This window comes from Megascapheus bottae, chromosome 32, assembly GCF_031878675.1.
Source record: "Megascapheus bottae isolate mThoBot1 chromosome 32, mThoBot2.hap1, whole genome shotgun sequence".
In the NCBI taxonomy this organism is placed as follows: Eukaryota; Metazoa; Chordata; class Mammalia; order Rodentia; family Geomyidae; genus Megascapheus; species Megascapheus bottae.
The window spans coordinates 1,469,329-1,611,129 of NC_143540.1; the positions used below are offsets into that span (position 1 = coordinate 1,469,329).

Sequence of the window (141,801 nt, forward strand, 5' to 3'; positions counted from 1 at the left end):
ATATTTCTTGACAGCGTCATACATCACCTGTCGTCTATCAAGTTTGCATATGGAAATAGCCAGGCTTGAGTCTGCATCTATTGAAAAGAAGTCTTGCTTGAGCCTCGGGAGTTAATCAAATCTTTCCTAACATATTTGCAGTGTTCCATTTATATGGCCTTGTATTTCACGCAGATACGTGCGTGTGTGTAGAGCGGTTGGATTTTTATTATTATTATTGTTATTGTTATTTTGTTTTCTGCCATGAACGTATCCAAGTGATGATTGTGTTTCCAAAATAATTTGCTGGTATTGTTTGCATGTGGGTAAAAATAAAAAATGTGTTTTTATAGCAAGAGAGTCGAATTCCTTTTATCTGTAGCCTTAAGGGTGCCAACTGTTAACACGCGAATCCACTAACCCACTCTGTGATCCCGTGTTCAACGGGTGTGTGTGCAAACAATCAGAAACCACTTGAAGAAATTCTTCCTTTTCTTCCCTAGCCAACAGTATATTTTCTATCAGCTGTATGAATAAAATGGTTAGTGACATATATATATCTTAATATTCTGGATTTGATACTCGTGTATTTCTGAACATATTTTCCTCCTAAAATGCCATGAAAATGGAAGAAACAAACAGAAGAGCAATGAGAAAAATGAATGACATTACACTGTATACATCTGTAGGGTTTTTTTAAAAAATATTTTATTCCCTTTACCTTTGGTGTCCAAGTCGTAAAGATCTTGCCTCTGTTTAGTTGTGCGGTACTAGATTTTAATTATCACTTGCTGCATAGACTTCTCCGTGTTTAGGTATTGATAGACCAGATGGCCAGATGTTTCACTGATTGATTCTCGCTGACCAAGGCAGATTAGCAGTCTTCCCCTCCCCCGCCTCTCCCTCCCCTGGGGGTAACCTGCTCAGCTGAAGTCCCAGTGCCACACAAAGGGAAGACATGGGTCCCTCAACTGGCTTCAGCTAGCAATTTTCAAGGCTATCAAAAATTGCATTTTTTTTTACAAAAAGAAAATTACCATAGGATTTGGCAGAAAAATCCTTGGTTAAAATGCACTAACCAATATTAACATACCGATTGGCTGTTACTGCTGTGACTCTAGTGACTGCAAAATTATGACAGGCCACACAGCAGGAAGCCAAGGAACAGTAATACCTCATTCTCTGGGACACAATAAACCTCCATGCACTGGCATACAGATACGTAACACAAGTGTTGCCAGCCAGGGCACAGAGGAAAAGGTAGATGCTCTGGTAATAATGACAGGATGTTATAACGGTATGACATCACTCAGTCTACACATGTACATGCATACGTACATACACACATATACAGCCATATATAAGCTTATATATATATGTTTGAACATGTGACTGTACATGTTTATAATTATATTTCCTAACTACACTTTCTTTCTTTCTTTCTTCTTTCCCTTTTTCTTTCTTTCTTTCATTCTTTCTCTGCTCAAGCTTCAATTAAATAATAAATATTTTTGTATATATATTTCATATATATACCCTTCCTATCGTTCACTCTTTGAGCTCTTTGAAATCTTCAGTTTAATAGTAGGGTCTTGCTACTAAGAAAAAAATAACCCTTACAATTCTAGAATGAATCCTATAAGCAGAAAGCATGAGTAGCTCTAAAATTCTGTTACTGTATAATGTAAGGTATCCTTCCGTATCAAATATCACCGCATGAGAATGTCTGGTTGAGCATTTGGACTTGAATGCACCTCCTGTGCTATGTGAGCGTAGAGGCAGCAAAACCCAGACACTAAGTACGGAGGAAAGCTTGACACTCTACAGCCCAGACCTACGCTTCTGTTTATACAAGTATGATTGTGGGACTGACAAACACCTCTCACAATGGTGATAGGAAACCCAAGGATGAAATTAGAGTAAGGTTTTATATTTTTAAAACATCGGTTTCTTTGGAGTCGGCTAGTTTAATGACCACTCTGCTTGGTCATCTCCACCTAAACTTGCCCTCAGGCATCAACAGTCCACGAGTTGGGGCAGATCCATTTCAGACATTTTCCTTTTCATTCATCTATTGCAAGGCATCTTTTGAAACCTCCCCCCCCCAAAAAAAAAGCAAAGAATGCGTAAGTGCTGGCTCTTCCCATTTCATTTCTTTACTTTAACTTGATTGTTTTCCTTAAATTTTCAAGAAAAATTTTAGTGAGCCACTGTGGTGAAGAATTGCAGTCAGGTCACTTGAGGATGCAGAGGTGATGGCATCAGTGTGTATTCACACACAACTCTCCGTTGTCTTGAAACACTTGGTGCTACTGCTTATCAATCATTTTGTTTGTTTGTTTTTTTAAAAAAAGAAAGCTGGGTCCTGGTGGCTCACACTGTAATCGTAGCTACTCAGGAAGCTGAGATAACAGATCAAAGCCAGGCTGGGCAGAAATGTCCTTGTAAGACTCTTATCTCCAACTCAACACCAGAAAACCGGAAGTGGGGCTGTGGCTCAGAGCGGTCGAGCACTAGCCTTCAGCTGAGGAACTCGGGGACAGCGCCCAGGCCCTGAGTTCAAGCCCCACCACCGACAAAAAAAAAAAAAAAAAAAAAGAAAAAAAGGAGAAAAAAAAAAAACGAAGAAAGAAGATTCTGAGAGTAATAGGCATTTATATATTCCCTATCTGTAAGTCAACTGCAAATACATATGAACAAGAGACAGCTGGTGATTCTAACACTTAAAGGTTGAACTAAAAACCGAGGTGAACTCATACCCCAAAATCATAGATACTTACCAAACACATAATGCCCCGTGACATAAACAGACCCAAATACGGACTGTACTACAGAATTCCATGTATATGCCTCTTTCTAAAAGGCCAGAGCACAGGAATAAGAACCATAGAAATGTTTTCTAGGAGCTCCAACACTACAAAAAGAAAAGAAAAAGGAAAGAAAACAACAACAACAGCACCGGAAGAATTTTTGATGTCCTGATGCTATTCTTTATTCTTAATGCTAATGAAAGCCCCACAGCGGCCAGCACCTGTCAAAACTCAGAGAACTGTATAATAAAATGGGTGAATTATACTGTATGCAAATTATACCGCAATCAGCCTCACCTCCACACATTCTCCCGGCTTGGCCGTGTCGTGAGAACGTCTGAATGCCCTGCGCCGAGGTCATTTAGTCTGGCCAAGCAGCAGAAATGACATCCATAGCTTTGGAATTGGGCACTTAGCAGCCTTTTTTTTTTTTTTTTTTTGGTAATTGCCTGTAGCGATGCAGCTCGCAACATTGCACGTAAGGGAGGTGAGAGGAGATTAAAAATCTCACTGCGATACTAATGTTCCCTCTTGGAGCACTGAGCAGGAGTAAAACTGAAATATGTCCGTTCACACCCCTCGCCGGAGAAACTGCATCGTCTTCAACCGGAAAAGAGAAGGTGGCAGAGAACGGTCCTCTCGGTGAGACCAGCCCAGCTCCTGGCCGACCTGTCCTGTCCTGACCACGCTGCGGTGCTCGCACAGCCATCAAGGTACACAGGGAAGCCACAACAACGTATCTACCCTGGTGTTATCGCCGTGTCAATGTGACGCCACAGAAACTTTACTTATAAATCAATTCTCCCTCAAGACTGCCAGTCTTCGGTGGGCACAAACACAGGTGACACCAGCAGATGTCCTCGGCTGGGCATTATTTTCTGGGCTGGGGAGATAGTCATTTGAGGGAGTAGTCTGACTTATTTTACACACACAGCCATTGGGTGTTTGTGAGGAATGGGAAAGCCAGAAGCAAATTCTAGATTCCAGAAGCGTGAGTGCTACAGAATAGGAGGCTGCTTTGTCAACTATAAAGCCATTGGCTTCCTTGGGCTTCCAACCTGATTAGGTCCCGCGACCAATCTTTTTCAAGCGTTTTCTCTAAAGCTCGGGGCCAAGCTTGAAGAGGAACGAATTAATTTGGCTTCGAGGCAAGTCAGTTTCCCGAGCTACGTAAGCTTGTGTGAGAAATAGATACATTCACGCTCGTTTAAACTCAAATCTTAGTAGGCAGCTACTGAGAATAGTAAGGAGCAGGGGAAAGGCTCTTTGAATTTAAGCTTTGGAGTAAAACTTGGGTTAAAGTTCAGGCCTTGATCATTTTGAAGGTCCCGGGGGTGGGGCGGGGGAATCGTTTTTTTAAATTTTTGTTTCCTCGTGAAATGTGGTAGTACCACATCATGCATTGGTGAGCACGTAAGCCTGCCTTCCTTCCTTCCTTCCTTCCTTCCTTCCTTCCTTCCTTCCTTCCTTCCCTCCTTTCTCATCAGTCCTGTCTGAAAAAGTTGCCTTGTTGTGACACTGACTTGTTTGGTATCATTCATGCAAAATAATCACGCCTCACTATAAACCCCAGGCAAAAGGTGTTTCAAAATCAGCCTTGTACCCGTCTCTTCCTGGCAGCGAAGCAAAAAGCATAATTCACGTATGATGTCCAAATAGCTCAGCCTTCACATAGATTGTAGGTAGCATTCATTTGTAAAATAGTTTTAATTAGTAATTAATGAACAGTTTAGGACAAATCTTGTGCTAAATTTGTATGCACTGGCTTAGACAGTGCTCACCAATGCATGATGGGGTATTAGCGCATTTCCTGAGGAAGGAAGGAAGGAAGGAAGGAAGGAAGGAAGGAAGGAAGGAAGGAAGGAAGGAAGAAAGGAGGGAGGGAGGGAGGGAGGAAGGAAGGGAGGGAGGAAGGAAGGAAGGAAGGAAGGAAGGAAGAAAGGAGGGAGGGAGGGAGGGAGGAAGGAAGGAAGGAAGGAAGGAAGGAAGGAAGGAAGGAAGGAAGGAAGGGAGGGAGGGAGGGAGGGAGGGAGGGAGGGAGGGAGGGAGGATTTAGTGACCAAGGACTCAGGCTACACCAATTCCTGGGAATGGATTCTGATTCCCAGCCCATTTCTATGGGGCTGTTGGAGTCAAGGCGGGCCTAGCCTGCGGCTGTGAGGGCAGGCGGGCTGGGCGGGCTGGTGAGGGTGTCTGGCCGGCTGGAATGCTGCCTGTCCTGGGAACCCTGGCACGGTCTGGTGAGGAGGTGTGCATGTCGCTGCGGTTCACGGTAGATCAGAGCGCAGGTGGCTCTACAAAGCGCTGGCCGCGGGGCTGGCTGTTTACACAGTTGTGGCTTCAGGATGGAAGGGCCAGGCCCAGCAGCCAGGAAAACAAGCGCGTCCCCTTTCATCTCCCAGCGTCGGGGGCTTCGGACGGAGAGCAAAGTGGTTTTAATTAGGGCAGGCTCTCTTCTGCAGTTTACTCTTTAATTCTTTTTTTTTCCCCAGCTCTCGTCCTTCCTGTGTCTCACAACATCCGTGATGAGGACCCCAAATCTCCAGATGGTTTGGAGGCAAAGCCTCTTCAGTCGGCCTCCAGACGGGGAAAAGTCCCACACCCGACCTCGCCACGCCCTGTTCATTCTGCTCGTGTCCAGGCGGAGCCATTTGTTTTCACTTCTGCTCTTGGAAGGCTGGCTATCCACGCATCTCACATAAAAAAAAAACACACAGCACGAGGGACGGGGGGACACGCAGTCTCCAAATGAGGTCCTGTACAGCGGTCGTTGGCTTTGCCCAACACCGCCCACCAACCCCAGGCACCCACAACCACACACAGGCCTGCTGGCTTCCCTTCTCCCCAGGCCTCCTCATTCCCGGCACTACTTCTCACTAGACATGTGTGAACTGCGGTGTGAATTGTCAGGACCTTGGCTGGCTTAGCAGCGTGTGGGAACAGCTCTTTTGATTGATTCTCTTGTCATTTGTTGATTGCGGGGCTTGAACTCAGGGCCTCGGTGCCGTCCCTGGGCGCTTTCGCTCAGAGCGAATGCTCTGCCACTTCGAGCCTCAGGGTCACTGCCAGCAACCCCGTGAGATGCCGGAGGTAAGAGTCTCACAGCCTTTCCCTGCCCAGCTGGTTTCCATCCATGGTCCTCAGATCTCAGCCTCCTGAGTAGCTGGGATGACCGGCGTAAGCTCCTGGTGCCCGGCTGTTCCTGCTTCTTGGCAGCCTTGTAGCATGGTATCCCTGCCACACTAGTGATGAGAACCAGGTCAGCTGTGCACCCAATGACCAAATTATGAAGCACCAAATTAGTAAAATATTCCACCACACCAACCCAAGCACGGTATGATCATGGTAAGTCCCGGGGAAATAAAATCCAGAAGCGATTCTGACCTAGGTCAACAGGCTAAATTCACAAGACAGAGGAGAAGGAATTAGAAAATCTTTACAAAACTGTTGTTTAGACAATCTCCAGGCCGTGTTTGTTTTTTCTCCTTGGCTTGAAATTATGCCTAGAATTTCCACAGGACATTCTCAAGGGAAAGGGGGAAGTCTATACAATCTCCCTTCCTTCGCCATGGTGGTGATGCAGTGCTTTTGAACGCACTCCCTACCACCACGGCTCATGTCTCCTCATCCTAGCCACTGAGGAGGCTCAGATCTGGGGATCAAGGTTTGAATCCAGCCCGGAGCAGAAAAGTCTATGCGACTCTTATCTCCTATGAATCACCAAAAGGCCAGACATGGTGCTGTGGCTCAAGTGGTAGAGTGCTGGCCTTGATCAAAACTGCTCAGGGACAGTGCCCAGGCCCTGAGTTCAAGTGCCAGGAAGGGCATGGGGGTGTTGGGGGGGCAGGAGAGAGAGAGAGAGAGAGAGAGAGAGAGAGAGAGAGAGAGAGAGAGAGAGAGAGAGAGAGAGAGAGAGAGAGAGTATGCCCAAATATCTGAGTATAAGCAATATAGGAAGCTCAGAGCTCTGCACCAGGAAACATCCTGAGTACCACTGGAGGGGACACGACTGGTTTAGGGATAACGGGGTGAAGGCCTGGTGGCTGCTCTCCCTGCCTGTCTCTAGAATAAATGGCCTTCTTGATTCTGCCACACCCTATGTTTCGATGTCACAGCCATGTGTGGGCCCAACTCCTTGAGGGAACCCAGGCTGGGGCGCCATTCTGGGTCTTGGAAAGCCCTGGCAGATCCACTGCTCCCATCATTGCCGGAGGCCTCGCCATTCTCCACCCCGGGGACGGCGGGCAGGGAGTAAATGAGGGGTGTGTGTGTGCCGGGTGCAAGGCTGCAAGGCGAGCACATGGTTCTCCCACGGCGATGTGGGGAGCATGAGCATGCGGGGTGGGGAGTGATTTTTTAGAGGCCCTGGATGTCACTGTTAATCAGAAGCAGTCTCCTCCGGCCCGCTTCCCAGGCCGCGAACTCGATAGCCTGCCAATACGGGAGACACTTCTTCACCAGATCCAGCCAGCCCTTCCAGGGTTGGAGAAATCAATAGCCATTTTCTAAAGGGCAAGGAGGCGGGCTTGAGCCATAGGTGTGCATCTTGATTTAAACATCACTGACGGATCCAGGATGTCAGCTAATTGGAGCAGCTTACCTCCTCAGAGCTACTTCTCATCTGGAAGGTTCTTTTCCTGTCCACCCTTCAGCCCCTAAGGAGATCATGTGACTGTTCTTTGATCTTTGTGGCATAAGGAAGTTCTGTGCCTATCCTAATTTTTGTGTGTGTGGGGGGGGGGTCATGGGGCTTGAACTCTGCCTGGGTGCTGTCCCTGAGCTCTTCAGCTCAAGGCTACCACCCTACCCTTGAGCCACAGCCCCACTTTCCATTTTCTAGAGGTTAATTGGAGATAAGAGTCTCGGATCCTTTTGTGCCCAGGCTGGCTTTGAACCTTGATCCTCAGATCTCAGCCTCTGAGTAGCCAGGATGACAGGTGTGAGCCACTGATCCCGGCCTAAAATATTTTTGTCCCCACCAACACACATAAGTGGGCACAGGTGACTGGATCTCACTCTCCCACCCCCACGACTGGATGGAAACTGCCAGGCTGGCGACATCTTCATGCTATGCACAAGGTACACAGTACAATGATTCCGATGCATGTTGTAAGAAATAAACTGTCCCTTCTGGTCCAAAGGGTAGTGTAAACCACCCACGGGACCTCGGAGGGTGTGGGTCTCCTCCAGTGTTTCTTCTCATCCTACATGGGCCTGCCCAAAGGATGACCTTGAAGCTTTGACCTTGAAGCGCCACCAGCAGGAGATGCTCCTCTCTATGTCCCCTAAGCCTGACGCCTCTTCTCAGGTTGAGATGAATGCACCCAGGGAACTTCCATGTGATCAGACTGGTAGAGAAGCAGTGTGTGTGTGTGTGTGTGTGTGTGTGTGTGTGTGTGTGTGTGTGTGTGTGTTTAGGTCAAGTGACGACTGGAGTCAACATTGCGTAACTCCACCTGAACGGGCACTGCGCCTGGCGTCTGGTTCTGTGTGACAGCTTTGCTCAGGACCTACAGCACCCACCCTGGAAGGCAAAGACCCCATCAGACCCCCCCACCCCGGTGATGGACATTGTATCCCCACTGCATCCCCATGTGTGTCATGGAGTATGACATCACAAAGGAGGGAACCGGCCACAGATCATTTAACGCACACCTCTTCAACGCCCTGCAAAGACTGGGCCGTCCAGGGGGCAGACATAAGCCACCTTTTTTTAAAAAAAATAATAATCCACGCTATGAAAATGAGGAATCTTCAACCCTAGTTGCTTCCAATGTGTGCAATTACCCAAGGCCCCATGGGCCACCCCCTACCGATTCCCATTCAGACAAGCGAGCTGCACACCGGCAAATGACCGCCCGCAGCGCTGCCGGCCGCCACGCGCAGCTGTCACCCCAGCCCTGTAATTACTCAAGTATCTTTCCACTATTAAACAATTAGAAGGCCCCCCCATCTTGCTTTCTTGCACTGGGTTAATGTTTGTGTTGGTGTCGGGAGCACGCATCCCCTCCACTTGTCCCAACCCTCCCGTCTGGGTTGACAATCACCAAGACCTGAGAGGAGACGTGCTCTTCTCAACAGACTTCTGGGGCCTCGGGAGAAAAATTCTACCTGCCCTAGGAAGTGGGGTGGGGCGTGTCTCATCCCAGGTAACTGGTAGATGGCGAAAATTAATTCCAATCGATTTCACTTCTCTTCCATGACCTGAACTCTTGGACTTTCTCAAGTTGGGGGGGAGAGGAAGAGAAAGAGAGGGGGAGGAGAGTCCCAAATATATTAGAAAACTTTATCAGCATCATGGGGAGTGTTACACACTGAGTTAAGTGTCAAGGCGGTGTCCATAGACTAAAATGCATCTCCAGGGCGTGGAAGGTAGCCTGTTACCTTGGAGTCTCTCAGGATTGACCAAGGAATGAGAATTTTGCTTGGACCTTGGATTATCTGAAATAAGTAATTCTGACTTCTTCAAATTATAAAACATCAGGCCTAGTCAAAGTTTACCTACATCACCAAGGCATCTAAGGATAAATGGTCTCGCTTGATTCAAAGGCACACTGCAGTAATTTCGTGGAGAGCCTGAGCTTTGTGTGGCTTGGGTTTGTCTTTATGAGGGAAGCAGACGTGAGTGGTGGGTTATATAAACAGGTCTTCGGGGACAAAGGCATTTTATTAATTGTCAGTGTATTTCTAGTTTATAGCCTACTATACACAGATAAAATATGTGTCCTAATTTCACTAAGTACCCAGTAGCATTTACTGCCCAAGACTAAATAAAAGTTGACATAGAAAACCAAGACGATTAGCCAGGTACCAGTGGCTCAGACCTGTTACTCCAGCTACGTAGGAAGCTGAGGTCTGAGGATCATGGTTCAAAGCCAGCCCCGGGAAGGAAAGTCCATGAGGCTCTCACCTCCAATGAATCACTAGAAAAATGGAAATGGCCCTGTGGCTCCAGGGGTAGGGCTGTAGCCTTGAGCTGAAGAGCTCAGGGACAGCACCCAGGCCCAGAGTTCAAGTCCCACAAAAGATCAAAAGAAAAAGAAAAGGAAACAAAAAGAGTTGCTTTGAGTTACCGACCACCAGCTAACTGAGGTCTAAACCAACATATTATTTGAAAAAGACTGAATTTCAAACCAGCCTGATATCACATACTACTAAGATTCGTGACATTAATATTAGGAATGTGGTATCTGTGGCTAACACACTGACTGATAAGATGGCACTGAAAGTTGCATTCATTTGTGCTGCCCAGATTTCTCGGCAACGAGAAACACAGTCACTATAATCACACAAGAGTTTTCAAAGCGAGGGACTGGGGATGTAGTCAGGGGCAAAGTGCTTGCCTAGCATGCATGAGGCCCTGGCTTCCATTCCTTGGTACCATGTACTCTATCAATCAAGACAATTATTTTTTAAAAATAACGTATTTTTAAAAAGGAGCTGCTCCGGTGTTAGAGGCTTTCAACTATCGGTTTAGAATTTCATTCAAACGCTAACCTTCATGACACAAGGAGGAAAAGAATGATTTTGAAAATATGGAAAGCAAAAAAAAAAATGGAAAGCATTCACGCCATTTCAGTTTCTTAATTTGTCTCAATAGGAGCTCTGTGAAAACTCAGTGGAACATGTCTGATACTACGTGCTGGCTGTGCTCATAAAAAATGCTTGTCTTTGAAGTAGCAGAGAACCGGCCCAGACATCAATTTTTTTTCCTCCCTCTGGTAGATAAGCTACCAACGTGAGCCTCAATCCATCTCCTCGGTTGAAACCGGGCCGGATTATTTTCTCTACAGTGATGACGTGGGCTTTCGGGAAGCCAGGTCTGATCCACGGCCAAACTCCAGAGCAGGGATAGAGTCAGGAATAGCAGAACCACAGAGGGGACTAGAATGCAAATGAGTTTGGAGTTTTTCCTGGACCAGCGCTGGCTAGAAGAAATACAGTGGAAGCTGCATGTGTGACATTTCAGTGGTTTCCTTCACCGCCATTAGAAAGGTAAGAAACATCAATGTGCCTTATATATTACACTTACACAAAATACTAGAAAATGGACACAAGAGGTCGTTTAACGAGGACACAAGTTGAGCTCTGTGTTAAAACTCTTACACCTGAATGAAATATAAGTTTGTCTGGGTTTTTATTTTTAAATGTGATTTGTATTATGGACATGTGCTGATGGAGTGATAAGCTGGCTTTATTTGCTTGGGGAATTACATCCGCTTGGCAGGTGTCGTGAGGGCGACCGTCGCTGAACCAATCAACTTGGGCATCTAGAGCAGGGGTCTCTTGAAGAGGAGACAGGGCTTCCAGTCAAAACAATGAAAGAAAACACGCTTCCACGCTTGGTGGAGACGGCCCCAGAACACGACACCACACTGCCCCCTGCCGCCCCCGCCGGGTACGGCTCCAAGCTCCCCCAGGATGGCACAGGATGGCCACAGAGTCTCCTCCACACCATCACAGACCACCGTCAAACCACAGGCTCCTCAGACACACAGCATTGAGCGGCCACGTTTTGTAATCTGAATTATTTACCCATACAAGAGAGAGGGAGAAAAAGAGACAGAATGACAGAGGAGAGAGAGAGAGAGAGAGAGAGAGAGAGAGAGAGAGAGAGAGAGAGAGAGAGAGAGAGAGAGAGAGAGAGGGAGGGAGGGAGGGAGGGAGGGAGGGAGGGAGGGAGGGAGGGAGGGAGGGAGAGAGAGGGAGGAGAGGGAATTTTCCAGGAGACAGATTAGAATCCAGGGGACGACAGTACCACGGTGTCACGGTGTCCATGTCTACTTGGATCTAATGCAGGACTTCCTGCTCAAGTGTCCATTTCTCTAGAATCCCAGCCCAGGAGAGGCCAGGACACAGTGCCTGCCAGGGAAAGGCCCGCTGTGATACGCAAGCGTCCCACGCGATGGCGACATTTCTCCACACAAATGCACAGGAGGGCAGCGCTGCCTTCCACACAAAGACCTCGGCTGTGAAACAGACACAGCAAATAAGATCCAGACGGCTGTCGCCATGTCTCTCATGTCTGAACCCCCAATGTGTCGCCCTTACCCCCGGGGCCCTTGAGTCCACTTCCAAATTCCAGGTGGCTGCCCTGCCTGGCCTCCTCGAGCCTTCTGCGGCTCTGGGGGAGTGTCAGTACCGTGGGAGGGAGTTAGATCGCGCTGCCCCCCCACTCCCCAGCCACCACCCCACCACGCCCGGAAGAACTTTCCTGAACACCTGGACCACAGCTCTGTCCTTGCATAAAAGCCTGCCCAGCCTCCAGTGGAAATGTCTGGAGGGGGGACTGAAATACCCCAATCCCCCTGGTGTCTCTCCTCGTCTTCTCCTTCCATCATTCCCTGAAACATCTTCGCATCACATAAAAAAAACCCTGAACATGGAAGACACCACCAGTCAGTGCGATCCAGGAAAAAAAATGCATAACTGGGCAAAAATGATAGGTTTGGGCATGATATAAAAGTTCTTTTCTGATTTTTTCCCCCAAATTCTACACCACTAGGCTTTCTACTCATAACAGCTGTTGCATGAGAAGAAACTGGAAGTGAAATAAGTACAATTTATAGCCTACAAAAAAGCTTAAGTACACTTTATAGCCTAACAAAAAAATAAAGCTTAGTATATGAAACACATCAAATGAACCCCTGCTCGCTTTGATCGTCATTAAAAGACACAAAATTAGAAACTGCGTTGTCACCAATAATAGACTTTTGAAATATGGGCACACTCGGGATAAAGCTTTAAATTAAAAATAATGAATATTACTTATATTACTCTTCTGGATGGAATTTCGAGACTGTTATTAAATATATAAAGCAAATTAGATTGGGATTGTCAATGCTCTTTTATTAGGGTGGAAGACAAATGCTTTGTTAGCATTAAATTCATCGCAAACTTATTCCTGCAGCATGCTAATTAATAGAACAGGAGCATGGGTTTGTTAATTAAAATAGGATACCTCGGGGAATTGAAATTAATTTTGATGTCCTAATAGATATCCTTCTATCAATAAATCTCCCAGATGTTTCTTTGGCATTGTATGAAAGCGGTTAAAGGCATTTTCTTTTAAGCTCCACTTTGACAAGACTGAGGGGGAATTATCCATTTTAGAGTAAATGTGATAGGGCAAATTAATGGAAGTTTTTCTTTAAGACGAATCTCGATGGATATGTCCAAACTTTCTGCATCAGCTCTGAAATGCTCCGGCTACATGGTCCATGCCCTGGACCCGGTGAAGTGAGTCCAGGGGTTCACTGCTGATTCCAGGCCAGCAGAAATGCCCCCCCCCACAAACTCTGCCTCCATTAGCAGGGTCAGGAAGGGACGGACGGTGTCACAGAGGGACAGGGGATCCTTCCCCCTGACCCCCCCCCCGCCCCCAGCTCTCCACACACACAAGTTGCACACAGGAAGATCTGTTTTTGTCTCAGGCCCGCAGAGGGCATTTCCTGCCGACCTCCCCGTCTTCGAAACGGGTAACAGATCAAAGGGCATTTTCCTGAGGGGGTCTTCACAACTCGACAATGCCAGGGCTCACCGAATAACCTCCAAGGCGCCATTTGTAAACCCATTTGATACGAGCCTCTCCGTTTCATTCATCGCAATCCGTTTCCATGGTGCTACTGGAAATGGACCGGTTTCATATGGCATGAAACTCAGGGAGGAAAGTAAAAGGTGTTTTTTTTTCTTTTGATCAAAAATGTATATAATATCCGGGCAGATGCTGCGACTTCTACAGAGAAGGGAGAGAGAGACTCCACACTCTCAGCCGCTCCATCTCACTTGGGTTTGCTTGACGCCTTACGTTCAGCGAGGTCCAGAGTCCTGAGCACAATGGTTCCTGAGAATATTTGTCCCTAGCTCAGAATATACATCCATCAATTCTTGGTCTACGACCACACACAGGATTTATGTCTGTCCTGGCTCTCAATAAAACTTATGCGAGCCATTTAATGGAATCACGCCCTCCTTTTGCCGGCTTTGAACACCTGGTGAGAGGGATTGCGGCATCCACGTTCTCATGGCATCCGTTATAAACCGTCTATTGTTTATGTGAAGCCAGAACCTCTGACTTCTACCCACAGGTTGATTCCTAAGCCAGAAGACCAGTAATGACATTTATCATTGCAAAGTGTAGAAGATCGCACAATGAATTTGTGTGAGAAGGATGGGGGGAAAAAAGGCACATGTGCCCTTAGGCAATCAAATATTTACTAACAGGACATTATTCCCAGCACTGAGTTCTGACGAGGCTTCTTGTCATATCACCAGCTCCTCGAAATGCTATGGCGAGACTTCCTGTGTCACCACTCTGAACTTACACACTGATTTTAGATGGAAAAAGAATTTTAAAGCATCCAATCATCTATAAAATCCACATCACTACCGCGCTATTTATGTTTTAGATTTTCAGTAAATAAATCCTAAAAGGACGATAATGAGAGTGAGATGGCAGGCGGCAGGAAGGTAACCATGGAAACAGTTTGGCTTGGTTTCCATGGTAACAGGCAGTACAGCTAAGCAGCTCAAAGTGTCACAATTTCCTTTGATTGGGTAGATTCTCGGGAAAAAAAATGATGATTTAGAAAGTGACAGGGGATTTACAAAAAGGAAAAGATTTCCCTCATGAGGAAGGAGACATTAAGTATAATAATAGCACATTGATGGCTGGACACGAGACAGGCCTTTGAAATTTAATGAAACCTCCTTTTATTCCCTCATAAAGAATTGGACAGAATATCTCAATTTATAACAGCATGATCCGGCAGGCTAAAATTCACGCTCCTTATTAACTAGCCAGGGTATAGTATGCTGCTTGTAATGCACATTTAAAAAGCAACTTAAAATCTAGTCATTGACTTCAGTTGTAGACAAACCAAAAAAAGAGCAATAAATGATAAATGCTTTGGATGTGACTGTATTGTTTGATGAGATTTAGAAAACAGAGAAATAAGTATTATAGTAAAAACATATATCTAATACAGTGGAAAAGACAGGAAGAAATCTAGAATTGGGTGTGTCTGTAGCTGTTTGTATGAACTCAACTACACCATTTGAATGAGTCCTTATTACTTTTCACGAAGTATTAGCGCTCACAAAGTCTGGAAGATCACCCAAGCCACCATCTCTTCTTGGGCAGACATGTTTTCAGATGTGGAAACAGCCAGTGGGCCCACAAAGGGCAGCCGAAGGGAACACAACACAACCACTCTCAGACACACGTCCCCTCGAATGTGCTTTGCCCGTACAGTTAATGGGCATTTATTGTAAAAATGATCCTCGGCTCAGAGGAACTCTGGGGGAGGAGGTTTTCCTTGTGGGAAATGGAAATGGGATGGGCTGCAGAAAAGAATGGGTGTCTTTGAACCGGACCTGAGTATAAACAGTGGCAGAGACCAAGAATTTTCAGAATGCTAAAACCAGTCTTTCTTGGGGCCCCTTGGAATTTCTGGAGATTTATTTAATCATCCATTCATTTATTCGTTTTTGGTGGCCATGGGGCTTGAACTCAGGGCCTGGGCGCTGTCCTGAGCCTTTCAACTCATGGCTAGCGCCCCACCACTATAAGACCCAGCGCCACTTGCTGTTTTCAGTGCCTTGTTGGAGATAAGATTCTCCCAGACTTCCCTGTCCAGGTTGACTTCGAGCCTCAGAGCTCCGTCTCCTGACAAGCTGGGACGATAGGTGTGAGCCACCTTGCCTGGCTTTCTGGCTCTCCCCTCCTTATCAAACATACACTTAAAAGTCACCTTGAAGAACATAATGGCATAAGTGGACGCCTGTTGATCCATCCTACCTGCAAACCCTCCCTCTCTATCCCCCTTTCTCTCTTCCCCCCCTGTCTCTATGATAGAGCCTAGAGTATTCCCCAAACCTAGAATCTCCCAACTTTCTCACGTTTTATTAGACTCTTCACAGGAAAACGCTGTGGGAAAACTAGTCTAAAAGCCAACAGTGCAAACAGGGTACATGGAGACACGAAGCCACCGACGCTGTGGGGAGAGAATGTGAACTTTCTGGAGAACCTCTACACGCTGCGGAAAGCTTTGCTTCTGCTGGGGCTTTGCTGTTTCCAGGGCCTGGAGCCCACGGTGTCCCGGGGTCCCTGGACACTGAACTTGACACTGAGCCTTGGCGCAGTCATCTTCATCAGTGTAGAAGACCTTGCTGGAGAAAGCTGCTTGCCACCCCGTCTGTCTTTTAGCTCCAGACAGACCCCTTTTCCTTTCTTTCTGGGCCCACTGTGCCCAGCCATTGGTTGAGATAAAGTCTCGAGAACTTCTCTTTCTTTCTTTCTTTTTGCTTGAGCTGGCTTTGAACACAGTGTGATTGCTACAGTCAAAAACAAACCAAAATCCCCCCCACCACCACACACACGTACACACAAGAAAAAGGATGAGGATGTCCAAACACTGGGAACAGACAGATACAGAATCTGCATGGGGCTTTCACTGTGCTATTTCCACATACACGTGCCAAGTCCTTTGATCAGATTCATCCCTCCTGGCTCTTACCACCCCTCCTGCCCCCCCAGCCATGTGTATGGTTTCAGTGCTTTTCCTGCTATGACTTTCACCCCGGCTCCGGCCACGGGCTGCCGTGTGCATTCTCATGTGACTGGCAGTTAAACATGCCCCGGCCCCACGCGCTCACCTTTCCTGGCCGGTGTTTTCTTCTCCCTCTGTTGTCCCCACAGATAAAATCGAGCAGCGAGGACCTGCCAAGCGCTCTTCCCGCTGCTCTGGGAGCCGGCATGAGGCAGGCGGATACCTTGTCAGGCTTCCTGCCTACTCTTCTCTCTCTCCCCGTGGCAACCGGGAAGGAAAGCTTTTCCTCCTGGCCTGGCTGGCTTTGATGAAGTGACTCCGGCATCTCCATGGGCTCTAAAGGTAAGAGAAAACACAGCCACCAACACTCGGCTCTGCATCGCCTGACCTGAACAGCGCTGAGCTGTCGCTGTAGGAGAGGGCCTGCCTTGCTTTGAAAGAACCGTGGCACTTAACCATTTTTGTTCAGCTCCTAGGAGACTTTTAGTGAAGCACAGGTACTTTACCCGACACAAGGTAAAACTTCTGATGCAAAAAATATATATGACTGTGTACACATATACATATGCATATGTGTACATACACACATATGTGGAATTAATCAGAAAATGGCCATGACTATATAGACATATATAATTAGCAAGAAAAACTGTCCTGACTATATAGACATACACACACACACACACACACACACACACACACACACATTATTGTATACATGGAATTAATAAGAAAAATTGAATGGCAAAGTAGGGCCTAAAGGAAACTTCTGGCACATGTTCATTTCCTGTTTCCTTCTGGAAATGTGGGACTCACGAGGCAGGTGAGGTCTGAGCGGGTCCCGATCCGCCGACCCCAAGCTCGGGACGTACACGCATCGAAACAGCACACGCTATCGATCTGGGTTGGATGATTGACACAAAGATGGAGCTGATCTGTGTCACACCGTGGGGAAAACGCAGGCTCCGTTGTTCTGTGTGAAAGCTGATCCGTCGGAAATAGACGGCTACTGATTTATGAACTGACCATCTTTTCAAAACTTCCACTGTGAATGCGGGAGAGCAAAGCAAAGCCTCTGAGCAAGGAGAATGGTGGGGAATTTCACAGAAGAGGGAGTTGGTAAGTTTTACTAAAATGGCTAAGACTGCAGAAATAGCATGAACTGCTAATCTTAAATTTCAGGACGCTCCTTCCCAAACAATGTGCTTTTTGTCAGGTGCATACTTTGGGGGTGAAAAAATGCTTGTAGATCTCGTACAAACCACCCAACATCTGTGTTGCCCCTCTCCCCGGGGATCTGAACAAATCACTAGGATCTAGGCTACTGTGAAAAGCTTCAGCATGAAAAAACAATTATTTGTAAGATTGCTTAAGACTTCTAATTCTACTTATAAGAGTCTACAAGTCTAAACTATCCTAAAACATATCAAGGGCCCATTATCTACCTGTAGCACTTACAAAAAGACACTTTAACATAAAACTAAGTTTTCTTTTTGCTCTAGTTAAACTCCCCTATACTATATGTATATATCACTTTTAAGAAGCTGTGTACAGGAGCTGCCATTCACCAAAGCAGCTTATGAGTACCATGAATCTAGAGCTTCCACTGTTATTAAATTCACAGTTAATGTAGAGCAGTGTCTGTCAACCATGAGGAAAGCTTGAAAACAGACTTAATGTACAGTCCTGAAAGAGCAAAATCATTCTCTAGAATGCAGGTGCCTTTTATTGTTTTATGTTTTAAAGACCATCTGAAGACACATGGGCGGATAGCCTTACAAGTCGTTTTCCCCCCATTTAAGACAGATACTGTCATCATTAAACTGCCTCATTACTTCATAAACTGCGATCTACAGCAGCTCGTGGCCTGTTACGTAAAGAGCGGCAGAATCCCTAAAATATTTATCAGCTGGTTATACATTTTTAAAAGAGTAGATAGAAATTCAAAGCCAGAGAGAAACTCGAAGGAGCTCCTTTTTCCTCTGGAGGCCTGAGTCTTTGAAGGAATCTGTGACGAAGAAGGAATATTACTATCGAAATACGATTGGACGGAAAGAATCCCCACAAAGTCTTGGGATTAAGCGTGGGCCAGACTTTCTGTGGGAAACGAACAAGCTACAACCAGAACACCGCACGTGCTGCGGAGAACGCACTTGCCTGCGAGAAGTAAAGAGACCAGGAGGAAATGTTAGGGATCAGGAATCTCCCTAGGCCGTGGTCAGGCCGAGAGAAATTCGGGGTGGGGAAGAATGCGGGGGGGGGCAGGGGACAAGCCTTTCTCTCTTGTGGGGGGCAGCACTGGTGTTTGAACTCAGGGTGCCACGCTTGGTAATATCTGAACCCCCCTCACCCCCTCACTCACCCCAGCCCTTTGTGATCTGGTTATTTTTTCAAAAAGGCTATGGCTTCACAGCAGGAGCCATGTCTCCCCATCTGCAGCCAGGAAGCTGAGGCAGGCAGACCTCAAGCACAAAGCCAAGCTCGGGGCCTGGCACGAGGAAGGCGCTCCTGCAACGGAGAGTCACCGCGAGGGGGCGATGAGTGTGTGTGGCCTGAGTCACTGGGCGTCGCTCCAGCGGCGTCACCTGCACCCCAAGCCCCAAGTCAGAAACTAGAGGGGCCCAACGGGCTCCAGATCCAGAGGTGACGCGGGGCTGAGATCCACCGAGTTAAATGATAGGAGTGGAGGCAGCACGTCCCCACGCATGGACGACAAACCCACTCCCTGCAACATCTGGAGGCCTGGAAAGACGGATGTGACTGTCACTGCAAACCTAACTCAAGACCCCACTGCTTCTCCCTGTGCTCTCTGTGGTTCTAAACGTCCCTCAGCAGTTACTACTGGCACATCGATAACGTAGTAACAGATATTACATCATATAACAGATATTATCTAATACATATGATATAAAACACATATTTTTTTTTACCAGTCCTGGGCTTGAGCTCAGGGCCTGAGCACTGTCCTTGTGCTTTCTCAAGGCTAGAGCTCTACCACTTGAGCCTCGGCACCACTTCCTGCTTTTTTTGCTATGTATGTGGGGTACCGAGGAATCAAACCCGGGTCTTTGTGCATGCTAGGCAAGCACTCTACCACTAGGCCAAACTCTCGGCCCAACATATTTTATGTACTATATCATAACCAAACATATTACCTTCAGATATATAATGTATACTATAATTAACATTATATGGATCACATATAGTATCTTATATATCAATACATTATATATTCACATATATAATAACATATATTGCATATTAGTAGATATTACATGTTAACACATATATATTAGTATTATATTAACATGCCTCATATTCCTATATTATATATTGATAGATATTACCTGTGCACACACCTGTGCGGGGGGGAATGTATGTCCTAAAGTCATGCGTTTGGGGTTTTCCTGACTCTCTATCCCTCATTCTGTCCCCCCCTGCTTAGGGCGTCAAATGACAGTGAGGTGAATAGTGAGCATGGGCGGGGTCACTAAAGTTCAGGCAGTGGTGGTGGATGATCTTCCATCTGATTTAAGAAGTAAAGATGCAGGGAAGACATGACTCTAAACGCACCTTTTTGCTTCTCTTGTAGATGAACAGAACCAAAAGAAGAGAGGCCCCCCAGGCCTCCTTCCCGGAGCTCCAGAGCCCGACGGAGGCCTTCACGTCTCCTCTGCCAGCCCAGGGGTTCCCACCCTTGGCAGCTCCCTGCCACAGACAGCCAGTCTTCCTCCAGGTCTGGAATATTTAAGCCAGGTACGGAATATTTGTACTTCTACAAACGTCTTTCCCTTGAGACTCAGGCACACTGGATTCCCCACTTTTCAGCTGAGATGGGAAGATTTCCCGCCAATAGGCTAAATGAAGTGAGACAGGCTTGATAAACCACGGAATTACAAAACATTCGTGTTGTTTATATCTTTAATTAGAGCCGCAGTTGCCCCTTTGCTTTTACATTCACTATTCACTTGATACAGTGAATGATGGAACTAAAGTTCAAAGAAAGCTATGCGGCACATTCATCTGCTTTCTATTAATTGCCCGAGGTGCCAGCAAATCTATTCTCCAAGAATTGCTTCATCTATCTAAGTCACCACCCAGAGCCATTTAAACAGTGTTTATTGAGTATGGAATATGGAACCCATAAACCCTAACCTCTCTCCCAACAGTCCGCAACCTGGTAGAAACCGAGCAAAACCTCTCTATCGTTCTTCCTGCGGTACACCCGACCTCCTTCCTCAAGGCTGGGTCTGTAAGGGCGTCCCCTAAGCTGATGGAGTTGAAGTGCAGCATTCGTTCCTAGGGAAAACAGTTCCCATGGCAGATGCTTTCTCCAGAAACTCACTGGCAGACATGGTTGTTGTTGTTCTTGTTGTTTAAGAGACTGGAAATCTAGGAAGATGGGTAAAGGAGCTGGGCCTTGAACCTGCAGGAGGGTGGAGGGGTAGAGTCAATGAGCCACTCAATAGCCACTGAGGAACGCTCCCAGGCAAGTGTAAGCTGATCCAGCAGGGCCGGAGGACAGAGGGCCACCTGTGACATTTCCCATTTCCTTCCGCAGTTAGACCTGATCATCATTCACCAGCAGGTGGAGCTACTGGGCCGTGAGTACTTTCTGTCCCGCACTTTCTAAAACCTCTGCTACATTTCCTTCTTCTCCAGTCCCTCCTCATCATAGCATGTTACAAATAAGAAAGAAGTCCAACGTGTGCAAGGGAATCAGGTTTAAAAAACCACGCGGCGTGTCTTTTAAGAGCCAAGACAGAATGTATCGCCAGTGCAAAAGTCTGAGGCTCTCTGGCTTATTTGTTGCTGTGACTATCCAGGTCCTAGAACATGGTGTTTAACCTTAGAGAGAATGAAAGGTTAAACATTATCTGCCTCCACGGCGCTAGCATTTTACATGGGAACTGAGCCCAGGGCCGGGCAGGCGCTCTTCCACTCCAGCCACCACCCCAGCCCCTTGAAGCAGCGGGGATTCTGCCTTGTGCTAAAGGTGTGGCTCCGGGGCTATGCCACCAGCACGAAGGCCCGAGTCCATCCCAGCACGGAAGAGAGAAAGGAGGAAAAGGCAGCGCTGCTGCTGATGGAAGTCCTCCAAGAGGCGCTCGGTTTTCCTTCCCCGCAGTGATTCTGGGCACGGAGACCGCCAACAAATACGAGATCAAAGACAGCTCCGGGCAGAGGCTCTACTTGGCAGTGGAGGAGAGCCTGTGCTTCAACCGGAGCATGTGCTCCACGCTGCGCTCCTGCAGCCTGCGGGTCTCCGACGGCGCGGGCCGGGAGGTGATCACCATACAGCGGCCCCTGCGCTGCAGCAGCTGCTGCTGCCCCTGCTACCTGCAAGAGGTCAGCCCGGCCCCCGGAGCCCTCCCACGACCACCAGCCGCAATGTCGGGGCAGGCGTGGCGTTCCCGTCCTTGCCGTCCGTGCGCTGCTTCTCCAGAGGAGAGGACAGCTTGACAGTGGGTGGAAAAATGAAGGCTAAGACAGATGTGTGCGGTGGCTGCAGCGCAGAGAGGGCTGTGCGCTAGTGCACAGGAGTGGGTACAGTGCCTAACGGCTGGCTTGGGAGGAGCTGACCAGGAAGCCCCGGGCTGGTCAGAGGCCGTCCTGGGCAGGGGTGTCGAGGAAAGTGGGCATGGACTTGTAGCACCAAGTGTCAGACATAGCTGAGCAATGACTCTGCCTTGCTCACCAAAGGTGACAGGAGATGTGAAAACCTTAACCCTCTGCACTCTTGAAAGCTGGCATCCATCAAATCCACCCATCTATCCTTCTGTCTGTCCACCTATCTATCCGCCTATCCATCCATCGAAGCCATCCATCTAGCCATCTATCTGTCTGTCTGTCTTCCCATCCATCCATTTATCCATCCATCTATCCATCCATCTGTCTGTCTGTCTAATCTATCTGTTTCTCTATCTATCTATATCTATCATCTACCTATAGCTATCATTTATCTCTATCATCTATCATCCCTATTATCTCTATCTCTTTCTACCATTCATTTATCAACTATCTCTATCTTTATCATCTATCCAACTTTCAGGCTACCTCTATTTGTCTATCTCAATCATCCATCTCTCTATCATTTATCATTTATCTATCTCCATCGACCTATCTCTGTCATCAGTCATCTGTCTCTATCATTTACCTGTCTGTCTATCTCATCCATCTATCTACTTCTGTCTATCTATCTATCATGTCAGTACTAGAACTTCGGCTCAGGGTCTCATTTTCTCACTTGGCCTTTTCATTCAAGGCTGGCATTCTACTACCTGATCCACAGCTCCACTCCCAACTTTTTGCTGGTTAATTAGAGATAAGAGTCCTATGGATGTCTCTGCGCTGGCTAGCTTTGAACCTCAAATCCTGTGATCTCTGCCACCTCAGTACCCTGTAGCTAGGGTTACAGGGCTGAGCCCACAGAAGCAGGCATGCAGGGTGATGTGTAGAAGACAAAAAGAATGTCACGGCAGATAGAATACCATTGAGACAGAGAGCGGACTGCAGTGTAACTACAGGATGATGGTCTTTTGAAGGCATCTCTTCTCACAGCTAGAAATCCAAGCCCCTCCTGGCACAACAGTCGGTTACGTGGCACAGAAGTGGGACCCTTTTCGGCCCAAGTTCACAATCCAAAACGCGAACAAAGAGGACGTTCTGAAGATCACTGGTCCTTGTGCGACCTGTGGCTGCTTCGGGGACGTGGATTTCGAGGTGGGGATGACTCAAGGAGAGAGGCTGTTTTGTTTTGTTTGTTTGCGATGTAATTCAGTCTTTCTGACTTTCACATGAGGCAATATCCCTAAGCTACAGTTAGAAAGCAATACATCTGGTTAAAATCTGGTTATGCTGCACTTTCCATCCCAATAACAATAACTCCTCACTCCAAAGATGCTCTGTCCCAGAATGTTTATAGAAAGAAATCAATAGATAGAAGAGATAGATCATAGATAGATAGATAGTAGAGACAGACAGATACAGATACACACACACGCACACGCACACACACACACACAACTACAAGTCTATTCAAAGAATTCAAACAAATTAAAAATGACAATGGTTGCTGAATTAACAAAATCCTTTGGGTGTGCCTGTTTTCCAAATCAAATGGGTATACACGCCTTAACAATATTACTTGTACGGATTTATGTTTGTAAATTTCTTTTAGCAGAACAAAAGAGTTTTAGGTTTACAATACACATCTAGAAATTCACCTAGTTATTTGTAAATCAGCTTATCTATAGCTCTCGCGCTCTCTCTGTGTCTGTCTGTCTGTCTGTCTCTCTCTCTCTCTCTCTCTCTCTCTCTCTCTCTCTTTGCATGTAGATTGTTTTACATCTGGATCACAGATTTCTATGGTTAGACCATTTAAAGGAAGTAAATTCTTGCTGCCATCTTGTGGCTGGCTGGCTGGCTGGCTGACCTTAATTTGATAGCTTTTGTATTCTTCCTTCATCTGCAAGCAAAGAAAATAAAGGGATTGCGACAGAAACTCTCAGCAAAAGCAAGAAGTGGAAAGTTATATGCCAATACAAAACTGCCATTTGGGAATGCTAAATAGAAGAATGCATAATTGTCAGAAAGTAACTATACAGAGACACGGAGCTCTCTCTGTCTCCATCTCTCTGTCTCTATCTCTCTTTCTTCCCTTTCCATAAACTCAAAGCCTCTTTTCTTTTCACAGGTGAAAACCGTAAACGAGAAGCTGACGATCGGGAAGATTTCAAAGTACTGGTCGGGCTTCGTGAATGACGTGTTCACAAACGCGGACAACTTTGGGGTCCACGTTCCCGCGGACCTGGACGTGACGCTCAAGGCTGCCCTGATCGGGGCCTGCTTCCTCTTTGTGAGTCTGCCTTGTGGGGACAAAACGGGGAGGGCTCCGCCCCACCACCCCTTCTCCTGGAGGCCTGTGGACCGCCTAGGACCCATGTCCCCAAGAAGAGGGAAGCCACACGCCAGGACCTGCCTTAGGAATCCCTCTCCATCCATCCCTGCACTCCAGGATTCACAACCCAAGAAACACTTCCCGACCTCCTCCCCCACGACCAGACACCTCCCCACCTCCTCCCCACACCATGAGCTTCCCTTTTCTCTCAGTGTCCATTTAGGTGGGGAAGGACATTAAAATAGGTGACCATATATTATATAATATAGTATACATATGATATATTTAGTATATTGTACTGTGTATTGTATAGTACATTATGTTATATATATATCTATTATAGCATATAAATATATATTTATTACATAGTATATTTTATTTCTTATATTAAGTTTTTTAAAGCCCTAAACACCCCTTTCTCTGGTGCCTACATGTCTTTCCTCTTAGCTTGGTTGCTCGAGAGGTAGATGAAAAGTAAGTGTCACAAAAGCTTGTCTGAGTCTTCCTCAAACTGGGTGGCAAAGTCTAGGTGGGCTCAAGGCCCAGATCCTCAGACCCTCCGCCACACCCGTGTCAGAACCTGACGTCAGGCTCTGACGTCAACGACACCCCAGTCATGCGCAAAGCCTGCTGTTAACCTGCAGCACGCAGGGCGAGGCCCATTCGTGCGTGGGGCAGCTCACGACCTCTGCGTCTTGTTAGGGGGTCGACATCAGGAAACACTTGCACTTCTTTTGACTTCATAGCTTAGCTTTGCAAGACAGGACACTGGTATAATTCCCCGGGGGGATGAGTTCTCAGCTTCTTTACCGTCTATTATGCAGAGCTTTCAAGTGGATTCTACAGCACTGAGCCAGACAGTGTGACAGGGCATCCTGTGTGAATTTACACAACGTCTCAAGCCAGACATACTCTGAAAATTCTACATGAGGGTGGCACAGAACTTCAGCTTCTCCATTTTTCTCCTATTGCCAACACACTACCTGTTTCTGCAGGCGCTTCCAGGAACTGTAACAGCACACCCCCGTGAAAGCTCCCATGTCAGAACCCGCATCCTAATTCCTGCCTCTTGCAAATTCACTCACATCCAGTTTGTTTACTTGCAGGATTTTATGTTCTTTGAACATTCGCTAGCCAGCTTATAACAAGCAACAGGGTGCGAGGAATAAAATATGCACAACAGCCTTCCGTAAGTAAAAGGCATAAATCAATCATTTTTTTCCCTTTGAAGATGTTGATATTTGACACTAACTCTTTTACATTTCTTTCTAGATATCCCTTGGGCCCTGGATTTCATTTCTGAATGGTGTGAACATTTGTTCTTTTTCTGGTAATAAAATGTTAATTATCCTGTTTATTTAAATACAGTCTAATGAGGCAATTATCTGGTTATGAAGCCAACTTCCTAGGTTGGGTCGGCATGGCTTTCAGAGGTCGCCATTCTCTCTCTCAATCTCTCTCTCTTTTTATCCTTTTGAAGTTACTGCAATGCTGAGCATGAAAGATGAGAATTCAATGTTTAGGGAACCTTTGAAGTTGTTCTTGTACTAGCACTGGTTACTAATCAAAAACGACTGAATTTTTAAAAGTGTCTTTCAAGAGTAGTCTGCCTTTGAATTTGTTTGTCACTTTTCCTATCGGAGTAAGACGTTTGTACTCGGTATTGGAAAGTTAAAAGGTTGAGCAAATAATGTGTTCAACATGCTCTTTTGGAAGACAATGGTTTTAATTCATTCTTGGTGGTAAGAGACAACGCAAGGTCCCATAAATAAATGATTATAAATCAATGTACGCCCAACCACCATATCATGACAAAGATGGAAATACTCACATAAATGGATTTCTACATTGCTATTGAACAGGAATTTACCTATTTCTGCTCATGGAGGGACCTGTACTATGAAAATGAAAAATGCACAACTTCAGGACATAGCAACAAGCAAACAAAAACAAGAAGTCAACTCTGAGACCCTCAAAGGTAGGAAGGAAGGAAGGAAGAAAGGAAGGAAAGAAGGAAGGAAGGAAGGAAGGAAGGAAGGAAGGAAGGAAGGAAGGAAGGAAGGAAAATAAAAGTCAGTGCATGAATGCCATCTTGGCTAGGCTTTGAGACCCTTCCTGTTGGCACACTCTAGCTGCCCACACGAGCAATGTTGTTTCTTACAAATGACCATTCTTTCTCCCCCTTGCAAACATAAAAGAACCTATTTAATTTACTCCAGAGTGCTGTAACCATTTGCTCTAGAATTCCACACCCACCACTCCAAGTTCCAGGCCTGCAGGTATGCGAGTGCTGGCAGAAACAGAGTGTGGACTAGGGTGAGAGCCCGGTATGGAGATCTGCTTAGCAGATGAGGCTTTCGCAGACGAACGGACTCTCAGTGAGCTGCTCCTTGTGCCAAGTGCTCACCAGGTTAATGTCTGCGCTTCAGCAGCTTCAGCAGCACCTCCATTGTCTGAAGGGAAGGAGATACACACCTGGATTCCAGTCTCATCCCAGCCCAGTGACTCAGTCACCAGGCAAGCGTGATATGTGCAGCTCACTGCTGAACAGTCTTGCAAGGGAACAAAGTGTTAAGAACACTCCCTGCAGAGCAGGGTGTGGTAGAGGGAGAAGGACGTGAGCAGCGGGAATGTAGAGTGAGAAACTTCATCCTGTACCCTGGGTTTTCAACACAGGCTGCGTACTTCAAGCATAGGGGGTATTTACAGACATCAGTAATTAATTAGCCTCATTCTAGACTAATTCACCATTTTTTTGCCAGTCCTGGAGCTTGAACTCAGGGCCTGGGCGCTGTCCCTGAACCTCTCTGGGCTCAAGGCCGATGCTGTACTACTTGGGTCACAATGCCACTTCTGACCTTTTCAATTTGAGAAGGATGAAGTACTTGATGAATAAATTCTTACCTGTGCAAAGAACTGGATTTTTCTTTCCTTAGATTGAGACTGTTAACTGAATGATACAATGCAGAGATAAGCAGACCAGATAGAAAGATCCAGAAAGTAGCAGAGAACAGAAAAGCTGAGCACACTGCCCAAATGCATGGAACTCCGTGACTTGGTGGGTATTTATTTTTGGAGTCGTTTGCTAGACCACAGGGATACATAACTGGTACAATCCAAACCACCTCTTGTACAAGAACTACAAGAAAAGTATATGAGTGGAAAGAAAGACGAAATATTCTTCTGCTGTAGCAGAAGTACAGCTATGTAAATCATCTAATAGCAAGACTTTAAAATGAATGCCTTTAAAAGAATGATAGCCAGGCATATAGATTTGTTCTGAAGTATTTTAAAGGTGCCACATATACTTACACAAGAAATGTATACTCACTTTTGGTGGGACAATGAAACTATAAAGATTTCTAGGACTATTAAGAACCTAGATCTAACTCTGCAACAGCTGTATGATTACGGTCATATTCTGTATAGAACTGGCACAATTTTTTCCTAAAACATGAAAAGCTCTCGGAGCTGCTCCTGAATTTAAGCTAGTCAGGGAACCATAGAGAATATAGTTACTCAAGTCCTACTAAGAAGAGTCTGGGCTAGACATGTCAGTGGAAGAAACAGACACAGAATCATATGTAGCAATGATTCCTGGCACCCAAGTTCCTGCATCACACACAGGCCCTGGTTTCATCACCTGCCAGAGTAAAGAAGGAGACAAAGCAAAATTAAAGATGCACAGCAAGATAAACATGAATACATAGAGATATAAATGCATATATATTTAAATACGAATATGTGTTATAAAGATAAATGTATTTGTTTGCTCCAGGTGTAAAGTCCAGAAATAATGTGGCATTGACTCTGGGAAGAAAGTTGATGATAAGAAGGAGCTTTCAAAGCAAGAAGTTAATGACTATATGAACATTATCTCTCGAGGGGTCATTCAATAGCTTCTGCGAGGGAAAACTTCAGGTGCTGGGTAGATAATGTTCCCTGGGCAATCGAAATCGCCTCTTGTCGACAGGAAGTACAGAGGTCCATTGTGAGAGGTGTGTGTGTGTGTGTGTGTGTGTGTGTGTGTGTGTGTAAGAGAGAAAGAGACACACAGACATAGAATCAGAGACAGAAATCACAAGCAACGTATTAGCAATCAGTGCCAACTTTAGCCTGACTTCCGGGTGGGGGAAGAGCAAGAAAAGAATGGCTGCTAGGAGAAGGATGCATCTAGGTCGTAGGAAGAATGAGTAACTGGGGGTGTGGAGAAGGAAGCCGTGCCAAGATCGTTCATCTATGAAATTGACGCAATTAACTAGGAACCCCTTATCACATGCATGATAGTTATCACTGCAATGATTCTGCCCTTTGCTTACTTCCTGGAGCATAATACATTTTTTAAAATGCCACCTAGAAGTGTCATCTGGGATCAGATCTTCCAAGAAGGGTTCTTCTTCAGTCCTCATTGTCCCCCACCCCCAGGGCTGGGCACACATGACTCAAGCATTTCTGGTAGTATTATCTCATTACCAAGACGTGTGTGTGTGTGTGTGTGTGTGTGTGTGTGTGTGTGTGTGTGTGTGTGTGATATGCCTTATTATCATGTGTACATGATGCAATTTATTACCATGTATTGCACAACACTAAAAGGCAGAGTAAGTACCTGAGCCTGTGAACAGGCCATAGGGAAAGGAATCGGGCATTTATTAAACACCCAGGTCACAAACTTGTCCAAAATTAATTCTTATTAGATAGATGGATAGATAGATAGATAGATAGATGGACTGTTAGATCCATAGAGAGGTAAATAGATGACAGATAGATTAGCTAGATGAGAGATATAGACTGATAGATTGATAGATAATATATAGGTTGATAACAGATGATAGGTTGTAGATGGAAAATAGATTAGATAGTAGATGGATAGACAGATGAATAAATGATATATATAGGTAAATTATAAGTGATTGATATATTAGACTGATACATAATACGTGGATAGATGGTAGATTATAGACAGATAACAGATTAGCTAGATAGATGATAGGCAGATTATAGACATATAGGTTAGAAATATTATCTACATGAGATAGATAGATAATAAACCCCACACACGCTTCAGTACTCATTCGGAGTAGCAGTCCTGCCACAAATCTCCCGTTTCCTCCTCCTCTCCAGCCTGGGCTTTCTCCACCAGGGCGTGGGGCCCTCCGCGGCTCTCTTCATTCTCATTTCCTCATTTCCTTTGGCACATCCCAGGACTTCAGACCGTGGGAGAGCCCGGATAAATATTTGCTGAGTGAAAGTCAATCTTAGCTTCCTTCTCAGAATGTATCTGCAATGTCCCCTTCGTATTTACCACACACACCCAAGCCCACGCATGGGCCGGAGGCCTCCCGTACCTGGATCTCAATGACGCACTGACATGAAACCTAGCTTATATCCCACCTATGATTCAGAAGACGGGCGAGTGAGGTCTCCTATTATGATTACATATGGAGCATCAATGAGGAGCTAAGGGTGGGTTCAGTTACGTGGGTGGGGCTCAACTCGATTCATCAGGGCTTTTGGTAGCAGAGAAGAGTAATGTGGGAATTTTCTAGGCTCAATGAAAACAAAAGCAAAAGACCTTTGTGCTTAATTCAAGTTAGAGTAGTCCCTAGCCAAAAAAGTGTTTCTAAAGAACATTGCAAAGAAAATATTTAAAGAAAAGAAGAAGAAGAAGAAGAAGAAGAAGAAGAAGAAGAAGAAGAAGAAGAAGAAGAAGAAGAAGAAGAAGCAGCAGCAGCAGCAGCAGCAGCAGCAGCAGCAGCAGCAGCAAAGCATGATGAGGGGAGGATAAATGGGCTCATGGCTTTCTTCCTCAACCCGCAAATTTAATTCAATAAATTTGCCACACAAATCTAATTCGATATAGTTGTGACAACAACACAAACACAATGACTTAAACAGCCCTGTCTTTTGCCTTCTGAGACCAATCAGGCTTCACACTTGAGCTTTCCAAAGCATTTGAATTTCTCACGGGTAGAAAGGAATAAACGAATGACTCTCCAGTCTCCCAACTATCAGGGTGGTGTTTCCAGAAACGGAGGCCACAACCAGTGGACGATGATGGGGTAAACCCTACCAGGGAGCCCCGGGGCCCTGGCCAGCCACACTCAGCACTACCACAAAGGAAATAAAGGTAAGCCCACGGGGAAATGCCCGCCAGGCGCCCGGTGGTCTTTCCCAGGCCATCCCTCCCTCGCGCGCCTCCTAGTTTGGACTTCTGCTGACACCAATTCCTGTCTCGGCATGGAAAGCCTTACTGGAACATGTGGCCTTGAGGAGAAATGAGCCCGACTCCGAACGCAGGGACAGCGCCAGCCACAAACCAAAGACATTGGCACACAGAGCTTGGGAAACGTGCATGCCTGTAACTGAGCCCGGGCACTTACTGCACATTGGGAAATAGAGCGAGACTTCACGAGCTAGCTCTCCGTGTTTGTATCACTGCTGTCTATGTGTAAGAGGTGAGACAACAGAGAAGAAAACCCAAGGCCGAGACACTCCCGGCCCACCGGCCGGCCGGCCACCTGCAGAACCTACAGTTCAGCCAGCACGGACACAGTGGCACCTGGGAGGTGACATCTAGGGTTGGATGAACTACACTGCACACCACACGTGGTGTCTGTGTGCGTTGGGGTTTTGTGTTCACACCCACAGTATTTGTGTGTGCATGCGGGCCCACTTGTGCACACAGTTACTTTTGAGACGCTGGCATGGACTCACCAGCCACGTTAAGATTGTGTGGCCATTCAGAGCTGCCCTGCCCGTGACTGTGGCGCTCACGCCTCTCCAGCCCAAGCAGAAACTCTGGACTTCTTCCACGTGCCTTCGCCTCACACCCGCAGCAACCCAGACTGCAGGCACAGCTCTTCTCCTTTGGCACAGGTGTTGGGTGCCAGGCACTGTAACTGGGCAGAACCTGCCATGCTCCAGGCCCAGGAAGGAGCCAGCCCAAGGCAATCTGCCCACATTCCTTCACTCCTTGCTAAGTAGCTATTTTTCCCTAAAACCAGGACAGAGTTTGACCTTCGGCACAGAGAATTGAGAGGCTGGCCTACGCAGAGAGACAGAGGAACCTCTTCTGAATACTGCCTGCAAGATCTCACAGCTATTTTGAAAGCTAAATTTGCAATGAAAAATAATGCAGACAGATGATAGACAGACACACAGATGTATATAGACAGACAGACAAAGTGATCAGCAAAGAATGAAACTGGAGGTCTTTTTATGGAGATAAGCTGAGCTCAAAAGGACAAAGGTCAGCTGGGTGTGGTGGCTCACAACTGTCATCCTAGCTACTCGGGAGGCTGAGATCTGAGGATCGCAGTTCAAAGCCAGCCCAGGCCATAAAGTCCATGAGACTCTCATCTCCAATGAACCACCAGAAAACTGGTCGTGGAGCTGTGGCTCCAGGGCTAGGGTGGTAGCCTTGAGCTGAAGAGCTCAGGGACAGCGCCCAGGCCCAGAGTTCAAGTCCCAGAACTGACATGTATAAACATATATAGAGAGAGACATAGACATATCTATACATATATGGATAGGTGTAGTGGAAACTCCCATAATACTGTTGATTTTTTTCTTAATAAGAATGTCGCTTCCTTTTTCTTGGGGAAGGCAGACTCCATGTCCCTTAGTCCCTTGGCAGATGGGGGATGGGCTGAGGGAGAACTAAGAAGGACCACCCCACCCCACTCCTTGCCTTAGGCAACCTCCTCCTATGTCAAAACCCAGTGTGACCTGAGCCCCTGTACAGCGATGTTCTCAGCGCTTCCTGTAGCCTGGCTTGTGCAATGACGCCATGGAGAGTTCTCCACACCCGAAAGGGTCGCCCTCTAGGAGGAGCTCGCGGCCTCCGGTGTTTCTCAGGATGTTATCCATTAACATTTGGAGGTTGGCTTCATTCCCACCCCCCCCCCCCTTCCATTTTAGTTTCCACTTTCTCTCTCCACATCCTGCCTCTTCCCAGCCTCCCTCTATTAACCCCCCCTCTGCCTAGAGGCAATCCAAGACTGCCTGCTAGCTCTGACAGCAGGCAGCAGCAGGAGGAGGAGGGGGAGGAGGAGGAGGAGGACGAGGAGGAAGCAAGGAACAGGAAACAGGAAGACTTGGCCTACGCTTGCACTTATTTTTCCCCCAGCCTCTGAGGTCACCTGTAGCTTTTGCAAACAACAACAACAGAAAAAAAACCTTTCATGGGAATTTGATAAAGAGCTGGGCGTGGAAAGGACACAGAGCTTGGAAAGGATGGCCAGATGGGGCTGGCTTGGGGGACAGAAACAACTCCTCCTCCTCCTCCTCCTCCCCTTCCTCTTTCCTCCATCCTCCTCCTTCTCCACCTCCTCCTCTCCCTCTCCTCCCCCTACCCGGGGCCTGGAAGCTGGGCTAGGGCAGACCTGGCACAGGAAGTCAGCTGCCCCTCCTAGGGGGCCTGGCCTGATAATGTCCACACCCCTGCTGCCCTCACCCAAACACCAGGGAGCCCTCCTGAGAGGGGGCGGGCCAAGGAGGGGGAGGGGCAGGGGAGGGAAAGTAAGGCCAATAGCAGGCAGGAGGAGAGCCCAGCTGCCCAGTCCCTCACACGTCACACCGCCTCCTCCCCCAGCCTCCCTCCAGCCTGCCTCTCAGGACCCCGTGAGTGTGAGGGGGAGGAGGAAGTCAGGTTTCCGAGCAACCTGGAAATCGAAACCTGAGCCTGGGGCTGAGGGGAGCCAGGCAAGGTCACAGCACCTGCTCACTCCCAGGGGACACTGTCACCCACCCGGTGACCACAGCCTAATCAGGATCAGAGGTGAGCCTGGCTAGGGTGGGAGCAGGGCTGGGTGGGGAGTGTTGGGGGTGGGAAGGGGGGCTTGGGGACCCCGGTGTGTGGGGGGGCAGGCTGGTCCGGGGGCCCTAGGCCCCTGGCTTGGCTTGTGCAGGGAGGAAGATGGGTGTGGGGGACCGGGCACCTGGAGAGAAGACCCTGGATATAGAGAGGACCAGGGATATGGAGAGGTCCAGGGATAAGGAGAGGACCAGGGATATGGAGAGGACCAGGGATATGGAGAGGACCAGGGATATGGAGAGGACCAGGGATATGGAGAGGTCCAGGGATATGGAGAGGTCCAGGGATATGGAGAGGACCAGGGATATGGAGAGGACCCTGGATATGGAGAGGACCAGGGATATGGAGAGGTCCAGGGATATGGAGAGGTCCAGGGATAAGGAGAGGACCCGGGATATGGAGAGGACCAGGGATATGGAGAGGACCAGGGATATGGAGAGGACCAGGGATATGGAGAGGACCAGGGATATGGAGAGGTCCAGGGATATGGAGAGGTCCAGGGATAAGGAGAGGACCCGGGATATGGAGAGGACCAGGGATATGGAGAGGACCAGGGATATGGAGAGGTCCAGGGATATGGAGAGGTCCAGGGATAAGGAGAGGTCCAGGGATAAGGAGAGGACCAGGGATATGGAGAGGACCAGGGAGATGGAGAGGTCCAGGGATATGGAGAGGTCCAGGGATATGGAGAGGACCCTGGATATGGAGAGGACCCGGGATATGGAGAGGACCAGGGATATGGAGAGGTCCAGGGATATGGAGAGGACCAGGGATATGGAGAGGACCAGGGATATGGAGAGGACCCGGGATATGGAGAGGTCCAGGGATATGGAGAGGACCCGGGATATGGAGAGGACCCGGGATATGGAGAGGACCAGGGATATGGAGAGGACCAGGGATATGGAGAGGTCCAGGGATATGGAGAGGACCCTGGATATGGAGAGGACCAGGGATATGGAGAGGACCAGGGATATGGAGAGGACCAGGGATATGGAGAGGTCCAGGGATATGGAGAGGTCCAGGGATATGGAGAGGACCAGGGATATGGAGAGGTCCAGGGATATGGAGAGGACCCTGGATATGGAGAGGACCAGGGATATGGAGAGGACCAGGGATATGGAGAGGACCAGGGATATGGAGAGGTCCAGGGATATGGAGAGGACCAGGGATATGGAGAGGTCCAGGGATATGGAGAGGACCCGGGATATGGAGAGGACCCTGGATATGGAGAGGACCCGGGATATGGAGAGGACCAGGGATATGGAGAGGACCAGGGATATGGAGAGGTCCAGGGATATGGAGAGGACCAGGGATATGGAGAGGTCCAGGGATATGGAGAGGTCCAGGGATATGGAGAGGACCCTGGATATGGAGAGGTCCAGGGATATGGAGAGGTCCAGGGATATGGAGAGGACCAGGGATATGGAGAGGACCAGGGATATGGAGAGGACCCTGGATATGGAGAAGACCCGGGATTTGGAGAGGTCCAGGGAGATGGAGAGGACCAGGGATATGGAGAGGTCCAGGGATATGGAGAGGACCAGGGATATGGAGAGGACCAGGGATATGGAGAGGTCCAGGGATATGGAGAGGACCAGGGATATGGAGAGGACCAGGGATATGGAGAGGACCCTGGATATGGAGAGGTCCAGGGATATGGAGAGGTCCAGGGATATGGAGAGGACCAGGGATATGGAGAGGTCCAGGGATATGGAGAGGACCAGGGATATGGAGAGGACCCTGGATATGGAGAAGACCCGGGATTTGGAGAGGACCCTGGATATGGAGAGGTCCAGGGATATGGAGAGGTCCAGGGATATGGAGAGGACCCTGGATATGGAGAAGACCCGGGATTTGGAGAGGTCCAGGGAGATGGAGAGGACCCTGGATATGGAGAGGTCCAGGGATATGGAGAGGTCCAGGGATATGGAGAGGACCAGGGATATGGAGAGGACCAGGGATATGGAGAGGTCCAGGGATAAGGAGAGGACCCGGGATATGGAGAGGTCCAGGGATATGGAGAGGACCCGGGATATGGAGAGGTCCAGGGAGATGGAGAGGTCCAGGGATAAGGAGAGGACCAGGGATATGGAGAGGTCCAGGGATATGGAGAGGACCAGGGATATGGAGAGGACCAGGGATCTGGAAAGGACCCGGGATATGGAGAGGTCCAGGGATATGGAGAGGACCAGGGATATGGAGAGGACCAGGGATATGGAGAGGTCCAGGGATAAGGAGAGGACCAGGGATATGGAGAGGTCCAGGGATAAGGAGAGGACCAGGGATATGGAGAGGACCAGGGATATGGAGAGGACCAGGGATATGGAGAGGTCCAGGGATAAGGAGAGGACCAGGGATATAGAGAGGTCCAGGGATAAGGAGAGGACCAGGGATATGGAGAGGACCCTGGCAAAGGTCCCTGATTGTTGTTCCAGCTCAGGGCCATCCTGAGACAAGATGCTTGGCTCTGCTTCAGCTTGTGGTGGGGTCCGAGGGGTGGGTCAGGGGGGCTGGGGTCAGGGTGCTGGGTCAGGAAAGGTGCCCATGCCATTTTCAGCCCTATTGCTAGCTGTCCAGGAGCAGCAGGCATTCGTTAGAACTGTGCCTGTGGCCCAATAGTGGTGTGTATTCTAGAATTCTGTGGAAGCCCGGGCAGGGAGCAGATTCAGAAGAGAGGGTCCCCTGGGTCTCAGCCCCGAACCCACCACCGCCTCCTGTCCTCAAGCCTCAGGATGACAGGATTTGCCTGGGGAGAGGGGGGTATGGCCTGAAGCCAGAGCCGCACCCCAGGCCTCAGACAGTACCCGAGGTAGCTCTCAGTGCTTCTAGGAGGGCCCCTCCCTCCCTGGGGCCTCCCGCACTCTCTGGGGCCCTGGTGTGTGGTTTATATGCCCAGCATTCCTGGAAATCTGGGTGCAGCCAGTTCCAGAAACTAGCCTGAATCACTTCTGGTTGAGTCCTTGAGGAGAGGGGGGAGAGGAGAGAGGGGATTTTTTTTTCAATTTTGTTTTGTTTTGTTTTCCTTTTGGGGTTTTCCTTGCTCCTTCTGGCACCAGCTGTGCAGGTCTTTAAACAGTCAACAAATACCAGGACATGAAAACGAATGAGAAAGAGAAGTAGGGGGGTTTCTGCAGAAAAGTTGTCACACCTAGTAGGGCTGTTTTTCTGAGACTCCACACTGCACACTCAGGACACCAGGGCATGGAGGGCTGTTGGCAATTCTCCTTTCTCCATGTGGTGTGTTTACTCACTCTGCTTAGGGGTGATTGCCAGTCTCCTGGGTGTCTCGGGGAGGGGCTGGTAGGGGCCGGCACACACCTGGAGTACCTGGTGTACCAGCCGGGTCGTGTGCTGAGAGAACAGGAGAGTGACACAGCGTGCACAGCCGTGTGAGTGTGCAGAGCTTCAGGAGCCACGGCGGACCCCACGGTGGTGGACTGCCCCACCTCCCCGGGGCCCAGAAGGAACACAGCAGTCATGCAGAGAAAACCCTGACCACAGTCCTTGGTTGCATGGATTGTTTCCAGTTTAGGTAGAATGCTTATTTTCTTTTTTGGCAGTCCTGGAGCTTGAACTCAGGCCTGGGCACCGTCCCGCAGCCTGAGTCGACGTTCAAGGCTGGCTTCTTCTGAGGAATCAAACTCAGGCTTCATGCATGCTAGGCAATCACTCTACCACTGGGCCACTCTTTCAACCCTATGCTATACTATACTATAATGCAGTGTTTTTTTTTTTAATGCACTTGTTTTGTTTCCTTCACCCTTCCACACAGAGGTGAGATTGCACAGCTGAACACTGCATGTATACAACCAGCCCCCGGGGCCACCGGGCCCTGCACGGGGCAGGTGCAGGCGGGTGTCACGGGGACAGATGCCGGGAACCCAGAGGCCCGCCTCCTCCCTTCCCTGTCCTCGAGGGCGTGCCCTGCAGGTGGTACTTCCACCTTCCGAGAATGCACGTGGCACATTCCCCCTCCGGCTCCCCGGCAGTTCTCATTTATTGGTAGGAAGTTACAAACCCAGCAGTCAGGTCTTGTGTGCTTCCAGTCAGCAGACTCTTTTGTTCTTTTTTGCTCATTCTGACAAATAAGCTAACTCCATAAATGCCTACTCCATAGGCGCTGTAATTGTATGAATTATTTTTGGCTCTAGGCCTCACTTTGTTTGTGTGTGTGTGTGTGTTTGTTTACCTCTCCCTGCTAGGAGGTTTTACAAATAGACCAGAGAGCCCTGCGAGGATCTTAGGATCTTCTCAGAATGACTTTGTTTGCATCACATGTGGCCGCTCTGCTTCCTCTCCGTCTCTCCCGTGGTAGAGTGAAGCACAGAGAGCATGATCAGATACTGAAATTGTTCTGAAGTAACGTTTCCAGGGAGTCCCTATGCAATATTATCTCACTACCGGTTTCCTCCCCCTGCCCCTCTTTGCTTTGGGCATATTGTAAATATAATTTCCTCTTTCTCCTTCCCCTGAAACCTTTCTAGAACTTTGCTCTTTTCAAAAGAGTGGTCATCCTTTCAAATGATCTTGAGCCAAGCACGGATAACTTACTCCTGTCATCCTAACCGCGCAGGACACTGAGATCTGAGGTCTGAGGATCGTGGTTTGAAACCAGACCAGATAGGAGACTGCGCGGGGCTCTTATCTCCAATGAAGTACCAGAAAATCGGAAGCCGAGCACTAGCCTTGAGCACGAAAGTTCAGGGACAAGGCCCAGGCCCTGAGTTCAAGCCCTGGGACCAGTACGACACCACACACACACACACACACACACACACACACACACACACACGAGTCATCGTGTTCATTCTGTCTGGATTTGGGGTGGGAAAACGCTGCTATTCATGAGCCTAGTTTAACCCTCACAATGAGGTCACGAAACAGAGAAAGGAAATGCAGGGAGATGAGCGGGGAGAGTCTGGACGTCTCCTCTATTAGGAAGGAGTGAGCTCAGCCCCTGGGGGAAGCAAACGCCCGGTGCCTCCTCTGCTGTGACTTCAGTAACTGCAACCCCCGTATCAAGACGTCCGATGGCAAAGTCCCTGTGAACTCATTTCCTCAGAAGCCCATGTGCACAGAGCTAATCCCACGTCTTCTCTTTCTTTTTCAGACTCCTGAAACCATGGACAAGCACAGTAAGTGATGTCCTCCTGAGCCTTTCTGTCCCCTTACCATGGTGCCTCTGCCCTGTTGTTGCTGTCACCAGGGTTTGTTCCTTGCCTGGCCGGCTCCCTGGCGCTTGTGCTGCAAGCCTTTTCCCTGGGAGAGTTGATTTTGTTTTCTCCGTAAAACAAAATTAAAGGTTTTTAGATGTAATTTAAAGTCTTGGAATCAATTTAAAAAAAAATTATTCAGCCTCGTGGCCTCATTTGCTTTCTCGTTCTTCAGTTTAATATGTGTGTGTTTACATGTGTGTGTCTGTAAATATGCATGCATATGTATTTAGAGATGTTTCAAACAGTAAACAGAAGGAAGTGCACGTGTGCACATGGTTTTTAAGTAATGCATACATGTGCACTTGTATATAATTTTTAAAATTAAGTACCTCAGGACAGTGTGACAGTCCTGCAAGTTTTAGAAGGTATTTTAAGATGAATGAAGTCCAGATCTACAAAAATCATACCTACAACAAAATGTCACCTTAAGTTTAAACTGGAACCTGCAGCCATGCAGTTGTAATTGTTTTAAGTGTATTTATTTTGTCCTTTTCTTTTTTTAATTGCAGCATAAAAACTACTCCCATGAGAGTTATCTAAGGACTCTCTCTTATTGTGTTCTGGTGTTGATCTTGTTATGCAAACTTGCACTCCTTCCCCTTGAACTGCAGGCATGCAAAACAAGGCTGGGAACCCGAAAGCAAATTTCCCTGCAGGAATTCCACCACAGTACCCACCTGCCCCGTTTCCAGGTAAGAAAACATTTGACTAGAGACGGAAGCCACGATCAATCAATCAACTATCAGAACGTCATGAGAGGGAGAGAGAGAGAGAGAGAGAGAGAGAGAGAGAGAGAGAGAGAGAGAGAGAGAGAGAGGAAGAATAAGGAGGAGGACGAAGAGGAGGAGAGAATGTGCCTTTACATTAAATTTTAAAATTGGCTAATTTTCTTGATTTTTTCATTTGGTGTCCTTATGTCCCATAGAAATAAATTTCAGTCACAAAGGGTTACCAGGGAACTAATAAAACCTGCAGTGGGTTTACGTAGAGTGGTGCAATACAAGGCTTGAGGAAAACCCCACAATGGCGTGCAAAGCACAGATACTCCTAAGGCATGTATTTTGTCTGTTCTAAAAATTGTGTTCTGTAATGAGATTTATCCTTGAGTGATTTCTTTTTAATGAGTACTTGCCATTACTACTGGATTGCCATTACAGGCAAATAAGGTAAAGGCTCACGACATCACACACGTAGCTGGCCTGAAAGCACATCACTCCCCTTCTGCTCCCGTGCATCTTCGGGGCCTGCAGATGGCGACTGCAGCTGCCACAGCCGGCGGGTGACATGGCTGGACTTTGGGAAGTGTGTCCCTTCTTTTACAGGAAAGAATCCCTTCGGACCCACACACCTGTCCGTATTTCAGGGTGTTCTAAACCCCGAATCTGGCAGTGTGACTCCGTCAGGCCTTTCTCTTCCTGGGCCGTGCTGTGAACCACACCTCTTTCCCCTCCTGGCCCACTCCTCCTGGCTTTCACTGAGGACAAAGTGTCCCCTGCCTGGTCCCCTCCTGTGTCTCTGTCCTGTGCAGCCAGGCAGCGCGCTGTTCAAGGTTTACAAAGCCCACCCATCTCCCCGGCTCCTTGGTGGCTGTGGGTGCCCCCTTTTTACACTGTTCTTCCCCAGAGTCCTCTCTTCCTCTACCCACGGCCGCCACCTGCCCAGGAGAAGCTGTGCCCAGCCGCCCGGCTGCCCCGGGAAGCCGTCTCCTCTCCTGGGCACCCACAGACCTGTCTCCTTGCTCCCATCTCAGGACCGCCAGGATACGCTGGCTACCCAGGACCTCAGGACTCATTTCCAGCCCCTCCAGTCGGCTACTCGGGGCCCCAGGCCGCTTATCCAGCCCCACAGGCAGGCTTCGCAGGCGCTGGCCCGGCCGGCTTCCCCATCCAGGGCCAGCCTGTGTACGGCCAGCCCGGGGCGCCGGCGGGCACGAGCTGGATGCCAGCCCCTCCGCCTCCACTCAACTGCCCGCCGGGACTGGAGTATTTAAGCCAGGTAAGGTACTCGAGAAGGACCCCTAATTGAGATTCACGAACCCGGGAGTGTGAAGTGGATAAACGTGATTGTCTGCTAACCCACCGGGGTGTCTTTTTATGCTGCCCATAAAGGTAAATGTCTGAGGACATTTCTGGGATCTTGAGATTTACCCCACTCAGCACTTGCTCCTTCCACCCCCATGGCCTCGGGGGACTGCAGGGGCCGTCTCAGCGCATTCTCAGGGGACAGTCACAATCCAAACTTTTGTGTCCCACACACACTCTGGCTTTTCAGTCCAGTCTTCCTGTGCCCAGCCCGGTCATTTGAACCTCTTGGAGAAAGAACACGTTTCACCCTTGCGAGAATTCGGTATAAATTAATATAATACCTGACTGAAATTCCCTAATGTAAGTTATTAACAATTTCAAGCCATATTTCTTTTAAGAATTCAATTTGGAATATTAATTTGCCTTGGCAGTACACAACAACAAAAAGCAGTCACATCCAGCTGTAACTTTTGACAGCCCTGAGTATGGTTTAAAGAATGCTCCGTTTCCTTTTTCCTTGTAACAGATAGACCAGATTCTGGTGCATCAGCAAATCGAACTTCTGGAAGGTAGGTGCTCTCGGGAGGGCTTCCCTCTCCCCCCAAGTCCCCTCTCTCCTCTGTGCAGAGGGGGGGGTTTATGCAGGTAAAGGTGTGGCACACTCCCTGTGCTCTCTGGCTTAGAAGGAGAATGCGTGTGTGTCCTCCCTCACCCCTCTGTGTTCAAGTCACTCTGACGGGCTGAGTGACTGTGGGTCCCATGGGTGTTAGAGGATTCGGGCAGAGCCAGGACACTGTGGGACCTGGCTCACAGCAGCAGCCTGGGGGACTCAGGGCCCGGGGGGTGGGGGGCCTGCTTCCTCCGAGAGGGTTGTGCCAGAGGCAGGCTTGAGGCCCTGCCCACAGGTGCACAATTCAACTGAAGAAGCCCCTAGGTGCTTGCTTTGGGATGGCAGCCAGGGAAGAGAGAGTGCGTAGATGGGTAAAATATCACTGCTGCTGCCTCAGGCTGTAAGAGTGTCAGGAAAACCCCTCTGCCTTGCCCGGTGTGTGTGCAACAGGCACCTTCACCTCACTGCCAAGTGTCTTTCCATGGGTAGAAACTAGAATGTAAATGCTGGTGTGTGTGTGTGTGTGTGTGTGTGTGTGTGTGTGTGTGTGTGTGTGAGAGAGAGAGAGAGAGAGAGAGAGAGAGAGAGAGAGAGAGAGAGAGAGAGTGTTCTAGGGCTTGAACTCTGGGCCTGGCACTGTTCCTGAGCGTCTTTTGCCTCTTCTTTTGTTCTACCCCTCCCAGCCTTCTCTGCGTGTGTGGCACTGAGGAATGGATCCCAGGGCTGCATGCATGCTAGGCAAGTGCTCTGCCACTAAGCCACCTTCCCAGCCCCCGAAGAGGGCATTTTTATCTGTACCCTGACATCGCCAGGCCCGCCTGCAGCACCACGCCAGCCTGTCGGTTGGCCCTAGCTTGGAAGATAGGACATGTTTCCTTCTGCGTGTCTCACACGGGGACTCACGTGTTTCCGCCTTGGTGTCCCCTCCTCCTCCACTTCCTCTGCTTCTGTCCACCCTCACTCTAGGTCACCCCCTGGGGTATGCAATGCGGAATGTCCCAGGAAAACTGGGTAGACTCTGCTCTTCCTTCCCGCCCGGCTGAGCCGCTCTCGCTCTCTCCTCTTCCGTTCCGCAGTCATCACAGGCTTCGAAACCAATAACAAGTACGAGATCAAGAACAGCCTTGGGCAGAGGGTTTACTTTGCCGCAGAGGACACAGATTTCTGCACCCGGAACTGCTGCGGGCCGGCCAGGCCTTTCACCCTGCGAATCTTGGATAACCTGGGCCGGGAGGTCATGACCCTGGAGAGGCCTCTGCGATGCAGCAGCTGCTGCTTCCCCTGCTGCCTGCAGGAGGTGGGAGAGGACGGGGAGGGCTGGCTGGCCAGGCCTCAGCCGGCGGGCGGCTCCAGCCATGTCTGTTCTCTCTTGGTTTTTGTAGATCGAGATCCAGGCCCCTCCTGGAGTGCCCATCGGCTACGTGGCCCAGACCTGGCACCCCTGCCTGCCTAAGTTCACCATTCAGAACGAGAAGAAAGAGGACGTCCTAAAAATCTCCGGGCCCTGTGTGGTGTGCAGCTGCTGTGCAGACATTGACTTTGAGGTGTGGGATGGATGGGGTGGAGGGACTGGGGGGAAGCCCTGGCTGGTGTGGGCTCCCCACACACAGAGGACGGTGGCAGAGGACACATGACACAAGCATAGAACACCAAAATCTTGTAGCCTGAGTGGGGCTCGAACTCAGGGCCTGAGCACTGTTCTTGGACTTTCTCAAGGCTAGAGCTCTGCCACTGGGACCACAGCCCCTCTTCCGGCTTTTTTTCTATGTATGTGGTACTGAGGAATCGAACCCAGGGCTTCGTGCATGCTAGGCAAGCACTGTACCACTAGGCCAGACTCCCGGCCCTGGAGGCAGCTTTTTCGTGAAGTCTCGAGCCATCTCTAAGACCTTATTTTCTTGGCTGTAGATTAAATCTCTCGACGAAGAAGCCGTCGTTGGCAAGATCTCCAAACACTGGTCCGGATTCGTGAGAGAGGCCTTCACAGACGCAGACAACTTTGGGATTCAGTTCCCTTTAGACCTCGATGTGAAAATGAAAGCTGTGATGCTGGGTGCTTGCTTCCTTATCGTAAGTCCTTCTAGAGTCCCGCTTCCTCCTCAGAGCTCCATTCTAGATTCCCAATTCCTCACGTGTCTCTTCTGGATCCCTGGTTCCTTATCATAAATCCGTCTTAGATTCTTGGTTTCTGCATTGTAAGCCTGTTCTAGATTCCTGTCTATTCTTCTAAGTCTGTTCTAGATGCCTGCTCCTTGCTGTCTATTCTAGATTACTGTCCCTCATCCAAAGTGTATTCTAGATTTCCAATTTTCTTTTGTGCCGGTCCTGGGGCTTGAACTCTGGGCCTGGGGACTGTCTCTGAGACTTTATTTTTTCTCCCTCAAGGCTACCACATGAGACACCACTCCATCTTTTTCTGAGTAGTTGATTGGAGATAAGAGTCTCACAGACTCGGGGCCAGGAGTTTAGCTTGGTGGTAGAGTGCTTGCCTGGCACACACAAAGACCCAGGTTCGATTCCTTGGTACCACATACATAGAAAAAAGCCAGAAATGGTGCTGAGGCTCAGGTGGTAGAGCTCTAGCCTTGAGAAAGTCCAAGGACAGTGCTCAGATCTTAGCTTCCTGAGTAGCGAGGATGAAAGGGCCTGAGCTGTCAGCCCCAGACCTAGAGTCCTCTTCCTTATTGGTAAGTCTGCCCAAGATTCCCATTCTTGGTTGCAGTGTGTTCTAGCTCCTTGGTTCCTTGTTACAAGTCTGTTTTCAATGCCTGCTTCCTCAGTGCAAGTTTGTTGTTACTCTTCTGCATCATAAATGGTCTTCCTAGCATCACTCTCCTGTGAAATCTGAACATTGAGTATTCCCACGTAACCTTTGTTTTAAGTGAGTAAGTTTTTGAGTAGGGATTTCCTGGCTCTGAAATTCCACTCGGCCCCAACCCTCTGGGTAGACAGGTGACACGTTCAGTCACTTGCACAAGACAGAGCGTGGACTCTGCGTACGCTGCAGAAGTCTTTGTCTTTTCATCAAAAGTACAAAGCCAGTGCTCAGGAGAAACCTAGGTAGCTTTTTGTCCCCACAGGTGGCCACCCTAAAAACACCTGCAGCCCTTTTGTGTTGGCCGCTCGTGAGGCATGACCAGGGCTGTAAATCGACACATTCCAGGGTGAGCCGGTGCTTAGAGCTTCAGCACCACCCGAGAAGTTGAGAACGAAGATGAGGAGAAAAAGATGTCCAGGTGGATGACAAAACAAAACCAGAACCAAAACCAAGACAGTGAAAGAAATCACGAGATGCCGGCAGCGTGGGTCCAGTTCACGCTCGTGCAGAGAACTAAGAATTCTAAAGCAGGCCTGGCTCCAACGTGGAGGGGCAGAGGCAGAGCCTAGCCCCCCCCCCCCACACCCAGCCAGTGTCCTCACAACGCTGGACTTCTCTCAGAGACCTGGAGTGGCTGAAAACCCATTTCTGTGGCTTTTGTGTTTCCTTTAGGACTTCATGTTCTTTGAACACAGCGGGGACAAGCAGCAGAGAGCAGGTGTGTGGTAGTGAAGCAGTCACGCCGCCCCGACAAGCCCAGGGTGTCACATGGACCCAGACTTCTCAAAGCAAACCCACCACGGGCTTCCTTCCTCTCTCCAGCTTCCTCCTCCTCCTCAAGCGTGGCCGGGGGGCTCCAGCGGCGGGGGTCTCCTGGGGCCCTCGCTCGCATATGTCTGCACTTTTATTATCATTTTTTACTACTGGCTGTGAATGTGGGCGAAAAACCATAGACGTTTTTGACACTGAGAAATAAAGCTACCTGAGACAAATGGCCTTGCATGATAACTGCTCACCTACTTTTGGGTTTATCACCAAACTGAAGCCTTCTTAATTTCTGCCTAAAGTTTACTACTAAATCTAGTGACTGTTGATTTCATAAAATGGATAAAGTAGGTTTGGTTGGGAGTGTGGAGCTTACAACTGCCACACGATGGGTTCTGTTTTCACTAACAAATATATATTAGCTATATAATATATATAAATTACTTATATGTTAGATATATAGAGATATATCTATATACATTATAATTATAGATATAGATATATTAGACAATCCTAACATATTAGACACATATTAGATATGTATTCATTATATATTGTAAATTATGTACAGCTATATTAGACACATTTCTAATATATGTTATATATGACATAGTTGTAGATATAGGTAGATATATAGAACTATTATATATTGCATGATGTAGATATGTATTATAAATAACATAATACATATTATATGTAATGTATCTAATATAGATTATATTATATAGTACATATATAATTATGTAATATACTATATATTGCATATCTAACATGTACATACATCTATATTAGATATATAGACATTAAATATTAATATATAATTTCTCAGATCTATATTATATATTTATAAGACATAGACTATATATTGGTCTATATCTATATATTTATCCATATCTAGAGACCAAAAGAAAACTGGATTCTTCCAGAAACAAGTATGGTGGCTCTATACATTGTACTTTAAATACCTTTCCATTAATGTAGCTGCACAGACAGAGGAAGAAAGAACTGATAAGAAGAGGAACATAGTTCAAGGCAGAGGGCCAAGAACTCTGAGGGAGGCACTAATTCCATTGTTGATCCGTCATTTCCTTATTGCATAATGGTGACCATGAAACCAAGATTTATTATCCCACAAGAATCAGGGGTTCCATTTCCCATTAACCAGAAACACACACACACACACACACACACACACACACACACACACACACACACACACATAATGGAAGTGGAGCTGTGGTTCAAAGTGGTAGCACTAGCCTTTAGCAAAGGGACAGAGCTTAGGCCCTGAGTTCAAGGAAGGAGGAGGAGGAGGAGAAGAAGAAGAAAGAGGAGGAGGAGGAGGAGGAAGACGAAGATGAAGACGAAGAAGAAGAAGAAGAAGAAGAAGAAGAAGAGGAGGAGGAGGAGGAGGAGGAGGAAGATGAAGACGAAGAAGAAGAAGAGGGGGAGGAGGAGGAGGAGGAGGAGGAGGAGGAGGAGGAGGAGGAGGAGGAGAAGGAGCCCTAACATCTCTGGTTTGAAAATAATAGATAATAGCCCAGTGCTAACGTAAAATTCACAAAAATAAATACTTCTTTGGCCTTTATCAAGGTGCTGGCAGGATGTAGTCAAAAGGGAAGGGCCGTTTGGTTGGAGTGTGAGCTGCCTCAGCCACTCTGGAGAGCAGTGTGGAAGTTGCTGAGAGGACTAAGCACAGAGCTGGCCTATGAGGCAGGAATCCTACTCGTGAGCCGGACAGGGCCCGGGTGGGTAGGACAAGGCCAGGATGGGCAGGACAAGGCCAGGGTGGACAGGACAAGGTCAGGGTGGACAGAGCAGGGCCAGGGTGGGCAGGACAAGGCCAGGATGGGCAGGACAAGGCCAGGGTGGACAGAGCAGGGCCAGGGTGGGCAGGACAAGGCCAGGATGGGCAGGACAAGGCCAGGGTGGACAGAGCAGGGCCAGGGTGGGCAGAACAAGGCCAGGGTGGACGGGACAAGGTCAGGATGGGCAGGACAAGGCCAGGATGGACAGGACAGGGCCGGGTGGGCAGGACAACACCAAGGTCAGCAGGACAAGGTCAGGATGGACAGGAGAAGGTCAGAGTGAACAGGACAAGGCCAAGGTCAGTAGGACAAGGTCAGGATGGACAGGAGAAGGTCAAGATGAATAGGACAAGGTCAGAGTAGATAGGATAAGGCAAGGTCAGCAGGACAAGGCCCAGGTGGGCAGGACCAGGCCAGGATGGGCAGGAGCAGGCCCGGCAGGCACCTCAGCTCACGTAATGGCACGCTCCCCACAGTGCCCGCTGCCTTCCAAGTTCCAAATGGAATGTTTACAGGCGGCTGCCTGGGTCGGCCTGGACCTCAGAGCCTTCCCACCAAGAGCTTCCAGGAGCACTTGTTTGCGAGCCAAGGCAGAGGACTCAGCAGCCATCAAGGTAACCCCTCCGTCCACACCAACCACAGCGTGATTTCCAGACATGGCCCCTTCCCTTGGCAAAGCCCACTGTGTCTTCATGAGAAGCCGTCCACAGGACAATCTCCAACTGACCCCAAGATCCTAGTGTAGAGATGGGATGGAAACGGCTTCTCCAAGCTGCGCTCGGGTTTTCAGCAGTGACTGTGACAACACAGAAACCCCATTTTTCTCTTCCACAGGGTTGATGCCTACCCCGGGCTTACACACTCTTTGTTAGAATTTAGTCTGGGATCTGCCGGAGTGTCGGCTGAAACCGTAGAGGAGCTTTGTTTTGGCCATGACTTCCGTGCAGTGACAGGCACTGTGAACCCCGTTCTTTGAACGCTCAGCTGTATGCAGATTATTATAATTAAAATTAGGCTGAGGGTTTGTATGTCATAGATACATATCACAAATCCCATTTTTAAGTCAGGTCTTTTTCACCATATTTGGGGGTTTGTTTTGTATTAAAGCAGATGGAGGTCCTGCAGGAAACCACGTACAAGGGTGGTGGTCAATGCGACTCCCACAGATAAGACCCACTCACATTTCCACTGAAAGACAGATGAAGCCAGGATATTATAGATGCACCACTGAAAGGAAAGACAAAGCACCTGAAACTGAGGTTGAGTCCAGATACTGGCCAGTTAGTAATGTAGAGTTTAACTGTAGAATCAACACTGAAAGCTGTGCCGAGCAACCTACTCAATTTGTCTCCCTTCAGAGCGGCGACAAAAATCACGATGATGTCTGAAATGTACAATATACAACAGAGGGTGAAAATGAAGAGTCTGCCGGGAGCGATAGAAAACTGTCCCCCAGGACTAGAATATTTGGCTGAGGTAGTGTACTTAATACATTTAAACTTTATATTGAAATACATTTACATTTATATTTAAATTTTTAGTTCAAATAGCAAGAATTATTTCTGTCTAAATTCCCCTCCCAAAAACCCCCCACAATTTATAATACCATTTAGCTAAAACACTGCTGAATAACTTTTGGTTGTCTGACAACATTGAGCACATTAACAATAGATGGAAGGAAAAAATAACTTCATTTTCTTGTCTCTATGATAAATGTTAACGAGGGAAAGGCTTTATATGGTATAGCTACTCAGGAAGCTGAGATCGGAAGACCACAGTTCAAAGCCAGCCGGGCAGGAAAGTCTGTGAAACTCTCATCTCCAATACACTACTCAGAAAAAGCCAGATATGGCTTTGTGACCCAAGGGGTAGAGCACTAGCCTTGAGCCAAGAAGCTCACGGACAGCACCTACCTCCTAAGCTTGAGCTCCAGGATCAGCACAAAGTGAATGAATGAATGAATGAATGAATGAGGAAGAGGAAGGAGAGTTAAGGGAGAATGAGGGCGTGCTTTTAACATCAAGACAGGGAACCAACTTTGAGTTCCTCTATTCCATCTACTCCTGCTCACAAATGCCTTTGTTTCCATGGGTAACCTGTGCTAGGAAACTTGGGACTTCATTATCATCTTTCTTTTAATCCAGTGAATGGATCTTTTCATGGATATTTACTTTTCTTCCACTACGTAAATACCATGACAGAACAGGAGATTTTGTTTTTTTAAAGCAAGGGCTGGTGAAATATTGAAGATAGATGTCAACAATGAGAACTTCTGGTCTCTGACAAAGCACATGTGCTTTAGCCTCACGCGTTCATCTGTTTGTGTGGAGCAGCACCTTTAGTCTGACCACTTTGGACTTCTTTATTTGTCCTCCGCTAGATAAACCAGCTGACTGTGTGCCGGCGTTTCGACGTGGACAGTGCGTACACGAAATCCTCACCCTTGAAGATACGACCCATATCTGTGCACAGCTATGAATTCATAGACACATCTCCTAGTTGAGGAATCCCCCTTCCTCCCCCGCCCGCCCCCTCTCATCCCTCCATGGGAGAGACCCCGATGGGCAGCGAGGTGCCCACCCACACCCAGGAGTCCAGTGTCCTGCTGCAGGACCCGCGTCCAGGGGCCACTGGCGTCCACCGCCAGCCTTGCTGACGCCCGCCCCCTTGTGTCACCGTCCAGTATTACGTCAACTGGAGAGCCACAAGACCTAGGACATCCTGAACAGCCTGGGGCAGAGGGTGTACTTCGTGGAGGAGAGGAGCAACTGGTTCCTCAGGCACCTGTGCAGCTCCTCCAGGCCCTTCAGCATGAGCATCTACGACAATGTAGGGCAGGAGGTGATGGCCGTGCACAAAGCGCTGTGCTGCAACTGCTGCTGGAATGGGGGCTTCCTGCAGAAGGTCAGTCGCTCCACACACGGGGGCCATGAGGCATGGACTGCGTCCCCAGCCCTGAGGGGACACCCCCTCCACACACACACCAGTGGGTTTGGAGAAACCAACCTGGCTTGGTGGGGTCCCATCTGTGGGCCTTGCTGCCTGGAGGCCCAGATGGGAGGACTGGGGACTGAGGCCGGCCCAGGCACAAACAGGAGAGTCTGGCTTATAATAGCTTAATAACAGCAGCAGTAAGGAAAGCAGCCGAGGGCTCGGGGCGTGCTCCTCCAGCCTGGGTAGCTAAGCAGACACTACAGGGAGAGCAGAAGGCATGCACCAACCAAAATCCTTTGGGCTGTAGCCCTCTGGTGCCCTCTGCTGATGGGGAGGCCACGGCGCTGCCCCTGGACACAGAGGTCACAGGGTGGTGGTGGGCACAGCCAGTAAAGGGCCAGTCCCCTCAGGTGTAAGGGCAGAGGGGATCCTTATCACCCTCTGCCTCAAGGAGCGTGGCATGGCGCTGAGTTAGGAGATAACGGCGGGGGTGTGCGGTCTCCATCTTCTCAAACGCACCACCTTCTCTCTCTGCGGTGCTGTGCCCAGTCCCCAGTCCACCGGCAGGAATGGTACGGCTGAGCTAACTTGGGGGTGGTGGAGAAATCCTCCTCTTCTCCCTGACTTAATTCCTCCCGCCTTCTTCCATTTCCCGCAGCTCACTGTTGAGGCTCCGCCAGGAGAAAAGATTGGATACGTGTGTCAGTGCTTCCAGCCTTTGCGGCCCAAATTCAAAATCAAAAAAGAGCATAAGGAAGACCTCATGCAAACCAAAGGGCCGTGCTTCACGTGCAGCTGCCTGTGGAACGTCAAGTTCAATGTGAGTGCTGGCGGCCCATCACAATCCTGTGGTTGGCAGTGGACGAATGGGATGACGGGGACGTGGCTCACGCGGCCACTGCAATGGCGTGTGCTTGGAAAGCAGGCGCACGACCTTCTCCCTGTGTCCGTCCTTAGGTGGTGTCCCTGGATGAGGAGCTGGTGGTTTTGAACATCTCCCAGCAGGGACCTGGGTTAGTGACCAGCCACAAATTTGGAATCCAGCTGCCCTTGAACCTGGATGCAAAAACCAAAGCCATCGTGCTGGCCGCCAGCTTTCTCGTGGTAAGTCCACCTTTGGACTGAAGCGACAACAAATCTCCCCTTCCCACCCCGACCCTCTGTTGCTTCTGTTCTTTCCTCATCCACCAGCCTGGCACTGAGTCACTCTTGGTGCAGCAAAGCCGGCCACAGCGCTGTGCACTGGCGGCCGTGGGCCAGACGTGAAGCTCTGGGCCGCACAACGCCCATGTGCTCCTGGGCAGAAGCTGCTGCAGCTCTCCCTTAGGTTCAGTACCAGGGAGGAACGACGCATTTCCCTTTTAAAGCAATCCCGTAATTAGGAAACTTGAGATTGCTGTCTTAGCCCATCCATGCCTGGATTGAGTTGAACAGAGACGACATTCCTGGATTTCTGACTTTTTCTGGAGGCCGAGAAGCCGGTTTGAATGCTTGGTGTCTGCTGTCTGTCCCTCCCAAGGTGACACCCTGGGTATTTCTGGTCCTCCGAGAGATGAGGAGCAAGGTGTCTGGGGGTAGAGGGGGGGCAGAAAGGACAAAAAAGCAAAAGAGCGAGCTAGTTCTCCTCTCAAGGGAGCTATCCAAGCCCCTCCCCCCCCCCCCCCCCCGAGAGACCACTGTCATGGCTCCCACACAGAGGAGACACTTCTTTTTCTGGAAGAGAGAAGTGCTCTCACGGGGTTTCGAGAAGGTGGATGGATTGGCGGAGGAAATAAAATACAACAGCACTGGTGACCATCAATCTGTTTTTCAAAGTAGAGCAGCCAAGGTCTGATTGTGGAAGTCAAGAGGAAATACAAGAACAAAAATAATAAAATAAAAATAAAGCGTATACTCATCAGCAAACATCTGTTAAAGCTGTGAGAGGAAAATACTTTCAAGATCTTCTTATGGCCCCCGGGGTGAAGTTCCGTTTGCTATTGAGCCCGCAGGAAAACAAAGAATCTTAGCAACATCAACCCTCAGCATACGCTATTCTGAATGGCAAACGGCAGCCTATGACACGTTTACAGGACTGATTACGTGTGTCTAGAACTGGAAACAAAATACTAATGGTAGATTTTTCTTGTTGGTCTCTTTCCTCAGTTTTCTACACACATGGGCAAATGTAAACACACATGTGAATTGGTTTGTGTTTCTTTGTTTCCTCCCAGACAATCTTGTGGCATTCTGATGGTTTTTTAGATGTTTTATGATCCCCTTTCCCATTTCCTTCAAATGAGGAATCTTACAGGGTTTGATCTGAGGGATTCAAGGTGATAAAGTATGATTTATAATCATAGCATACAGTATCAGACATCAAGTCTTTTGTGCCTAACCCATGTAACTATCTCTACCGCTGAAGCCACTAATCTCGCTTATTTCTGCTTTTCCCTAGGACTATATGTATTTTGAATTTTGCCCCTAAGAACTGGCCTCAATAAGATGCGCTGGAGGCAGAGTGGCCCTGAGTTATGCTGGCCTTCAGCAAAATTTTAAAAAACAACAATAACGAAGAACACTTAGCTTTCTCACCTGAAATATTTAAATGTAGCTCCATTTCACTAGGACAAGCTCTAGTGGGTTTTTTTATTATTATTATTATTATTTCTCCTTCCTGTAAATGACAGCAACGCACATTTAGTTACTTAAATAGAGTGCTCAGGAGCTCGGGTTACACTCAGTGCTTTCCCAGAGGCCTGGATTCCTTCCTGCGCCTGCGCCAGCTACACACTGGCAGGTGACTGCCCGGTCCTGGAAAGTTCATCCAGTCACCTTTACGTGAGCCAGCACAACAGGGACAGCAGGCCACAGGCAGAAGGTGTGAGCGTGGGGTCCCGCTCTTCACACACACGTGTGCTTCGTTCTGGGCAGCACTGAGGTTTGAACGAAGGGCTTTTCTCTTGCTAGATCAGCACTCTACCGTCTAAACCTCATTCCCAGCCCCTTTTCAGGGTAGGGATTTTTTTCCAGCTAAGGCCTCTTGCTTCTACCCTGAGCAGGCCTTACACCCTAATCTTCTGTCCTCTGTCTGTAATCTAACTGGGATTACAGGCTTGTGATGCCATGCTTGAGATGCATGGGGGGGGGGGCGGTATTCCTAACTTTTTTGTCTAGCACAGGGATCTATCAGCACAGTTCTAGATTCAAATTCCATTACATGTTAACTTTTGGATAACAAGTTATGGTGTTTTCTACCCACGGTCTGCGTGTGTGTATGTGTGTGTGTGTGTGTGTGTGTGTGTGTGTGTGTGTGTGTGTGGTACCGGGGCTTGAACTCAGGGCTTAGGTGCCCTCCATTAGCACTTTTCTCTGAAGGCTTAGTTAGTGCTTTACTATTTGAGCCACACCTCTGCTTTCCGCTTTTTGGTTGTTTACTTCAAGATAAGAGTCTCGTGGACTCCTGCCTGGGGGGGGGGGTGTCTTCAAATCACAATCCTCAAATCTCAGCCTCCTGAGTAGTTCAGACTACACGCAGGAGGGCCCCAGGGCCCCACCAGTCCACGATCTCTGAGTAAGAGGAGGATCCGAGGCCTGTCGTCCAGCAGAACTGAATGGAGGCCCTGGGTTCGAGACCGTCCCCTTTCAGGACTCAGAACCTAAGATCTGCTCAGGCTGCCATCCACAGTCCAGCCAGTCCAACCACAAATCCATAAATGGGTACAGACGTGGCGTCACCTCTGCCTATTCCAAGCCTAAGTGTCAGGGATGGGAAGTTGCCACGCCTCTGGAACAAAAAGAACGCTTGGCTCCGAGTCCAGTTCTTCCTTTCCCCCTGCACTGAAACTCACACGCAGGCTTGAGCTGCCAGCCCCCACCAGAACCCGCTGAGGGAGGGAAAGAGGAAGAAGACAGGTCAGGCTAAGGGCAGCTCATCACATGTGCTCCGCTCACGAGCCAGACACGTCTGAATATCACTGGCCTGGGTTTTCCTGCCTTACAGCTGTGATCAACAAACGTTCTTTTTTTTCCTCTCAGAGCTGGAGAACATGATCAGCAGCCCTGCTCCCTCCTCCCCGTCCCTTCCTGGCTCTCCCTCTCCCTCCTCCAGGTCAAACTGGCCTCCTGGAATCCTAAGAAAAAGCAAGCACAACCCCTGGCTGCTTGCCCAGATGGACAAGCGTCCACGGCCAAGGCCAAGTGCACAAGCCAAGATCTGGGCTGGGTGCAACTGCAAAATACTTGCCCCACAGAGCTTTCCTTTTCTGTTTAAATCCTTCCCATACGCAGTGGTTCCCCACTGGCCCCTGAGAAGAGGCAACCAGCCATGCTGTCTCTCGATCATTTCTTTTGTCTCCTCTCACAGCCTTTCACTGTCTTTGGTTCCATGCAATGGCGTCCCGGGGGCTGCCAAGTTCTTGGTCTGGGTCAAAGAATTAAGAAGAGAGTCCAGGGCCGGGAGTTTGGCCTAGTGGTAGAGTGCTTGCCTAGCATGCACGAAGACCCGGGTTCGATTCCTCGGTACCACATACGTAGCAAGAAGCCAGAAGTGGTGCTGTGGCTCAAGTGGTAGAGCCCTAGCCTTGAGAAAAATCCAGGGACAGTGCTCAGGCCCTGAGCCCAAGCCCAGGACTGGCAAAAAAAAAAAAAAAAAAAAAAAAAAAGAAGAGAGTCCAGTATGTTTTAACGTAAGGCAAAGTGAACGCAAAGCAAATGTGGAGAGGAAAGGAGAGGAGAGGAGAGGGAGAGGGAGAGGGAGAGGGAGAGGAGAGAGGGCCCACAGGAGAGGGAGCCCTCCCGTGTAGGGCCCAGGACAGCACTGCCAGATCCTGCTCACCTTCACCTCACCACAGCCAGGGGAGCCTGGGACTGTCCAGTCACAGAACCAGCATGGATCCCTTCCCACGGGGCGAGGCTGAGGTCTTGCTGGTCACATCACCATCCCATTGGTGACACACTCCTGCCAGCCTCTCACTGGTGACATTCTCCTGCCAGCTGTCATTGGTGACACTTTCCTGTCCCCCAGCCTGTTGGCACTCGCACCCCACTGGTGCCCTCGTCCCCCAGTGGACACGCCCTGCAGTGGGTGCTGAGCCTCTCAAGGCCCTGGGTGGCCGTGGCCCCCTGGCTTCTGTGTGTGTGTGGAGAATGACAGGCACCTGTCCTCTGCTGGGACAGACAGGCAGCCACCCCAGGGCTCAGGAAAAGCTGAACCATTTACAACTCCATGGATCGAGGGCTTTCCCAGGAAGCCCAGTTCTTTTCCAGGAAAACAAAACAAAACAAAAACCAAGAGACCTGGTAGTTTTGTTTGCTCGTTTTTGTTTTTCCTCTGTAGCTTTCCGAGGGAATGGGGGGTGGTTAGCAGGGATGTCCCTTCCGTCCCCCTGGCCTGGTGCGGTTTCCTCCCTCCTGCCACACCTTGGTGGTTCCAGGTGCTTTGACGAATCTCCCCGCCAGCCCCAGCTTTGGTGGGCAGGCTCCTCCCCCTGCCTCCTCCCCAGCGAGTCTCCATGGCAGGCCACCACTGTTTTCCTGGTGTGTTCATGTACATTAATCACAGCTCTGCAGTTCAGATATGTCCTCATGTGTTTGCCAGCCATCGGCTCCTTCTGAGAACCATCTCTTCCATTCCTTTGCCCATTTAGTAAAGGGATTATGAGTTCTTTGTGAGTCCCTTGTATAGTTTGAATATGTATCCTTTACCCATTGAATGACTGGAGACAATTTTCTCTTTTTTTGTATTCCTATTCTATGGGTTGTCTCCTCATTCTGGACTGCTTCGAATTACAAGGGGGGGGGGGAAGTGTTTCTGTACATCCAAAGAAACAAGACATGTTTTCTTAATTAGGACCATTAGCATTGTCAACAAAGAATAAAAGCAGCTTGGTGGAGAACAAAGAAAATCACATTAATTGGGGGCTAATTAGGTTTGTTACTTAGGCAACACAAATTGAAGTAGCTTTAAATTACGTCCTTCTAGGGCTCCAAGGAGGGAAATCCGGCAGCTGTACGTCAAAGCAGCCAGGGGGCTGAGACAGCCTGGTGAGGCAGGAACCAGCCATGACCCAGAGGAGGCCAGGGAAGGAACAGCCGGGCATGGTCTCTGTGTCTGGGCATTTGAGGGAAGGAGCCAGGGCACCGGAGACCAGTTGGGGTACCGTGGACAGCATTTAACCTCTTGTCTTGTTTGTGCATTTGTCTTGGGGAGGGAGAGGGTGGGCATAGAAATGGAGGGTCACGGGGTGGGGGGGCGGGGAACTGAGCCCTACAGCTTGTGGGTGAGGATGGGAGGGGAAAAACAGAGAAGCGAGGGCATCGTCCATGAGAAACTCACCCTTTCCCTGACTTATGGAACTGCAATCCTTTCAAATAACAACCAAAACAAAACCACAGAGACAAAGATGCACAGTCTGCAGAAAGCTCACCCATCGAAGCCCCCCGACCTGGCCCTGAAGGACGGCACTGCTTGGATGGCTGCATCTCAGCGGGGACTTTCACACTAGAATCATGCAGTTTATCCACTGGCGGGTGACGTCGTCCTCAAGGGACATTCCTGGGCGGTTGTACCGGGACCCGAGGGCCTCCGATGGGCTAGCCAAGGAGATCCAGTCCTGCCTGTCAGCAAGTCGTCTCCTTCCAGGACGAGGGAAGCAGGATGGAACCACTTTTCTGGAAGCATCTTTTGTCTAAGCGGCAGCAGGAATTCATCAGAACGGCTGTGGGGCCTTGCTTTGTGTCTGAGCCATCTTGGACCCCAGTCCTCCATGTATGTCCCTGCCGTGGCTGGAATGTCAATGACACTTTTAGATTGAGATGAAGTCTCATAAACGCTTGAACAAGGCGATGTTGGAACCATGACCCTTCTTCCTGTCAGCTTTTGGAGTGGTCAGGATTTACAGAGCTGAGCCACGAAGCCCTGCATCAAGCCCCATGGCACAAGAAAAGTGAAGTCAAAGGAAAAAGAAAATGAAAAGGCAAACATCCTCCCATTACCCCATTGCCCAGAATGTACATCGGAGCCTGCTTTTGTATAGAATTAACAGTAACTTTTCTCAAATGCCGCTGAAGAAGGATCTATGTTAGCGGTTCCCTTCATCGCCTATGAAGACATTCAATTAATCGGTGGCTCTCTTTCTCCTTGGCGAAAACATTATTAGCTAAATTGCACCAGGGAAAAATAACACCCAAAGGAAGAATCTAATTGGAAAACATCACTTTTCAATAAAGGAAACGCTTTTGCGTTTGTTTGAGTCACAGCTCCATTTCCCGTGTTCTGACGGTTTATTGGAGATAAGCGTCTCATCCAGTTTCCGGCCCAGGCTGGCTTTGAACCATAATCCCCAGATCTCTGCCTCCTGAGAAGCTAGGATGACAGCCTGAGCCTCCAGTGCTGGGTTTATGAGTCCTTTTACAGAGCAACTTGTAAAATTTCAATTTGAAAAAAAAAATTCCACAACTAGTTTTAGTCAGTGTTGTATTCCAGTAAAATTGAATCCGTTGATTAATTTTTTTTATCAAATTATCCATCACTTGATGGGTAAAAGGTAGCACTTTAAAATCAAGTAGTGACTTCATGGATATTTGGAGGTGGAAACCGGTGGTTTAAGCTCTGAAAGGTCCCAAGAAGGCCGGGTACCTAAGGGAGAGATGCAGAGATGCCGGGCCCTCGATGCCAGGTAGAGAGGCTCTGGGCCTACAAAGAAAAGGACTCTGGAGGCCTCCTCGATGCACCGGGCTGGGAGGGGGAGCGGGGAGGGGCATCACAGAGGGAGGCAGTGGTGTCCCCCCTCCCACATGCCTGGGCTCCCCATCTCCCTCTACACGGGGATCTCTGTTTCATACTCCTAAGACTTTTCCAGTTACATAGTAAGCTCATGTTTAGGGGAAGCAGTGTTTCTTGGACATGGTGTCTTGCTATCTGCTCTTCAGTTATATTTCTCCAGGACTCCATGTTTAACTTTACATAGGCGAGATGAAGCTTGGAATAGCCATCTCTCTGGGCTTAATAAACTAAGGTCAGCTTCAGCTGTTCAGCTAGTGGCAGAAGGCTGTGATTTAAATGGATCTTCATCTGTACCCCCCTGTGGAGGTGTTTCCTGTACCTGCAGGCAATTACAAATTCTGGGAAACAGTCAGCACTGAAGATTAGAGAGACTCCCCCGTGATACTTCAGTTGGGCAGTGACATCTCATGGCAGGCACTCATTCTACCATGAAATTATCCAAGGAGATCCCTTACTGTAAGTACAGCAGTTACAATTATTTCAGGCTTGAAGATTATTCATATATATTAGAGCCAGGCCTTGTGTTCTCTTTGAGATGACCGAATTCCTGATTGTCTTAAAAGATGTTTACTATTCCTAATACTATTTCTAACAGTAATGATGCAAAACTTTCTCTTCCTGGTGCTACTGCTAGGTAAAAGGGATTCGCCTAAAACCGATGCCCACTCTTCTAGAAGCCCAGGCTCAGATTCATCTACTCTGAGGTTACACACTCGTCCTCTTAACACTTAACAAAAACAAAGCTCAGTTTGCTCAAATTGCCTTCATTAAGTCAGTCCCTGGACGGACGCGATTTATTTTGGTTTAAATGCTTTATTACACCATGCGAGCACGGTGTCAGAAATCAGAATTGTTTCGACAGTTGGCTTCTGAAGGGACGGACAGTCGGAAGGTTCTGGAAAAAGAATTAGATTGACCCGGAATGGAGCTTTGTCTTCTCTCCGTGGCCCCAGAGCCCGAGGCTGAGTGGCCGGATGAACGCCAGGGGGCGGCACTGGCCTGTGTATTTCCCCAGTCACTCATTCTCTTTCTGGTAAAGCCATTTAGGCCCTGTGCACTTGTAAAGCTTTCTTTTCAACCTTAAAAGTTCATAGAGAGTAAAAAATAGCACCCAGAGTCAGAGCTTATGGAGTTCTTTCTCTTTTTTTTTTGGCCTAAGACACAAAAACAGATCCGATTATATTGCTCCCATTTTAAATTAGGTGGGTTTTTTTTTTGCAAGCATCTTATACAAAGAGCAATACTTTTAGTCTATAAGTTAAGCAATTTAAAGGTTTAGAAATTACTATTTTGGACCAGGCCCCAGTGGCTCACTGCCAGTAATCCTTAGGAGACTGTTTCAGAACCAGCACAGTGGCAAAGTCTAGGAGACTCTTAATTCCAGATATCTCACAAAAACTTGACGTGGAGCAGTGGCTCGAGGGGTAGAGGACCAACCTTGAATTGAAAAGCTCAGAGACAGTGCCCAGGCCCTGCATTCAATCCCCAGTACACACACACACACACACACACACACACACACACACACGAGATTACTCCTTCACATGTATTTTATGATGCCGTGTTAATTTAATACACCGAATAATAATGTACACACACACACACACACACACACACACACACACACACACGCTCACCCATTCAGGCAGTGTCTGGATTTAGGAACTTTTCTGTGTGGTTTAGAAAAACAAAATGTGTTAGGGAAATGGGAGCAGACTTAGTTGGTGGAGAGGGCTTGAGTGTACGTGGAAAATGGGAAGATGGGATTTGGAGACCTATTTGCCATTTCCCTGCCCCCCTCCAACTCCCGGGCCTTTGTTATAAACAGTAGGTGTCAAGGGGAGAGGAGAGTGATACATAATGACCTGGGAACCCTTGTACGGTAGTGGGGAGATGAGGTTTAAAAAATAAGGAAGAGAAAGGGAAGAATACATTTTAGAAAGGGGATAAGCAACGTTGGATCACGAATGTTTTCTTTGCAGCTGTGCTTTTGTGGAACGAAGTGCCTACGAGCCTTCCATCCATCTGGCAGCGTGTGTGTGCGTGTGTGTGTGTGTGTGTGTGTGTGTGTGTGCGTGCGTGCGTGTGTGTGTGTGTGTGTGTGTGTATGTGTGTGTGTACGATGGCCAGGCGGTGGCTCTCCACATCAAGTTCAATGGCAACCATGTGGTTTCCTTCTACGCGCTGTCTACTGGGGAGAAAGAAAGTCGGTTTATCATCATGTGAACTCCAGTTCCTGGAATTTTCCACGGATGGAGAGACCACAGTGAGAGGAGGACAGATGTGGCCTTGGTCAGGGTGTGGGAAGGGTCCACGAGGGCTGGATGTCTGTCTGCCCAGTTAGGTCCCAGGTGTGGCGTCGGGAGGAGGGAGGACAGCGGACCGGAATGTTGTCCTCCCTTCGCACTGACCCAAACCAGGCCTCCACCCTTGCTGATTCTCCCAGCCAGACACAGAACTCGGTGACACTGAGCTACCTGTGGGGCTCCTGTGAGAATCTGAACCAGATCTAGGCGTGGACAGAACTGGATTTTGCCGACAGTTCACCATTTGGGTTAAAGAAGGCAATACAGAAATGGGGTTTGTTAACCAGGCCCTTGAATACGCACTGTTCCGAGCTATCAAAGCAAACTGCCCCTGAAATACACTTCAGGGATTAAAAAAAAGACATCTGGTTAGCCAGCCAGATGTAAGTACTGATTTTCTTGAAGGCAAAGTTCCAAACCACAGGGCTCGCCGCTCCGGAGGCTCCTGGCATCTAAAGGGGCCTGGTGGATCTGTGAAGGAGTCTTGCTGTGGTCCCTTGTTGAAGTGGAAATATGAAGTCACCAGAGAACGCAGCTGAGTCACAGACTTACAGGAAAGCCCTCCACGCCTGGGTGCTGAGGCAAACCCCACGGGGGAGGCGGGAACAGGTCTGGACCCTGTCTGTGTGTCGAGGTTTATCTCCTGAAGAAACTGAATTCGTGTCTGGGTTCTAAGAATGCAGGGAACACAGCCTTCACAGACTCCAGTCTCCACGTTGAGGGAGGCCGTGAGCAAAGCTTTAGGAACGAGATCAGGCCCCAACAACGGATACTCAACCAGAACGCCACGGGGTAGAACGAGCCAAGGGGGGACGTGTTGCTGTCTTCAGGCCTTCACCCCAAAAGTCATTTACCCCCTCTTTCTTCTCTGATTGGGTCAGACCTCTGAGGCCAAACAGGCACATCTCCCCTCCCCAGTGACCCCCACCCCTGCCCTCACATTCCCCGAGTCTGGACTCTTTTCCCTCCCTCCCTCCTTCCCTTCCTTTCCTTCTTTTTTCCCTCCTTCCCACTATCCTTCCTTCTTTCCTTTCATTTCCTTTCCTTCCTTCTTTCCCCTCTCCTTCCCTTCTTCATCTCTTTTTCTTATTGGTGCTGAACTCAGGACTGGTGCGCTACCACCTGGACCAGCTCTACTTCCAGCTTTGTGGTGTGTCCTTGGTGGTACATCTCATGAAGTTTTCCTACCTAGGTTGGCCTGGAAGTGCGATGCTCAGATCTCAGCTTCTACAGTAGCTAGGATGACGGGCGTGAGCCGCCGGCAGCCAGCTCCTGTGAAAATGTTATAGTTGTGTGAGAGAAATTATTTATATTACATAGGCACTGCTCCATGCTATGGACAGACCACAGGAGAAACAGGCACACTGTTAGCATTCCACCAAGACCAGAAAGCAAACGGTGTGATAAACCACTTCCAATTCAGGCTGGCTTCGGGGTTGTTGCTGAGACAATTTAGGGAAAAATAAAATCCCCGTTATCTATTGACCACTATTATTAAAAGACAGAGCGACTTCAGCGGGGGCTGTGTGAGCCTTTAGTAGAGCTCACCATTCTCTCAAACTTGGAACTATGTCAGTGTTTTAAATGAGCCAAGGAATACAGTTCATATTTGGAGAACAGGGCCGTGGTCTTTCATCCAGGCTGGTCACAAACTTGTGCTGACCTGTTTGCCTCAGCCTTCTCACAGCCGAGATTACAGCTGCTCTTCCGCCACGCGCAAGCCATCCACAGGGATTGTAAATGCCATGTGTATAAAACTCGGAGTGTAAAACTATCACACACACACACGGTTATAACAACGAAAACCTTTCAGGATAAGCAAGTTGGACTCGGCTAAATGAACAGGCAGGATCTGTTCACCAATGCCACCACAAGATGGTGGGCTGGGGATGAGATGGGCTGAGCACCAGCTTTCTTGCCACAGAAACCCAAAGCGAGTGAAGGAGCATATCTGTGCTCCAGGAAGCAACGAAGGCAGAACCAGAAAAGGCAGCGGGTTTGGGGTTAGGAATTCCGGCCCAGAATTCTACAAGGAGAGTCAATGTCTTCTTTCATTCATCATGGGAACAGTAAATAGAATTTCTCCGTGTCTATTCCCCAGAGCGCAGGCTAGCCACAGGAGCCTATGAATTGGGTCTTTCTGTGTGGCAGGAATGGGGGAATCAATACTCTCATTCATTGGTCATGCCACTGCACGCCCAAGGTGCTTCCCAAGGTGGCAGGCTGAGCCTCGGGTGGGGAACACGTGTCTGTTACCTCGCTGCCGGGAGCTACAGTCCAGACCCCGGGTCAGAGAGCACGGGCCAGCGCCACGTCTCCAGGTCGCTGAGCCTCAACATGGCTCCTTGTCGTCTGAAGGACAGTGGGTTGTATGGTTCAGAAGATTAAAGAAAGGTTGATTGGGGAGGGGGGGGATTGGAACTGACAAAAATATTTGTTTTCATTGTGGTGCGCACGTGTGTGTGTGTGTGTGTGTGTGTGTATGTAACAGTCACTATACATGTGACAATATAAGTAACTGCACTGGTTGGTGCAAACCCTCAGAAACAAAGAGTGGGACACCATTTGTTATCAGGCCTGGTAATTTAGTAGGCAGAGAAAAGTGTCCTGGTTTCTCTTGTAATCTGAATAGCGTCTGGGGTATAAGATCTGTGTGGTAACTACTGATACACAAACAGCCGTGGGTGGGAAAAAAAGAAAAGATCCCCCCCACACCCATTTCTATGATTGATTTGGGGGAACTTGCCACCCAGAGACTATAACCTTTGCTTTTTTAGAGTCAGGCAATTTCTCGTCCTGCCTGAAAAACTGAGGAATTTAAAGGAGTATTGATATAACTGATGTCAGAATTTCCAATTTGCAGATTTTTTTTTCTATGTATGTGGTTCCGAGGAATCGAACCCGGGTCTTCGTGCATGCTAGGCAAGCACTCAACCAGTAGGCCAAACTCCCAGCCCCATTTGCAGATTTAAAAAAAAAATGTCCAAGGGAGGAAAGATCTTACATAGAAACTGTCAAGGATCGCTAGCTTTCTTCAGCAGGTATACTGGAAACGCTTTTGTGGGGGGTGGCATGCACATACGTGCCTATTATCCTTTGCACCTAGTGATTTTTTGTCTTTAACTGCAGGATAAAATTAGTGTTCATTATCTCTAAATTGTGCTTTTTAGGTCCTATTAACAGCTGGGGAAAAACAAAAAGTAAGAAGACGTTCACCTGTGAGCAAAGTCGCCGCCCAGCAGTCAGGAACAGAAAAACACCATGATTACACACGAGAGAAATGAGAGCTCAGTGGCTGCCCTCGGACGCCAGAGAGCTGGGGGTGAACGGGAGAGGCCTCGCAGACTGGGGTGCGGGCAGGGAGCTCACGGGCGTTCTGCCGGACAGCCAGAGGGCAGGATGATGGTTAAGGGAAACTTCAAAAGCTTTCACCTGGCCGCTGCGTGCCTGGAGCACACACACAGGAAAATTATACCTGAGGCAGAGCCTGTCTCGGAAGGCCTGTAATGAAGGCCTCCAGGAGACAAGAATTGTGAGGTGGTCACAGGCAGATGTAGTGGTGGGAGGGGATCAGAATACACACAGAACTCAGAGCTCCTTTAGATAATAGAAACCCACGTCAACATATTTGCTGTGTGTTCAAGTTCGCCACGGCTGGGAAGCTCATCCCATGGTATCGCAGCACAGTTATGTCTGCAGTTCCGGTTCTTGTGGCTCCGTGGAAGAGTTGTGATCAGTCAACACAGCATGGAGCCAGAGGACGGCAGGGAGAGCCCGGTTCAACGCCCCTGCATAGACAGGCCCTGCTGGAGCCAGCTCGCCGGTCCGGAAGCTGTAGGCCTCCATTCTCCAGGGAGTGAGTGTGGGGATAAAGATCTCGGGCCGAGCACTGTCAGGATTGTGACAAGGCATTGAGGGACGGTCTCTGAAGATGCAAGTGTCCCAGTGGAAGAAGAATACTGGCAATACCCACTGGGGTACAGCAGACCCACGGGCCTGCAACCCAGAAAGCCCCTGGGGTCGGCTGCACTGCGTCCTTACGATTCACGACTCTTTCTTTGTATTTTTTCAAAAACTGTGGCTAAAATCTTGTTCTTAGACGAGGACAAGAAGGCCGTCTCAAGCTTACCTGGAGTTCACTTCTTTAGAACCACACAGAGATCTTTCAAAAGAAGGATCGGGAGCGACAGAAACAAAACAGGGCTTGTTTAGAATAATAAAGGGAAATCTAAAAAAAAAAAACATGGACTGGTGAGTTTAGTAGCCCCATACCACCACCCCTCTTTTTTTTTCTTTTTCTTTCTTTGTCTAAGGCTCCTGTAGGCCGTTTCTGGAAAATTCTTTCTTAATGAATCTTCCTGATTACATCCTGGCTTCCTCCCCGGTCTAGACTATTGCATAACGGTCTTCACTCTTTTTAGCCTTCCCTGGAAGATTCCTGACACTCGACTCTGACTGGTTTCTGGGAAAAGTCTTCATATAGGAGGAGAAAGCAGGAAGTGCCGGGAATCCTGAGAAGCAACTACAAGACAAGAGCATGTCACCATAATGCATGTCATTCTGGCAATAGCTATGCCCACAACTATGTCCTTGCATGGAGCTCCAGCGAGACTGCAGGCAGACACGGCGGGCACACATGTGGGCGGGCGGCCGGCTGACCTCCTTGGGTGAGTGAGTCATGGCCCCACCAGCTCTGCCCCAAACCATCTCCTAAAGTCACAAAACAGCTGCTAGAACCATCCTAGGAAGGCTTGTGAGTTATCCTGGCTCTCTCCAAGGCCTTGGCCTGCCTGCTGGCCTTCCCCCGGGCCTTGGCTGAGCTCAGTTTTACCATCTGACATCACTTTCCAAGATACCGGGATCCAGCCAAAAGAGCTGTTGTCATTGTTGTTAAATGGCATTGAATCTGGAGTTTCATGAGGACGGATATTTAATATAGGAAAAAAATGTGCTTCTTTTTTCTTTCTTCTCCTAAAGAAAGTAAGAAATGGAGGATAAAAACTTTTAGAAGAATCCAGCCTGGGCAAAAATGTCTCGGAGACTCTTATCTCCAGTGAATCACCCAAAAGCTGCAAGTGGGGTTGTGGCTCAGGTAGTAGAGCGCCAGCCTTGAGCACAGGACCTGTGTTCAAGCCCTACGACTGGCACACACATTGCTTTTGTGAACAAATAAATCTTATTTCCCTTACCATGTGTCTAAGAAGTTCAGTTCATTTTCTTCAACTGGTTTTAGTTGCTTTACAGCCAATTACCCCCCCACCTGAGGAATTTGATGATGCTAATTAGGAGAGATAAATTGTACTCCCCCCCCCCACCACTGTTCTGTATACTAAGCTCCAATTACTACCAGGGTTAGACCCGAAAATGAGCTCATTGTGAGCTGACTTGGGTTTCCTGCATCACCTCCTTCTTATCTACCTTGTTTTCTTTAGACTCCACACCCTAGATTGGAAAGGGCAATAATAACTGCAGCTCCAGAGAAGACAAATGGCCAGGAATGTGTGTGTGTGTGTGTGTGTGTGTGTGTGTGTGTGTGTGTGTGGTCAGCCTTTAGGAGAGGATTCTCTCCTAGAGATCAATTAGGTTTCTTATCTCCTAAAGGCTAAACTAGATCTCTGTGATGGTAGTGGTGGTGGGGAAATTAGAATACAGAAAGAAGTGGTTTGGTTTGATAAGGAAAAGCTCTGAGATTATTCCTAAATTCTTTCCCAAATCTTTGAGTTTGGTCAATGGACTGGTTGGATTGAGCCAGACGTGGTGGTCAGGGACAAAGAGAAGAACAGAGATATCCAAGCCGTGAGGGCTGGGACACGGATGAGGTCGGGGGTGAGCCTGCCTGTGGAACGTGGAAGAAGACACGCTCAGCGGACAGGACAGAGATGGTGGAAACCTAAGAAGGCAGGCAGGATTTGGCTGCAGGCCGTGATGGAAGCCTCTGGCTATTTTGAAGATCCCAAAGAGAAGACATGATTTCACCACAGCTCTCGGAGGTGTCACCGAGCTCTGCCGTTCCTGGTGGGTCGTGGTTTGTACATGCACGTGAGCGTGCGTGTGCGCACACACACACACACGTGTGTAAGTGTGAATGTGGAAAGAAAAGTTGAGGGGAGGGCAGACACCCAGGTGCCAAGCCACAGGACGTCTTCAAGATCCTGGAGCTTCCTGGAAGCTGGAGCTACACGTGTGCCATGACACCCTCACGCCGCACCTTCTTTTTCCTCCAGACTAAACAGATCCCATTTCATTCCCTTCACAGGTCACACTTTCCTTTTCTTGATGTTTTTTGCCCTCCTCTGAACACTCTCCGATCCCCCTTCACTTTTAAAGAACAGGAATCGGGTTCTGGACACTGAACGGGACTTTTCCCCTGAAGTGTCACACTTGAGGCAGCACGTCTTCACAGGTTTCTCTCTCTCTTGTTACACTTCCACCCGTTCACGCTCTACCCAGCACTCCACCTTCTCTACAGTTAGACCAGCATCATCCTCCCTTGGGCCTGCCTTGTTCTTCTGGGTAGACGAAGTCCAGGCTGCAGTGAGGACCTGGAGGGAAAATCAATTTTGCTTTAAAGGGACAGGAAACCTGAGGGTCACAGTGAGCCACAGGCGGACAGAGACCAGGCGACAGGGAGGACGCTCTCCTCCCTGGACAGGCGACAGAGAGGGCGCTCTCCTCCCTGGACGCCGCGGGCCCAGCCCTCTCTGGGTAGACGCAGGGGAAGGGCCTCAGGCCGGGCCCCAGCTCCCCTCTGGCCAGGGCCTTCAGCAGGGCCCGCGGTGTAGGCTGAGGGCGTCTCGTGCGCTTCCAGGGGGCTGGGGTGCAGGGGGCCGTCTCGGACCCGCGGCGGGGCGCCCCCGCCCCGGGGCGGAGGGGAGGCAGCGCGGCTCCGCTCTCCTGGAAGCTTCTGGAGAGGGCCTGGGAGGGAGGAGCGGGTGGGGGCCGGCGGTTCAAACCCGGGGACCTGGCCCGCTTCCAGCTCCAAGCACTGCGTGCGCCTCCGCACGTGCGGCAGGGGCTGGGGGTGGGGACCCGAGGGGCGCCGGCGGGGGTGGAGATGGGGACCCGAGGGGCGCCGGCGGGGGCGGGGGTGGGGTGAGGATCGAGGGGCGCAGGGTGGGGGTGGGGGTGGGGATCGAGGGGCGCAGGGTGGGGGTGGGGATGGAGATCTGAGGGGCCCAGGTCCGGGGTCGGGTCCGGGGTCAGAGTCCAGGGTCGGAGGCCCGGGGTCTGGGTCCGGGGTCGGAGGCCCGGGGTCGGGGTCCGGAGCCCGGGGTCGGGATCCGAGATCGGAGGTCCGGGGTCCGGGGTCGGGGTCAGGGTCCGGGATCGGGGCCCGGGTCGGGGTCCGGGGTCGGGATCCGAGATCGGGGTCCGGGGTCGGGGTCCGGGATTGGGGCCCGGGTCGGGGTCCGGGGTCGGGTCCGGGGTCCGGGGTCGGGGTCCGGGGTCGGAGGCCTGGGGTCCGGGGTCGGGGTCCGGGGTCGGGTCCGGGGTCGGGGTCCGGGGTCGGGTCCGGGCTTAGGGTCCGGGGTCCGGGGTCCGGGGTCGGGGGCCGGGTCGGGTCGGGCCCTGGGCGGAGCTGGGCCGGGCGGCGGCGTCCAATGGGCGGGCGCGGCCTCCCCGCCCCCGGCGCCGCGGCGTTTTAACCCCCGCCCGCCTCCGTCGGCTCCCGGCCGCCCGCGCCGCGTCCGCGCTCCGTCCTCGCAGCCCGCCCGCCCGCGCTCTCGCGAGATCGGCGTCTCCGTGGGTCCAGGGCGCGGAGCGCGCGGCCTCGGGCGGAAGATGGAGCCCCGCGCGCCCGGGGGCCCGCGCCGGCCGCGGCCGCCGCTGCTGCTGCCGCTGCTGCCGCTGCTGCTGGCGCTGCGCCCCGGGGTCCCGGCCCGGGCCTCGGGGCTGCCCGCAGGTGAGGGGAGCGGGAGGGGAGCCGGGGGCCCCGTGTGGGGAACCGAGGGCACGCGCGGGTGGGGACCGAGGGTCGCGGGGATCCCCGAGGCCGCCCGAGCGCGGGGCCGCGCGCCCTGCCTTCCCCTCGACCCCTCGTCTCCCGGAGCCCCCGCCCGAGCTCCTGCCCGATCCCCCGGCCCGATCCCCCCGCCCGATCCCCCGGCCCGATCCCCCCGCCCGATCCCCCGCCCGAGCCCCGGGCCGCCCCGGCTCCCGGCCCCGCGGGCGCAGATCCCCATGAAAGGTGGAGCTGGGGCCGCCGGGGGCGCCCGGACCGCGGCCTCCGCCGCCCAGTGCCTAAGTAAGAAAGGCTGCCCGCGCCTCCTCCTGCTGCTCCTGCCCCGCTCCTCCTGCTCCTCCTGCTGCTCCTGCCCCGCTCCTCCTGCTCCTCCTGCTGCTCCTGCCCCGCTCCTCCTGCTCCTCCTCCTGCTGCTCCTGCCCCGCTCCTCCTGCTCCTCCTGCTCCTCCTGCTGCTCCTGCCCCGCTCCTCCTGCTCCTCCTGCCCCTCCTGCTGCTCCTGCCTCGCTCCTCCTGCTCCTCCTGCCCCGCTCCTCCTGCTCCTCCTGCTGCTCCTGCCCCACTCCTCCTGCTCCTCCTGCCCCGCTCCTCCTGCTCCTCCTGCTGCTCCTGCTGCTCCTGCCCCGCTCCTCCTGCTCCTCCTGCTGCTCCCGCCCCGCTCCTCCTGCTCCTCCTGCCCCATTCCTCCTGCTCCTCCTGCTGCTCCCGCCCCGATCCTCCTGCTCCTCCTGCTCCTCCTGCTCCTCCTGTTCCTCCTGCCCCGCTCCTCCTGCTCCTCCTGCTGCTCCTGCCCCGCTCCTCCAGGCCCCGGCCCTGGGGCCTTCTTTACCTGCCAGCCAGCCAAGCCAGTTAGTCATTCAGTCAATCATTCATTCTGTCCATCCATCCATCCATCCATCCATCCATCCCTCCCTCCGTCCGTCCGTCTGTCTGTCTGTCTGTCTGTCTGTCTGTCTGTCCCTCCGGGTCTGCAGTTCCTGCTGAGAAGTGCAGAGAAGGAATGGAAAACCTGGATCTCCTGCAGCCACACCCCAGCTGCCGCCCTCTTCTGAAGTAGATTTCCCCTCCATCCAGAGCATCCAGACAGGGGAGGGAGACGGGAGGGAGTCTTCCCTGGGAGGGTGGGTGGACAGAGGGGAGGACAAAGGTCCTTTGTGGAAAGGACTGAAGAAACTAGAGTGCTTTAACAAAGCAACCTGGAAAAGGCCCCACTATCTCCTAGGGAGCCAGTTCAGCAACTCTGTGTGTGTGTGTGTGTGTGTGTGTGTGTGTGTGTGTGTGTGTGTGTGTGTGTTGCAGGCCCTGCTCTTACTTTTATTTTATTTTTATTTAACGTGTCCCTGTATCCATTCAAGTTCAGAGTCTGAATGTCAGCTGCTTTCCCGCGCTAGCTTTTTAAGTGTCATTCCAGATAGTAAACTTTTTTTTTTTTTTTTTTTGCCAGTCCTGGGCTTGAGCTCAGGTCCTGAGCACTGTCCTTGGACTTTCTCAAGGCTAGAGCTCTACCACTTGAGCCTCAGCACCACTTCTGGCTTTTTTCTATGTATGTGGTACCGAGGAATCAAACCCAGGTTTTCGTGCATGCTAGGCAAGCGCTCTACTACTAGGCCAAACTCCCGGTCCCCCCCCCTTTTTTTTTTTAAATGAACCATGACTTCAGGGAAAGAAAATGTGAGACAGGAATGTTTTCCTCAGGAGGGGTCAGGAAGACACCAGGTAAAACCCACTTTTAAAACGGAGTCTCTGGTAGGGGCTGCAGAGCCCATGGCTGGCACAGGGGCTCCTGACCCCCAACTCTGGGGCAGGTAGCCCTGAGGCATCATAAAGCCACCCAGTGTGGCAGACTTGGCCTAGCCACATTCCTGCACTGAGGTTTATTTTCTTTCTTAGGTGCCATAGCCCAGAGAGACTGCATAGCCGCCCAACTCTTCTTTTAGGTCCAGATGCGTTGGGGGTCTTTAGGGAAATGGCTTGGTTTCATTTCACCCCGTGCCTGTGTCTTCAAGACCTGGAGGGAACCCCTGGTATTTCTGGACCCTGTTGTTCAAAACAAAGAAGGCCAGCCCCCTCCTCGCCCCCCCAAAGTCAGGATGACCCAGCCTCCAGAAACATTCCTGTGTGCTCTGGGCCACGGGGTGTTGCAGACCGAAAGGACTTCTGTGTGTGTGTGTGTGTGTGCATGTGCGTGTGTGCATGTGTGTGTGTGCATGTGCGTGCGTGCATGTGCGTGCGCTCTTTTTATGTGGTCCAGGCTGTCTGGGACTCTTGGGCTCAAGTGATGGACCCCTTCTCAGCTTCCCCAGCAGCCAGGACCTACAGGAGTTGCACCCATTGCCTGGCAGCATCTTCTTTTGGAAAGCAAACACTGCCTTGTGTCCAGGGCGGCGGCAGCAGCAGAGAATAGAACAGGCTTGTTTGAATCGCGTCCACTGGCTTCTGGATTCTGGTTTTGTTTCTTCTTTGCCAGTTTTGGGGTGGCGCCCTGTGTTCACTGTGCTGGGAAAGATTGCATGGTAATGTTGTGTTACTGATGTTTTCCCGGGAGTGAATCCTGTCCCGATTGCCTGAGAGGCGCCAGGATTCTCCTGAGGTCTTCAGGTTCTCCTTTGCGTGGATGCAGGACTTCAGCCTGGATCCATCCTTGGGCCCTGGGAGGGGGCTGGGGAGTGGGGGTGTTCTGCTTGTCTGGGAATTGTATCTGATCATCCGGCTGAGCTTGCCTGAGCCGTGTCACTGGCAGCCTCTGTGTGGCAATGAAGAGCTCCCCTCTCAACCTTGGCAGCCCTAGCTTCTCCAGGCACATCTGTGTGCTGGAGACCCCTCGACTATTTGACGGTCTAAATTGGGCCAAAACTAGGTTTGGAGGGGCGGGGGACGGGGAGGAGAAGAGAAGGAAATGGTTTCAGATGTTCCCGCGAAGCCTAGTATTTTTCAACCACGTTCATTTATAAGCTCTTTCATTTCGTGTAGAACATTTAAGGAGAGGGAACGTTTGTCCTGTCTGCTGACGCAAACCAGCAATTTACAGGGTGGAGCGGGGCCTGCTGGGAAGGGGAGAAGGCAGCTGTCCTCTCCCCCCCCTGCCACTCCCCCTGCTCGTACAGTCCTGCAGTTCTCCTCCTCAAGTCTGGATCCCAGGGAAACCAGCCACAGCCCTGGCTTTGGTTTGACTCTCTTCCTCACTTCGTTGGAACTCAGGGCCTCTTCTTACTTGCCAGGCAGATACGGTCTTGCTTTGTCCTGGGGTGGGCCCAGACCTTCCCTGAACAGTGGGGGTGACCTGTCCAGCTCTTTCTCAAGAGGGAGTCTAGCCTCCCTCCCTCCCTCCTTCTCTTACTGTCTCCCTCCCTCCTTCCCTTCCCTCTCTCCCTTCCCATCTTCCTTCTTATCTTCCTCCCTTCATTCCATCCCTCCCTCTTTCTTTCCCACTTCATATGCCCTCTAACTGAGATCCTCCAATCTCTGTCTTCTGAGTATCTGGGAATTCAGGCCTGAGCTGTCCCATGTGGTTCGGGATCTCTCTCCTCTCCTCGGTGCAACACACGTCAGGGATGGCATCCCATTAAAGTGGTTTGAAATGAAGGACGGGGTCTTACTCATTTCTGTGCTTGGCTCAGTCAGCCTTGGTTATGAAATAATTCATTTATCAGTGTGGAGCTTACGTACTGGGGACCCCACCTACCCCAGGCCTGTCAGCTTGACCAGTGGATGGGCTACAGTGCAGCGGAGGGTGGGGGGGGGGAGCCTTGCTTTCCCAGCCCTCTGGCCCTCTTGTCTGCCCCGTCTCCTTCCCCTTGGTTGTCTGCAGTCCGCCCTCCTCTCCTGTGAATTGGAGGCTTGGGAAGGCCTATGCCTGGCACGTGATTCCTCAGGTGGCAGTGACCCTGGGCCGGGGGCTAGGAGAAGGAAAATGACACATGATCTGCGACCACCTCGTGAAATTGAATCTTTAGTGCCTCCCAAGCCACAGGCGTGCGCTTGAGAAGCCACAGGGCAGAGAGAGGCTGGAAAGTCCTCCCCGCTGTCTTTCCCCCTAGGGAAGATCTCTCATCTGTGCCGGCAGGAGGTGGAACCTCACACCAGCCTTGGTGCCCTCAGCCCTGGTCCCATGCTGTGAGAACAAGTCAGCGTGTTGGCAGAGGCCGTCGGCTCTGGGCTTTGCCTTCTCAGCCTTGCCAGCGAATCTGTGGACTACAGGCAAGGGCTGGTCCTGTCCATCCCTGGAGACTGAGAACCTGAGCTCACCTGATCTGTCTTCCCGGGTCACAGTGAAGGAAATACACCCCAAAGGGACAACGCAGGCCTCTTTCTTGTTCAGACTCTACGCGTGTGCTAGACATTTGTGCTTCTAGAAACTCGGTTGTGAGTCTGTGGCTTGGTTCACTGGAAGAAATAATTAGCCCTTAGCAAGTGGCGGTTTTTTATTCTTCCTTGACTGTGGCTTAATGACAGCAGGTCAGATGGAGGAGTGGTGGCTTTGAACGTGGCCTAAGGCTCTTTTTGTTCGCGTCTTCTTCCTTGGTATTTGCCCAGGAGTGCCTGCTTCATTAGACTAAGCCCAGGAATGGCTTAGGAAGCAGCGGTTAAGGGGGTCCATCTCCCCAAATGCTCCTTCTGACAGGAGCCATGTGTTGTCATGGAGACTTTTCTGCCCGGCCCCGCTGTGAACTGTAATCTTCAGATGGCAGCCTCCTGAGTAGCTAGGAGTTCAGGCCTGAGCCACCCGTGTGTAGTGCAAATACTTTAAAACGCTAGAGTGCGGTTTGTCGTTGTCAGATAAGTGACTGATGGCGATGGAAAATGGCTGTTTATGATTCTAAAAACACACCTAACTTCAGGTCCCTTTTAAATTCTCCTCCGGAGCTGTGGAAGATTTGAGAGTCCTTGGTTTTATACTGGGAGAGATTTCCATCGCCTCTTTTCTTTTGTAAAACAAAATGAAAACTCTGGTTTGTGAACGATTTTGCGAAGATGGAATTGAAGCCTTTTTCTTTTTCAAGAGAAGAATCTGTGCCTACAGTTTGCCAGGAAATGAACATGACTCCAGTAGTTCAGTAGGGGGTGGGGATCCGGTGCTCTGATGGGCTGTCTCCAGCCCTGCCAGAGCCCGCCCTGAGGCCCCCAGCGCTGAGAGGGTCCCCTTGTCTGCTTGTGGCCACGAGGTTCCCTTGTGGCCTGCAGCTGGCATCACGACAAGGCCAGACTGCCCTGCCCCCTGGGCCCCTGCCTTCCTCCAGCCGGGAACACAGGTCCACTTTTGTTTTGAGGTTAGTGTGGATGAGGGTTGAATTGCTCTGCCCAATGACTTTACTAGGTAACCGGGAGTGAGACAAAACAGAACTCCAAACTGGAAAATGTGCAGTGCCAAGTGGACAGAGTACCCCCCCCACTTTGACTTCAGTGGGGGTTGGAGCCTTAGATCCTGGCCTACCGCTGCTCAGTTTACTCCGACTTTCTTGTGGATAGCTTAGCAGTATCCTAGACTCTAAATGCAGTATTTTTTTTCTTTTCATAAAGGGAGCATTTTTACATCCTTTCTTCCCACATTTCTTTTCAGAATTGCTGCAGTTCTATATATCCAGTAGTATTTTTCTGTTGCCTTTCTGAATCTATAATGTGTATTTAATTAAGCTATATATCCTTTCAAACATCTTCCCGGTATTTTCTACAGGTGAGGTCATTAATGGCATTTTGAACTCTATCTTAGGTGCAAGGAACTCCCATTTCATAAGTAAAAATTAACATTTGAAAGTTCCCACGAGCATTTGCTTTTCGGGTTTTGTTGCTTATCTGTGCTGTGTTGCTTGTGTAGAGAAAAGCAAAAAAAAAAAAAGCCCAACAAACAAAATCTATAAAAACAAAATTCTCTACTATGTTCAGTGCCTGTCCTGCACTGAAATTCTACCATTCTTGTTTTCTTTCTTTGCTGGTCCTGGGGCTTGAACTCAGGGCCTGGGCACTGTCCCCGAGCCTCTTTGTGCAATCTACCACTTGAGCACAGCACCACTTCTGGCTTTTTCTGAATGGTTTCTTGGTGATAAGAGTCTCACGGACTTGCCTTCCCTGGGGCTGGCTTTGAACCTTGGTCCTCAGACCTCAGCCCTCTGAGTAGCTAGGATGAAAGCCGGTGGTACCTGGCTTGGAAGTCTGATGTTCTTAAAGCAGGGAGATTGGCCTGGGCACAATAGAAAAGGCAGGTAGTGTCTCTTTGTCTTCCCCGGCACCGCAGACCAGAGAGTCTCTACTCGACTTCTGAAGCCCAGGGCTTCCTTGAGTTCTAGGTGTGGGCAGGAGGGGCAGAAGTGGCATCTGAGGGCCTGGAGAAGGCCTCAAGTAGTTGCCTCGACATCCACCCCACTCTCGGGCCCTGGGAGGCATCCTACCTGGTTGTGTTGTAGTCTAGCTGCTACCCCTTCTGTTTATTGTGTCAGTGGTTGGGCCTGGCTGAGATTCATGTCGCCTTCTCCCAATTACATTTTGATTTAGAGACGGGAAGGGAGCCAAGCCAAGCGCAGCTAGAATTACATTTGCATCTAGAATCTTCCTTGAAGTGTTTACATACCAGAGAGGAAAGCTGGCCGATGTTTATGTGGAACTACTTTTCTGACCTCTCAGAGGGGCTGCTTAACTTTGCAGCTCTCTGCTGCGAAGAACTAACCGCGGTCTCCCGTTTCTTTCCCGGTGACCGACATTACCAAGATGAGCAAAAAATAGTGTCAGAAATCCCTAGGACTTTTTTTTTTTAACTGTATTTTTTTTACTTTTGTTTTTTTGGCACTGGGGATCGAACCCAGGCGCTTGACTTAGAGCTAGGAATTAAAAAAAATATATATATATATATAAATATAATTTTATCTCAGATTTTAGTTTTGTAGTGTCTGATCTGGAGCTAGTGATTCTTTTGTTTTTTAAATATATAAAATTTATATTATATATATATAATTTCCAGCGTTCTCATTTTATAAAGCACCCTATAAATCTTTCACTATATCCTTGGCTGGCTAGAACTGTTTTTCTGCAGTGAAACGGCGCAGGCTCACGGAATGTTCTGGAATTTGAGGAGGTCTGTGGATAACAGAGAAGTTTCTGGCACCTGGAGGAAGGAACAGTTCAAGTATCATAAAAGCAAAACAAGGAAGGAAAACTTGAAATCCCATCCAAACTGTCCCTAGGAGTGAGAGGCGCCTATTAAAAAAATTCTTTTTTGCAAGTTTGGTTTTCCTGTAACTGCTTTTTGTATCCCCCCCTCCCCCAGTGTGGTGTGGCATTGGTAGCGTCTTTGCTTGCAGTAGAATGGATAACCTTGTCATGGAGGCATCTGATAAACAAATCTGGAGGTGCCTCTGTGTGGGAGCCAGAACCCCTGGCCTGCCCCCTCTTATCTGAAGTTAGGACACTGCCCTGAACAGAAGTCAATATTATTTATGTAAGCGGCATGAGAACATTATTTAAGCAAACGTGTTTTGTTTTGTTTTGTTTTCCGGGCTTCTCCAAGTGTACGTATGGCATTTATTTATTTATTTTGAAGCTTCACGTGTCTTGCTGACGGTTTGTGACAGTCCCAGGGAAGGAGTGTTAAAAATGGGCCCAGGGACACTAGACTTCATTGGAGATGGACCGAGGGTCACACATGCTTGTGTAGTTGCTTCAATTCCTAACCTTCAACGTTTATTCCTGAAGAAATGAAGTACATAGAAATGACACATTACATTGTACATGGAAGGACAGAAAAGTGGTATGTGTGTATGGGGCAGTGGGTAATATTTCCACGCATCTATCGTTCAGCATTTAAATCAGATGACACATCCTGTCTTCTTTGGGGAAAAAAAGTCTGAACCTCTTTTTTTGTGGTGAATGCTTTCAAGCCTTTTTCTCCTGGCTTGTTTGAAATGCCCAGGAGAGCGTTATTACCTGCTGTCATTCTTGTGTTCAGTTGCAGACCAGAGCTGCCTGCTCAAGAGCTTAGCTCCCTCCCCATCTGAGAAACAGATGCTGGAAGCCCAAACATGGCCAGCAAGTTGGAGTCTTTAAGACTCCGGGAAGAAGGCCAGGCCAGGGGGCTGTGGTTCTTTCTCTGGGCTGTGAATCCCAGAGATAGCATTCTCCAAATGGAACTGCAGATTCTCCACGCCCCTAGTCATTGCCGAAAGCTAGGGAGATGGTGTCTCGGGGGTGGGGGGAGCTGGCTGGGGTTGGTGGGTATGCCCCCGCACCAGATGCACGGGCTGCACAGAGCGAGCTGGAGTGTGGGGGCTGTGTCCTCTCTCACAGTCCCGGGTACGTGGTGTAAGGGCTTTAGCTCACATCCAGCGTTTCAGTGCTCGCTGCGAGTCATCGTTGTGTTATGTCTGCAGACCAACCCGGATGCCCAGAAAACACCCCACACTTCTTATGCCTTCCTGGGCCTCTTAGCTGGCTGAGGGGTGGGGTCTTGGGCTAAGGGGGGTTGGGCCTTCATTCTGGCTTTCTTTCCAGTTCCATCCTTGCCATGAGAAGGCGGCCGGTCTGTTATTATCAGGGTCCTCAGCGGTTTTGAGGGGTGTTGGCCTTGGTGTTGAGGGGTGGATCCAGTTGGGGAGGGGGCTCTGGGAAAAGAGGCTGAGGGAGAGTAAGTGCACATACAATTTTCTCTGGGAAGAAGTTTTGAATATTTCCCATACCATTCTAATAGCAAAGCAATGCAGTTTTTTCAAAAGAAATGCCACAGAAGCCTGAGATGGTGGCTTCAGCCCAGCCTGTTGGCCTCTTTGAATGGAGACGAGACCATCCTGTCGCTTTACCAGATGTATCTGAGGAGGCGTGTGTGATCCAAGTCCTGAGGTGTGTCTCTGAAGGCCTCACGGCAACCGCCCCTGACTCAGTTGTAAATGACAAGATGGCTGACTGTCCCTCTTGTATTTTGTATCACCACAAAGCTAGGAAAGCTGGCCTTGCCGACTATCAGGCAGACGTGGAGCGCCGAGCTTCTCCCAGCATCATAGCTCGTGTAAATTGTTGGGCGAGGGGACAGAGAGAGGGGACACAGAGCCCCGTGTGTCTGTCTGGTCCTGCCATCTCTCTCTTGCTCTTGTTCTCCCGGCTCAGATACTACTGCATTCTGGGTGTTTTCTGGAAGCCTTTCTCCAGGTCAGACCCTCCTCCTCGTCTCTCAAGTGTGCAGGCCAGGCCGTCTGGTTAGCTGTCCGTGCTTCTTTCCCTCTCTGCCTCTCTTTACCCTCATTGGAATGGAGACGTGGGCTCTAACAGTCAAGCAGCTAATGGGTGGAAGATGGTCAACCCGGGGTTTATGTTTTGGGGATTTATTGTACAGACCGGGTCTTAGGCAGAAGAGATTTTCTTAACGTGCACCACCACGATCACATTTTTCAACATTGTGAAGTGTAGAATGGACTGGGAATTAAAAAGGTTTTTTATTTTTTTAAAGGTATGAATGATAGTTCCTCCACGTGGTGGAATATTCCCCTTCGAAAATGTGTCAAAGAAGCAGCCGCCATTAAAAGAGAAAGCTGTCGATGGGCGGGCAGCTGTGTGTGTTGGAGTGTACATTTCACATCTCCCGAGGGAAGTCAGCCAGATATTTGGAAGAATGTAATTTTTTAATGTCATCACTTAGTTCAAAAGTTACGTTACAGAGAAGGAAAGCAATCAGTCGTGAATATAGGCTGTTTTTTCCTCTCGATTCCATGCGTCAGTGTGTGAGCACTCTGCCTGAGGATGGATGACACCCCAGACACTTCTTTGTAGAATCTTGAACTTGGCAAGGCAAATGTCCCGTGTTTCCTCATAGCTTTGGGGGAGGGGGGGAGGAGGAGGAGGCTGTTGCCATGGAATGGTAAGACCTCTTGCAGCCAGATGTGCGTTTGCAGCTCCACGGTGTGAAGCTTTTCCCCGGAGGACTTGGGAGACGACACCTTAGGGCTCTCTCCGCCTCAGGCCTCAGTTTGCGTCCCCAGTTGCTCTGGGATGGCACGTAGCTGCCAAAATGAGCCAGAAACTTTTTAAAGACCAGGTTGATGGCGGCCTGCCTCTGGCTTTAAATGTGCTCATTTTATGCAAAGTTGGTGCCATGGACAGTGCCTTTTTCTCCTTTTCTTTCTTTTTAATGTTATGGTTCTGGGGATTGAACCAAGGTCCTTGTTCCTGCCAGAGAAGTGCTTTGCCACTGAGCTGCATTCCTGGGCACGCAATGTCACGTCTGAGCAACGGTTTTTAAATGCATTGTGACATGATCAGTGGAATGTCAGGACACTTCTCTCTCAGTGCTTTCCAGCACCACAGCTTTCTAGGCCTGCTTTTAATTTTACAGCCCAGGTTGTTGTTTAATGCTTTTAGGTTATGTAGATGAACGTGCGTGCAGGAATTGTTTTGATATCATTATGGAGGAGTGGATGCTGCGGACTGTTTTTTCTTGGCCTCAGTTTGACTGTGGGTAAGCCCCTTGGTGTGGAAGCTCAGGAAATAGCTTCCCTGCCTGGTGTAAAATGTGGGCTAAACAGTGACAGAGCACATGTGCTTGAACAAGCTACATGACTTGCTACCAGATTTCTGGCAGGCAGTCCAGGTCCTAATCAGGCATGTGGTCAGCACACGCTGTCCCTCCGTGCCTTCAGGGAGCCTTCTCATTTCTGCTGTGCCCGCTGTTTTGCAGATTGCAGGGACGCCTGCCACCTTGGGTTCAAGGTGAAGGGACCGGCAGGCAGGTCTTCTTTGGAAGTAAAAAAATGACATCTCGTGTGCACGCTCCGGGGCTTTTGTGCCCCAGGTCCTATGTTCTGGATACAGTCCCGCTGTTTGATCTTTGTAAAGATTGGGAGAAGCTCCTTCTGGAAGCCATGTGGAGATAGGAGACGTGGCCCTGGCATGCTTGAGAGGCTGCGTGAGGCAGACTCCTGGCCAAAAGATAATTATCCCTGGGGCTTAGAATGATAGCTTTTGTTGTGATCGAGGACAATGCCGGCATTCAGGGGAAGGTGTATTTGCAGTGCTTGCTGTGTGTAGGAGCAGAGCTAGCCCATTTGTTCAGTTCGTAGAAGACTATGGGTAGTGTGCCGGCAGGGAACGAGGCGTGATGACTTCCTGAGGCGTGTGCCCCGCTGATTCTCCCCGCACCTCCAGAGCAGGCAGAACCACGAGATGGCGTGACTCACTGTGCAGCGTGAGCCTGCTAACCCGAGCCTTCTCTGATCACGGGCAAGTTCTCAGTGCAGGGCTCAGGGGTTTAGGTTATCGATCAGGTGGAAAGCATCACTTTACAGCTGGGATCCGTGGTCAGGACTTTGTGGTCGGGTTTTTGTGGCCAGTTATATCCGGAGACAGATGTAGCTATTATCTCCTCAAAGACCAGTGTAACTATTATTAGTCCTGGCCTGCCAGCAAGAAGACTGAGGCGATAATAAAGGTGGGGTATTTTTGGAAAAGAGGCAAAGGGGAGGAGGAAGAGGAAAGAGGAAGGAGGAGCTTATCTTCTGTCCATAGGAACTGGATGAACTGTGCTCTCACAGAGCAGTAAGGAGACAGGGTGTGTGCAGCTTGCATCTTCCTGCCCTTCCATCTGTGTGCTGTCCCCAGGGGGCCAGGAAGCCAGAGGAGGTGAGGCGGCCATGGGAATGGTGGGTGTCTGAAGCCACATCCCTGTATGGCGACCCTCCACCATCGCTTAAACTGTAACCCTTGGGCCGAAACCATTTCACTGCCACTCACCTTTTCTGGAGATATATGTGGAAAACTTATCACTCGTTTTTATGATAAAGAGATTTAAGAGTTTTGCTCGGTTGAACTGGCTTTAATTTTTTTTTTTAGAACTTCTCAAATGACTTAATTAAAAAAGAAAGAGTAAAGGCAGCTGAAGAGAGGGGAGCTCTTATGTGGCCTAGGGTGGGGAGACGTTTATTTCAAAGCCGGACCTTCTGAGTGGCGAATTTGGTCACACTTCTGTCTACTTAAGAATCTGGCTGACATTCCATCGCCTTTCCACTTCTGGGTGATGCAACCTTGCTGTTAATTTTATACTGGAAATGTTAAATATAAAAGTAATCCAGTCACAGTCAACATCTGCTGCTAATGATTATGATTTATAGAGAGACATCTCAATACCATAGAGTTTCCTTATCACACAGAAGAGACTTTGAGAAACTGCTCTTTACCCTCAAATCTCACCGTAGACTGCATCTCTCAGCTTCTTGTATCTTTCCTTTGGTCCGTCATGGGGCTTGAACTCAAGGTCTGGGTGCTGTCCCTCACCATTTTCCCTCAAGACCAGTGCTCTACCACTTTGAACCACAGTGCCATTTCCAGTTTGGAGTGGTTAATTGGAAACAAGAGTCTCAGGGGGACTTTTCTGCCTGGGCTGGGTTTGAACTGGCATCCTCAGATCTCAGGCTTCTGAGTAGCTAGGATTCCAGTGTGATTTGTATGAAATTACTGCTAACCGATTGCTGCAGTGCATTAGTGCATGCAGTAATGGTCTGCTATGGAGGGGACACAGCGTCTTCCAACAGGGAACCCTAGTTGATTAAATAATACTCCTGGAAGAGAGAATGTTCCAGAAGTAGACATACCCATCCGTGGTGTGGATGTCTTTCTTTTGATGTTGAAATCCTCCACTGGAAGCATTCATGAACTTAAATACCATGAAAGGCACCTGGTCATTTGATGCTTTCACCATGTGACCGTACATAATCTAGACAGTCGGACAGGGCTGGGTTTTTTGGTAGTTTTTTGGGTGTAAGCAAATCAATAGACCCTCATGTTGCTATGGGTTTACTGAGGCTCTGGAAAGTGGGTAAATTCTCCTCAAGCCATTTCTTCCTGTCTTTTCAGATAAACTGTTAGTCCTAACGGTAGCAACAGAAGAAACGGATGGATTTCATCGGTTTATGCAGTCTGCCAAATATTTCAACTACACTGTGAAGGTAAAGTTTGTCTTCTATTCATCTCTGGAGATACTGGAATTTGTGTCATAATTAGGTGTTTTGTAACAATGACATCACAAGCCGTAATCCACTTGGGACAATGGAATTTGTCTACACAGTGGCTGTGGATTTGTCTAGTTTCCAAGATGCATCGTGCTTTATTAATATCTTGCTTTATATAAATATGTTCTATAAAGCAATAGAAAAACACCCCCATAAGGTCTATATTTTCTTTACCTATAGAATCTTTGACCCTTTAGAGGGCAAACACACTCTATAAAAGTTTGACTGTAGATTGACTTAGGATTTTATTTTCTTTCTTTTTTCCACCACTGACTGAGTACTCATTGGTTTGTCTGCCTTGGTGTACTGCTTTGTTTTCAGATAATTGGAATGGAACTTATGAAGTGGTTATCTTTCTTTTCTGTTTGCTCAAGGTTGCTCTTCTTGCATCATCATCATCATTATTATTATTATTATTATTATTATTATATTGCTTGTTAATTCCATAGGAATTTAGGAACAAAGTAAAAGTTGAGAAGGGTTTCAGCTAAGGAGTTATTTCCAGGGAACATTTTATCGATAAGCAATCAGAGGAAAGTTTATTTTTAAAAAAGCAATCTGCTGTTTTCATTATATTAAAAATAGATCTGGCAGCCAGATCTAGAAGTAAGAGGAGATCAAGGATGTATCGATGTAGGACATAACAGAGAAAGAGAGAGAGGAAACAGAGAATTAGAAGGAAAAGTTTATATTTGTCTGGAGAAAAACAGAGTTCTGCTAAGATAAAATGTATGCAGTATTTAAAGCATTTAGTATAAAATTTCACAAGGCAAAGCTTTGCTGGCAAAGACATCTTTGTGTGTGTGTGTGTGTGTGTGTGTGTGTGTGTGTTGTGTGTGTGCGTGTGCCCATGCGCTGGGCCTGGGTTTGAACTCAGGGTCTAGCTGCTGTCCCTGGGCTTTCTTGCTCAAGGCTAGTGCTCTGTTACTTTGAGCCAGAGCTCCACTTCTGGGTTTGTTTTGTTTTTCTTGTGGGTAATTGGAAACAAAAGGCTCATGGACCTTCCTGCCCAGGCTGGCTTTGAACCACCATCCTCAGACCTCAGCCTCCTGAGTAGCTAGGACGACAAGCGTGAGCCACCACGCCCATTTGGCAAAGAGATCTTAATATGGGAATAAAGGAGTGCATGTCAGAAATTCACGAGAGTAGGTGGATGCTATTGCAGCCCTTTGCACTGGTAGGAAATAAAACTGGAAATTTGCCTCCTGCAGGGCCAGGCCATAATGGGGGAGTCTTCAGGGCTTGAACGTTTATGAGAGAGAGAGAGAGAGGAAAACTTGACCCAGGGTTCCAGAACTGTAGCGCAGCTCTTGAACCCACACCCCCTAGAGCTCGCTTACTCTGGGTTGACCCTCTCCGATCAGACCCATCGAGTCACAGGTTCTGGGGGGGGGGCATGTGTGGGCTTGTGTCTCCCCAGAGTGTGGGCACAGAGGGAGCTGGGCTCAGGAGTGCCCGGTGGCAGATCTCAGGGCAGACACACAGGTCTGTCTCCTGGGTTTGCCCTGCCTTTATATGCTGACCCATGGTATATGGGGGTATGCTGTGAACCCCCAGGTTTTAGACTAGCTGGAGGCGAGGAGGCCGGAAAGGACAGCTTTGTAGGTGGCTCTGCAGAGTGATGGTGGAAGTGGTGGCCTTGATTTTCTAAACTTAGCTTCATGATTGTCTGGGCATTGATTCTGTACTTCCTCCGGGGTCGCCTCCCGGGTCTGGAAGTGTGTTGTTACTGTGGCAGCTTTGGCTGCTGAGGTACAGGGGTGTATGTGGGAGAGTGTGGGTCTCTGGGTCCTCAATGCCAGGAGACATTGAGGCAGGGAAGAGAGACTAGCAGTGGAGCCTAAACTGTGTTTCGGCCATTAAAAACAAAAGGTCCCGGTAAATTCTTCCATCCGGGTGAAAAGATGGTAAGTTTCTAATTTTGACGGTGAAGGTGGCGGCATTTCCTTGATGTCTCCAACAATTTCCTGGCACGGCTCGTTTTGGTTTAGCAGGAAGATGGTTTAAGGCCCAGTCCAAGAGTCCCTGAGGGATTTCAATGTGGATTTTACAGATTTTTATAGCCAGACTGAGGGAGGGCCGAGGCCAAGCTCTTCATTCATTTTCTTTCATTTTAGTCTGAATAGATGGGAAGTTTTTTTTAAAGATGTGGTTTCTCCGTGCAGCGGCATGGGTTAGACTCAACTTGAAATGATAAGGAAAAGACACAAAGGAGGAGATGGGATTTGGGCGTTAGGACGTTAGGCCTTGCCAGGTGTTTTTATTGTGCTCCTGGCATTACGATCGTGGGTACCCCGCCCCGACTCCTCTAAGGTGAGGGTCGGGGGGAGGTAAAGTGCCCATTGTGTCTGTAGGTGCTCGGCCAGGGGCAAGAATGGAGAGGAGGCGGTGGGCTGAACAGCATCGGAGGAGGCCAGAAGGTGAGGCTGCTGAAGGAAGCCATGCAGCACTACGCCAGCCAAGAGGACCTGGTTATCTTCTTCACGGACTGGTGAGTCAGGTGGCCTTGGAGCTGGGGGGGCGCGGGGTGGGGGTGCAGTCTGTTTGAAATTACCTTGGCAAGACTGCACGTTGGTATCTATAGCTTATGTAGTACCAAGCCACCTTCCCCGCCCCACTTACGGATTCCATTTCCTTACGAGGAAGCCGTGGCTCTGGAAAGTAGATTAACAGAGCAGCCTGAGGGGCCCCGGGTGACAGGCTGCGAGAGCATGGCTGCGAGAGCACGGTCGTAGCCGTCACGCGTGTCCAGTACGGCCTGCGCTCTCTCTCCTGTGCGGTCTCCCTGTCTCGCTGTCGTGTGCAGGCACACCATCTCAAACCAGATCCTACATGTCTTGAATTCGGATCTTCTTCGTAAACATAAACATGGGTTATATACGAAAACCGCGACTGAGTCCAGGGAAGACTTTCCTGGCTCCCGGTAGCTTTGGGTCTTGATGAGATGTGGCATAATTCGTTCATTCACTCATTTGTTCCACACACGTCCCGCTGTTCCTGTCTTCCAAATTCGAGACTGAGGGAAGGTGAGTCGATGTGGGTGCAGGAGGGTGTGTGGCCTCTTACCCCGGGAGACACGGGGATGGAGGTGGAAGGAGGAGGGCTCAGGAAGCAGCGTGCAGAGGCCGAGGTGTTGGAGGTAACCCTTGGGTCCCAGTTGGAAAGTGTCAGTGTTGGTGAGCGGCAGGGAGCGAGGGTGAGCTTTCGAGTCATCTTTAATGAGAAGTTATTAACATACTGTCCAGGCCCAGAGACTGGCACATGGGCTGGCCCCTGGCCTGTTGCTGTGAGCTCTGCTCCTTTGTGTATCTGTCTGCGGCCGGTTTTGTGCCACAGTGGCTGGAGTGAGGTTTTGTGCCACAGTGGCTGGAGTGAGTCACTGCCGGGGACCAGATGTCCCCAGGGCCCACCCTGACTCTTGGAAGAGGCCAGAGCAAACATTCCTTGTCCACCACTCCAGGCCCTGCTTGCAAGCCTCTGGAGCCAGTTTGGCGACTTCTCCCCATGAGTTTGCTCCAGAAAAGTTCTTGCAGCCTATTTAAAACTTCTCAGGAAGCAAGAAAGTTTTTCTGCTTAAAAATGACTCAAATAGTTATTTTAGACAACAACAACTAAAAACTATAGAACCTCACAAGGGCTTTGAAAATAATTCTCACAGGTACTGGGACAATTCAAGCCCTCCGAATATAGTCAGCTTCTCCCCACGCAGCTGTGACAAACGTTCTTGAGTTGAGATGTCACCCTGGCATGTCACTCCTGTCTCCACCAGGAGACATCATCATCATCATCATCATCATCATCATCACCATTGGTATCCACCACACATACACACACACACACACACACACACACACACACACACACACTTTACAAGTGTTTTCTTTGTGTGTCCTCTGTGTCTGTGGCTTCAGCAATCACACAGACACCAGACAGAACGATTGCATTCAGCCTCTCGTAGTCTCAGGCCAAGCCCTGCAGCTGGCATCCAGTGAACCTGCTGGGCATTCATGCAGTGGTTTCCCCAGCTCGCTAGAGGACGCTGACCCCGCTGGGCTGAGAACCCATTTCCTGCCCCTGGACCAGGCCTCTCCTTTCTCCCATCTCCTTCTTCTCCCTGACTCAAAAGGCCCGTATTCTGGATAATTACCGCACAGAAAGAGCTGTGCTATTAGGATGAAATGTTCTTGAGTTGGTCACACTCTGGTTTTGAATTATGTGACAGTGCCACCCCCACCTTTGCCTTGAAATAAGTGCAAGTCGTGTGGACATGGGAATACGTGCTTGTGAAACAGAACTGTCAAAATAAACATGGCCTCTGTTCCTCCTTCACACGCCTCTGATTTGATGAATAGCTTGAGGTGTGGTGAATTCGTGTGTGTGTGTGTGTGTGTGTGGCGCTGGGATGGAACCTATGACTTCCCATCTACTGAGCCCTTACTTGCCAAGCACTGTACCAGTGAGCAATATGTAACTACCTTGCATTTATAGCTTTGAATATGTGATGCCATCTAAAAAAAATCCATTGAAATCGTTTAGCCCGAGCTTCTGGATTCTCCATTCTCTGGCTTTGAAAGCCTTGTTTCCCCATTTTTGGTGCAAAGGTCTTGGAAAATTGGTCTGAGGTTTTAGAATGGTTTTACACGTATTTAAAGTTTACTTTGAAACTCATTTTTGAAATTTATGAATTGGTAGAAACTTAAAAGTGAATTGTCTTAGGTCTGACTTCCAAACAGCCCCTTTTAAATAGTGGTCTTTGTTCTGCTTATGCATTTGGTTGTTTGCAATGTAACAAGCATTGTTAACTTTTAATTTAGTTTTTTTTTTAATGATTGCTTCATGGCCTCTATTTCTAATCCTTAACAACATAATTTTGAAATTTTGTTTTAGAAGTGATTATTGAAAATAGTATCAGAAGTATCACTACAGAAACATTGTCTTTTCTTTGGACTTCACTAGCTAATGTATAGTAAACACTCAAATCCATCACAGTTCTTTTTTTTTTTTTTGCCAGTCCTGGGCTTGAGCTCAGGGCCTGAGCACTGTCCTTGGACTTTCTCAAGGCTAGAGCTCTACCACTTGAGCCTCAGCACCACTTCCGGCTTTTTGCTATGTATGTGGTACCAAGGAATCGAACCCGGGTCTTCATGCATGCCAGGCAAGCACTTTAACCACTAGGCCAAACTCCCGGCCTCATCACAGTTCTTATAATGTAAGTTGGAGGAGGGATTTTTTTGATGTGCTCTATACAAATAATTGGTGATAATCCTCTGTTGGATTCTAGATTCTGGTTGTGTGCGTGCGTGTGTGTGTGTGTGTGTGTGTGTGTGTGTGTGTGTGTGTGTGTGTGAGAGAGAGAGAGAGAGAGAGAGAGAGAGAGAGAGAGAGAGAGAGAGAGAGAGAGGGAGGGAGAGAGAGAGAGTCCTGAGGCTTGAACTCAGGCTTTGGGAGCTGTCCTTGAGCTTTTCCACTCAAGGTTAGCAACTCTACTACGTGAGCCACAGCTCCACTGCTGGCTTTTTGGTGATTCATGGGAGAGAAGAGTGTCACAGACCTTCCTGGCTTCCAGCTGCCACCCTCAGACCTCAGTCGGTCACCTGAGTAGCTAGGATGACAGGCTTTGGCATTCTGATATGCTTGACAATCTCTTCTCTTGGTTTGGGTGCCTAAATTCTGGAACAGGCCTTTGCAGTTTGGGGGTTTTATTTTCCCCCCCTTCTCTATCCAACAGCTTTGATGTCATATTTGCCGGTGGCCCCGAGGAAGTTCTCAGAAAGTTCCAGAAGTATAACCACCAGGTGGTCTTCGCAGCCGACGGGATTCTGTGGCCGGACAAAAGACTGGCAGACAAGTTTCCCGTGGTGCACATCGGGAAGCGGTACCTCAACGCCGGAGGTGGGTGCCCTGCATCTCGAAGCACGGGCCCAGCGGTCCTGCAGTGTTCAGTGCTTCCTTTGCATCCCTGTCTCTTGGCTCAAGGCCAGCACTCCAACACGCAGAGCCACAGCTGCCCCGCCCCCTTTGGACTCTCCTTCCCTGGCCGATTCTGAGTCTCCATCCTCTGATCGCAGCCCTCCTGAGTAGCTAGGGTTACCGGCTCGAGGCCCCTGGCGCCTGCTGTCTGCGCCTCATCTCTCAGGATGCAGCTTCCTGGCACCTGCCCCAGTGCCACCTTGAGACCGGGACTCTATCCCCACAGCTGACTCGCTCTGCTTATCTCTCCATGTCAGCACAACTGGGCTGGTTCAGCTCCTTGGGCCTGAACTCTGACCTTGAACTAGGACCTCCTGGCCATTTTTATTCCTCGCCCACCCCCCCCCCCCTTGGCATTCACAGTTCCATATTGTGAGCCTCAGGCACAACCAGGCCCCATCTCGTTCATTAGACCGTGTGGGGTTTTGAACTCAGGGCCAAGGCAAGAATAGCTTTCCCACTTGGAGTCAAACCTCCTGTCGTCTTTGGTTTTGTTATTTTTTTAGATAGGGTCTCATCTTGTTTGCCTGGGCCAGCCTCAGACCACAATCTTCCTCCCCGAGTTTCCTGCAAAGCTCGGATTCTTAGCGCCCAGATGGGTTATGAGATGCAGTCCTGCATTTTCTACCCAGGCTGGCTTGGCCCCACAGTCCTGCCTGGTTTCAGGTGTGAGCCACACACTAGGCCCGGCCCTAAAATCTGTGGCTACGGAACTCTAGGCTACCCTAGAGTTCCCTGGGTATTTTTCCTTTTTCCCTCCCCAGACCTGGTAGGTATAGTGACATCCTGTTGTATTAGCTCATCTAAATAGCGATGTGTCTGCTCAGGTAGGTAAATTTCTCATAGACCGATGGTGCAGCAAGAAGCTCAGCAAGTCAGTCAATAGGTAGATAAAATTACACAAACAAAGAAACAGGGCGACAGCAAACATGACTTTTGAGATAAACCCCTGGAAAACGCTGTGTGTTTCCATGTCACCCTATTTTGTTGAGGCGATTATTCGTAGGTATTAATGAGGATCTTGCAGGCTTTCAAGTTGGAGCACAATAAGGAAAAATGAGACGGTAAGTTCATGGCTTTGTCCTGCGTCCATTCCTGTCTTGTTTTCCTCAAGACGACAGCAGTGTTCCCCGGACCTGTTCCTTTCCATTCTTTCATCCCTCTGAGGAAATTCTAATTTTGAAGGTTACCAAAGGAAAATGAGGTTTCATTTCCAGTCGTCTAGAGACACTGGTTCTTTGTATGTATACGGCGAGTCTTGGCCCGACACAGCCGCCTGGCTGTGCTTCCCTCGGGGGCCTGGGCCCAGAGAGACGTCCTGTCACCTCTGTTTTTCTAGATGCTCTTGGCAGGTTTAGGTCTTGGGCTGGAGAGCAGGCCAATGTCAGATTTCCTTTTACAGACTACGACCCAGAAACCCGAGCCAGCAAAGGGTTTCACAGGCATAGTCATTGCTGCTTCACAGAATGGAAAAAACGCCCGCCATGGCTTGAATGTAAAATTCCTCTTGAGGCTCTTTGTTGTTGTTCCCAATGACAAATCCAGCGTTCCTGCGATTGCATTCGAGCTGCTGGCTCGGACATGAAAAGGCAGCGTAGGAAAGATTTCCTCCTCTCTGAGGCACCGGCGCTTTTGCACAGGTCAGGGAGGGAGGAAGTGCTGTGTTACTCCGTTCTCTCCCACCAGCCATTTCCCCTGACAGCCTTGGGAAGACAGCGGTGTAGTGCAGTAATGTAGTGTTGTCCCCTGCCCCCCGTTCAGAATGCACTGGTTAAATCGAGAGCCGTTGGTTATTTCCTTGTGCGATTGCATCGTGCTCTTGTAGCACAGACGGGTGATATATGTGGATCCCCACTTCTACGATCCGTCCCTGTGCTCCAGTATGTGAGGGCTGCCTTTCTCTCGTGAAGGGCTGAGGGATGGGTGACTTCTCCCGGCCCTCAGCTCTGGCCGGCTGTCGGGTGGTGGAGTCTCTGGCTGGACGCTGACTCGGAGCTGTCCCCGTGCAGGGTTCCTGGGCTACGCTCCGTCCGTCAGCCGCATGGTGGAGCTGTGGACACTGCAGGACAACGACGATGACCAGCTCTTCTACACCAAGCTCTACATCGACGCGGCCAAGCGGGTAGGTGGGGACGGACCCTCGCTCACCCTCCTGCCCCAGCCCACTCCAGCCTTCCACCCTCCCGCCCCCTGCACTCGCCCTCCTGCCCTCTGGGGGCCCAGGTCTGTGGTCCTCGGCAGCTCGCCTAGGTCCAAGGCCTCCTGGAGCAGGTACTGGTGTGGCCTAGGGAGAAGGGACCCACGCCTGTGCCCCCCCCCCCCGCCAGCCTCATGGCCTCACCCTGGCACACCCCGCTCATCCGCATCCAGGCTGCCTCTCTGGAGCTCATGGAGTCTGGAATGTTTAATGACACCGTAAAGTCTCAGACACTAGAAAATGATTTTCATGGATTTTGAAGGCCTGAAGCATCAGGCCACCCCTTTTTTTCCTGCCAGTCCTGGGATTTGAACTCAGGGCCTAGGCACCATCCTTGGACTTGCTCAAGGCTGAGGCTGTACCACTTGAGCCACAACCCCACTTCTGGCTTTTCCTCTGTATGTGGTACTGAGGAATTGGACCTGGGTCTTTGGGAATGCTAGGCAAGCACTCTACCACTAGGCCACACTCTCGGCCCTGGTGTGTTTGCCACATTAAAATAACATTGCTTTTGTTTTCTACCCATGGACGGATATAGCTGTGAGACGTTGTGGCTTGTGTGCCCGGAGGGGTAGTTAATGAGAGGCATGGCAGAGGAGTTTTAAGATGGGGTCCCCTGAAGGCAGCTGGGAGAGAAGACCCTGTCATCGCCTGTTTCTCTCGTCCTTTGTAATGTGGTCTCCATTCTCATTTTTAGGAAGCCTTTAACATCACACTGGATCACAAATGCAAAATCTTCCAGACCCTCAACGGAGCTGTAGGTATGCGCGCGTCCTGCCGGGCCGCTCACCGGTAGCTGGGCAGGGTCCCAGGTGTTCAGCCAGCTTTCCTAGTTGAACAAGAGCCACGGTGTGCAGTGTGCGTGCGTGTGTTGCAGCCACTCAGAAATCCTGGACGGGCTTGGCTCCGTGCATTTCACCCCGTCCGGTTAAAATCTCTCCTCAGGGCTAGTGCTGGGAAAGAGGCGCCTCCCAAACTGGTAACTTATGGCTGGATAACCCCTTGGTGGACTGGGGAGGGTGCGCGTGCCTTACCCTCGCTCACCTGTGCCCCGGTAGATTCTGGCAGCTGGGCGCTACCAGGGAGGACTCGAGTGGCATCTTGTGAACTGTTCAGATGTAGATGACAGAGAGAGGGAGAGGAAGAGGGGTGAGGGAGACAGAGCATACACACTGTGTGCGTGTGTCTCCCTGGAGCTCCACTTACCCTGATAGATGGCCCCGGCGCGTTTAGGCGGTGTGGGTGGGTGGCACGGTGCCCGGGTCTGCCGCCTTGGAGTGGTCTGGGCTCCGGGACCGGAGTGGGTACCAGGAGTTTTGTGACCACGCCAACGCGTGCGGATAGACACACCTCGTGACCGAAAGTCCATTTTCTCTTCCAAACCCAGACGAAGTGGTTTTGAAATTTGAGAACGGCAAGACGCGCGTCAAGAACACCTTCTACGAAACCCTGCCCGTGGTGGTCAACGGGAACGGCCCCACCAGCGTGAGTCCCCACGGCCCAGCCGCCCTGGCCCCCGACCCCAGGCCCCGGACGCCGGCCCCGGGCACCCCAGCTCCCCCTCGTCACTTCACAGTATTATCATCATTACTGGTGTTATTTGGATTTGTCACATCTCCAAAAAAGGTTTTTTGAGTAGCTCTTTGGGGATGAGAGACTCACGAACTTTCCTGTCCCCAGCCCCGGGCCGACTGTCTTTAAACCTCCGCCCTCAGACCCCAGCCTCCTGGGTCGCTGGCATGAGGGGCGTGAGTCCCTGCGCTTGGCTTCACGTGGCTTTCTGTCTCGTGCCAGTGCCCCTCGGTGTGTGATTAAACCCAGAAGCAGTCCATGGAGAGCTTGTGCTTTAGGTGCTAAGTCAGAACGGCTTATCTGTAGCAGAAAGCCAGGCTCTGATGTGCCAAATGCCTGGCTTACTCCTGAGCTAGAAGAAAAGAGACGCGTGGTGGCGTCCGGTTTTCTGAAGGAGGGTGGGGTGCAGTGTGCGATGCCTTCTAGGTACAGGCCGTGTGCATGGAAGGTCCTCGGAGGAGGTGCCCGGAAACGGTTTTCTTCCCCTCATGCTTTCCCTGTGCCCCGGTCTTCTACACACACGTCTCCTTCATGACCTTCCTTAGCTGTGATCCATTCGTGGGATTCTGTTTGCACCTTTTCATCACTACTGAAGAAAACCCCAAGGTTTCCTTTCCTTCCACAAACTGAAAGACCAGCAGACCCACAGAGCAAACCTCCTCCTCCCTCCCTTCTCCACCCGGCTCCCGAGGACTGCAGGAAGGCCTCTGCAAAGCAGGCTGTGGGGAAAATAATACCGTCCATGCCTCCTGTGGTGGTTTTGGTTGTTATTGGATTCTGGGTTGGTGTGTCACCCTGTGAAAAGGAGGGAGGGAGGGAGGGAGAGAAGCAAGGAAGAGAAAGGTAGAAGGGAGGGAAAGAAAGAAAGAAGGGAGGGAGGAATAGGAGGAAGGAAGAAAAGGAGGAGAAGGGAGAAGGAAGAGGAAAAGGAAGGGGGAAGAAAAACAGGAAAAGAACCAAGAAAAAAGGAAGGACTGAGAAAGGAGAGGAAAAGAAGGGAGAGAGTCAAGGAGGGAAGGGAAGGAAGGAAAAGGGAAAGAAGAAAGGGGAGGAAGGAAGGGAGGTCAAGTAGAAAGGGAGGGAAAGAGGGAGAAGACACAAGAAAGGAGCAGGGAGAGAGGCAGGAGAGGGAGAAGAGGAAGGGATTTGTCCGGAAGTGTCTTGGCCAATGGCAGTGACCCAGCTCCGACAGGGCACCCCGCCCTGGGGCAGGGAGGGAGCGCCTGGAAACAGCGGCCTGATGGCATCAACAGTCACCTTCCCTCTCCGGGATGCCAGCCAAGGCCCGCAGGTGGATGAAGAAAACAGTCTCCAGTGGGGCGGCCGTGGAGGGGGCTGGCAAGGCCCTCGGTCACTTCCGTATCCCCGACGGACCGTAGCAGGCTGATCCACAATGCACGGCAGACGTCTTCACTTTTTATGAGGTTTCCGAGATGGAAAATGTGTGTGGGGGAATGAGAGTTTTACATATGGTCAGGAATGAGAGGCAGTGTACTTCCTTTAAAGAATTCTGTGTGCCAGGTGCTGGCGGCCTGTCGTCCTAGCTACTCAGGAGGCTGGGATCTGAGGAGGGCGATTTGAAGCCAGCCTGGGAAAGGACAGTCCCTAAGACTCTCATCTCCAGCGAGCCACCAGAAAACCAGAAGTGGCCCCGTGGCTCAAAGTGGTGGAGCGCCAGCCTTGAGCTTTGGCGTTGCTACGGGCAGTTCCCCCTCCGCAGCAGCCAGGGTCTGAGGAAACACTTGGTTCGGGGTCTTCCTCTAGGTGACAGAGATAGGTTGCTGAGGGCGTGGATGTGTGGAAGCGTGCACCCAAGGGTCTTACGCGGGGGCCAGGACTCGTTTTGTTCAGACTCCGCTCCGTCCTGTAGATTCTCCTGAATTACTTCGGGAACTATGTGCCCAACACCTGGACGCAGGACAGCGGCTGCACCGTCTGTGACCTGGACACGGTCGACCTGTCTGCGGCGGAGGTGAGTGGACCTGCCTGCCCCCGGGCTGGTTGTGGGGTTGTCATGACAGGCAGCCGTATCCAGGAGGGTGAAAAGCTCACAGCACTCCTGCAGCCCCATGTGGCAGATACGTTCCTGTGGGAGATAAATGGGCGAAAACTCGAAAACCCGGAGATCCCAGACTGCTGCCGGCTTCGTGTGTTTCTGGAATGGTTTCCAGAAAGAAAGAAAGAAAGAAAGAAAGAAAGAAAGAAAGAAAGAAAGAAAGAAAGAAAGAAAGAAAGAAAGAAAACGAGCTCTGCACAATGCTCCGGGGTTATTTTAGCCTCTTGGTTTGGCCAGCGGTCCACTGCCGTGCACCCCACCCGTCTCCGGAAGTTGGGGCGCAGCTTCTCCATTTGCAGAGGAGCGCTCCCGAGGTTCGCAGAGGCGGGCGGGGGCTCAGTCATGGGCCGGCAGAGGTTGATGGTTGGAGCAGAGAGGTGGAGGCAGGGAGAAAATACAACACCGCGTTGTGACGGTGTGGAACTGCAAGCCACACCTGGGGACGCATGTGTGGACACACAGGCACGTGACACATCAGCACCCAGGTGTGCAGTACACAGACACCCATGTACTATAACAACCCGTTCACATGGGATGTGTCTACACACAGGCACATAACACGTGCACAGATGCATGGAATACATCAACACACAGGCAGGTAGTATGTCTACACATCCACGTGTAACACATCCACACATACGTGTACAATGCTACATCTATACGTAGACGTAGATCCTATATCTGTACACACGTCATATGCATCTGTTGATAGGTGTGTAATACATATCTGCACATGTGTATTGCATATAGAGGGGTAAGTAATATCTACCTATACGTGCAAGATCTAGCTACACAGATATATTTAATATTCACCTATCCATTCTTAGGTGATATATACATACATACATAACGCATACACATGTAACATAATATCTATGTAGGGAGGGAAAGCCGTTCGGACAACTGAACTTCCAGGAGACAATTCTGGAAGCTTGTGGGTGTGGGGAGCCAGGAGGCCTCTTAGTTCCCTGCCGGGCTTCTCCTGGCTCCCGTGGCTTCCGTCCTGGGTCTGCCGAGAGGGTGGAGGAGCTTCTGGGCAGAGCCCTGTGTTACTTGAAAGTTAGACTTGTTGGCCAATCTCTCGCGTAGCAAAGAGAATGCTTCCTCTGCAGAAGACACGCCAGGCTGTCCTCAAGGAAGAGCTTGGAAAGCTCATCTTGATCTTTTTTGCAGAAAGGCGCGTTGTCCTGAGCAGGGTGGCGAGGGGAGAGCTGCGATTGCTTCATCTGTTGCTTCCCTTTTGTAGACAGGCTCTGCAGGTGGGACGGTGTCTGTGTGGAAACTTGAAAGGCTTTCTCTCCTCTTTAGGAGTAAGTCACTGGAGTCTTAAGCTATTTTGTCTATAGTCTTTTATTTTTTTAAAAGGAAGTGTCAAGAAGGAAACCATATTTTACTAAATGCAGAGTAAAATTCCTGAGCTTTCTGTATTTAGAAAAAATTGTGGAAGATGAAGACTGTTCAGTGCCTTCTTTCTCCTCCTCCTCCTCCTCCTCCTCCTCCTCCTCCTCCTCCTCCTCCTCCTCCATTTCCATCTTCACCTCCACCTCTCTTCCCTCCTCTCCTCTTTGCAGCACTGGAGGTTCACCTTGGGTCTGTCCAGCTAGGCCAGGGCTGGCCTCAGAGGTGGAGCAGGGGTCCCAGGCCAGCACCTTGTTCTCTTTGATTGTTGCTTTCACAATAGTGCTTAAATAGAGAGACGTTTTTGGTGTCTTCGGAGGGTTCTCAGGGCAGAAACACCGACTAGGAGACAAGGCTGGTCCTGAACTACTACCTACAGAGAACAAGTAGGCTCTTTCCCCTGTGAGGCCTGAGGAAGGAACCGAAGGTCTAGTATTCTCCCCTCCCCTCCCTCTCCTTCCTCCCTCCCTCTCTCTTTCCCTCCCTGCCTCCGTGGGACTGATTGAGATCCTAGTAGAATTGAAGATGAGGGCACGTGTGTGTGTGTGTGTGTGTGTGTGTGGTGACGCGGTCTTGTGTTTGCTCCGGAACAAGGTCCTGCCCAGTGTGACAGTGGGCGTTTTCATCGAGCAACCAACGCCTTTCCTACCTCGATTCCTGGACCTGCTGTTGACGCTGGAGTACCCCAGACAAGCTCTCAAGCTCTTTATTCACAACAAAGTAAGTGTCTGCCAAAGCAAGACGGCTCCCTGGGGTCTTCCGGGTGGGTGTGTATATAAAACAATCCGCTCTGCCGTCTCAGCGCCCGAGGATCGCAGCATCTGGTAGCAGCTCTCCCTCTTACGATGGCCAGTTCGTGTGGACCCGAGCCGGCCGTGTGTTAGCCGTTTTCACACAGTTTCTTGTATGCCACGTAGAGACAGTGCCAGGGGAGGCTTCTAGTCTTGACTTCTGACCTGTAATTGCTTGTAACATAGTTCCCATAGCTCAGATAAGGTATAAAACAGTGATACGTGGAGCAGTTGTGTAAAACACACTATAATGTATGTTCCTATACAAAAGAGTTTTGTGTTTATCTACTATGTCATTTACTTATAATAACTGCTTTTAAGGGCTTTCATTTCTTTGATGTCAATTTTCAATGTTCCTTCCATTTATTTAAGATTAAACGATCTAAAGATTCTTAACTCTATAAGTTTTTCGGTATGAACGTGAGTTGTTCTCTCTGGCTTAGAATCGTATCACACTTCTTTTGTAAAATGTGATTAATATCTTTTGCATTTTGTTGATTCGTTTTCTGGAATTTACCACATATATCCTAATTGGGTAGCTACATGTCATTCTTTCCTTTGAGTCAGGAATATGTATGCACACCTACACATGCACACAGCACCTAAATATGTACACACACGTGTATCCGCCAAGAGCCCCTCTGTAGAAGTAGATTGTAAATAATTTTGAGGTCTCAGATACTGATCTGAACACATTTCAGATGGTCGCTGTGGTCTCAGGTGCTAATGTGTTGAATGGGTGTATCATTTGTTCTGTAGTGGAACGGGCGTGGGACCTGTGGAAAGCACAGCTTGGAATGTGAAGACCTCTTGGGTCATCTTAGTGTCCTTTCTCTAATGTGGGATGTTTTTGTTCTGCATTGCAGGAAGTTTATCATGAAAAGGAGATCAAGGTATTCTATGATAAAGCTAAACATGAAATCAGCACTATAAAAATAGTAGGACCAGAAGAAAAATTGAGCCAAGCAGAAGCCAGGAACATGGGAATGTACGTTTGAATACTCTTACCTTTAATGAATTACTAAGTAATTCTTCTAGAAGATACCTCAAGAACAAAATAAACAATAGTCTCCTAGATGAGTCAAATGAGTATATTAAATTTGGGGGTTGACTATTTGCAGTGTGTGTGTGTGTGTGTGTGTGTGTGTGTGTGTGTGTGTGTATAAAACAACAGCAAGAATTCGATGTCAGACTGTGTCTGCTTTCGTAGAAGTTTACAGGGATGGGGCCTTGGGAGAGGGAGAGCCTGAAAAGTATTGGTATTCTGAACATTCACTCATATTTCCATAAATCCCTTAAAAGCGAGTTGTTAAGACTCAAGATTGCGTACCATGAAACACGCATGTGTGCAAAGTATGTATATTTGTGTCAGATGCTTTAGAAAAAAATGAGTACAGGTGATAAGTTACTCCTCACTCTCCGAACTCCTTGCTTATAAGCTGAAATATTTGCACAGCTTCAAGTCCACATTGTACCTGTTCTCCCTCCCCGCCCCTGGTGTGACTGTCTGTCTATCTGTGAATATTGCTTTGAAATTTGAGGCACTTATCCGGATGGAAAAGGGATTAATATATTTTTCAAACAAGACGTGTTTATTTTATGTCATTCTTCATTTTTTTTCTTTTTATGGACAGGGATTTCTGTCGCCAAGATGAAAAGTGCAGTTACTACTTCAGTGTGGATGCGGATGTTGTGCTGACCAATCCGAGGACTTTAAAAATCTTGATCGAGCAAAACAGGTACGAAGCCCTGATAGCAATAGATGCAATGGATTTTATTGAGATAATGATTTCTCACATCTGTGTGGATGTTTTCTGTCTGAGTAAATGGAGTTGTTTTCTACAGCATGCACATATCCATTTGCAATAAATTACTTTTTAGTCACTAAATTGCTTTTTATTAAAGTAATAAAAATTGCTTTTATTAAAATTCCTCTTTACTAAATAATCACTTATTAATAAACCTTGCTATAGTTAGGAATAGTTGGTATTTGTTATAGTCAGACCTGTGACTGTAATAAATGTGTGTGTCTATTACATTTGACTTAGTCTTTGCTACTTAAAGGTAGGTGGAATTTCCGTATCTGATCCTAGGGCAGTGTAAAACTGGTTTTATTCTCAGTGGGCATGATGGAAGTAGAATTTCCTAAAACTTAGGACTTAAGGGTTCCGACCGGGAGTCGCAGTTTCTAGAACCTGGAAGGAAGGAAAAAATCAAATCAAATCAAATCAGAGGTCACCTCCCCTCCTCAGCGGGAGTGGTCGTTTATTCTGACCCCAGTCGTCTCTGGCCAGCGGTCCTCGCTGTAATGAGCTGACGGGAGATTGGCGGCTGTCGGTCCTTGCTAGTAACTGTGTTCCTCTCTGTTTGCTAACCCCGCCGCCGCCCCGGATTGCTCACCTGTACGGAGTGAGTATTGTTCCACGCGCGTCTGCATGCCCGCTTGTCGTGTCGGCAGAAAGTGTGTCTGGCAGATGAATGTTCCGGACAGTGTTTTCCCTTGGGCCGAGGGGAATTCGTAGGAAATCTGTTAGGCTGTATTCCATCCCGTCATGTGTCTGCCAGTTTGAAAACTTGCTTTTACGTCAAAATCTCAGGCATCATGAGAGCGATCCCTACCTGCGTGTCACTGTCGTCTACCCGTATCTGTCTGCTTTAACCATCTACACACTCCTGGCAGTTTTCCAGAACAGATCACAAAGGATGTGATGGTCTGGCGAGGAAAAGCGGGAGAACTGAGTAAAAGTTTAGCTTAAAACTTGAGGGGAATTCTGTAGTACTTTCTCGAATTTATATTGGTTCCCTGCTCTGACTCACGTGCAGTCACCGGCAGCGCATCACGTATCGAAGTGTCTTTATAAGATGTCGGTGGGGCAGATCAATGAGTTCCTACCCGAGGATCGATGTAGCTTATGCTGAATACCAAGCCAGTGTTTAAATCTTTTGGAAATAAAGTCTCCTTCCTAATGAACTCAGCATGTCGAGTCCTGACCTCTAGAAAGTTCTGTGGCCCACTACTGTTCGCTGAGGTCTGCACCCAAGTCTGTAGTTTCCATAAGAACCCTGGACGGAGCAAAAGGTTGTGAGTCCAGAAGACAGAAGTCACAAGCCGGGAGTTCATGTCTGTGTGGATTAATAATGCCTCTATGCATGCTAATTTAAATGTTCAACCCGTCACTGTGGCCCGATCTTTGTTTACTCCTGGTTTAACCTGCTGGGTAGACTGGATACGTGAGAAGCCATAGTGTATTTGGCTCACAGTCCTGGAGGCAGGCAGGGCCTCAGTCTGGTTTTGCTTCAGCGTCTTTTTGCTGTTTCTCAAGGGGCTGGTGAATCAGTGTGGGACAAAGAAGGGGGCAGAGCGGGTAGAAAAAGAGAAGAGAGGAGGGAGGGATAAACAGAGGGCGGGAGGAAGGAAAGGAGGGAAGGAAAGAAAGAAGGCAGGCAGGCAGGCAGGAAGGAAGAGGTATCTAAGAAACAACAAGAAAACCCAGAAACATACATTTTAAAGTGATCTGGGATTTGGTTGCAGGGCCCGTGGCCCGTGTACAGATGTCTCCGCTCAGCTTCTCTCACTGTGTTGGTGCAGCAGATATTTACTGGGCTCTGTAAGGGCCCTTCTTGTTTTCTGGCAAGTGACTGTGAAAAGATTGGACACCATTTAATAGGCTTTCCAAACGATGCAGGTGAAATTTAGATATAGTAAATACTTGGGAAGCTTCGCTCTCCTGTCTGTAATGTAACTAAAGATTTTTTTAAACGTCACTGTACCATTATATTAGTGTTTGGAAGACGTCCCCTTTGTGCCAGGGAGTTTAGAAATCAGTTGACCAAAGCACATGCTGGGTGAAGTCTTCCTCTTTCATGACATTTCCGTGGCGTGCACGTGGCATGGGAGCCCGGCCCGGCCCGCGTGGTGGGCTCTGATCAGCCTTGCCCCGGTTCCCCTGTCTTTAGGAAGATCATCGCTCCTCTGGTCACGAGGCACGGGAAGCTGTGGTCCAACTTCTGGGGAGCCCTGAGTCCCGATGGGTATTACGCCCGCTCTGAGGACTACGTGGACATCGTGCAAGGCAAGAGAGTGTGAGTGACGCGCCGTTCTGTCCTCAGACTGGGCGTGCAGCCGGCCTGGCATGGACGCCGGCTCGCTGGCGCTCCCACGCCCGTGCTACCACCACGTGCTTCACGTGGAAGGCAAGCCATGTGTGTCGTGTGTTGTGGACCATTTGATCGTGAAGTCCTAGGGAAAAACTAATATAATATATACACACATATATAATATATGTATTAAACAACAAGCTTCAAACATTTTCAGTGTTCCAGGGCACCAGAGTCAGGGGACACCCTAAGAGATGAGACGTGACCATCAGGTCGTAGTGATCTGACGGCAGGTTAGGGGGGTGGAAGCCGGTACCGCGCTTTTAATGTGAGAAGTGTGGTGAGGGCGTCCGGCAGACGCTGAACGCGGTCTTGATAGCTTTTGCAGTGCCTGCCCGAGCAGACCACACGAAGCCCAGAACGTGGCCGCTCACCCGGGAGTCTGTGCACGGCCAGGCGATCGTGCCCACATCCAGTCCTGGAGAGTGTGTGTGTTCCTGGGTCCATTCTGCCATGGTGTGCACAGAACGGGAGTTACGTGTTGTTCTACGTGGGTAGAAAGTGGAGCTTAATCCCCCTTCTCTGTTTGGAAATGTCTCTTCTGCATTCAGAGGAATCTGGAACATCCCGTACCTGGCTAACGTGTACTTGATTAAAGGCGAGACCCTGCGGTCCGAGATGAACGAGAGGAACTACTTTGTTCGTGATAAATTGGACCCTGATATGGCGCTGTGCCGGAATGCTAGAGAAATGGTGAGCGTGCGTGCAGACTCTCAGGGAACTGTTTTCCTCTAACGGCTGCTCTGGCGTTGTGGTTTGATGCTTTTTGTCTCTCTGTAAAGTACTAGCCAATTTTTTTTTTGGTCCTGTGTTTTCCTTGGAGAAATGCAAGGCTGGGGGTAGAGCCAACGCGGTGACGACTCCCGTGGTCCAGGCACCACCTGTAGGGGAAACTCAGACCCGGTGAAGGAGCGTCACCCATCTGAGAAGAGCCGCCTTTGGTTCTGACAGCAGAGCCCGGGTTCGCTCTGGCTGGGAGTATCTTCTGAGAATCTTAACATCGCGTCCTTTAAAGGCAGGTTTCTTACCCCAAACCCAGAATAAGACCAACGTCAGCGTGGGGCTAATCTAGGTGATGAATCCTTCTGCCATAAATTCGCTTTCTTTCTAAAACTTCAGTGACATTTTTTTAAGCCCTTCTTTAAAGAGAATGGCATGTTTTTCAGCACCTACAAATATGCGTGTGAACATATTTATGTGTGAGAAACAATTCTGAGTTTATTTCTAAACTTACGTAGGAAAACACCATCAGAAAAGTTGGCAAGTATTTTTTTTTTAATTCTTAACAAGGCATGTGTTGTTTTACTGTGTCTGTGTACACGTGAGTGTGTGTGTGTGTGTGTGTTTCCATGAATCCGTGCACCTCGTTTGTATTGAGCAGCCACCTCGCCGCGCCTGCGATCTGTCTTGCGCCTGGCTGACTTCACGCATCCTGGAATGGCCGTTCTGACTCAGTTATTTACCCCTCCCCACACACCCTTGTCTTAAGTATTTGTCTAAGGAATGAGCTTGGATATATGTTTGACCCAAACAAAATAGGAAAAGAAGGGGGGGTCGGTGGGATTCAAGGCTGGCAGGGCAGGCGACCTGTGTGTGCTGAGAGCTGAAGGCTTCGCTTACGTGCATGCCATCTCCCGGCCACACAGCTTTCCGCTCAGGCCACCCTCATCCACCAACGTCCCCCGCCCCCGACGGCAGACTCACCGATGCTTCTCTTCATTGTAGACCGTTCAGAGGGAGAAAGACTCCCCCACTCCGGAGACTTTCCAAATGCTCAGCCCCCCAAAGGTGTCATTTTAATTTATTTTCTCACCTCCTTGTGCATGTGTGTGTGATCGCTCTGACGTCTGACTCGGTGCCCAGAGGTGACATTCCATCACAGCTCCTTGTTTGGGGCATGGTGGCGTGTTGATATTTATGGGTTAGTGATGTGTTGCACGTGTCTTTGTTTTTATGTGTGTTGGTGCGTGTACGTGTGGGTGTTCATGCGTGCATTTGCGTGTGTGCTTATGTGTTTGAGTGTGTTTGCATGTGCGTGTGTATGTGTAATGTATGTGTGTATCTGTGTGTCTGTTCTGTGCAATCAGGGAGCTGTGAAAGTCCACTCCTGGGTCTTTTCAGTTGATTTAGTTACATTTGCCGCCAACAGATGTGAACTTAAAATTCATATAACCTTTCGCTCATTTTTCCAGTCTGTATACCTATATTTTTGGGGGGGTGGGAGATGGGTGGAGGAAGAAGTGGGAGTACGTATAAAGCATGTCAGCGTGCACCTTGATGGAAGGTCTCATCCCTGTTTTCGTCTTTATTTCGTGACCTGTTAGCCCCCTCTCTATTCACGAGCATACCGAGACCCACGACCCCGCTGTATCTGTCGCGTTGATTTAATTTGGGTCCAGGAGAGGAGGCTGTATTTTTGCTTCTGTGATGAGTGTATTTTGTTTTTATTTTTGTTTTTTTAAACTATAATTCATCTTAACCAAAAGAAGTGTTTCTTTCGTTTGTTTGTTTTTCTAGTCATGCCTTTACAAGGCATGATTTCATACAGAATGCAAGGCCCCAATTAAGAAAATAACATTGACATTTTAAATTCATACTAAACACGTGATGTTTCCTTTTGAAGGGGACAGGAGCCGAAAGAAAGTACAGGTCATCTCACGTTGCCGTCTCAAACGTCTTTCTGCCTTCATACAGAGGCTCCTCTATCCCCCTCCCTGTCAACCCCTCAGATCATGAGAAAATAGGGGGCACCGGGCCATCCATTTCCCGCCTCCCTTTTGCCTTTCAGTTGATTGACAGTACCCCCTGCTGCTGTCATGTGGTATCCGGATGCATACTCTGCATTTGTTTCTTTGATTTCAAATTGTGCATGTGCGGTCCAAGAATAAAAATGCGTGCGTGGCCATAAATGGAACGTGAAAGTAGAAGTGAATACACCCCGTGTTTGTAGTTATGTCTCTGTGGTTAAGTCTAGTTTGTGTGCTTTTCCTTCGGGATTAATACTGTTATTTTTTGACATATAGGGTGTGTTTATGTACATTTCTAATAGACATGAGTTTGGACGACTGTTGTCGACAGCCAACTACAACACTTCCCACTACAACAACGACCTCTGGCAGATTTTTGAGAACCCGGTGGTAGGTATTTTGCGTATTCTCTGTCCTGAATTGCTTATGTGCCTTTCTAGAAGTAGATGCAAATCGTAGCATAATATGTCTAGGCCTACAAATGTTTAATAATCAAGTCTGCAATTGATAGCTTGGTTCTAAAATTGACATTGACCAAGAGACTTTTTTTGAAGAAAGATGAGTTAAAGTATTAATGAATTAATTTGTTTAGTGTTGGTCATGGGGCTTGAACTCAGAGCAGGGGTGCTGCCCTGAGCTCTTTTGCTCAAGGCTAGTGCCAAGAGCTTTTAGAAAAAAAAAAAAAAGAGGAAGGAAGGGAGGAAAGGAGGGAGGGAGGGAGAAAGGAAAGGATGTATACTTGATTTGAGAAAGGGGAATTACAAGGTTATTTGGTTTCTCCTAACTTCTGTCTTCCGTTCAGAAGTTCTATCCAACTTCAGAGACAGTTTTCAAATGATGTGGTCAGGTTGCCTATGGCTTTATTTTTTCAGAAAAAAAAATCTGAAGAGGTTATGAAACTTGGTTTCTTCTGATGATGTTGTCAGGGTTGCTCGCTCAGTCCATGATACCGTCTTCCCTGGAAGGAGCCCCTTCCACTTTGTCATCCCAGTCCCTGGGTTATTTGGGGGTGGTTTTGTTTCGCGGGGTTATCTCTTTCTTTTTTTATTTTTATTTTTTTATTGTAATTGGTAAAAGGGTTACATGATATTTGCCAGATAGAAGGTGCATTAATTCACATACATTGATACCCTTTCACATGTCTTGGTACCCGTTTCCCTCCCCCCCCACACCCGCCACCCGTCTTGGTTTTCCCCCCTTCCCTATCAAATTTCAAATATCCAAACACAAATAAATTCAATATATCAGATAACAAAGTGAGATACTATACCAATATGAGATAACCAAGGGACAGCAAAGGAGATGAGAGACAACATAGTACATTAAGGACAACAGTCATTCGTTATATGGCTTTTGTTTCAATATCCTGGAGGTCCTTTCAATTAGCTTCACATTATATGGCCTTATGTATCAAGATTTTGCTCTATTGCAGATCTCTGCTAGTAGAGCCCAAGGTTTCTACTGATTATGACGAATGAGGGAAACCATTGAGCCTAAGTTCCTTTGAGTCTGGCTTACTTCACTTAATATGATTTTTTCTAAGTCTTTCCATTTCCTAACAAATGGGGCGATGTCATTCTTTCTGACAGCAGCATAGAATTCCCTTGTGTACAAATACCACAACTTGTTGATCCACTCATCCACTGAGGGACATCTAGGTTGGTTCCATATCTTTGCTATGGTGAATAGTGCTGCAATGAACATTGTTGTGCTAGTGGGTTTAGTATGTCCTTGTTTCTGGGTGGTTGGGTAAATGCCAAGTAGTGGAATCTCTTTCTTGAAGTGAAGCTGGGACGTTTATTTGACAGAAGATGCTTTCTGGGGCAGTCATTTCTCTGCCACCGGGAAAAACAGTCCACTGTTCCTTTTATTTTTCTGACAGAGCAGAAATTCAGAAGTAATAAGTGTGATCATCTCTGAATATTCTGTTGAACAGATAGGACTCTCTCAATCTCTCTTTCGCTCTCTCTCTCTCTCTTTTTTTTTTTCTTTTTCACATTTGTCATCCCTCCTCCCCCTGTCCCCAGTGTCTCTGTGTCTTGCACAGGACTGGAATTGGAAAGAAGTTTGTTTTTGAGGTGTTACGTTGGCTCTGCGTTCCTTGGTGTTTTGAGGGATAGAATTACTTTATCAGCTTCCTGGTGAGAGGTCCTAAATTACACCCTGGGCTGTAGGTGTTTGTGTGAAGTGTTCACATCTTGGGAGAGCACAGGATGGGACGTGCAGGCTGAGCAGAAACGGCTTTCCTTTCTCTGGCCTGGTTTGTTCCCTGACCCAAGCTAAGTCCATGGAGGGTTGGCTGTCTTGGAGCAGAACTCAAAGCTTTCGCCTGGGCAGGAGTTGACGTTGCCATTCGATGGATGACACTAAAGGTGTTTCGTGACGCAAAGGGACTCTTACTGTCCTAGCGTGCAGAGCCAGAGGGCGCTTGTGGAACCTGGAAGAGTAAAGAATGATGAGCAGGAAAACCGCAGTGAGGATTCTGGTTAATTCTGTTTCACTGTGTTTGGGGATCATCAAGCCATTAGGTATTGAAGCTCAAACAGTACAAAACAGAAAAGTAATCCTCATGTCTGTCTCCCTCCCCCTCCTCCCTATCTATCTATCTATCTATCTATCTATCTATCTACCTACCTACCTACCTACCTACCTACCTACCTACCTACCTATCTACCTATCTAGCTATCTATCTTTATCCACCATCTGGCCATCCATTCACCCACTCATGTATCATTCCCCTAACCACCTCTGTATCACCTGTTCCCCATCCACCTACCCTCTGAACCTAGCTATCCATCATCTGTCTACCTGACTTTTTTTTTTTGCCAATGTGGGGCTTGAGCTCCGGGCCTGAGCACTGTCCTTGGGTTTTCTCAAGGCTAGAGCTCTACCGCTTGAGCCTCAGCACCACTTCTGGCTTTTTTCTATGTATGTGGTACTGAGGAATCCAACCTAGGTCTTGGTGCATGGTAGGCAAGCACTCTACCACCAGGCCAAACTTCTGGCCCCCTGACATTTTTTTTTAAGAATATGAAGCTGACATCCATTTTTCCACATCAAAAACAAGTTTCTCATAACCACCTGCTAAACTAAGAGTGTTATATGAATTACTGTGATATAAACTATCAGCTCCTCTGAAATCCAGCCTCACAGATATATTGTAGACAAGCACTTTTGAATTCTTTTAGGTTTTTTTCCCTCCAGAAAGGTCTTCCTACATGTGTTTTTATGTAAAGAATGACATTTTCTGAGGGTCACTGCATTTCACAAGTGGAAGACATTTAAATTCCTCTGAATTTTATTAGATAACTTTTCAAGTCTGAGACCAAGTTTTTAAGTGGAGCAGTCAACCTGGGAAAAGGATTACTTAACAGATGTGCAATTTCTGTGAGAGAGATTAGTCACAGAGTAAGATTCAGAGAAATAGGCACAAGAAGGATCTGATTTTCAGCCTAAGATTCTATAGTCCTTAATGCTGTTAGCTGAAAGAATGCCTGTGGAAAATTTGTACAGCTAATAGGCTTTTTTAAATGACAAAGTTATAAAAATAAAACAAAATTTAGAAAGTCCTAGTAATTATTTTTACTTAGAAGATTCTGGAAATTCAAGAGACGGTGGAAATTATACACTTAAAAATACAATTAGAGTAGCTCACTAACTCATGAATTAATTTTTATATTATTTTTGAGAGGATCTTGTTTCTTGGCCAATTTTTCCTCGGGTGTTGGGACTTACACGGAGGGCCTCAGGCAGACTTAGCACACACAGTGAAACGGAGCCCCATCTGGTATACTTTTCACTTTTATTTATTTTTTGCTTTTATTTTATTGTCAAGGTGATTACAGCTACGTACATTTTCTCCCATGTCCCCTCCTCTTGTCTCCCTCTCCCCAAGCTATAAAGCGCATGTCCCGCGCAGTCCTGTGAGCACGGCTGTTGCTTAGGCTCACGCTCAAACCTCACGCCTGTGAATCTAGAGCCGGGCATCTCGTGGCTGTCGCTTGTTCAGTCTGTCCGTTTTGAGACACCCGCCTCACAAAGAAAACTTAGGTTTATCCCACAACGGTGTGAGCAGAGGCAGAGTCAGACAGTCCTCTACGTGTGGACTGGTTCCTGACAGTTCCCGTCTTAGCCTTCATGAGTGCCAGTGAGAACAGAGTACATTTTAAAAATGATCTACACACGCGCGCATGTCAATTTTCCAGCGGGAAAAAGTTCATCGCTTTCATTGTGGACAATTGTTTCCTTGGTAGGACTGGAAGGAAAAGTACATCAACCGGGACTATTCCAAGATTTTCACTGAAAACATAGTGGAACAGGTGTGTATGCTGCTCGCCTGTGGGACGGCGGCTCCGGGGCCAGGGTGGCAGACAAGCGTCCTGCCGTGGGGCTCGCGGGCCGCCTCGAGAGCAGGGGGGGCGAGAGCCTGGCCTGGGCTGGCTTCTAGCGCCTGGCGACCCGGGGCGTGACGCGGGCTCCGTTCCTGTTCCGCAGCCCTGCCCGGACGTCTTCTGGTTCCCCATATTTTCTGAGAAGGCCTGCGACGAGTTGGTGGAGGAGATGGAGCACTACGGACGCTGGTCGGGGGGAAAGCACCACGTGAGTGCTCATGCCCACGCGGAGCTGTGCGTGCGTGTGGGGCATGGTGTGTGTGCACACACGGGGGGGGGGGCGTCGTCTCCAGGCCGGGCAGGGGCTCCGCCCCGTGGTCACCCCTCCGGCTGGCCAAGGCTCCGTCAGAAACATTCCCTCCCGTCCAAGTCACCTGCCAGTCGCGATCCACTCCTCCTGCGATGGCCGCGGTGGTGGGCTGGGGTCCCGTGCAGCTCCCTCCTGCGGAGACCACAGACCCCTCCTTCCCAGCGCCCGGGGCTTTGGGTGGAACGCTCTGGAACGCTGCTCGGCGGCAGCCGGGGCGGGCGGCGGGGAGAGCGGTGCGTGTGACGGGCCGTGCCCCCTCCCCAGGACAGCCGCATCTCGGGCGGCTACGAGAACGTGCCCACGGACGACATCCACATGAAGCAGGTGGACCTGGAGAGCGTGTGGCTGCACTTCATCCGCGAGTTCATCGCGCCCGTCACCCTCAAGGTCTTCGCCGGCTACTACACCAAGGTGGGCGGCTGCCCCCTCCCGCCCGCTCCCCTCCCCGGTCTCCGGGTGTGACCGTGGAGAGAGGACTTGCCGTGTCCTCGTGTGTGCGGTGCTGGGGACTCACGGGCCCGCTCCTCCCTCTTGTCTCGCGCCTCTTAGGGGTTCGCCCTGCTGAATTTCGTGGTGAAGTACTCTCCCGAAAGGCAGCGGTCCCTCCGTCCCCACCACGACGCCTCCACCTTCACCATCAACATCGCCCTCAACAACGTGGGAGAGGATTTCCAGGTAGCCGGGACCCCCGCGCCCGTGGGGTCTTGTGGCTCGCCTCCCTGTCTGCCTCGGGCCTCCTCCTCCCGGGGCGTGATTCCAATATTGCCCCTGATTTAATACTTCAAACGTTCCGTGGGCACAGGTGATGGGGGGAGCAGGTAAATCGAGGCACCGGGTGGGGCCGGGGAGAGGCGGGGGAGGGGGACGGAAAGTACACTCCCCAGACACACCAGTGGAAGGTGTGTGTGGCTCTCATTCACGCCTGCGTGTCCGTCTGTCTGTTGGGGGATCCAACAGCGAAATGAAGGCTAAGCGGAGACGTTGTCGCCTTTGCCTTCCTCAGGGTGGTGGGTGCAAATTCCTGCGGTACAACTGCTCCATCGAGTCCCCGAGGAAAGGCTGGAGCTTCATGCATCCCGGGAGGCTCACACACCTGCACGAGGGGCTGCCCGTGCACAACGGGACCAGATACATCGCCGTCTCCTTCATCGACCCCTGAGGGAGCCCCTCGCGCAGCCACCTTCCTCCACCCTCCTCCACCTTCCTCCACCCTCCTCCACCCTCCTCCACCCTCCTCCACCCTCCTCCACCTTCCTCCACCTTCCTCCAGGACTGACAGCCCACGTGGGCAGCGTGTTGGGGAAACACAGGAGGAATATTTAAGACAATCCAACCAAACTCCTTTGCTTTGGGCAAACATGTGAACGATCCATATGTAGGTTTTGTTTCTCAGTGTCCGCTCTGAGCCCTGAGGCACAGGTTGAAGAAAAAAAGAAGAGAGAAAAAAATGAAAGAAAATAATTTATTTCTATGCCTAACGGTGTCCGAGAGTGCTGACAACTTTCCAAAGTTTGTGTTTCCAGTTGCTCAGGCATTCAGGCACCAACACACAAAGCTGCAAGCCAAGTCTTAATAATATTTTATTTAAGAATGCTCAAGAAGAATTTTATTTATAAATAGAGGATATGGGGGAGGGGGGAATGCTAAAAGCCACAGGATAGAAAAGAAGGCAAGAAGCCAAGTGGTGAGGCCAGGTTTGTGTCGTCGGGCACAGCTGAGGTGACCTCAGGCGTTCGCTTTCCAGCCACTGGTGAGGAAACCCGAGGAAGAAAAAAAAACTACAAAACCGTGCGTTCCTTCTAGGACTTTCCACAAACCAGCAGGAAGAAAACGGTTTTGCTTTGCCTGTCGCCCGGTTAGACAGGTGAACCCTGAGCATCTCCGGTGAACGTCCCGTGGGCGTTCTACATCTCAAGTCTCTCAGTCAAGACAGGGGTTTTTACTTGTTTCATTTTGTCTTGCTTTTTTTTTCTTTTTCTAGTTGTAGAAGATAGATAGGAATGTGAAAAAAAGCAAAAAAAAAAGTTGTGAAGCTTAGTCGTGCCTTTTGAGACTTTTTGAAAACCTCTTTAAGTACTTGAATTTCATGTCAGGAAAATAAAGTTGTTGAGCCTTGTTTTTCTGTTTTGCCTTTGGCCTCCTCATTTTTTTTTGATGGGCAGGGAGGGAAGAAGTGGGGTGCAAGGGTGGGTTAATTTTTTTCCCAGCAAACTATTTAATCCTCGCTGCTCTCCTTAAAATTCTCTTTTCTATCCCACTTTTAGAAACTCCCTGTACCTCCCTCCTGCCACAACATTTGTTGATTTCATTTTAAAATATTCCCCTGTAAGGTATCAGTGCTTTATCCTAGCGACCGCTTTTTAATTTCAAGGTGACTCCACACGAAGCTCTTAATCATGGTGCCAACAGATGGTACGTGTGAGAGCGTGAGGGGAAAGAAAGCAGTTTGGAATGCTGTCATTTTTCTCTGTTGTGGATGGCTTTTATCTGTGGCCGTGAGTGTGGAATGGGGGGGAAGGGGTTGGTGTTTTTCCGGTTTGCTTGGGAGGGCGAGTTCAAGCTCGGATGGTGTGAACTTCCACACCACTGCCTGGCGACCAGGTGAGGGGCTGGGGGCCACAGGCCCCGTGGTAATGACACGGCTTTACCTGGTGTCTGCCGCTGGAGGCAGTGGTGGTGGCACAGGTGGAAGATGTGTTGCCATCCCTCAACAGAGGGCTTTGAAGCCTGCAAGACGGAAGTTGGCTTGTGCTTCTCTGGGGTCAACTAGATTAGAAAAATATCGGGGTGGCACCTTGGGGACCCGAGGGGCTCTGTGATGGGCACCAGCCATCACAGCCCACCAGAAAGCGGGCAGGGGCCTCCAGGGTGCCGCCGCACGGCGCAGAGCCCAGGAGGAGCAGCGGCTTGTGCCCCCCCCAGGCAGGCACCTGCCTAACTTGTAATCTTACCCCTGGCTTCCAGGAGCCCCAGCTTTCGTGCACTATTACGGACCGTTTCTCAGGAAGGCAGCGCACGTGGTGAGGGGACAGGTGGGTAGCAGTCTTACACACCCGACAATCGAATGCTTCATTTATTATTTTTAAAAGCTTACTTGCCTCATAAAGTAACTTTATACTTGACAAAGCCCAGCAACTTCTAACCTTCTGAACAGATGATGTTCAGATCGTGTTCAGATCACCCGTTACTTTCACGCAGGGCACGTTGCAAGTCAGGTGATCACTGTAAACTTTCCTGCTAAGCTTTCTGTGGGCTGCCTTCGTGGTTTTCTAAATATGTGTGACATGACAGCCCCATCTTGTGGCCACATCGATACCTAACAGAGCCCAAACTTGGGAACACAGTGCAAAAAATCTGAGTGATGGATGGATTCAAATCAAGCTTTAATTCTCTTTTTTTTTCTTTTGTCTTAAAGGCTCATAGAAAAACAACTGCAGGGGTTGGCTTATTTTTAAGTATGATTATATTTGGAATTGTAGTAGACAACACAGCTCCATGGAGTCTGGTTTTCGAATTACTCTGTGTCCTGGAGAAGCACATGGCAGATGTTGTTGTTGTTGCTGATTAGCACATATGGCACCCCTGCACTGTACCTCGTGATCTCCCTGCCCTTCCTGGGGCACCTGGACTGAGTCCAACCCACCCTAGAGTGGCTTTGATTTCCATCTTATTTCCTGATACAGAGCTGGCCCTGGGTGAGAGAGAAGGGTCAAGGCTGCAGTCTCCCTCGTGTCTGCCACACGTCCCGAGTCTGGTCAGTCCCGCCCCTCCGAGCGCAGGAGATGTTTATTTACCTTCCACCCCCCCCAAAAAAAAACCCTGGTCCCTTGCCGGCAGGGGCTGGACTGCGTGGAGTCCCTAGAGTCCAGGGACCTGGTGACAGCAGGCCCGGGGTATTGGAGCTTGCTTTTCTGTCTGAGGATTTGATTTGATTCACACCGTCTCCCGAGGAGGAAAAGAAGGCGTGGAGTCTCACAGGCAGAATTTGAGTGGATCCAAGTGTGCTTCAAGTGTGAGTGAGGTGCAGACTGGAGAGAGGGAATAGGAAATGGCAAATGGGCAAGGGTTTATTCAAGGGGAGGCTGCTGTCACTGTGGGCGTCTGGGTTCTGGTCCCGTTGTGCATCTGCCCGGGTCTGCCCTGTGTGTGGATTCTAGGCTTTTACAGAGTATCTGGAATGGAATCGATTACGTGTATTCATCTTAAAAACAGTTTTTGGACACATCCCCCCCACCCTGGCCAAAGCACTCGATCAGGGGACTGCACGCTGGGTGTTTTGCCCACCGACTTTGACTTTAAACGGAGAAACAGCCAGGAAACAGAAACGTTTGCGGGCAGCAGGGGTTTCCAGATGCCAGGCGCAGAGGAACCTGGAAGTGTGTCTGCCCCGACGGCCGCCCTGGTTGCTGTGGCCGCTGAAGGTTGCCTTGGTTACAGAGGCCCGGCTGCCCCCCAACACCCCATGGCCTTTGAGTTCAACTTCTTCCCCTGTGGGGCCTAAGAGGTGGCACAAGTGAGGAAGCTTTCCATTTTATGATCTTGCAGGTCTGGAGTGCCCCACATCTGTGCAAAACGAGGCGGACGGCTTCGGTGGACTGTGTCCCTCTGACCCTTGCAAAAGCAAGTGGGAAAGTGTGGGATCCTGAGTGGAGAGGCAAAGAGACAGAGACTGAGAGCAAGGAGACAGGTCCAGCAGCCTATTTCAGGTAACCCTGGAGGGGTGGGCAGTCGGCCTCCTCGGATACCTTGAGCCAAGTAGAGAGGTCAACGCTGTCTTTCTCTTACTGCCTTTAAAGTACAGCTCTGACGGGTGGGTGCTCGGTGGAAACTGATGCTTCCCCTTCACATAATTTTTGCTTCTCTCGGGCTGGCCCGTGTCGCCCGGCCTGCGGGGTGAATGAAGACATTGGAGAACGGAGTCTCTGTAATTTACAGAACTGCTCGGGGAGACACCACCCAGATTGGAAGGGGCTGAGCCTTTTAATCAGGGCTGATTTATGACTCTGGTTTTAAAAGCTGGGTTTAGACACACGCCCTTACTTTGCAGTTCAGCGAAACATGGACCTGGAACCCTCTGGAGGACGGGAGCTGATTAGGGGGTATGGAGTTTGTCTGCTACGGCGATTACAGGATAGGGCTCTTCTAAGGCGGTTAGTGCAAACTCCCCACGATCTAATAAACTTTATCACCAATACTTGGTGTGTGGCGTGCCACTGAGAGGGAAGGCAGGCCGGCCTGCCTCCCCCAGTCCCCTCGAGTGAGACCACTGAGCTTTCACGGAAGTCCACACCTCATCCTCTTGCATGATCTGAAAGGAAAATGATTTCAGACAACCAAGCTCCCCACGAAAGCCACCCAGAAGAGCTTTTTTTTTTAAATAACACCTGTGATAACTTGTTGGAGATATAGCCGGTGAGAGCCCCCTGCCTGCAGCCTGCAATGAACGGCTGTGTGAGAAGTGGGCTTTCTCTTAGCGGAGGGTTACCCTTGACGTGGCTGTGAATGCCACGTTCTTGTGGCTTCAGTGTAAATAGTACATTTCTGCCCTTGCCTGCTTATGTCCAGTAAACGGACAACCAGCCCTTCTAAACATAGCTCTTAGGGTTGAATTTTAGCCAACTTCGAGTTCTTAATTTCCTTTGTGTGTGCCTAGAACATTTAGAAAATCAAGCAGAGATTTGGAGAAAATAAAAAACATGAAGACTAATTTGTTTAAAGTGGTTTAGCCAAATCCAAGATCTTTCCAAATACAAGCAACTTGCGTGCTATTGGGTCCTCTTTTCTTCGAAGCACTGGCCTTTAGGGCATAACCCAAATAAGCCACTTCTTATTCCTTCACCTTTGCTGCCTGGAGGAGCGTTTCTGAAACTTTGGCAGCAAAAAACGTTATGACCACCTCTAAAATCAGACCCAGCGTTACCTTGGAATTAGTAGGAACAACCACAGAGATTTAAATCCTTGCCCTGGGGTCCTTTGGCACATCCATCGTTATGATGATTATTATTTTCTTTTGGAGCAGTTAAGGATGCCCTGCAGTGGCTGTAATTCAGAGGAGGAAAGTGTCCTGCATCGTGATCCGTAGCACCTTTACGAGAGCCAGGCCTCCAGAGGAATCCCGTTGGTACCCCGAGAGGCAGTGTGGGCACGGTGGGCCTGCTCTCTGCCGTATGTCTCCGCTCTCGCTCCTGGGCCTGCTGTTCTGACCCCGGCGATGCTTCTCTCCTGGCAAGGCTACTGCAAGTAGACCCACACGAGGCCTCTCTGGGGCCCCCGAGGAGAGCTGGCCAGGGTTCATTTCCACTTGACCTTTGTGCCAGGTGCTGTCCGTTTTTAATAACCGAGAGGGGTTCTGAAATGCAGGCCAAACTAGGCCATGGCTTTGTAAGCAACTGTGGCTTCGGGCCATGGTCTTACCTATGAGGTCACTGTTATCCCTATTCCATGTCCCCTGGCTGGGGATCGTTCTGGAAACAGAGACCAGCAGACTTCAGCTCCAGAATCATGGCATTCAGTGAGCTGGCACCTAGAAGTCTTGTTTATATGAAGCCATTGCCTGCCTGCCTGCCTGCCTTCCTTTCTTCCTTCCTTCCTTCCTTCCTTCCTTCCTTCCTTCCTTCCTTCCTTCCTTCCTTCTCCCTCCCTCCCTCCCTGCCTTCCTTTTTTCCTTCCATAATTCCTTCTTGCGCATAGTCAGGTAACCTCAAGTATTTAAGAGCTGAGTAATTCTGCAGGCAAGGTATGAGAGGTGAGGTCCCAGAAGGCACCCAAGGCTGGCTGGACATCAGGACCCCTCCCCTTGTCCCCTATCCCTTCTCCGGGTGGCCCTTTCCTCCCCCACCTCAGCACGAGGGTTTGGGATCCCAGGGCCTTCTGGCTCTGCGATGGTCTCCTTCCGTCTCTGGAAGTCTGTAATTCTCCACAGGCAAGCTGGTAATTACATCTTACCCTGTCTCAGCAGCCGGGCATGGAGGCTGGAAACGCTGAGTAAAGGACCAGTCTTCATTAGCATAACCAGGATGTCTTCTTTTTTCTTCTGTGGACTTTCCGTGCAGGGAGTGGACGGTGCGAGCGTGCATCTTTCCACAGGATGAGGGCTGGCTTTCCTTTTCTGCATCACATCCTCCACGTCCACCCTACAGCCTGGCTTAGACAGAAGAACACACCCAAAGTCCTTACAGAACTCTGGCCTCTCCATTCTTCCCTCCATCTGACAGAGCCTTCCATGAGAGGGGCACGAGTTTAAGTTTCAAACCACGGTGCTTAGAAGTGAGCGATGCATTTTGTGACAGGGAGAGTTTTGTGTGGCACTGTAGTGACACGGCTGGGGCCTCACGCTCATCCCTGTTCCCCGGCCACCCAGTTCCTCTAGATTCACTCAGTTTGGCTTGATCAAGTCTTTTCCAAGATTCACTGTTCTTCTCCTCTTGATTTTTGGTGCCATTCAGGGGGCTTGAACTCGGGGCCTGGCAGTTCTTTTTGCTCAAGGTTTGTGATCTACCACTTGAGCCACAGCTGCTCTTCCAGCTTTCCGGTTGTTTTATGAGTCTCATGGATTTACCCTAGCCAGGCTGGCTTTGAACTGCTGTCCTCCCTCGTCCACCTTCTGTGGAGTCAGGATTACTGGCGACTGGTATCCTGCATTCAGTGGTTATTTCTAACCTGCACAACTTGTTCGTTTTCCCTTAGGCAAATCTGTCCAGAGAGCCAAATGGGTTCCTAGGAGAATTTGCTTTGCTTCTTTGTTAATTCTTTTCTGGCATTTTGAGTGATAAGGAGGATGACTGGCCAGCTCTTTTACCCTAACTGGAAGCTTTCTCTGACCCTAATAGGTTTTTGTACGTTGTGGACTTGGGTAGCAGTCGAAACCCCACCGGCAAAATGCACGTTGGAATGTCAGTACTTGCCTCTCTCCCATCCCGTTGCTCATTTTTATACAGCTGGTACCTAACAGAGCGAGGAGCTCTCCCCAGCCTTTGCCGGGGAGGGGCGGGAGGGAGGGCAAGTTCAGATCTCCCCAGGATGACGAAATGGCAAGAGGAAGGCACCTGTCTGTCTTACCCAGGGGAAACAGGATGCTCTAGCTTTCTGCCCAGGGGAGGGCACTGTGGAGCTGCAGGAAAACCTCTCTCTCTCTCTCTCTCTCTCTCTCTCTCTCTCTCTCTCTCTCTCTCTCTCTCTCTCTCTCTCTCTCTCTCTCTCCCTTTTGCACTAGAACATATAGAACTGGTTAATTGAAAAATGAATGAAGCAAACGAACCGATTTAAGCAGACCTCCAGGAGACATTTATTTGCTAGCAGGCCACGCAGCCTGCCGTGAAATTGTCCTCGTCATTCAGAGCCAAACCCCATCTGGCCTGTGGAAGGAGAGTTCGTCTCCTCTGTGCCACTCCCCCGTGGCCAGAGCCCATGCTCTTGTATCACACATCCTTTGTTTTCTTTCTGTCTGTCTTCAGCCTTGAACTCGGGGCCCAGGTGCCGTCCCTGAGCTCTTTGGCTCAGGGCTAGCGCTCTACCACTTGAACTCGGGGCCCAGGTGCCGTCCCTGAGCTCTTGGGCTCAGGGCTAGCACTCTACCACTTGAACTCGGGGCCCAGGTGCCGTCCTTGAGCTCTTGGGCTCAGGGCTAGTGCTCTACCACTTGGAGCCACTTCTGTTCTCGGTGGTTCATTGGAGATCAGAGTCTCGCAGGGACGTCCCTGCGCGGGCAGGCTTGCAACCACGACCCTCAGATCCCAGCCTCCTGAGCAGCCAGGAAAACCGGCCACTGGCACAGGGCTTCTGTCACGTTCTTCTGCAGGGTTCGTGGAGGTTGGCTGGTTTCCAAGAAAGGTGAATCTCCTGTCATTCACTTGCCCTTGTCTTCTGTGACAGCACCGTGATGGGGTCGAACGTGAGGTTGCCTTTCTCCTGATGATAGCACCAGACTCTGCACAACACATCCACCAGACATTGTGCTCCAAGTTACTGAGAGGGAGCCTCGCTTCCACCACGTTTTCAGCCAGAACGTCAGTCCGTCCTATTCAGAATTGTTGTTCCTCCTCCAGTGGCCCAAGTAAAGCCAGCGACAGCCACGTCAAGGCTCGGACGTGGAGAGCAGGGCATCGGTGCGGTGAAATTCCAGCCCCCACGCCGACTACGCCGGCGCAAGATCTTGACACGAGACCAGAGAAACAAAAGTCAAAGTGGCGGCTGACTGCCTGGCGTTTGCGAGGGGGAGAGGGAGCGGGGTGGCTCTGGTGGGATGGGGGTGGTGGGCTGGCCCCTCGTGTGGGGTCCATGGGTGTCCACAGACCCTCTCCGGGTTCCAGCCAGGAAGGGAGTCTGAAGGAAGAAGATGACCACCAGAGAAGGAGAAGAAAGAAGATGGCCACAGGAAACGGAAGCCAGGGGAGAAGCAGAGGAACATGAAGAAGCGGAGAAGAGGAATGGGCTTGGGAAATGTTCCTGACCTTCCTGTGACCGTGAGCCTGTGTTCCGCGTGCTTTGGGTATTGCTTAGCACGTGAGAAGAGCCGAGGATAACGAGGCATCTCGAACGTTTGTTAGATGTCACACTCAGACCCTGTTCTGGCTGCATCCAGAGCTCAACCCCTCTGGCCAGAGGCGGGCGATTTCTAAACGGCTGTATAATCGCCGGAATCAAAGACGGAACTGCCCCCCAGACGTCAGCGCGGAGGATTTCATTTAGACTCTGTCCCAGAATTCGGCGAAAATTTTCAACAAAGCCGCTGAGAACGGCTCCCCAGAAGGCATCACGTTTTGGGAGACTTTAAACTACGGTAGGTGGAAAATCTTAGTGTCTCCCAATATCCACGAAGTAGAATTTGTGTTCGGATGGAATTCCGTTCGTGAACATAGTGTCTGCGGTAAACTCCTGAGAGAAAGCGAAACACTGACTTAAGAGCCGAGTCAATAGGAAGTGTTGAAATTGGCCATGGATGGAATCGGACTTGTCCTGTATGACTCCAGGATTCTCAGCGTTAATTGAAAAAAATCAAGATATTAATAACAGTGATACACTCAGATATTAAGTCAATTGTCGGGCTAGTTTAGAGAAAGAAATGTCCGTGCAGTCACCCAGGACAGAATGCTTCTAACAGTCAAGAAAGTTCCCTCAGCTTCTTCCAGGTAAAGTTCTGCCAACTTTGATGCTAAATTTGTATTGCTGTCATTTTAGGCTCTACCTTTATCTTTTGTAATCTCTTCATCCATGTGTGGGTATAGACAGGCCAACTCCGGTAACTTGTTTGAAAGGAATCATTTTTGGAAAAAATTAGAAAACCCAACTGTCCCACATATATCCCTAGAGTCAACCAGTGACTTCATTTCTAGTACTTTATCTAAAATATCTATTTATTTTGACGGTAAAAAAACCAGTCAGGAAATGTATCATCTAATGACTGCTCTAATCTTGCTGTTTATATCTGATGCAGAGCATGTCAGGAGATGGTGGTGTTTTCATGTAGCAACATCAGGTCTTGGCATTTATTTCCAGGACGTAACTTGGTGTTCCACGTGGCTTGACTCCAACGATTGTATCAGCCGATTTAATAGCTATCTCTGCTGGCTGTATTTTAAAGGACAATATGTGATGCTCTGAAAGCATTCCGTGTATTTCTTTTTCCATGGCTCCGCTTGTTTACACAGCATTAGGGAACTGAAATCATCCATTTCATCCAGGATAACTGTGTAGCATTTCCAAGAGTGAAGACTTGGAAGCTATTCCAGAGTCTTGGAAAGGGGAACTCAGGAACTTCTCAGTTCCAAGACATCTTTACTGCAGTTGCTTCTTGATGGACAAACTTGAGAATTCGTCTGACAGAAAGGTTGGTTTTGATTCTTTTTCTGGCTGTTTGGTGGAGGGATTCCACCCTTCCTACGTATCACATTCCATACACGACTGTACAGCTTGAACAAAAAGGATACTTTTTGCACATGCAACTACATCTTTCTCCAGTCAAGTTGTCTGATGGTAAAGCTTGAACAATGGCTGTTATTTTTTGTAGATCGCATCAGAATCTTTCCCAGTTCTGCACATTCTATTTAATTTCTGCCAGTACAGATTGTGAGCTTTCTCTTCGTCCCTCAGAGGTCAACCCAGGACAAGAACCAAGAGAAAATAGGAGGTTGAAAATGGCTGTGGCCTAGGATTTGAACAGCTGAGAATAAACATCAGTTGCTGTCATTGCAAGACAACCAAAATACACAGTGCTCACTTGGCAGCCTCGCTCATTAGAACCACAAGTTTTTCTGGCCTTCAGGTTTATAGCGCGGGGCTTCCAGTCAAAGAGCAGCATGTTTATTTTGAAGGGAGAAAGTGCACTTCAAGTGGTAGGAAAAAGAGAGTCATTAGCAAGGACAGAGTTCCACCACCCGTCTGCTTTTCCTATGTCCCATGTCAGCTTCCTTCCTCCCAGCCAGCTGACTAGAATATCCAGCTCTAAGTTCAGCCATGGAAACTGTGCTGTGCTAGGCAAGAGAGAATCGGTTTCCCGTGTCTTCGTTAATAGGCTTTCTACCAAGGGCCTCTCCTAGGTAGAGCGAGCAAAGCTTTCACTGTGTGAACTTTTCCACAAGCCCAACTGTCCTTCGAATCACCAAGAAATAAAGCGTGTCTGTCGCTCTTTGCCCGAGAGGGGCGTCCTCCGGCGAGCAGATGGGATGCAGGCGGCAGAGGTCCCACGGGCACTTGTGCATGGCGGGTTTTCCTGAGAGCGTGTGGTGTTCCTGGCTGCGTTTGGGAACATGGTGCTTCTGGAAGGCTCGCAGATCGCACGAGCGCTAATCGGGAATGCGCCTTTTGTCGGTTCATTGACTCTCAGTCCTCTGGAAGTTGTCGCTATCGGTTAACACACAGACTTCTTAAGGGTGTTGTTTGCAGTGCAGGTAATTTAAGCTGTGTTTCTGTTAATTGGAGAGGTGCGCTTATGTCTACAGTATCCGGGACTCCTGACCTCCCATCCATCTTACAGCCAGTCACGGAATTTAAATTGCACAGTAGCAAGCATGGCACTGAATGGCTCTTTGTGTAGGAAATGGGAGTTTGCTATAAATATACCATATATTTTTTTCTTCTAAAGTGTGAACTAAGAATCAGCAAATGTGAGTTTTCAGTTCTAAATGTTTACGGGAAAGAATATCAGTTTGTAAATAAATGGACACAGTTCTGTGTGTGTGTGTGTGTGTGTGTGTGTGTGTGTGTGTGTGTGTGTGAGAGAGAGAGAGAGAGAGAGAGAGAGAGAGAGAGAGAGAGAGAGAGAGAGAGAGATTCTGTGTTGAAAGGAAGAGGAGGAGGAGAAGAAGAGGAGGAGGAGGAGAGGAAGAAAAGGAAGAGGAGGAAGAGAAAGAGGAGAGGAAGAAGAGGAGGAGGAGGAGCGAAAGGAACCCATAGTGCGTCTCCATCTTGGAATTCTTGTCTCCTGCCATCTGACGGCCCTGGAATATCGATGGGACCCTTGTGAGAAGATGGACCATTCTGGGCCGCTCAAGCTGTTGGTGGACGAGGAAGAACTGCCTCTCTAGTGCAGCTCGTCGCAGTCAGAGCAGAAGGAAGGGGGCCACCTTTCCAATTTCTCAGTCTTGTTGGGAAAATCCACGGCCAGATCTTCCTTCCCAAGTGAGTGAGGCATGCCAGCACTGGAAAGAGCCCCGTGGCTTCGCACGCACAACGGCTGTAGAAAGACTGAGAGTGTTTCCTGTGTCGAGACTCTGGGTGCCTCTCACAACTCAGCTATGACTAATTTGCTTGACTAGCAAAGATGCGTATAATTTTACATAAATGACCATTTTTTAATTTTACCTTCCAAATATTTCTATTTGCAAAAGTACCTGGTCTTGCAAGTCCTTCCTCTATTTTCAATAGTTAATTATTAATGGCCAAAAAAGAAGGGGGGGGGGATGTTATCCTCTTACAGTACCACAGGTATCCTTTTAGTATTAAAATAAAGAAAACCCAGTGAGAATAAATATTACCAAGCCGTCTGGGACCAAGTTGGTCGTTTAACAGACCAAAGCCCAAAGTAAATGAGAGTGTGTTTACTCCTCACATTTAAAAGATTAATTTTTAATTTAGCATGATATAGGCAAAGAGAAGAGACATGATCTGCAAACCTCTCTCCATCTGAAAATCCTCAGACATCTTTACTTCATAGGGAAAGGGGAGAAAGAGCGAGGCTCAGGGCTCAGGGAGAAGCCAGCTCAGAACTTCCACCAATGGGCATTCTCTGAGCACACCGCAGTTCTTTTTTTGTTCTTTTGATGTGGAACTTGGCATCAATTAAAAAAATTGTTTGGGGTATGTAATGACATAATCTACAGTTAATGTCTGAGCCACGGTGCCCGATTTTTCCAGAAAAAGAGCTTTTTGAAGGGTTCCCAGCAAAGGAAGGGGTGTGGTGATCACAGAATATCCAAGATGAGGTAATTTATACACAAGGAGTTTGTTTTCTCACAGGCGGGGGGTGGGTGTTAACAATTCCACAAATCTGGTTATGAGAACAATACTTAAGAGCTCCAAGATTCCAGCTCACGAGAACTGGCTTCCGAGTAAAATCTCCAGCTACTGCGTTCCCAGCAAGGGAGAAAACAGGTCCGTGGATGGGCAAAGCCAGGCATTGAAGTGGCAGGCAAGCCTGGACGGCTTCCCTCTATAGTATAGGTCCCTCATCTATTTGTCATTATCGTTATTATTTAGCTGTCTTTTTGGATAAATCACTGCAGCTCACATGTGAGAACTTGCTGAATTTTTTTTTTTGCCAGTCCTGGGCTTGAGCTCAGGGCCTGAGCACTGTCCTTGGACTTTCTCAAGGCTAGAGCTCTACCACTTGAGCCTCAGCACCACTTCCGGCTTTTTTCTATGTATGTGGTACCGAGGAATCGAACCCGGGTCTTCATGCATGTTAGGCAAGCACTTTAACCACTAGGCCAAACTCCCGGCCAACTTGCTGAATTTTTAAGTTGTGGACATAGCTTCTCTCAAACTTCATGAACTACCCTCTGACGCCTTCAGGCTTCCTCTCCCAGCCTGCAGAGAACCCAAGGTGCTTGAGGGTCTAGATCTAGGCTACGCAATGGCTTAAGAAACTGTGAGGCTGGTTTGATGTTTGATTTTGTTTTGTTTCATTTCTGTTCTCCCAAACCACTCAGATTTTCTCCATATCAGCATTAAAGGCATTTTGCTCCCAACCTCCATCCCTCCCCCCTCCTCCCTCTCTCTCTCTCTCTCTCTCTCTCTCTCTCTCTCTCTCTCTCTCTCTCTCTCTCTCTCTCTCTCTTCTCTCTCTCTCGCTCTCGCTCTCTCTCTCTCTTTTTTAAATCACTTGCGAGGTCACCAGAGCAGTGGATGTCATTTCTTTCCATCAGTGCACTTTTCCTTTGTGAGGGAAGGTTTCACTGGTGCATTTGGGTGGGACGTGTGCTCAGTTTAAAAGGTGTGCAAGGTGAATTTAAAAGGTGATTGAATTTCCTTCCCACTCTCCGAGGTGTGACGGTTAAAGGTGGGGCCTCGGCTGCTAGATTTTGTCCCTAGAAGGGGCTGGAGTTTGTTCCAAAGCCATGTAAAAGACAGGAGAGTTGAAGCCCTGTGCATTTTAGTGTCCCACATCACACACAGACCTAGCACAGGTAAAGTAGATGAATTAAAATAAATGCAGTTATTTTACCCATAATAATAACTGTTCCTGGAGAATTCAAGGTGAACAAAAAAAGAAGAAAACTAATTTGAAAACAAAAATAGTAGCAACAACTGTATTAGAATGCTAATTGTTCTTCCTGCTGAAATCAAATTGCTTCCCGGTGAGCCTTAAGAAGAAAGAAAATATTCCGACTGGTTTGTGTTTAATCACCTATTATGGAATTATTATCGTGTGCTAATAGAGCTGCATCTACTGTGGTAAACGTTTCTGTTCCCCTTGGGTTTGCTCGCTTTAGTGTGTGTGCGCGCGTGTGTGTGCGCGTGTGTTTGTGTGTGTGCGTGCGTGTATGTGTGTGAGCGCACGTGCGTGTGTGCATGTGAGTGCATGCATGTGTGTATCAGCTCTGGTCTTGGTGAACTCGCTCACTGGCATGCTGTTATAGAAAGCATTCGTATCTCCATCGTTTATTCTCCTCTGGGCTCTACCCACTATGCAGTGTGGGCTTCTGAGGGTTTCCTTCCAGAGCCAGCAAGGCCCTCCCTGTCCTCTGCTGCCACCGTCTGGAACGGGTGCTAAGTCACAGCCAAGGCCTGTCCCGGTGGGCGGGGGAGTGACGTGGGCAGGTCTGTACCCAGAGGTCGGACCTAACCCCCTCCCCGGATTGTGGCTTTCTCTCCCTCTTGTGTTCAGCCTTTTTCTTTGTGCCAGTCCTGGGGCTTGAACTCGGGGCCTGGCGAGCTCTCTACTGCTTGAGCGATAGCTTTACTTTTGGCCTTCTGGTGGTTAATTGGGGCTGGCTTTGAACCTCGGTCCTCGGATCTCAGCCCCTTCAAGCATTTAGGAATACAGGTGTCACCCGTGTCTGTCTGGAGGGGACTGGTGCTTACCGCAAAGTCAGAATAGATTCAGAGCTCGCGTATCTCAGAATCACCCGGCTGATGTCTCTATTTGTGTTTCTGGCTGAGCGAGGCACTATAAAATTCTTGGAGCTACTAATGCTTCTGGGAGAAAGAGGGAATCTAACGTGCCGGCTTACGTTTCCCTTTTCATCCTGGGATTTTATTTTCTGTTTAACTCAAATTTCTCAGAAAGTGACTCATCGGTCAGTGGTTTGACAAGCCCAGTAATTTTTATTTGTATTGTTTTTTTGGACTTAGGAAGGTTAAACTCTGGAGAAGGGATTGACTCTGGAGATGAATGCATCAAAAGATGCATTCGGAAGACATACAGTTGGCAGGTTGAGAGACCGTTAGCAGTTTTTCGAATCACGTCAAAAATCTTCCTAAAGGTGATGTCGTCAGGAAAGTAAACTTTTCTCTTATCACAGAGGGAATTTCAGCAAGCATAGAATTATAGATCCTGAGTTGCTGACAACAAGAGAGAAAAAAAAATCTTCATGTCTCTTAATGCTCATCTCTTTGTGGTCCCCCCGCCCCCCGCCACTGGTGCATTCTGGTCGTCTCCTCCTGAGAGTTTTGATCCCGCCAGCCCGGATCAATGATTCTGTCTCTGGAGGAAGGGAGTCAAGGGTGTGTCCCCAGCCGTCCAGGGCGTGTCCCCGGGCATCCAGGTCGTGTCCCCGGGCGTCCAGGGCATGTCCCCAGCCCTCCAGGTCGTGTCCCCAGGCATCCAGGGCGTGTCCCCAGCCCTCCAGGGTGTGTCTCCGGGCGTCCAGGGTGTGTCCCCAGCCCTCCAGGTCGTGTCCCCGGGCGTCCAGGTCATGTCCCTGGCCCTCCAGGGCGTGTCCCCGGGCGTCCAGGGCATGTCCCCGGGTGTCCAGGGTGTGTCCCCAGCCCTCCAGGGCGTGTCCTGGCTCTGGACCGCGGCCCACAGAAGGACTTGGTCTGTGCCTCTCACATCCCGTGGCACGTGGGCCTGGGGAGAGGGCTGTCCTTGTGGTCATTCCCAGGTGCCATGCACGCACACACCATGCTTGGATCTGTTCTGTCCCCCCCCCCCGCTGCACACCCCTATTTTACACTCCTCAGCCTCCCCCCCCCTCGTCACTACTGCTGCAGGTCCAGCATCTGCCGACTGCCCGGGTTTGGCTGTTTTGAGCTCTTCTCCCTCAATAGCTGACTTCACCATCTACCCATTTTTCCTTCCCGCTCAGGACACGATCTCCTTTCCCCTCATGAACGAGTCATATTCTGTTTTCTTTATCCACTCATCCGCTGTGGGGCGGCTCTCAGGGCAGACGTGGGCTTTTGTGTCTCGTGCTTTGATTTACACTCCCGTGGACCCAGGGTTAAGGAGAGGGTGTTTATGACCCGAAGCTTTGCTGAAGTATTTTATACTCCCTTAAAAAATTAAAAAACACACTGGAATGAAAAAAAAATTCCTATTTTACCAGCTGGGTGGGTCTAACCGTGCCCCGCCTTCTTCTCAGTCTGGGCACAGGCGCATGGCCATGTCGCCTCCCGGGGTGCTGGCTTCCACCCCCAGAACCAAACGGCAATGCCACCTGTCTGGAAACTGGTGCTGGCAACCTTGGGGACGTTATCGAGAATCAAGGGGAGGAAATTCTTCTGCTCTGGGGACCGGCAGTGGCCCGCAGAGCTTTATTTGTTATTAGAACTGCACCCCCCACACCTGCTAGCATTCAACGACTGTGTTGTGCTGGGCACATCATGGTTCTGCTGCTGTCTGGGGTGGAGTCAAAGCCAGGACTCTAGCGGGACACTTCGTGTTGGTTTCTTTTGTCGGTTGTGGGGCTTGAACTCTGGGCCTGGGCGCTGTCCCTGAGCTCCTCAGCTCAAGGCTACCACCTGACCCCTTGAGCCTCAGCTCCACCTCTGGGGTTTTTTCTGGTAGTTCATTGGAGATGAGGCTCTCACAGGGACTTTCCTGCCCAGGCTGGTTTAGAACTGCGATTCTCAGCCTTCTGGGCAGCTGGATGACAGGTATGAGCCACTGGAACCGGGCTTCTTGCCGCTTTCTTATGTATTAAAAATAAACAGCTTGGTTATTACATTACAATGCATCAGTCCAATCCCACGTCACACCCGAGTCTTGCAGAGAGAGAGAGAGAGAGAGAGAGAGAGAGAGAGAGAGAGAGAGAGAGAGAGAAAGAGAGAGAGAGAGAGAGACAGAGAGAGAGAGACAGAGAGAGAGAGAGAGGGAGAGAGAGAGAGAATCTGTCGAACACCAGTGAACATGTTAGCACTTCTGTGCTCACTCTGTGAAATTAACCAATATCCAATTTTCCAGAAGCTGAAGTCAGATAAGGTACTCTCTGAGGCACGTTCATTTTTATATTTTAATGATTTCCAGTTCTGCTACAGCAATCACCACCCAGCCACATTTTAGAGCAACTATATGTGAGAATAATACACAGCCCACTTACAATAAAAATAAAACAGTCCTTTCCATAAAGAAGCATGGTGTTTTATAATTACACATCAAGGAGAGTGAGAGCAGCCAGGCGGTTGTTGGCCTTAGTGGCAGTGGGTCCTTGAGGACCCCAGAGTGAGGCTGTGTGCCCTCTGCCAGCCCCTAGCCTAGCACATTTGGCGGTATTGGGGGGTATCGGAGTTTAATTTCTGAGAACGGCATTGGGGATATTATGTTGGAATAGAATAAACGTGAATAAAATGTCATGCCAAACCTCTAATCACAGCAATCGTACCAACGTATGAGGGAAAATGAGGGGGAGATTTCAGATAGGAACACAACCCAGGAAAGTGTGCGTGTTGTTTTCCTAAAAGCTAATTTTTGTCCCATCCGCCAAATCCGGCAGGAAAGCTCTCTGAAGGGTGTCTTTCATGGGAAGGGAAACCAAAAAGGCTGTGCAGTGAAAAAAAAAATCGACGGCCCAGCTACCTTTGAGGTCTTCATTCCGTCTAACCACTGCTTTCTTTTACGTCTCTCAAATTCTTGTGATACATGTTAGCCAATTTCTCAAATTCTAATGCCTTAAAACAAAAAAGAAAGCTACACTCGTTATCGGAGGCATGGCTAACAGAGCAGGGAGGCTCTGAGGCCTAGAACACTGGGAAAATATTGAACAAGAACGAGAAGCAAAGGAGCTTTTTGAGGCTGGAGCTGCCAGCGCCCTGGGTGGGCATGCTTGCTTGAAGAGCCTGGGTCCCGTCTGGAGGGCGTGACGGTTGCTCCAGTATCACCTGTAACCTAGCACCGGGCAATGGTCTTCTCGTGGTCTGTGGGCCGCTCGTTTATTCTTCCCCCAGGATCATTTTCCTGACCAGACAAACAGCATTGTGCAGCGGAGACCATGCAGACGTAACCAGCGAAGCCTGGCAGCCCAGAAACAGGAACTGCAGCTGACGAGGTAGTTAGAAATGGTGCTCCACGATGCGGGTTTGAAGTTGATATGAAATGTCTTTCCCAGGGTTTAACTTGATAACTTGATCACGCCTATCTACAAATGCTAAAACCCGGTGCTGTTTTTGACGCAGTCATTTATTGTCTCAGAAGTTCTCTGAAGAAATGCCCACAGGTCGACAGGGGAGTCAGCGTGAGAGACTTCTTAGGTCTGCCCACCCTCTCCTCAAAACACCTGCAAAAACGTGATAGAGTAGCACAAACACATTCAAATGAGGTTCTCGAGCGGTGCTGAATGGCATAGAAATTAATTTCTGAGACAAAAATGGGTTTACCAACCATTGTATTTCGTTGTTCGTAAATGAATGCATGGTTAGAAAGATAAGCACAGTTCTAATAATGGTTATTTTGTGCTATCATTTCTTTTTTGTTCCCTCTTCAGCCTTGTTCCATTTCAGATTTTTCTGAACATAATTAACATATGCCATGGTGAAAAATGAATGTTCCCCCCCAGATGACAAGTCCTACTAAATAATCGACGTATACATACGGCGCATAATAATGAGAGACACTTTCATGTGCTCCACATGCACCATTGTGTTCATTACTTACTAAGGTAGTAGTATGCCTAGTAATTCATTTTACATGAAAGGTTTATTCTCTAGATCACAGATTACAATTTATGGATGCTTCTACTGGGGCTGGCTCTGACCCTCGGTCCTCAGAGCTCAGCCTGTCGAGTAGCTTGGATGACAGTGATGTTTTTGATAGACACACGATCTTATGAGAGCAACGTCATCTCCCTTAACCTCTCTTTCCCTACCTTTGAAGCGCGCGAATTAAACATTACAAGGTACATGTGCACACATCGTCAGCACTCAGGCAAAGTCCTCTGTTACCTCCACCCTCCTCCCACAAGAGAAAGTTCTGAGGAAAGACTGCGCTTCTTTAATTTCAGTGTGACTACTTCTGCTGAGGGATAGAGCCAGTATAATATATGAACTGGGTTCTCGAAACACATCCCAGGAATCTTGATGAATAGTTCACGGAATTGTGCATGTCCAAATACGTCTTTGAACATCTTTCATTAATAGCTCTGACTGAATGTGAGAAGTGTGATTTTGCTGGCTTTACGGGTCACATTCCATTATATAAACATCTCAATTTTAATCAGGCGGTTATTATGTTAATATATTCCATTAGCATTGGATATTTATTTTCTACACCTAAGAGTCTGCAATCTTGAAAACTAATTTAAATAGCTCTTTTTATAGCAAATCTGTGAAAACAGTGTATATTCATTAAATTAAGACTCACTTTCCCAGCCGGTGCAACCAAATTGTATTTTGAAATAATGCAGGATAAACAGCAGATGGGACTAATACATATTTTCGTCAGTTGCCAAGGCAACTGTTCCATCTTAGATGAGCTAGATGATAGCGGGGACTCGGAGATTAAAAAGTAATAATAATAAGAATGGCTCTCGAGCACACTTGGCCCACTCCCGAGCTGTGTTTCGCTCCAGTCATGACCACCGTGGCTGTGAGACCAGAGGGTGCTGTGGTCTCGTGTGTGTCATCTTGCGTGGTTGCCTCACATTGCTCCTGGTAGACACGGGACCTCCAGAAAGGGAGACAGAAAGACTCGTCCCAGGAGATCCGTCTGGACGACGCGTTGTCAGATGCCGGGCTGGGAAGCCCAGGGGGTGAGGTCTTTGCTGCCCTGGTGACTCTACAACCCTTGCCTAGGAAGGAGTGTTCTTGGTGGGGGGCTGGGCGAGGAGGAGAGCGCCCTCTCCTGAGGCTGCTCCCCAGAGGAAGTCACCAGCGGAACTCACAACAAAGTTTTGCCTGTCCTGGGTCTTGAACCCTGGGCCTGGGCTCTGTCCTTGTGCCTCTCCCTGCTCTAGGCTATTGCTCTACCGCTTGAGCCACAGCACCACTGCTGGCTTGAGTACTTTATAGAAGATGAGAGTCTCCGCACTTTCCTGCCCTGGGTTGGCTTTGAACCATAATCCTCAGATCTCAGCCTCCTGAGTAGTGAGGACAGCAGGCCCCGAGCTACCGGCACCCGTTATTTCCACTCCTCGCATTCACTCCAGATGGGATGCGGAGACTCTGAGCTTCAGGATGGGCTACACATGGTTGTCTTCTAGAAACAGATGGAAAAGACAAGAGCGCACAGCTCAGGGGGGTGGGGGGCCTTTGCCCAGCCAGGGGGACGCCCTGACCGTAAACTCCAGAATCACCAACGTAACAGTTTCTTACAAAGGAAGACTTCCCATCCCTTGACTAGAGAGTTCTACTTGAAAAATTCAACGTTGGCAAAACAGCCTTTCTTCCTAAGATTGGAGACGAGAAAGAAAGATTCCTTCTGAAGATGAAGCCATTCTGACCCTGCAGAAAACCACTGCGTGTGTGCCTCCATTGATTTATTTTTTAACCCAGAGCAGATTTCCTTCTCCCATTCAGAGCTGTGACGAATCCAGCAGCCCACTTGCTGGTCGGTTTCTGTGTGGGGGCCACGAGGGCCGCGTGGCCGCAGCGTGCCGCGCCGTGGAAGGGGTGGAGATGTCGGTGTGGGCAGGCTCTTTGCACAAACCTCTGAACGTGTTGGTGTTTAACCTTAGGAGCGAAAACAGCAGTCAGGAGAAAGGCGGGGGAACTGGAGAGACTGGGGAATGATGGATGTGGGCTGTGGAGACGCTAATTCTACAAACCAAATAACACCTTTCCGAAAGCCTGCTTCCCCCTGCTTTGCAAGGCTAATGAGAGGTTTCCCTGTTCCATTTGCTCCACGCCGCACAGTCCAAATTCTCCATTAAAGGTGCCCGCAGCAATTTTAAAATGTAATCTTCCTTTCTGATGGGAACAAAGCCTGGGCATGAATTTTCATTTACTTGAATTCGTCCCATGATTTAAAAAAAAAAAGCCAAACAACAAAAAACCTCACAAAACTACACGGCCTGTTGCTTTATTCTCTGTGAGAGCTGCAGAATGCCTCTGAGACTCAAGTCCCTCAACCACGAAATACTTGCCTTGTCAGATAATGGTGAGACTCAAATGAAAAAGGGCATACACACATGCTTGCAAGCCTTCACATAACACAAGTGTGAATTCTGATGGGTATTATTATTATTATTATTATTATTGCTATATCTTTGTAAAAGCCCATATATAAATGCACACGCACACACACACACACACACACACACACACACTGGGAACACACAAAGGTTAGCTCAGGGCTGGAATTGGTGTGCATTACAGAACAAGAGCTGTCCAAAGCAAGTCTAACCTTCCTCAGCCTCGGGAATAAAGCACCAGGGTCAAACACCCTCTAAACTAGAACGCAGAAAAGTCTAAGCACAGAGCTGTGCAGGACGGGGCATGGATTGAGAGCTACAGGGAACTCAGGAGGCGGTGCATTCGGTCTTGGTAAAATGGAATTCAGTTTTCAGAGTGGAACCCCAGAGAGACTTCATTTCACCACATGGAGACGCACTGTTGGGCAGAAACACAGACCCCATCTTATTTTGTAGGTCCTCTGAGGAAAACAACCCTGGAGACCCAAGCCATGTGTTCCCTACCATAATAGACTATGAAGGGTGTGCAACACGCCTTGTTGTCTTGAATGAGGCGTCTACTTTAATCATCTCATTGATATTCATGTTGTTAGTGAGCAGCAAAACTGGTTGAACTATCTCACTGCTGGATGTCCTCTTCATGAGATAGTTTAATGAAGGTTACGCGTTTACTCGCCGCCTGGTGGCTTTGGACAGGTCCGGCAAAGTATTTTGTGTTTACTGGCTTCAGAGGCGTAGTCGTGATAGAGGTGTAGTGTGTTCTCTTCCCAGGGGCTGAGGGGCTGTGTGTAGCTTCATGGTTATTTGCGATGTGAACTTGTGTGGACTTATTTCCTCGTGGATCTTCCCACCTCGGGCCAGGTCTCAGAATTCAAGAGGTCCCGGTGCCTCTCCACCCGCCTCTCCCTCGGTGGGTCCACCCCAGAGCAAGCCCGCTCTCGCCGAGAGTCCGGCTTCCAGTCTGGCCTGGCGTGTGGAGCTTGGATCAGGGTTCGTAGCTGGCAGGCCTCACTCCTTGCATAGTTAAGCTGGCGCCGGGTGTTCCGATGGCCTGGTGAGGTTCTGCAGAACCTCTGGCTCTCCGGCAGTTCCGGTGTCACCCAGCCCACTGCCACCTCACCACAGTTGTCACCTTGCAGGAGTTGGTGCTCTCCCCGCCTCTCTCCCCCTCCCTCCTTCCCTCCCTCCTTCTGCGACTCAGCCCAGAGGCTCTAGACCTGTCATTTGATGGACAGAATATCTTCCATGCCTCTCTCCTTATCTCTCCACCGCAGACGATTTGGCGAGGAGACCATTTAGTTCCAGCCTTTCAGGATTCCTCTCCAAGTGTGCCCACCCCTCCCCCCCTTCACTTCATTGCCTGCAAAAACAGGAGAGACAAACTCAATTGGTTCTCCAAAAAAACAAACAAACAAACAAACGGGGGGGGGGGAAGGAATGTCATTGGCCTGGCTATTTTAAATCAGGAGGGATAATCAACACTTCAGGGGAGAAAGAGAGGGGTTTGCAAGTGCGGGAATGTTTGAAAAGCAATCCCCACAGGCAGAAGTCCAGAATTTATGTGGCTAGAGTTAAAAGTTAAAAAAACAATTAAAAAGTAACCCAACATTCCGTGATACAGATGGGGACTCTTTAGGAATCAGACTCGTTCCGTCCTGCCTCTGTTTGCTGGGGGTCATTGATGGACGCTTGGTTCAGAAGTTCAAGGCTGCAGGCGGTGGCTCAGTCAGCAGTTTTCCAAAGCAAGGTAGAAATAAAACCCCGGGTCCCTTGGAAACCAACCGCTTGGCACGGGTGGGACTTGTCACAGGCCATAAACACGGGCTCTGGGAGTCGGTGCTGCACATCTGGAAAACCCATGCAGAACTGACCGGGGCCCAGCACCCCGACACGCCCCGTGAGCCCCGACACCAGGGGCCACACCCGGTTTCTCTGCATCCCCCCCTGGAGCCCGGGGACCTTGCATGGTCCTTCTGCCTCATCTTACAAATCCCACCCGTCCTTTGTGAGCGCACAGCGGTGTCTTCTGAGGAAAGTCTGAGCAGCTCCCGAAGCATTAGGTCTGTGCACTAAGCCTGCCTGGGCTCTGGGGTGGAACCGCCACCCTCAGATCTCAACCTCGTGAGTGGCCAGGGTGACGGGCGTGGGCCATGGGCGCTTCGATCCACAGCAACTTTCCACCCTTTGAAGAAGGAAAAGATGAAATCAACAGGCGGCGTGGGTACAGGAAGGTGTGTGCCAACCAATGGCTGCTCTCTGGACCACGGCCGCAGGGGGCCATCGTGCTTGTCACCAGGCGGCCACGGGCCCTGGCTGCCTTCCAGCTTTCAGTCCTGCTAGCAGACTGTGGTGAGCGCTGAACTTGCTTAGCTCCCCCCCCCCCCGTGAGAGGACCCCAGCCGCCTGGGGGACAGACTTTGGGAAGTCGGGGGTCTCAGTGGACAGCAGTGCAGGAAGGGCTTGCCTGTCACCGGCTGGCTGAGGGTTCTAGGGAGAGAGAGCAGACGCCATAAACAACCAATCGCGGTTTTAACTGTGTCTTAGAGTCTCAGATATGAATAATACTAAATTGTCGCCAAACACTGTAAAATGACCTCATGTTTATTTTAACTTGCGATTCGGCCCCATATTAGTTCCTTGAGGTGAAGGCAGCCGGCTATGGCGTGTGGGGAGAGGGAAGAAAGCTGAGATGCTGCCTCCCCTCGTGTCATGAAGTGACCCTGTGAATGCTGACTCCCCATCTAGGGGCACAGGGGGGGGGGAGGGAAAGGGGGGAGGGGGACCCTGACCCTTCCTTTTGCAAAGGAAGCTGTTTTATTTCCTCCTGTCTAAGAGATTAGTGATGGTTTTACTGTCAGTCTCTGTGATCAGGTCTTAATTAACCGCTGGGAAGACCTCTTTCACTATTTACCGATGGATTATTCTAGGACATATCCAGATAAACACTGCCAATTCTGGTTTGTAATCTGTTCCCAGAGTATAAACATTTAAAAAATGTATCTGTGTATGCACACGCACACACACGCACACACACACACACACACACACTTTAAATTTTAGTAAGACAGGAAAGATGAAGTAAAATATACACAACTCATAAACACTTTTCTTTTTCTGTCCTGGGACTTGAACTCAGAGCCTGAGCTCTACCGGATGAGATTTCCCCATTCAGCTAGATCCATTTTTCTGCAGTGACAATCCCATTAGGTGAACTGGCTCTTGTGACAATCGTCAGGAATCCCATCTCTGTCGGATCCTCCAAATTCGAGAACCTTCCTGGCCCTGCGCCTGCCGCTGGAAGCAGAGAGCCTCGATTTCAGACAAATCGCACCATTATTCAGGATCGCTGGTGATAAGACCCGACACGGAACCGTGGAACATGTTTCCAAGTCTCTGTCTTCAGAGGTTAGACAGGCCACAGACCTGCTGAGAAAGTGGTCCTCGAGCCCGAGAACACCGAGTGACATCGTTTTGGGGAAAAGAAATGTGTGTGGGCAGCGCGTCCCATCAATTCAGCACAGACTCGGGAAAAGTCTCCACGAAAAGCCAAATAAATCGGCTTCCTTATCAGAGAACGTTACGACGCATTCAAGTTGAATTATGACCAGTGTGGATGTTATTTGGCTTGCCGGAATTAAGCTCTGTTGGAAAACAAAGAATTAATAGCTGAAATAATGCTTCCTCGGCCAAGAGTTAGACAAATAAAACCGCGAGTGAGAAGTATTAAAAACCCATCAGGACGAATGGTATTTTGCTAAGTGAGAATTACATCTGAAAGCAAATTTGAAGTTAATTGTGAAAAATAGATCACGCGAGGGAGGTTTTAAATATGGGTCGAGAATGGATGGCGAGCGTCTACTATTTATGATTACTTTTGTTTTGGGGGTGGAACGCTACAGTGCCAGCTTGATTTCTGGAATGGATGGCATTTCAAAATTCCTTGCCACTCTTACTCTTTCTGACTCCCCCCCGCCCCCTCCTCTTCTCCTCCTCCTCCTGCCCTCCTATTTTCCTCCTCTTCTCCTCCTCCTCCTCCTCCTCCTCCTCCTCCTCCTCCTCCTCCTCCTCCTCCTCCTTCTCCTCCTCTTCTCCTCCTCCCCACCCTTTCTTTGTCTTTTTCTCTCAAGAACTTTTGAAGAAAAAAAAAGTCCCCAAATGCAAACCCCCTGCTGGTGGCGAGGCCTGGCGTCCGCTGGGGCGCGGGGTGGCGGCTCCCCCTGCTGGTGGCTTCCGGCATCGAGGCTTGTGCCGGCTGCGTCTTCACTGGGGCTCAGGCCAGCAGAGGCCCTGAGGGACGCTGCCTGCCGGCTCTGCCCGCCCGCCTGGCCCCCACTCACCTGCTGCTGCCTGCTCTGCCCGCCTGGCCCCTCACTCAGCCCCTCAGCCTCCTCTGTGCATCCTGGCTGAGGGTGGTTTGCTAACTGCAGGACATTCGGATAGAATAGAGCAGAGCCAAGACCGAGAGAGAGAGAGAGAGAGAGAGAGAGAGAGAGAGAGAGAGAGAGAGAGAGAGAGAGAGAGAGAGAGAGAGAGAGAGAGAGAGAGAGAGAGACAGACAGAGACAGAGAGAGAGACAGAAACAGACAGAGACAGACAGGGAGACAGACAGACAGAGAGACAGAAACAGAGAGAGACAGAGAAACAAAGACAAAGAGACAGAGAGACAGAGACAGAGACACAGAGAGAGGGAGAGACAGAGAGCCAGACAGAGCCAGACAGAGACAAAGAGAAAGAGAGACAGAGACAGAGACACAGAGAGAGACAGACAGAGACACCGAGAGAGGGAGAGACAGAGAGACAGACAGAGAAATAGAGGGACAGAGACAGACAGACAGAGAGACAGAGAGAGACAGATAGAGAGAGGGACAGAGAGTCAGAGAGCGAGGTACAGATAGACAGAGCCGCTGCCCCGCCCAGCAGAGGGGACCCCCCCCCCCGCTCTCTTACATTTGTGCTCTCTTGCTTTTATTTTGTTTTGTTTTTTAATTTCTGGAAAATACCTGGCTGGCCGTGTACCCTGGCAGGCGGCCCTCGGGTCCCTCAGCGGGGACAGGGGCGTCGGGCCTGTGTGCCTGCTCCTGTGTGTGTGTTCCTGTGTGTGTGTGTTCCTGTGTGTGTGTGTTCATGTGTGTGTGTGCTCCCTCCTGCATGTGTGTACCTCTGTGCGTGTTCCCTGTGCATGATCACGTATGTGCTCCCTCCTGCGTGCGTGTCCCTCTGTGCGTGTCCCGTGTGTGTGTTCATGTGTGTGTGCTCCTGCGTGTACCTCTGTGCGTGTCCCGTGTGTGTGTGTGCTCCCTCCTGCGTGCGTGTCCCTCTGTGCGTGTCCCGTGTGTGGCCTGCCAGCGTGTCCTCGTTGCAGGTCCCAGCACACACAGCGCAGGTGGGTGGCGCTGTCGCGTTGCAGTCCCTCGGCATGCGGTTAATAGTCATTGTCGCGCGAGGCTCTGCTTGGAAGCCGAGTGTGATGAGTAGCCCCGTGACTGAGGGGGGTCGGGGGCCGCGGGGTCCACTCCACCCCCAACCAGCCGGCCGCGCTCGAAACCTGCAGCGCCAACCACGCGATTGAAAACCACTCCGTGACGTCTACGGGGCAGAGCAAACTGGAGAGCTGCCGCGGGCATCTCGCCTGGCGTGTTCACGCAAGCGGCCATCCAAGTGCCGCCCCGGGACAGAACAATTAGATTTAAAAGGCAATTACAGCAGTATATACATGTGCATATAGTCATGTATCCACACATCTCAACCCGCTGTCATGGTGGGGTGTGAAATCCTTGTGTGGGGAAATGTGTGCCAGTTTGCTTTAGGTGGAAAAATGATGATCAACGCAAAAATAAGCCAACGGAAGGGAGCACGTGGGGGGGATGTGTGTTTGCTGGGCCCGTGGCTCTCTGCCTCCATTTTCTTTGCCCATCCTTTCGTTAGCTTGAGCCCAGGTATTCCCTTCTCATCACTCTTGAGACCGAATAATCGAGCATCTCTCCATTTGGATGGAACTCTACCTCCTTATCATCTGTGTGCGTTATCTGGCTCTATGGCTGTCGCTGTGGGCAGCGTTTATAGCTCTTCTCTTCTCTGGAGGACGCAAGCACCCTTACACTTCCCATGTAGGAATCTAGTATTTTAAAAGCCAAGGTTATTGAGTACGTAGGGAATGAGATGCATCCGCCACCCCGCCCCATGTACGAGACAAGGAGACAAACGCCTCTCCTCAGTTTCCAGACCTCTTGTGGTCATAATTCACACGCCACGGACCATGCACCCCCAGTTTCATTGGGGAGTTCGGGTGTTCTTTTTTCCTTTTGGCAGGAGAGAGAGAAATGTCAACGGCATGTTCCCAACAGCGTGCGTTTTCTGTCGTTGTTCTTCGCATTGAACATATGGTGTTTTAATAGAATTGAGACCAAACAGAACAGTTCTCGAGGCAAACGCTAGACGTATACATTTCTTATTTTTCTCCCCCCGATGACAGCTGTTTTAATGAACGCTGGGCTTTGAAAACTTTATCATGCAAAGCAGCCTCACTTTGGCAAACGGCATAAATAACCGGGGAAGGGGTTTAACCCAGTGCAGTAGTTCTCGGGCACCGGAGGGGGCAAGAAGAAAGAATTCTCCCAACCCCCAAGGGCAGGACTTGCAAAATAAAGGACCAGTTCAGGTTCTGCTGATTGTTATTCTGGATAGCAAGTGGAAAAGGACACATCTAAAAGGGGTTGGGCGGGTGGCGAGCCTACGGGAGACCGGCGAGCACGCACTCAGCACCCTGGAGAGAGAGAGGAGAGGAGTCCCAGGCCTGGCCATGAAATGGGGTCCAGTGCCAGCCCGGCCTCGGCCTGCCGTTCACCCCTGCACACAGCACAGATGGGGGAGATCGCCGCCTCTCTTCCTGGCTGTGACTCCCCGGAACGCAGACATAGATGCAGACACATACACGTGCACGCACACACACACACACACACACACACACACACACACACACACAGCCCTGCACAGGGGAAGAGTGGACGGCATCCCGGAGAGGGAGAGGCGCTGCCTCCCCACAGCCCACACTCATGTGCAAGGAGCAGCGTCTTGGTCCCTCTGCCATGCTGAATTACGCGGAAGAAGCCAACACCTTGGAAAGAAGACTAAGACACTTAAGGGACCCAGCTGACCCTGTAGGTTAAAAGCAAAAAGTGCTAATGGAGGGATTTCCTGTAGATAAGAAGAGGCAGCGACCAGAAGGCAGGGCTTTCTGGTGGCATCTGTCCGTGGTTCATTTCCACTCACTGAACACACACAATGTCTGCAGTGGGTGGGGGGGTCGTCGCTGACAATCCGTCAATCCAGGAATGCCCTCGTGATTTTTCTGATCATCGTAAAGTGTGCGTGATATCTCCAAAAGCAATTTAATAATTGCATTCCACCCCCCCTACACACATTACATTTTTTCCCCTGAACAGCTGGACTGAAATATCATTTTCCGTTCCAGTACTTTATTTTTTTTTTACCTTTTGGCAAGAAAAACAATGTAGGAGGCAAGAATAAAACAAGTTCCTTTAGGAAGTTTTGATTTCATTTGCAAGCTTGACAAGGATTTTAATGTATTGGCTCTTAAGGTAAATTGTCTTTCCTGCAAAATTTGGGGAAAGCGTTTGAGTAAAAAGCCTTGAGACTAATTTGCGTATCCAATCAATCAATCCCATGATATTAGAGATGGGTTTGGAAAATAGAGCTTTAAATTAGATTTTTTTTTGGGGGGGGAGAGGAAGGTCTGCCAGAATTCTCTTTCCTTCCTGGTGGGGTGCTTGTGCTTTGAGTGTTAATCCACAGTGCTAGAGAAATCAGTCTAGCCACGCCTCACACGGCCGTGAGCCTTCCGTGTCACAACAGACGTCAAAAACTAAGACCACGGAGATGTTTGATTTCAGTGGCATCCATGATTTCCTGATAATCACACCAAATGCAAAACACATATTCCAGATACTTTACAGATTTGCATAGAAGAGGACAGTTGTCTTTTGGAGAATAAAATTATAAGGAACCTTTCGAACACCAGCAGAGAAGTTATTTCCGAACGAGAGCCTGACGAATGGCCGTCAAGTAGGAAAGCACGAAGACACCTGACTACATGAATAATAAGAACTTTCGCTCACTTACTGCTGTTACGAAGGCGATGCACAGACGGGTTTCGAAGACGCGAGTCAGGTAAGGAGTGCATCTCCTTCCACCCTCTCTCCCAGTCCCCTCCCTCCCGTCCACCACCAGCTGTATAGCTCACATCAGTAAGCTCCACGAATGCACCTTTTCACCCTGAATGCACCAAAGAAAAGAGGACAGTCATCAAAATTTTTTTTTTGCCAGTCCTGGGCCTGAGCTCAGGGCCTGAGCACTGTCCTTGGACTTTCTCAAGACTAGAGCTCTACCACTTGAGCCTCAGCACCACCTATGGCTTTTTCTATGCATGTGGTACCAAGGAATCGAACCCGGGTCTTTGTGCATGCTAGGGAAGCACTCTATCACTAGGCCAAACTCCTGGCCCACGAAAAAAAATTTTAAAAAGAGACTTCTCGTTTCCATATCTTGGAATACATATGTGTACATAGCCATATATTACATTATCTATTGTCTAGTTATAGGACATACCACATGTAATTATATTTGTAATTATTGCATATAATTTTATATAAAGAGGCATGTAGGCATGGTGCCTTTGTGTTTTTCTCCTAAAGATCTCCTCTTGTGGTCTCACTGGGTGAATGCCTGGAGTCCTGAATATTCCTTTTCTGGGGGGATCTACTCATCTGCAGAAGGACATCTGAGCTGTTTCCATAGTTTGGCTTTCATAAGTAGGTTTTTCTGATATTCTTTCATTTAAATAGGTCACCTTGACAGTAGTTTGTTGTAGATGAGGCACCAGGAATCCACAAAGTGGTACTTCCCATCAGACAAAGGAGAAAACACCCAGGCTCGATCGGGGGAAGTTTATCTCCTCCAATATTCTTGTTTCCAAAGCCCATCACTCTCATCCCTGCCCTTTCACTCATTCCTCCCTCTTTCCTGAGCGTGCATCAGGCACCTTCATCCTTATCCCTTCTATGAATTTCCTACAAATCTGTCCAGTCACAGAACAGTTAAAAAAAATTTAAAAAATGAAGGCTCTTCAACTAGCTCATACTTGGGGTTTTTTTCTGACATCTAAATTTAAAACATTAGAAAATATAAAAAGGAAATAGCAGTTAGGAACAATTTAAGGAAGTCATTGCTTTATGGCCAACTATTTCCAGTGGACAAATCTGCTGTTACAACACATTTTTATCTCCTAGAAAATGCTTCACTTTGTTTCTTATTAAAACGAGCTTCTAGTGGTTAGTCCATTTTGTGTGTGTGTGTGTGTGTGTGTGTGTGTGTGTGTGTGTGTGTGTGCTCTATTTAAAACTGCCTGCTTTATGTTTCCTTTTCTTCTGATAGTCTTCAAATACGTCTAAAGATGATTAACAGGAGTTGTCTGCAGGTTGGCTCAGCGCAGAATTATCACCAACTTAGATATCATCAAAGGGGAAAATTAGTAACTTGCAAAAAGCAGCTTTGTAGATTTGCATGCAAATGTCACTGGCTTCATTTATTTAATTCCAAAAGTCTTGAAACGTTTCCATTATAAGCCACTGCAGAGATTTTAATTATACAACATCGTTCAGCAAGTTATTGCCTTAATGCTATTTGGCAAAGATAAGGCGTGAACTTTGTTTCAGGGCAGAATTAAAGAAGAGGTTGTATGTCTTAAACTGTGACATCTTTGAAGGCAGGTACGTGCCTCCAATCCAAGCAACTCCAAAAATGGAGGCAGGGAAGACACTGCAGAAGTAGGGCCTACCTTAGACACAAAATTAAAAATAATGGGCTGGGAGTTTGGCCTAGTGGTAGAGTGCTTGCCCAGCACGCACAAAGACTCTGGTTCGATTCCTCGGTACCACATACATAGAAAAAAAGCCAGAAGTGGTGCTGTGGCTCAAGTGGTAGAGCTCTAGCCTTGAGAAAACCCAAGGACAGTGCTCAGGCCCTGAGCTCAAGCCCTACGACTGGCAAAATAAATAAATAAATAATAAAAGGGGTGGGTGTGTGGCCTACATGGTAGAGCTATAGTAAGGCAGATGAGTGCTTACAAGTATGAGGCCTTGTGTTCAACCTATAGAACTGAAAACACACACACACACACATACACACGGGTCCATCTTTTATAGACCTGTACTGTTGTAAACTACACAAATAAAGAGTATTTGCATGCACGGCATTGAAAGGAAGAGTAAGGATGCGGAGCAGGGGCCTGGGGTTTGAGTTCTAGTCAGTCAGCAGATATCCTGACCGCACCCTGCTTGGCTCCTCGGGCTAAGACGCAATCTCCTGAGAGAGGAAGCCAGGCCAGCTGGTCAGCCATTGGAAATCAGCCACAGAGCTTCCTTTCCCCCACGTCTTCTCCCCTACCCTGCAGACATTGTCTTCGTGCCGTGTGCTCTCCCCCGTGGTCTGGTGGTTTGCTGACTTGTGTCTTCATTCCCTTGGAGAAGCGGTGTGCTCACGGGTATGGAAGCAGCATTCACTCACTGTTGTTCTGACTGTGCGCCGTTTTGTCTTCACAGTGACCAATGACCCGGAGCTTTCCAGGAAAAGAAAATGCATTGATTCTCTTCTCGTGTGAACCCTTATTGACTGGCTCATCTGAGAGGGGAAATAACATCTCAAGAAAACACTCATTCATGATGTCTGTTAAATGGTAAGGCGGACTTCACTGGGGGTCAGTCGTAACGGATAGATTCTGGCTGCAGTGAGGACCTGAGGCAGGGGAAAGGAGAAATTTACAGCCAAGGAGAAAGCAAGCTCAATAGATGTACAGGTACCAGATACATGTAATTTTTGAAGAAAAAAGCCTCACTGACTTTTCTTGCCCGGGCTGGCTTTGAACCCACGGCCCTCAGATCTCGGCCTCCCGAGTAGCTGGGATGCCGGCCTGAGCCTCAGGAGCACGGGTAGGGAACTTTCAAGCTCCTCCGGTCACGATTGGACCAAGAAGAGCGAGCCGGACCCTTGGGTGGGTGCAGGGTGACAGGTGGGCTTTTCTCCCCATCCACACGTTAGCACGACGTCCTGCAGAAGAAAAAGGGAACAGTCATCAAAAAATCATGCCTTCAAGTCAGGCCTGCGTGCTTTGGGGCAGAATCATGGGTCTTTTGTGGTAGCTCTCTTTCCCCTGGCTTTTCTTGCTACCACTGTGTTCCTTGTTCTTTTCTTAGCATTGCCTTGGAAATGACCCTGATGGCTGTTTTCCTTGGGCAGAGGGAGGGAGGGGGGAAAGGGGGAGGGAGGGAGAAGCCACAGGGATGGTGGTCTCCCTGGACCTCTGCAAAGACAGCCCGGGAACAAAACAACAGCGACAGAATAAAAGAAAAAAAAATCAGGGTATTTATTTAGTGCACAGCACTGCGAAAATGGAAAAATAAAACTAATTCATAGCATTACGAAGCATGCACATTACTCCCGCATGGGCAAGCCGCTGCGTTTCCAAGGCAGCTTTATTATTCAGGGGGAAAAAGAAGCAATCACTTCTTTAACTAAAAGTACAGTATTTCAGCCACGCGAGTGGAAGACCCGAGCTTCTCTCTGCTGCGTTTAATCGCGTGACCACTGTGCTCCGTTGCCCACTAGAAATGTAGCAAACTTGATAGAAACCGAGGTGGGGGGCTCTAACGTGGTCTAAACCACCGTGTGGTTTACCGCATTCACAGGAAACACAGAGAGGGCAGTGGTGGCCTGGCATTCAGGTGGGGGCAGACGCCTGGAGCAGGGCTGGGGCAGGGCCCGGCCCCGCCCTGGGCCCTGGCAACCCCTGCTCACCACGGGATTCACATAAACCTAAGGGCAACCCGGAGACCGCGAGGTGAGCGAAGGCTTGAGGAGGGGCTGGCGGCTGGGGTGGAGAGGTGTTGAGGAGGTGAGGCCAGGGTGTAGGGGTGTTGAGGAGGTGAGGACGGGGTGGAGGGGTCTTGAGGAGGTGAGGTTGGGGTGGAGAGGTGTTGAGGAGGTGAGGCCGGGGTGGAGAGGTGTTGAGGAGGTGAGGCCGGGGTGGAGAGGTGTTGAGGAGGTGAGGCCGGGGTGGAGAGGTGTTGAGGAGGTGAGGCCGGGGTGGAGAGGTGTTGAGGAGGTGAGGCCGGGGTGGAGAGGTGTTGAGGAGGTGAGGCCGGGGTGGAGAGGTCTGGAGGGGGTGAGGCCGGGTGGAGAGGTCTGGAGGGGGTGAGGCCGGGTGGAGAGGTCTTAAAGAGATGAGGCCGGGGTGGAGAGGTCTGGAGGAGGTGAGGCCGGGTGGAGAGGTCTTAAAGAGATGAGGCCGGGGTGGAGAGGTCTGGAGGAGGTGAGCCCGGGTGGAGAGGTCTGGAGGGGGTGAGGCCGGGTGGAGAGGTCTGGAGGAGTTGAGGCCGGGGTGGAGAGGTCTGGAGGAGGTGAGGCCGGGGTGGAGAGATCTGGAGGAGGTGAGCCCGGGTGGAGAGATCTGGAGGAGGTGAGCCCGGGTGGAGAGATCTGGAGGGGGTGAGGCCGGGTGGAGAGGTCTGGAGGGGGTGAGGCCGGGTGGAGAGGTCTGGAGGAGGTGAGGCCGGGGTGGAGAGGTCTGGAGGAGGTGAGCCCGGGTGGAGAGGTCTGGAGGGGGTGAGGCTGGGTGGAGAGGTCTGGAGGAGGTGAGCCCGGGTGGAGAGGTCTGGAGGCCGGGCTGGAGGCCGGGGTGAAGTGGCCTGGTGAAGGAAGGGTGAGGTGTGGCGGGCTGATCCCAGCGTGGGGATGGGGGGGAGGATTAGCTGTGCAGAGACAGCCATTGCTGTCGCATTTCTAAGCTAATTTCTAATAGTTAGGGTACTGTGAGTGAGAAATGAGTGAGCTTGGAATTGAACCAGCAAACCGTGTGTCAGCTCTCAACCTCCAGATGGCCAGCTAGTCTACATCTGAGAAATGGCTTTCAGACACCCCTCCCTCCCTCCCTTGCTCCCTCGCTCCCTCCCTCCCTGCTCCCTCCCGCCCCCTCCCTCCCTCCCTTCCTTCTCTCTCTGCCCCCCCCCATGAGATCTTTGGAGACACCAGGAACCTTTAGAGCGGGGGCTCCACAGACCCAGTCAGAGTCCTACAGAGACGTGAGAGCGCGCTTCACAATCAAGTGCACCACGGGACCTTCAGATCCCAGGGCACCCTTATCCTCAGGGGCAGTGAGTGAACCTTAGGAAGCAGAGATGCAGCTCGCAGCTCAGAGCAGGCTGAACACTCATGGATGAGACTCGAGAAAGTTTCTGAAGACATTGCATCCGCTTCTGCTGGAAATACTAGAGGCCGTGTGAGGCAAAAATGAATCATATTAAAAACATACTGCCTGCGACAAGCAGAAGTCTGTGTGCAGGAAGCAGGCAGAGACATGTGCAAAGCTGCCTCACCCTGGGGAGCAGGAGAGGTCTCAGAGCACCCTGGGGAGCAGGAGAGAGCGGATCCCCGACGGGGCCTCAGCCACACACCCAGGCCCATCCTCCCCCCACTCAAGAATAAGGGAGACAAGGCTGTGTTCCTACATGATGCCGGTCCTGCAGCCTGTGCAAACAGGGTGTGTGTGTGTGTGTGTGTGTGTGTGTGTGTGTGTGTGTGTGTGTGAGTGTGTGTGTGTGTCTGTATGTGTCTGCGTGTGTGTGTGGCTGTATGTCTGTATGTCTGTGTGTGTGTTTGTGTGCGCGCGCGTGCGTGCGTGTGTGTGTGTGTGTGTGTGTGTGTGTGTGTGTGTGTGTGTGTGTGTGAGTCCTGGGGTTTGAATTCAGGGCCTGGGTGCCGTCTTGAGTTCCTTCTGCTCCCACACTGGCATTCCGCTGCTCTAGCCACAGCCCCCTCCGGCTTCTGGGGGTCGTTCTTTGGACCAGGGTCTGGTGTGCTCTCCGCCCAGGCTGGCTGTGAACCGTGGTCCTCAGAGCTCGGCCT

At 49.5% G+C, this 141,801-nt stretch overlaps 3 protein-coding genes across 4 annotated transcripts; all 3 read left to right on the forward strand.

Moving 5' to 3' along the window:
- The first annotated feature begins 16,668 nt into the window (after nt 1-16,668).
- Nucleotides 16,669-25,417, forward strand: LOC150043000 (phospholipid scramblase family member 5-like). Its single transcript, XM_090323749.1, has 7 exons — nt 16,669-16,681; nt 19,932-20,095; nt 20,901-20,943; nt 21,468-21,688; nt 22,901-23,062; nt 24,036-24,197; nt 25,346-25,417. The coding sequence occupies exons 1-7, from the start codon at nt 16,669-16,671 to the stop codon at nt 25,382-25,384; spliced, it is 804 nt and encodes a 267-aa protein (XP_090179875.1). The 3' UTR covers nt 25,385-25,417.
- A 7,367-nt stretch (nt 25,418-32,784) lies between these two features.
- LOC150043001 (phospholipid scramblase 1-like) lies at nt 32,785-44,570 on the forward strand. Of its 2 annotated transcripts, none has more exons than XM_090323405.1 (9): nt 32,785-33,018; nt 38,165-38,189; nt 38,882-38,962; nt 40,021-40,265; nt 40,821-40,863; nt 41,981-42,201; nt 42,287-42,448; nt 42,813-42,974; nt 44,395-44,570. In XM_090323405.1, exons 2-9 carry the CDS (start codon nt 38,177-38,179, stop codon nt 44,449-44,451), a joined length of 984 nt encoding a protein of 327 aa, XP_090179531.1. In that variant the 5' UTR covers nt 32,785-33,018; nt 38,165-38,176; the 3' UTR covers nt 44,452-44,570. The 2 variants fall into 2 exon arrangements, with proteins under 2 accessions (XP_090179531.1, XP_090179532.1); XM_090323406.1 differs by lacking the exon at nt 32,785-33,018 and adding an exon at nt 35,737-35,863.
- Nucleotides 44,571-57,916: 13,346 nt separating this feature from the next.
- On the forward strand, nt 57,917-107,944 carry Plod2 (procollagen-lysine,2-oxoglutarate 5-dioxygenase 2). Its single transcript, XM_090323172.1, has 23 exons — nt 57,917-58,027; nt 66,109-66,321; nt 66,504-66,726; nt 66,823-67,203; nt 80,082-80,173; nt 82,591-82,727; nt 85,965-86,128; nt 88,216-88,328; nt 89,101-89,164; nt 89,791-89,888; nt 91,846-91,947; nt 94,024-94,149; nt 95,087-95,208; nt 95,855-95,959; nt 98,178-98,303; nt 98,930-99,071; nt 100,104-100,166; nt 101,402-101,515; nt 105,379-105,444; nt 105,620-105,724; nt 106,091-106,237; nt 106,376-106,501; nt 106,830-107,944. Exons 1-23 carry the CDS (start codon nt 57,917-57,919, stop codon nt 106,983-106,985), a joined length of 3,096 nt encoding a protein of 1,031 aa, XP_090179298.1. The 3' UTR covers nt 106,986-107,944.
- Nucleotides 107,945-141,801: the final 33,857 nt, after the last annotated feature.

Excerpts from the sequence above, each read along its gene's own strand:
- LOC150043000 (XM_090323749.1), top strand. Across the intron at positions 20,096-20,900 it reads GTCTGGAATATTTAAGCCAG|TTAGACCTGATCATCATTCA; the intron begins GTACGGAATATT and ends TTCCTTCCGCAG. Across the intron at positions 23,063-24,035 it reads TCGGGGACGTGGATTTCGAG|GTGAAAACCGTAAACGAGAA; the intron begins GTGGGGATGACT and ends TTCTTTTCACAG.
- LOC150043001 (XM_090323405.1), top strand. Across the intron at positions 40,266-40,820 it reads GACTGGAGTATTTAAGCCAG|ATAGACCAGATTCTGGTGCA; the intron begins GTAAGGTACTCG and ends TCCTTGTAACAG. Across the intron at positions 42,202-42,286 it reads TCCCCTGCTGCCTGCAGGAG|ATCGAGATCCAGGCCCCTCC; the intron begins GTGGGAGAGGAC and ends TGGTTTTTGTAG.
- Plod2 (XM_090323172.1), top strand. The coding sequence starts at position 57,917 with ATGGAGCTTTGTCTTCTCTCCGTGGCCCCAGAGCCCGAGGCTGAGTGG. Across the intron at positions 89,889-91,845 it reads ACGGGAACGGCCCCACCAGC|ATTCTCCTGAATTACTTCGG; the intron begins GTGAGTCCCCAC and ends TCCGTCCTGTAG. Across the intron at positions 105,445-105,619 it reads CTGAAAACATAGTGGAACAG|CCCTGCCCGGACGTCTTCTG; the intron begins GTGTGTATGCTG and ends CCTGTTCCGCAG.